A 122,250-nucleotide genomic window follows, 5' to 3' on the forward strand; every position below is an offset into this window, starting at 1 on the left:
GAGTGCAGTCTTTGATGTTCCAGAAACTGTGGCCTACACCTGAAACTGTTGCCACATTTAAAACATTTAAATCGTTTCTCTATTATTTGAGATATTTCATGGGAAATTAGTTTTTTCCTATAACTGTCAATGTTTCTACTCTCGTCATCCTTACAAGATTTTTCCCCTGTGTGAATTCTCCTGTGATGATTAAGGCTTGCTTTACAGCTGAAACGTCTCCCACAATCAAAACAAAGACATTCACTTCCTTCCTTTGCTCTTTGAGCACTTTGGGGGACTGAAATTCCAGAAATATCAAGAGCCAGAAATCCAGGGGAGGTGACCCTCCTCTTCTCTTGAGTATCTATTCTGATTCCTTTCTCTTCCTTCTCTTTATTTCTGGCTCTTTTGATCATGGGCCTGATTAGGTCTTCAATCCCATTTATATCACTTCCTGGCAAGGAGAAAAAACATAGTCAAAGTCCAAGTCAGAAATAAAGACTGAATTAACATGACCGCTTAACAGACATTAACGTGAGCAGACTACTGAAATGACATACAAGACTCAACAGCATCTCCCAGCTGCTCTCCTGAGAAGCCTGTGGTAGAGGCTGCTCAAAGCAGAGAGTTATTTGAAAATGCTCAGTTTCTTAAACCCATGAAAGCATGAACCGAGGAACCATCCTCTCTCTCAACCAAACTCAGCTGTGCTTATTGCCAAGAGACTAACAGATAAGATAGATCATCCTCTTTATTAAAAATGAGGAAGGGGAACTGTACTGCAGTCCACAGGTGCTATACCAAATCCTCAATAAAAAACTGATATATACAGTCAACACTCTGTTTTTTGCAAAAATGGAGTTTCACATATATTCAAGCCCCATTGGCTTGAATATAGGTGCACCCCATTATTTTCCCCTCCATTCATCCTTTGCGCATAAGTGAGGGACACGAATTCCAAAGCTGCGGGAATGGAGGGAGGACTGTATTATTACAGCCCTCCATATCCACGGATTTTTAATCCATGGATTCAAGCAGCCATGACTTGAAAATATTCTAAAATATATAAATTTCAAAAAGCAAATTTTGATTTTACTATTTTATAAAGGACACCATTTTACTATGTCACTGTATTTAATGGGACTTTAGCATCCATAGCTTTTGGTATCCACAGGAGGTTCTGGAACCAAACTGCAGCAGATATTAAGTTCCCACTGCATTACACTACTACTACTACTACTACTACTACTACTGCTACCACCATAATTATTACTTTAGTAATTTCTGTCCTGCCTTTCTCTGAATAATGAGACTCTAGGCAGCTTGCAACATATTTAAAAATACAGATTAAAACTATTCAAATGTGGCAACAAAAGTATACACATTTTACAAAAATTAAACAATTGATCATTTTAAAAACATAAAGCATTGAATACATTAAAATTCATTAGAAGTGTAGATGTGCTACACGCTGCAAATGGGCTGTCTGTTTCCTGAAATCATCCACTGTAGCCTTGACCAAGGTGAGCCAGTTTAGGATTTCCTGTGAAGAGATTCCTGAAACCAACCCAGCCGGAAGCGGATGATTTAAGACTATTGAAATGCAACAAGATAGCAGAAACAGATAATAAAGAGTTTCACTACTACTTGCAAACTGACTAGATCTAAGCATGAGAAGAAGGGAGCCTTACCAAGAGAAGTCACCATCCCCAAAGTTTCCTCCATGACTTCCCTATGCAGGGTCCTTTGTTTTGTATCCAGCAAGGCCCATTCCTCCTTACTGAAATATACAGCCACTTCCTCAAATGTCACCTAGAAAAAGAAATGATACCCATCAGCCAAACATGCAGAAGTGAATTGGAAAAGAAAAGGAAATAGTAAAGTCGAAGGCTTTCATGGCTGGCATCCATAGTTTTTTGTGGGTTTTTCGGGCTATGTGGCCATGTTCTTTGCTAGAACATGGCCACATAGCCAGAAAAACCCACAAAAAAAACTACAAAAGGAAATAGTTTAGGGCTGTTAGAAGCAATCTACTTTTTTGTATAAAGGCACTCATAGCCAATTTGGTGAATAACTTCGATTAAAAGAAAGGAAAAGGGAGCGGTTCTGCCTGGCCCAGAGAGACAAGCAGGGAACCAGACCCCAGCCTGACCCCTTCTTGGCTCAGGCCCCTACCTGAACCTGGTGTGCAGAAGCTGTTCTCAGTGCATCAAAAGGAAGAGAGGAACTGCAAGATTTTGGCCATGGCTGTGTTTCATTGTCTGGAGGGAAACAAAAGGCAAAACTGTTCTCTCTGCTCCTGACTGCCATGTTTTCCTACTCATGCAAACAAAACCAAAGATATTTGAGGGGACAGTTTTTGTAGAGGGCACAAGGAAATATACCAAAGAAAACTGACTCCCAAAGCAGCTTCCCAGTGAAGTCTTCAGAAGGGCACAATATCATTAAAAAATCTCACTGGCATGTGCATGAATATCAAACTTGGTGGTGGATAGATTTCTCTAATTCTGGTGGTTAGTACTGTAATATTGTGTTTCTCTAACTCTGGCAGTTAGCAATACCCATGTTCTTCCCACACTGAAAGGGAGTAAAAGCAGAGAACTACCAGATTATCAACCTTCAGAACCATCCCTTCAGCTGCACTTATACTAGTTTTGCATGTTTGCGAAGAGATACACCAGCTGTGTGCTTCCCTTTATGTTTAATGCAATTCCTGTTTACCATAAAGGCTCTTGAAGTTGCTGGTTTGAACAGAAAATCCTTAAACAGTTGAAACAAAACATTTACTGGTGACTGATCCCTTCCCCACATGGGCTCCTCAAGGGAGCAGACAATCAGTCCACCTATTTCAAGCAGACCCAAGATGGGGAGACTAAGCTGGGAAATGTCCACTGATTCTTTACCCATCATAGTTGTGCTTCTCTCATCTCGCTGTACCATCCACTTGCAGTGCACTGTTTTTCCAGAGTCTGAGAAAGCCTTCTCTGGCACAGGAAAGTCGCCACGCTCTTCTAGAATGAGCTCCTTTGGGGGGAGGGGGGGATAATAAGCATCATATAGAGAAAGATCAGAAAAGATCACAAGCAATTTTGGATCTCCCCTTCTTGACGATTTCCAAGCAACAGATTGGGTCAGATACTTACAATATTTTTGAAATTACTAGGACAAAAATTTTTCCCACGTGCTACCTTTCCTGCTTATTCTCTGCTGCCTGGCTCATTAGAAAACCTTCGCTCAAGGCCATTGCCTGGCAACAGGTCTCTGCCCCACAGTCCCTGATCCAGGTTTCTGGGGGAAGAACAGCCAGGAACTGGTCCAGGATCACTAGGTTTGGGATCTGAGCTTGAGCATGTCTCTCTGGCTTCAGCCACTGATGGCAAAGAGCGTGGAGTCAGCTGCAAACCTCTCAGGGGCCCTTGGTCCTCCTTGTAGCAGAACTGCTTAAAATGCTCCCGCTGCACCTCTGAATGGAACGTATCTTCTGTCAGGCTATTCTGTGGTGTTGCTCTGGAGAATTTCCCACTGCTCCCAGCTGAAAGATATGGAAGGCCTTTTCTTAACTCAGGGCCAGCTGAGCCTTTCTTTTCCATATTTTATTTGGCTTCCAAAATAGCCAAAGAAGCCTGTTGCTAGATCCTGCCTCAAAGCAAAAAACATGGGGGCACCAAATCCTAGAAAGTAAAGAAAAATGTTTTGTGAGAGAAGCATGAGGAATGCTTGCTTGAGCTAAATGTTCAGTTTCACTCTAGAAATTTGTTCCTGCCCTCTGTATTGAAGACCAACACCATGACTGAAGGTGTCTTTTCCTTCTAAGTCAGAGTAAAACTGCCACACTACTCAGCTTTTCTCTAAAAGCTATACATACATCATTTATATGCTTGCTTTCTCCTGGAGTGGGACTCAAGGCAGCTCACAAGGAAATCAGTTAAATCAGTATAAAATGTAAAAAGCTCACAATTTAAAGAAAAAACATTCCAAACTGTGAAGTTGAAGGCTTTCATGGGCAGCATCCATAGTTTTTGTGTGTGTGTTTTTCAGGTTATGTGGCCATGTTCTAGAAGAGTTTATTCCTGACGTTTCGCCGGCATCTGTGGCTGGCATCTTCAGAGAATTTTCTGATCTTTCTCCTTTTGATGCTTATTACTGATTTTTCTCTGAAGATGCCAGAGAAATGCTGGCGAAACGTCAGGAATAAACTCTTCTAGAACATGGCCACATAGCCCAAAAACACACACACAAAAAAAAACAATATTCCAAATTCACTGCAGTAAAAAAATAACCACAGGCAGCCAACATATCCTTGATTCTTGTTTGCACACTGTGTTTTGGTGGTCCCTATGTAGACTTGTCCGCAGCTGCATGGTATGCGGTAAACTCCTGCGGCTGTGAGAGGGTCTCTGGTCCTTGGCTGAGCGAAGCATTTGCTGGATTTTCTTTGTCGGTTTGTAAACCATTTGAAGGTTGTGCTTCCTCACCACTTTGCCTATTGTGTGTGTGACTCCTTTGATGTATGGCCTTCCCTTTGGGTGGCTGCTTGTCTTCACTCCTCAGGGTTTTCCTGGGCCTCAGACATCTGAAGGGCTGCCATACATCAAAGGAGGAGCTTAACTAGGGGGCTGCGGGGTGCAGACTGCACAAGGGATGACTCCACTTCTCTTCAAATGCCTACCTTTTGGCAGAAATGGGCTGTGGCATTCATCTGCTTCCATTTGAGATGGTGGGAGTGGGCTGGACTTCAGTGGGAGGAGAAAGGAGAGGACCTATAATTTTTTAAAATTAAAATTTCAAATTTCAGTGTTAACACCTGCCGGGTTAACTTACGCTAAATATTGGAAAATGGACAAAAATATAGAAATGAGTGAATGGCAATTAAAATTATATGAAATGTTAGAATTGGATTTATTGTCAACAAAACACTAATCAGAAAATAAGATGAAATGGAAAGAAGATTGGAAAAAAAGTAACTTTTTTGAAAATAAAATGGGAGAAAGTAGCAAATATGGGAACAATTTTCGATTTGTGATCTAAATGGCTTAAAAGATTTGAAATCATAGATAACTGATGGCTAATGATAAGGTATTTTATTAGGTAATTAAATCCGAGAAGCAGGGGGGGGGGGGGAAGAAAGTGGAAAAGATGTATACTATTATCAAAAAGACATATCAATATAAAGGGAGAAACCTTTATTTTTGAAGTGTATGAATTTACTTATTATATATATATATATATATATATATATATGTTCTCATTTTCATGTTGTTGTTCTAATTTCTTTTATTTATATAAGCATGGGGTTTGAGAAAAGCGCTTCTTGGAAAATTAGCGTTACAAAGCAAAATGTAATAACAGTGAAAATATTAATTAGAGTATTTGATGGTTAATGGGAAGTAAAGAGAATATATTGAAAGTCATAGTATTTAAGCAGTAATAAGGGGGATTTAAATGAAACACTGCTGATTTGATGTATTTGGTTGTAACTTTGAATCAATATTAAAATTTAATAAAGAATTTAAAATGCAAAAAAATTAAAATTTCAAATTTCAAAATTTTATTTTTTTAAAAAAAAATGAAAATTTTAATTTTAAAAAATACTTTTAAACTTTTCTTCAAAAAATCACATTTTAACCAAATCTTCACTATGCATATGTAAATACATTTAGGTTGGGGATATCATTTTTAATTTTGCCAGCTGTTTAGGTCACAGTTATTTGCATTACATTCAGCGGTATATGGAATGACAGTTTACCAGTGACATTAGTGCCAGAAAGCATGCCTAAGGATTCTGTACAGTGTGAAATGGGGTAAGGCCAATGGGGAGGGGGGGTGACACCAACCCTAGGGATGCCACTGTGTGGAGGGTGCCCTGTATATCCAGAAATTCCCTAACCTTAGCATGGACCATGATCTGGGCTTCCTGGCAGACAACCCATGAACTCAAGGCTCCTCTCTCTCAACAAATCTTGCTAAGAAAATCCCATGATCTTAGGGTAGCCATAAGTCAGAAGTGACCTGAAGGCACACAACACATGCCAACCCAACCCTGAGCATGGAGAAAGAAAGACACAGTGGCACAGTGGATATAACAACCCAAGAGCCCTGGCTCCTGTACATATGTAACAAAAGGAATCTCCTCAGAGAGAGGTTTGAATCCAGGGAAACTCACTTTTGCCATTCAGATTTGTTGCTTTCTCACATGAACAGCAACTGACCACTGCAAAGGTCCAAAAGAGCTATATATCCTTCTCACCCAGCCCTTGGAAAATGTAGGGCAAGGAAGGGACCCCCTTGGCCTCTTTCTGTGTCCTATTGAATTCTCTCACTCCCATTTCCAGGGGGGTATGAATAGGCTTTATAGCCTGAGGATTTCATATTAAACTGTTCTATATCCAAAGAAGTGGGTTCATCCCCCCCCCTTTAAAAAAACCCAGGCTAAAATAGAATTAAGACACAATTGAGCCTGAAAGGGGCTCCTTATTCCCCTTACCCTTTTGTCTAACCCCTTAACCTCCCTCTCCCTCAAGGATCCCAGAAAGAAAGAAAGAAAGAAAGGGAGGGAGTCCTTCCTCTCCACCTTTTTCCTATTTATCTTTAAAGAAGAAGAAGAAGCAGATCTACCACTTGAAGAGGCTCAGGAGATGCCTAAAGAGCAGCCAGGCTCCTTCTCTCTCCAGGAGGCTCCCCTTCCCTTCCCTTCCCGGCTCCCAAGGGCTGCCTTTCCCTGGGAAGATTTGCACTCAGGACAGCACTTGGCTATGGAGGAAGAACAATCTTTTCCCTCCTCCTCCTCCTCCTCTACCTTTCTTGCATCCTCTCTAGGAATCCCTTCCCTTCATTTTAACCCTTGGAAAACCAAACAGCTCCCTCTTCCTCAGGAAATCCAGGATCTCTCATCCTTTTGCTACCCTGTGTGTGTGGATTTTTAAAACACTTGTTACATTTCCAGGTAGACCTCAGTTTAGCAAAGCCACTCACACAAGCGAGCCTTGGTGGAAAGGGTTCCTCCTTGTCCTCGGTCCAGCTGGAGGACTTTTTAGCAGCATCTGCATTGGGGTGGCCAGAGAGGGATGAGGAAACACAGGCTTTCCTTGTTTTAGCTGCTGCAGCCTATCTGGAGAAAACAAGATTAAAAATCTGGAGAAGAATGAGAGTTTATAGACTGTGAATCTTCCATAGCTGCATGTGGAAAGTAAATGCAGCTGCCTCCACCATCCCTGACTAGTGGAACACATAGGAAAGGCAAAAGAGAGAAGAAAGGGGAGAACAGATAGCCTCACCAATGACTCCCAGCATGTCTTTAAAAGCATAGATCTTCACGTCTGGCCATCAAAGTGGAAATCATGGGAAAAGTGGAGGGTGGCAAAAGGAAAAGTCATCCTCACATAAGTGGTTGGTTTATTTATGCAAGGCAGAGCAATTGTTTTATTCACATGTGCTTATTGTTAGTTTTGAATACGAGGTTTGTGGAAACATGCTGATCTGTTCTTTCTTTTTGTGGTGTAGGAATTGAATGCCATTTTTTCCATGTTGTTTCTGCCTCTGGTACTACATTTTCTGTTAACAACGCAAATGTGTTCCTAGACATGACCGAGTACAATAACATCCAAAATCCACAAAACAGTGATAAGTTTACAGGGACAACCAAATACACAAAATACATGATATAGCTTTCGAAGCTCCACCAGCTTCTTCATCAGGCAAAGGTATTAAAATTCATACAGGATAAAACAAATTAATTATGACAATGTTAGTCACAGGCCAGCATTTTGTCAAGATGTTGTTGGCGTTGTTCTGAGTTGAGATGGTGTGGTCTCCCTGACTGAGTCTATTCATCTGGCATGCGGTCTTCCTCTCTTTCCACCTTCTCCAACATCACTGTCTTTTCTATTGACTCCTGCCTTCTCATGATGCAGCCTCAGTTTAGTAATTAACTTCCAGGGAGCATTCTGGCTTGATCTCTTCAAGGACCCATTTGTTTGTCTTTTTGGCCGTCCAAGGTATCCACAGTACTCTTCTCCAGCACTACATCTCAAATGAATGAAGTTTGTTTCTTCCTATATGCTTTCTTCACTGCCCAGCTCTCACATCCATCCGTGTTGGAGAATACAAAGGCTTGGATGATTCTAACTTTAGTGTTCAGCTGTATATCTTTACACTTCAGGATTTTGTCTAGTTCCTTCATAGCTGCCTTTCCCATTCCTAATCTTCTGATTTCTTGACTGCAGTCTCCGATCTGATCAATGTTTCATCTAATGTATGGGAAATCTTTAACTATTTTGATTTCATTGTTACCTAGGTTGAATTTATGTAAATCGCCTGCAGTCTTTAGCAATAAAAAGAGACTTCCTCCAAAATGTCTCCTTTCCTTGTCCCCTTCTTCAACTGATGTAAACCTATATATCCCATCCTTTCACCAGCCAGCTTGAGGCAGCATATAGGCGTATCTCAGTCAACAAAGGATTGTTAACAATTTACAGAGAACCCACAATGAAACTCCTTTTTTTACACACGTAACCTCTCCTACATTTTCCCCCCATCCTCTTTCTAGTTAAACTCCCAACTTTGAAAAGTGCATGCTGAGTATGCTTGGGACTCAGAATGCAGCCAGGATGTACTAGGCCGGCAAAATTAAATGTGAATTACGTATGATAGGAACTGGCTGCATCCCAAATTAGAATGCAACTTGGGAGAGGTAAATCAGGTTTTTTAGCAGTGCAATAATCTCCCTAACGTCTCCCACATCTTTTTTTCATCCTCTGTCTAGCTAAAACCTTTTAGACAGCTTCACAATTAGGAGGATGGAGAGGGAGGGCTGAAGAGATAAGAGTCTTTCCTTGTTACTTTACAAAAGAGCATCTGTAGTAAATAATGCTTCTTGTCCTCTGTCTACCTGTACTTGGCTCTCTTCCTTCATTCTTTCCCTCTACAAACAGTCTTGTGAGGAAGGCCAACTTGAGAAATTAAATTTGCCCGGGGACGGGTGGGTTCTCATGACTGATGGGGGACTCCAAACTGACTGACAGGAGACGCCAGAAATCCCAGTCCAACACTGCACTGACTCAAAGAAACATTTAAGTACATGTACAGTGGGCCCTTACCTTACGCAGGAGATCTATTCTGCTCCCCCCAACATAAGGCAAAAAAAACCCACATATGCTTGAACCCCATTGAATACAATGGGGCTTGTGCTTGTGGTGCAGGACAGCACTATGCCATTTATTTTATTACAGTGCAGTTTCAGCATAAGCTGAAAGCTGCGTATGGTGCAGGCGCACTGTATAAGTAGGGGAGGAAGAACTGAGATATCAGTCCCCACCATGATCACCCTGAGTGTACATGGACTGTGGGTTTCGACCCTGAATCTGTGTGGGAAAACTGTTATCTTTGACCAAAGATGTTCCCTCCCCTCCCAAACAGAGCAGCCCAGCAGTTTGTACAGGAGCAAAGAAGAACAATTTTATTGATAGGATTCCAAAATGTATAAGCTTTCCGGGTGCAGTTACTAAAGCTGCTCCTTCTTAGGTCCTTAATTATAAACCGCTTCTGATTTCAATATAATTCACGTATTAATAAAGAGATTTTTAAAAAACAAGCCCAGATCTGACCTGACAAAAACTCCTCTGAGTATTCCTTCCCTAAAAAGACCCTAGGAAATTTCCACATTCCTAGCATTTAAATAATTTGTCCAATGTGTGATCTAACTGATGATTTCTCTTTTTACTAAAATTATTTCTGCACTGAAATGGTTTCTCCCCTGTGTGAGTTGAATGAGAACAAACAAGGGTAGTCTTCCTACTCAACCTCTTTCCACAATCCAAGGGTGTTTTTTTATTTGTGGTTTTTCCACATTCAGGGGGGTCCTTCACCCCTAACCCCAGTGAATGCGAAGGGACCACCGTAGTTTGTTGTGGCACCAGAGCTCTCTGACAGTGAAGGCTAAATGTCTCACAACACTACAGTCATAGAATTCCCTAGCATTGAGCCATGGCAGTTAAAACAAGTCTTAAACTGAGTTATTTCTACAGGGTTTAAAAAAAAAAAACTGGGGAAAAAACAAGAAAAAATTGAAAAAAGGAAGAAAATCAATTATGGCATATTTTATTTTAGCACGATTCCAATTTTTTTCACAGATCTTCACATCTCTAGTTTTGGACCTGACCTTTTTACCTCAGGGATTACACTTTTCTCTCTGAACTTTTAGATCATCTCTTTCTCAGGTGCTGCACTCCTATTCCCAACAACACACCACTTTTGGCAAAACTCCACCAAATGTCCACTCTCTGTGGCCATCTCTTAACCAATTAGGGACTTTATCACACGAGGATAATCAGGGGTTTATACATCGATTATCCTGTGAAAATCGTGTAATCATAGACAGACACTCTACACCTTGACAAAATACAGACTCTCTGGATCTTGCTGAGAACTAATTTTTTTTTTATTCTGCTGCAGAATAATTACTCATCAGATACATACCCTTGGCCCTTGTAATTAATTGTTGTTGCTGTTGTCATTGTTCTGCGGGCGTTACGTGTTTTATTGCAAAAACTCAATAAAAATTTAATTAGAAAAAAACCCATGCAATCATGATTGGCATTTTCGCATGATGTCGCGATTAAATTGCCATTATCCCAGCAATAAACAGGCAATAAACAGCAACAAATCATTGGGAAATCCCGTGAATGATTTGCTGCGGTTTATTGCTGGGATAATGGCAATTTAACTGCGATGTGTGTGAAAATGTTAATCATAATTGTGCGATTTTCATGGGTTAATATTTAAATCCCCTTATTTTCTTCGTGTGCTAAAGTCCTAGGACTACTCACAAGATCCTATCACTTGCCACCAAATATGTGTCACATCCCATATCCAGGTTGGTCCCTCAGTTCCAACCCTTGTGATCCAATTATTCAGCTTGTCTGTTACCCTCATAAACCTCCCTGGATCTAGTATTTAGGTATCAAAATGACTGGTAGTCTGGACTACTGGCTGTGTTGATCAGAGGGTTCAGTATGGTAAAGCATGACCTGTTTTCTTCCATAACTTAAAGTGAAAACAGGGAGACACAGGTGTAGAAAATAAAACTAGTGTTAAAAAAATAAAATAAAATCAGTGTTTATTATATAATAATCAGGTTAAGTGTGAACTTCTTGAATTCTTTCCACATTCCCAGCACCACAAACCCTCTTCAGGTCTTATCCATTTGCAATTCCTAAGCAGCCTTCAATCTGTCTGCGACTATTCTAATTCTCAGCTCAGCTTCTCAAGCTTTTTACTCTGGAGGAATCCTTGAAATAATTTACAGGTCTCAGGGAACACTTCTGTGACGACACACCCAACTAAAAGTGGTGGCAGGTTTGGGTGTGCAACGTTGGTACCCTGGTGAAATCAAACTCTTTTACCCAAAAAGGCTCTGATGCTGAATGTAAAGTTCAAAAAGGGGGAAGTTTAATCTAAAGAACAAAAGTAAAGAGTTTTCTCCTCCCCAGCTCTAGATAACTTGAAATAAAAGATACTTTACAGTTTGAGTTTTAGTAATCTCCAGGGTGTCATCTCTCTGGTTTTGATCTTGATTTGATCTCCCCATTCAATGGAGCTGGTGCAGGGTCTTTCAGCTCCTGATTTCTTTGGCTTATTTGTTGTTGGTAACTAATTTGGCTAACTCGTTCCTGGTAACTAAGGCCCCTTCCACATGGGCGTAAAGTACTTCCCCAGGACATACATTTTGGGCGCTCTGTAACACGCCCGCATTGGCTAACATGTAAGAAATGCCCTTTCCGGCTGTCTGGTCCTGTTTGCCACCAAAAGACAGCTCTCTGAAAGCTCACAGCAAAGACTGCCTCAAACTAAAAGCCTCTAGCTAAAAACAGAGCTTGCTGGAAAGGGGCAAACCAAACCTGGAAAAATGCAGAGGATCCTACAGCTTCTCCCACAACTAATACAATGAACATTTCCTATACTGCAACATACTATGGCCTGAACTAATACAAAGGAAAATGTAGGGGGAGATTCAAACAGTCCTGGCTGGACATCACAACCTCCCATCCCATAAAAAATACCGTATCTACTGTGAAGTCGAAGGCTTTCTTGGCTGGCATCAACAGTTTTTTGTGGGTTTTTTTGGGCTATATGTCCATGTTCCAGAAGAGTTTATTCCTGACATTTCGCCTGCATCTGTGGCTGGCATTCTCTGAAAATGCCAGCCACAGATGCTGGCCAAACGTCAGGAATAAACTCTTCTAGAACATGACCACATAGCTCAAAAAACCCACAAAAAATTATTGCATTTACTGCTTTGAATGGAAAATGTATATAAGTATTACTGATTTAATGGTTCTACTTCAGTTGGGAATAGCAATTAAATTTAAGACCCACACTGCAGAAGTAATCCAGTTTGAAACCGGTCACGTGCAGCCATAAAAAACAATGGGCCTTGGATATTTGTGATATTTCCTATTCACTGTGTGTGTGTGTGTGTGTGTGTGTGTTCCGTAATGGATCCTCCACATATTGGAAGGGACAACAGTTTTCTGATTTTGGTATTTTAAATTTTTTAAATGATATTCTATGTTCATTTTTTTCTTATTTTATGTATTTGCACTTTGCTATCTTTACACTTTATTTTTATTTTATTTTTTAAAATATCTATTTTTATTTTATTTATTAATTCTGAACTCATTTGGATTTTTTTCAGTGAAGACTTAATCTAGTTCCTTCCTAGCTGCCTCTCCATCTCCTAGTCTTCTTCTGGTTTCTTGACTACAGTTTCCATTTTCATTAATATAAAAAACTAGTAAACAATTTAATGCCTCAGACCAATAATTGAGGTTTGTAAATGGAATTAAACACGGACCAGCTTTCTGGATGCTTTCCAAGACCTCAATGAAAAGCTGACATAATTTTTGTTTGTTTGTTTGTTTATTACTGTAAGTGAATGAGATTTGTTGTGGTGTGCATCTATACACTTGGAAAGGGATGCATGGTCAAAGTTCAGGATTGCTTCCATTTAAATTTCATCTTTTTACACATGAGATTTGTAGAAACAATTTGTTTATACAAGTGGTGCTGAATAAAAGGACCCATCTCTTCTTTGACCAGGAATGACCTCCATGGATCAACTAGATCTTAATTACAAAATGCAGAAAGAAGATAAGTATCTGCCTTCCTTATTTTTCATAGTTTGCTCCACAATGAAGGGACAGTGCTTAACAGTAAGGATTTACCCCCCAAAATGGGAGATTTAATAGTAATATTTTTTTATTCAGGAGAGTTCCTCTGTGCTATATCTGTTTTTAATTTGAACATTTCTTTAATGATTTTGACAACTGTATTGAGCTCATTAACACTGAATTACATTTTAAAATCATTCATTTAGGAAACAAAAAGATGCAAAGATAGGTCTTGGTATGCTAATATAAAAAACAATACCTTCAATAAACCATACATGTTTCCATTTCTTAAAGAATGTAGGAAGGCTATCCTACATGCAAATCAGGAGAGACAAGTTCTGATGTCTGGCTTGTATAAATTGACTGACTGACATAATCCTGCAGACATATTAAAGAGCGCCCTACTTTCCACTTTTGCCAACTCACTGCTGTTGAGTGCTATATAGAATATAAAACCATCTGTGTTAAAAATCAACATTTCAAGTTAAACACTTGTCATTAATTTTGCAGTTTTATCACCAACATGCCTGATCCTATAACACTGGATTGGAACTGACTGAGCAAGGAAACAAAGAGAGATACAGCATTTAAACATGGTGGAAAATACTGTTCTTTGAAAGCTAATCTGACAGCTTGTTAAAAGAGGTCAGTACGGAAGGTCACACCAAAATGACCCCAAAGACAATGTGAGGAGTGGTTAAGCACAGCAGAGTCTAAACCTTTTCTAAGTCTGAGTCTATTTGTCTGAAGGTAAAGTCCTCTCAGCACAAATCAAGATCCTAGTGGATCTTAAGGAGTTAGAAATTGCTGTCTTCCAGAGTATCGGGAGAATTTAACTAAAACATTTCTGACTAAATTTTCACACTGGGGTGCTGCTTCAAGAGTAGATATGCACCTTCCTTGTCTATCTCAGAAAGCAGAAGGACCAGGAACACTTCAGCTATTCAGTTAGGCAGACATTCAAACAACACCAGTGATTCCTCAAGTATTTCACCTAAAGTTTTACTGTATTGTATTGTATCTGGGTCCTCCTTGTCCTATCAGTTTTAAAATTACTGTTAGCTTTCTCTACCATAAAAAAATCCTTGGGAAATTGTTGGATGTGAAAACGTATCTTGTCCTTCTATGTCTCTTTCCAAGCTCTAAACTCAAATAGATTAAAAGGGTTTTCCCCTCCATGAACTCTTTGGAGAGTTCCAACTAAAACATTTCCTTCACTAAAACTACAGCTTTTCCCATACTCCAAGCACTTATGTGGGCTCTCGCCTTTGAGAAATCCTATGTTTCATAAGTGTTGTTTCTTGCTTTATACCCTTTTCATATTTCTGACATTCAAAGAGATTTTCCTCTCTGTGCAGAGACTGATGAAAAGTGAGGTTTGTCTTCTGACTGAAATTTCCCCCAGCAAGGTAATTTTTATGACTGAAACTTATATCACATTCCTGACATTTAAATGCTGTCTTCCCTGCATGAGTTAATTGATAAATAGCCATTTCTCCCTTCTGAATGAAGCTCTTTCCACACTCCTGGCATTTAAATGGTTTCTCTCCTGCATGCTCTAATTGATGCCCAGCCAGGTAACTCTTCCGACTGAAAGTCTTTCCACATTCCTGGCACTTAAATGGTTTCTCTCCTGTATGCGTTAACTGATGACGAGTGAAGTTTGACTTCCAACTGAAACTTTTTCCACATTCCAAACATTGAAATGGCTTCTCTTCTGTGTGAGTTACTTGATGATCCGCAAGGCTCTTCTTCCAACTGAAACTTTTCCCACATTCTGTGCATTTAAATGGTTTGTCTGCTGCATGAGAGCCTTGATGTTCGACAAGGCTCTTCTTGCAAATGAAACTTTTTCCACATTCCATACATTTAAATGGTTGCTCTGCTGCGTGAGAAGCTTGATGTTTGGCAAGGCTCTTTTTCCACACAAAATTTTTTCCACACTCCAGGCATTTAAATGGTTGTTCTGCTGCATGAGTTGTTTGATGATCAGCAAGGCTTTGCTTCAAACGAAAACTTTTTCCACACTCTAGGCATGAAAATGGTTTCTCTGCTGTGTGAATTAATTGGTGACGGGTAAAGTTCGACTTCCAACCAAAACCTTTTCCACATTGCAAACATTTAAATGGTTTCTCCAAGGTGTGAGTGGTTTGATGAGAAATGAGGTGTGCATTCCGACTGAAGATTTTTCCACACTCCAAGCACTTAAATGGTTTTTCTCCTGTGTGGGTTATTTGATGACAGCTGAGGTGTTCTTTTCGACTGAATTTCTTTCCACATTCCATGCATTTAAATGGTTTCTCTCCTGTGTGAGTGGCCTGATGAAGCATGAGGCTCCTCTTCCACATGAAGCTCCTGCCACACTCTAAACATTTAAATTGTTTCCCTAGTGTTAGAGGTTTTTGATGAGAAGTGAAGTGTGCACTCTGACTGAAACTTTTTCCAGACTCCAAGAAACTGTATGATTTCTCCCCTGTGTGGGTTCTTTGATGTGACAGAAAGTGTGACTTCTTTCCACATTCCTTGAAATCAAAGTTTTTCTCTCTTGTGTGAATTCTGTCTGTATCAGGGCCGCTATGAAAGCTTTCATCTAAACTGAGGTTCTCTCCATATTCAAGAGAAATATCTTTATTCCTTCCATTTCCTCCTATTTTTTCTTGGGTGAAGATGTCCCAGATGTCCCTAGCCTGAGAAGCAGAGGCTTTGTTGCCCATTTTTGCTTGAGTGTCATTTTTTGTTTGCTTCTCTTTCTTTTGTTGACCCTGCAGCAAAGGCATACTTGGTTCTGCTCCATTCTCATTTTCCAATCCATCACCTTGAAAAGATAGAAACAATTAGTTAAAGCCCAGGAGAGAAAGAGAGACTGGAATCAAAGCGACTGACATAGTCCTTCTCTATGCGCAATCACTCACCTTTATTTATTTTATTTATCCTGCCTCTTTCTGAATTTTTAGAGAATTGGATGGGAGGACCTAGACTTGGCTTCAGAGTGGAAGCAGTTCTTAGAGGAGGGAAAAAAGACCTCCCCATTTCTGTTCTCGCTTCTCTTTAAACAATTCTATCATTCATTTTCACTGGTGACTGCACATAGCCACAGTGAAAGTCACCAGAAGAAAAACAGGTCTTTAAGAGTGAGATACAATGGGGAGCAGGAGTTCCCCACCCAGTGGTCCCTAATTATTGCACATGTGAATCTGTCACCATCCACTGTAGCCTTGAGAAAGCTTACAGAGACAAGCTGCCTTTGAAAAGACAGCTTAAAGCAACCCAGCCTGCTAAAATGCAATGCACATCTGAATATTTCTCAGGCTTCCTCCCCACTGAGAATTGGGCCCATAGTCCTTCACCACATGATTTGTCTGCAAGAACATATCTGAAACCAGCCCAGCTAGAAGATGATGGCTGTCCTTGCAAAAATACAGCAAGATGGCATGAAGAGGCCACAGTGACTCAGGAGCTCCTGCAAATTGACTGGAACAACTAGGAGAAAGAGAGAGAGACTCACCCAGAGATGCCACAATGTCTAGATTCTCCTCCATGACTTCCTTGTGGAGGGCCCTTTGATCTGGATCCAGCAGAGCCCACTCCTCCTTGCTGAAATACACAGCCACTTCCTCAAAGGTCACCTGGGAGAAGAAATGGGATCTGTAAGTCAAAATGCCGATGTCAATCAGAAAAGAAAACTGAATGGGATGGATCTACTCAACATGGATTAGTTCTTCATGGAGGATATTTACATATGGAAAAAAAAGAGAGAAAGAAATTCTTTCAGACTGAAAGACAAGAGCAGAGTACCAGGCGCTCCACCAGATCCCTTCTTGGACCTCCAGGGATCCTGCTCCCTACCTGATCCAAACTCTCAGAAGCTGTTCTCAAAGCATCTGAATGAATTGCTGAGCTAGTACGTCTTGACCCTGGCAGTCTTCTTTCTCCTGGGAGGGACACAAAAGACAAGAAGAAGTTTTTGCAATTCCTTGTATTTCATATTCATGTCTTTCTAAACTCATACCACAGAAGCCACATATTGAGAAGGGTTTTGTAGAATCAGTGAGGATGAAATTGGCAAAGACATACAAGTTGCTTATCTATAATTGTGGTTGTTCAAGCGGTCACCTGTAAATTCACACAAGTTATTTTTGCACCTGTTGCAGTAGTCCCATTTGGAACATTTGAGAGCTCCCCACACCTTTTCCCCTACATGCATGGCCCAATATGTTCATGCATTTGCCTCGGTTTCTCAAGCCACTGTGTAGGTTTGACAAGACACATCACACAAGCAGCTGGTTTACCAGAGGAGGGAGATGTCATTCCAATAATGAAAACAAACACCAGTATACCAAATGCTGTGTCTGTTTTGCCAAAAAATCCAGTCTGCAATGGGTAACAAAGCTGAAAAGGCTGGGCCCATGTTGCAGTTCTCAAAAGATCAGGTAAGTGCATACCTTGGAGAAGCCAGATAAACTTCCTCCAAGGGTATTAAAAGAACTGGCAGAAGTAATCACAGAACTACTGTCAATAATCTTTGGAAATTCCTGGAGAACAGGAGAGATCCTAGCAGACTGGAGGAGGGCAAATGTTGTCCCCATCTTAAAAAAGGAAAAAAGAGGATCCAAGTAATTGCTGCTCAGTTAGCCTGACTTCAATTTTTTCCTTCTTATGCTTTTGAAGGACTGGATCAGGCACACCATGATGCCACTTCTCAGAATGTTTTTGCACTCTCTTAGTCTGCAGATGGACTGATTTGCCTGGAGTAGTAGGAATTGCAGGACCAGGTGTTGCAAAGTCTTGAGATAACAGACAAACCAAACAGGATTAAACTTTGTGTTCCTCCCCAAGGGAAAAAAGCACTCAGAATGACTGACTAATATTTTTAAATAATGTTTAGAGGCCATAGACAAACTGATGCAAGAACTTGAATGGACAATGATGAAAAAAATGGAATAAATGACAAAGATTACAGAATTGAAGAGAAAAAGGAGAATGTTTTCATTCATCAGGTGTCAAGAGCAGCGGCAGCCAAAGTTCTCCTTCACTGCTGTGACAGTGGCCTCCTCATGAGGACATCATCGCTGCCACAGCAAAGCTACACTGGATGCACTGGGCCTTATCTTTCTCTGTGGTGGCCTCCTCAAAAAAAACCCATCACCACTGCAGCAAAGCAGTGTCAGGTGCACTTAGCTTTCTTTTTTGCCATGGGAGTAGCAGCCTCCTTGTGAGGAGAACACTACCACCGTGGAGAAGCAGGGCTGGAGGCACTCAGCCTTCTTCACAGCAGCAGTCTCTTCCTGAGGAGGCTGTGGGCATGCAGCAAAGCCTGGAGGTACCCGCTCATCCCACTGCTGAAGAAGGTGCCAATCGTCATCTAGTGCAGGCCACAGCATCACACTTCCCCTAGTGACACCACTGCCACAGAGTCCACTCAGGCCTCCAGTGGCAAAGAGATCAAGGAGCACTCTGAAGCTCTTTTAGGGAGAGTACAATTCTTGTACTCAGGAACCAACCAACTACTATCAACCAAGCTTCCATCTTATCAGGATTGAGTTCTGTTTTACTGGCTCTTTTTACCAGTCTGTTACACTACCTAGGCACTAGTCCAACACACAGCAAATATGCTCCAACTTCATAAAGATAAGAAACAGCTTGCCAATAAAAAAGCGCCTTGAGGCACCCCAGAGCTCAATAGCTATGAGATTGAACATGAGTCCTCCAATGGCATTCTCTGGAACCAGCCATGTAGATAAAAATGGAACCTCTGTAACAAAGCTGCCTACTCTCATCCCATGGATATGGAAAGGAAAGTTGGCAGCCAAAGTAGCTTCCAAATGAAACCCATACCAAGTCAAAGTATCATTAGGGACACATTGGGATTGTACGTATGAATGGAAAGGCTGAGGTGAAGAGGTTTTTCTGACTCTGACATGGGATGATGCAAAGAATACCCAAGGTATGCCATTTAACTGATTCATTGTCTCAAAAAGCACTAGGCCAGAGAACCTCTGTCTTACCAAGATTCAGCTTCTTGTTATTGTCCCTCATCTAGCCTATTACACATCATCTATGTCCTGATCCAACACCTGTACAGTCCTGATGTGTCACTTTCTGGAACCATTCCACAGGCAGGAGTGGAAGCACTATAGCACTTCCCGACTCTCTTCCCACAGATACATCAGAGAATGTTGGCTGCCAAATCATCCTTCACATGAAACCCACATTAAGTCAAAATATCAGAAGGGATTAACTGGCATTATGTGTGAACAGAAAGACTACAGTGAAAAGGTTTTTCTGGCTCCAACACGTGGTGATACAGTCCAAGGTCTACAACTCTTCCCCACAAAGAAAATTAGCAAGAGTGGCAAATAACCCCAATATCAACCCTCAAAAACAGGTCTTTCACTGATCTTTTATACCTTATGCAATTTTGTACAGTTGGTCCTTCCTATCCTCAGGCTTGCCATCCATGGCCTGGAGCATCCAATCCACCCATTCTCCTTACTGGTGGTGCATGCACATGGCTGCACCAAAGCAGTCATGCACACATCGAGAGAACATGACTTGAAGTCCTATGGAATTTGCCATCATGGGGGTTTGGAATGGAACCCCCGCTGATACAAAGGTTCAACTATCTTTGACAGAATATGCATCTGTACTGTACAATTCAACCACTTTCTGGCATAATGGTTCTTTCAGTGTGATGGTTTAAAAGTATATACTGTTGAGAGAGGACACTACCAGCAAATCACAGTCTTCCTACTCATATGCTCAGGGCAGCTCTTGTGGACCCCATATATTTTAGGAGTACTGAAGACCAGTGGGAGACCAAACTGAATATGCCCCTTTTGCCCTTACCCAATGAGTTGCCATCTTTGTCCTTTTCCTGCGTGATCCACATGGACTGCACTCCCTGGCCAGAGTCTACGGGATCCATGGCCTCAAGATCATCAGTGGCCTCGGCCAGAAACGCCTCCTGCACCAAAAAGATCAGCAATAGTTGCCATTAAAATAATTCTAAAAGGAATGGAAAAGGAGAGCAAGGGAAGGAGGGTTGGGAATCTTCCTTCCTTTGGTGATTTCCAGAACATGCTGGCCAATGAAAAAACCAAAGAAAAGATAAACCAAGAAAAAAAAGCATAAATGTAATCAGCTTTCTGGATTAAAAACTGTTGTTTTAAAAATATAAACTGATGTACATCTATAAGCCCTCAACATAAGAAAAGCAATTGGGCCTGCAACTTAATCCATCACGTTCAATACAATATTTTGCAAGTACTAAGATGTCACAATAAATAAGAAGCAAGGTTGGAATGCTAGTCATAACCCAACTTAAACCATCATGTTCAATACAATATAGTCTCAGCACTATAAAGTGATATAGAAATATAAGTGCTGTTGCTATTGCTATTGAAGATCTATCAATCTGCAGGCAATTTAGAACTGGCCTAGTTAAACATTTGCCAAAGGTCTACAGATCTACCAATTAATGCCTGCCAGCTTCTTATCGCTTAAGGAGAGATTGGAAGATCAGATAACTGTTAACCAAGGTGGAACACCTAGAGAACCAAGGAGACTGTTTCAACCTGCAATTTCAAAGTCTTTGAACAAGAGGAATAGAGTGACACACTAACATTCCTAATTACTTGGAATACTGAGCTATGTTCTGACCTCTTACAGAATCCTGGAGTTGGAAAAGACCACAAGGGTCATGCAATCCAACCCATCGCCATCCAGGAAGACACAATCAAAGTACTCCTGACAGATGGCTATCTAGCCTCTCTTTAAAAACTATTATCTAGAGATTCAATATAGCTTTAATGCTGAAGAATTTATTCAAAGAAAAGATAAACCAAAAAAGTCATAAACTTTCTGGATACCCCAACCAACCAACACAAAAGCAACAGACTTGTTGAGACAACTTTTGTTCAACCAGTATTTGTCTGTAAAACTAAAACTACTGGTATTTATGTTTGATGACTGAACATACATCTGCACTGTAGAAATTAATGCAGTTAAGATATTATTTTAAAAATATAAAATGACATACATCTATGAGCCCTCAGCATTAGAAAAGCAATTGGGCCTGCAACTAAATCCATCACTTTCAAGTATCTTGGAAGATTTATTCCCTAAGATTCAACAATTCAACACCTCATAGGTAGAACCCAGTTGTAAAGCTGGATACATTTAAACTTATTTCATTAAAAGGTTTCCCTCTCACATGCGATGTAGAGATTTCAAGGTGACATACAATAAAAACAGGCAGATTTAAGACAATATAGACAAGAACATTATTTTAGAAAGTCAAAAACATACTAAACAATTTAATATATTAAAAGTACAAATAAAACTGGTTACAATGGTTTTCACATGACTATTTAGTTTACCTTTTTACACCTCTGGTAGCTATGCTTGATATGCTCTTCCTGTTTCTTCTTCTCTGCTTGACTCAGGAGGAATCCTTCTGCCAGTGCCACTGCCTGGGAACTTGTTTCCACTCCACATTCCCTGACCCAGCTCTCCATCTCTGGAGGAAGGACAGCCAGGAACTGCTCCAGGATCACCAGGTCCAGGACCTCACCCTTGGTGTGTTGTTCTGGTTTCAACCACTGGCAACAGAAAGCATGTAGTTGGTTGCAGAGCTCTCGGGGTCCCTCAGCCTCCTCATAGCGGAACTGCCTGAAGTGCCGGCGTTGTACCTCCGAACTGAGCAGATCTTTTTCCAGGCTCTTCTTCATGGTTCCTCCTTCCCAGAATCCTCTTCTGCTTCTGCCCTGTACAGTAGGCGATCCTTTTCTTAATTCTTGTTTTTCCATCAATGAGTGGTGTTCAGAAACAAATACAAGGTTAGATGATGCTGTTCTTTTTGCTTCTGTCACATTCTCTCTCAGGCATAAGACTGGCCAAATTACTGGCAAATGCCAAACCCTACAAAGAAAACAAGATAACCTGTTAAGAACCTATTATGAACATTCTCTCTAGATAAAGAACCAAAATCAAGCTGGAAACTAGCTTTTTTCTGTGTAAGAGACAACCACCATTACTCAAAGAGAAGTTAGGAGTTATGCCCGTGGTCGAAGAGGTTCCCTTTTCCTTTCAAACTGCAAACCAGAACTCTCACATAATGTAAAATTCCTTACACTTGCTTAGTCTCTTAAAAAACAAATAAATCCTTTTTTGCCTTCCATTCCTCATTCTTCCCACTTCCCCATTTTAGAAAGTCTGTTAAATTTTGTGTCTGTAACTGTAAACTGAGCAACCCCAAACAAGTCCCTGCCTGACAAGATGGATCCACCTTCAAACATCCACCTCCTACCCCATTCCATGAACAGAAGTCATATGGACTGACAGACAGAACTTACTGCAGTCCCGGAGACAGGATAGTGTTCTGCTGCATGGCTGAGGCAATCCTCCTGACTGAGCAGTTATGAAGCTTCTCCTCAGTTAAGGAAATATAGATTCATCAGATTCAAGCCAGACAGTTGATCCTTTCTCTGCATAGGAGACAAAGCAACAGCAATAGCATTTACATTTCTATACTGCTTCATACTGAACTAAGCAGTCTCTAAGTGGTTTACAATCTGTAATCCAATTGCCCCCAACAAACTGGGTACTCATTTTACCAACCTACAAAACGATGGAAGGCTGAGTCAATCCTGGAGCTCTCAGCATCGAACTCACAACGCTTTGGGTGCAGTACTGGCATTTAACCACTATACAACCAGGGGTCCTCATAGACAAAGTCTATGAGTCAAAGGCAGATAGAGATAGAGGAGGTTTCTTCTCTGCTTGTCCAGAGACCAAAACCTTCTGGTTGCTCCATCCCAAAAACTGACTCCCCACTCTCTCTGCTTTCCCATCACCCCTGTTTAAGTACTCAGTGTTAAAATACATCTCTGCAGAATGACTCTGTTGCTTTTCAACCGACAATGCCTGCAGGTTCTACTAAAGCCATTTGGCTGCGCCAGGCAATGATCTTTCATATCTCAACAATCTTCATGGAAGGCACTTCTCTCCATCTCACCATCTTAACAGGGCAGGTTTTGTGAGAATACGGGACAGGGACTTCTCTGTGGCTGCTGTCTCATCTGGAACTCCCTCCCTAGGCAGGCTAGGCTAGCTCCTTCTCTGCTGTCTTTTTGGGAGACCTTTGTTTTCCAGCAGCCTTCTGGGAAGGAATTATTTTACTTGTGTGCTTTTTCTTGTTTAAAATTATTGTTTTAATTAGTTTTAATCTTTGTTACTTTACTACTGTTCTAATCTAATCTTTTGTATGTTTTTAACAATACACACAGCTTGGCTAGCAGTCAGGAATTCAAAACATCTAGAGGGCCAAAGTATGGGAATTGCTGAAGAGCATCCTCAGCAGGTAGCTGCCCAGCCCCTTCTTGAAGACATCCAGAGAAGGAGACCCCACCACCTCTCTAGGCTATTGGTTCTGTTGCCTTTCACTTTCTGATACCTGAGGCAATTGCTTCATTCTGCCTAAGGTGCACCTCAGAAAGCCTTTGGCACTTTTAAAAGCAGCACCACTCAGCCTGCAGCTGATCTGATATTCGGATGCAGTGATGGAGGTGGCAGATTAAGGCTGGAGAGACCAAGATTCTGACTGACTCTGGGCCAGATGCTCCCTTTGGGGAAATGGAAGGATATAATTAAAGGAAGGGATGGAAACCCCTGAGACAGGCTCCATAAAAGAGATGAAATGAGCTCCCATCAATGTCTCCCAACATCCTTGCTTCCCTTGGTCTAATGATGGGCCATTCCTGAAGCTGCTCAGGCATCACTGTTTCCTATAGCATCACCCACCACTCATCGCATGGCAGGTCCTGTGGAGGCAATGTGATGTAGCGCAGTGGTTTGGAGGAAAGGCTAAGTCTACGGAAACCAAGGCTTGAACTTTGTTGTTTGTTGCTATGTGCCTTCAAGTTGTTTCTGACTTAAAGGTAAAGGTAGTCCCTTGACATGAATGTCTAGTCGCAGCCGGCTGTAGGAGGCAGTGCTCATCTCTGTTTCTAAGTCAAAGAGCCAGCATTGTCTGAGGACTGCTCTGGTGGTCCTGTGGCCAGTAGGACTGCACCAAACACTGTTACCTTCCAACCAGAGTGGTATCTATTTATCTACTTGCATTTGCATGCTTTTGAACTACTAGGTTGGCAGAAGCTGGGACTAGAGATGGGAGCTCACCCCATCAAGCAGGACTTGGACTGCCAACCATCCAATTGTCAGAACTGGCACATCCATAGAATCATAGAATCGGAAAGTTGGAAGAGACCACAAGGCCATCCAGTCCAACCCCATTCTGCCATGCAGGAAATCCAAATCAAAGCATCCCCAACAGATGGCCCTCCAGCCTCTGTTTAAAGACCTCCAAAGAAGGAGACTCCAGTACACTCCGAAGGAGCGTGTTTCGCTTTCTAACAGCCCTTACTGTCAGGAGGTTCCTCCTAATGTTGAGGTGGAATCTCTTTTCCTGCAGCTTGCATCCATTGTTCCGGGTCCTGTTCTCTGCAGCAGCAGAAAACAAGCTTCTTCCATCCTCGATGTGACATCCCTTCAAATATTTAAACAGGGCTATCATATCACCTCTCAACCTTCTCTTCTCCAGGCTGAACATCCCCAGCTCCCTCAGTCGTTCCTCATAGGGCATGGTTTCCAGACCTTTCACCATTTTAGTTGCCCTCCTTTGGACACATGGCTCCAGTTTCTCAATGTCCTTTTTAAATTGTGGCGCCCAGAACTGGACAGAATATTCCAGGTGGGGCCTGACCAGAGCAGAATATAGTGGCACTATGACTTCTCTTGATCTAGACACTGTACTTCTATTGGTGCAGCCTAAAATCGCATTGGCCTTGTTAGCTGCCACATCGCACTGTTGACTCATGTTCAACTTGTGCTCCACTTGGACTCCCAGATCCCTTTCACACGTAGAAGCCTCCTTCAGCCAGGGGTCCCCATCCTATACCTTTAACCGCTGAGCCACCGCATCCCTTCGCTTATGGCTTACGGAGACCCGATCATGTTGCTTTCTTGGCAAGAATTGTTCAGAGGGGGTTTCCCATTGCCATCCTCCGAAGCAGGAGCGCCGCTCTAGGAAGATTGGCCCAAACACATGGCCGGAAGGGGAGGGCCCTCTGCTGAGAAGAGGGTGATTGACAGCCCCATCCTGCTTCCATTTCCTTCCTCTCTAGGAGGCTTCACGCCTTGGCAGCTTCCCTCTATTTCTTTCCTCTCTATGGCAGGAAGGGGAGGGAAGGACATGAAGGACCCATTCGGCCTTTCTCTCTCTCTAGGACTCCATCTCTATCGATTTAACCCCTGCAAGGCCAAAGAGAGGAGTCCTCCCCTCTCAGTCCTGAAGCCCTCAAGGAGGGGACTCTCAAGGGGGAAAGGATGCTGCTGCTGGGCAGGCTGGTTGGTTAGGCCCAAGAGAGGGCTTTCTCCCCATCGCATGATGGGACCAGAGAGTTGGAAGAGACCCCAAGGGCCGTCCAGGCCAGCCCCCTTCTGCCATGCAGGAACCCTCAATCAAAGCATCCCCTTTGACAGATGGCCATCCAACCTCTGCTTAAAGGCCTCCAAGGAAGAAGAATCCACTACACTCCTAGGAAGTGTGTTCCACTGTCCAACAGCCCTTACTGTCAGGCGGTTCTTCCTAATGTTGAGGTGGAATCTCTTTTCTTATAGCTTACATCCATTGCTCTGGGTCTTGTTCTCTGGAGCAGCAGAAAACAAGCTTGCTCCCTCCTCAATATGACATCCCTTCAAGTATTTAAACAGGGCTATCATATCACCTCTTAACCTTCTCTTCTCCAGGCTAAACATCCCCAGATCCCTGAGTCTCTCCTCAGAGGGATTTATGGTTTCCAGACCCTTCACCATTTTAGTCGCCCTCCTTTGGACACATGGCTCCAGTTTCTCCACATCCTTTTTAAATTGTGGTGCCCAGAACTGGACACAATATTCCAGGTGGGGCCTGACCAGAGCAGAATACAGTGGCACTATTACTTCCCTTGATCCAGACACTATACAGTGGAACCACAATATTCACAGGGGATCCATTCCAGACCCGAATGTCGATACCAAAGTCTGCAGACTAGCTCTGTAAACTGGATGTCAGAATGAGTCGCTCTAGTATGTGTGTTCTTTCCAAATAAAAGTTCTCTTAGTTCAACCACACCTGGAGTCTCTATCAGCAAATACTGGTATAAACTGGTCCTGATATCACGCCCCTCTCACAGGCCTAGCCAGCTTTCCCCAACTTATTACAGATAGACTGCTCCTAATAGTGGAGATTCTCTGAGCCTCGCACTTTTGTGGGCGGGTGATCCGCAGTCTCCCAGCTTGGAAACTTTGACAGCGCAGATGCAAAATGTAATGGCTGCTGGGGGGATGGCTGCGTATTAAGTGTGGAGGGGCTTCTGGACAGTGTAAGAGTGTGCAGGTCTTTTTCTGGACCTTGTGAAGGTGAAGTGCCATTGGAGCATGCTGAGATGGCCCTTTTGTGTTAAGCTGCCTGTTGCCATGACTGTGGAGCTCAAGGAGGATCATGGTCCAGTGGCTGTGGAGCCATACAGGTGGCAACCAGCTGGCAGTCAACACAGAGGCTCCAGAAGAGGAGTGTTATTGTGGGTGGTGCCATGAAGGAGCTGCTCCCACTGCTATTGTATTCCTACAATGTATGACCCCTGTATCAGCATGGGATACAGTCCCATACATTGTGGAAATGCAAAACCATGGATAGTAGTGAACTGTTGAAATAAATGACTTCTGGTGTAAGTTGACTATAGAGTCGTGTTGGAGTACCTGATATTCCTAGAGAGAACACCTCTCTAGGCATTTCTAGGACTTCCAGTGCAAATCTATGGTCAACATCCTCCAAAGGTATACCATAGAATCATGCTGGAGGACCTTGAAAATGCCTAGAGAGAATATATTTTTTGGACATGTTTAAGTGAAACCATGGGTAGGTCCCATGGATATGAGGGTTGTACTGTACTCCTGAGAGCTGTACTCTTCCAGGACACTTCCATGTATAAAGTAAGCTACAGATGTATCAATGAATACACAACTGCATAAAATACACATGGCTAGACTGCAGACATGCAGGTATGAAGCCAGGTTGTTCTCCCCGTTACTTACACTTACATTCGTTCACACAGCCCTAACTCAAGAGTTTTGGGTTCAGCAAAGCTTCAACCAGGGTAATGGCTCACTTGCTGAGTTAGGCTTGCACTGCCAGTTTCCAGTTAAGTGAATGAGCATTACTTTGCTTGCATGGGAGAATAATGCAATGGCCTGCTGGTTACTACAATCCCCACAGTGCCCTTGAAGGACAGACCGTTGCCAGTCTGTGGGCTATTGTTCTGTGGACCACATTTATTGGAAACACAAATTTCTTGTGCTAGAATTCTGTGCCCCCACCCCAAATTGTTCTATATTAAAAAAATAATTGTATCCGTTTGTCAAAACTCTTATTTAGAAGCAATTTTGACAGTCCATGAAGCCCACAAAGACTTCTCGAGGCAGAAAAATGTCATCAGACCACTGGTTGCCCACCTCCCCAGTTTCTCACCTCATACCAGCAGGATGCCTTGTTACACAACATGTGGAGAGTTAAAAGCGTTCCTCTTCAGACCATCACCTTCCACATGTAGAGGTTGATGGATGGAAATGATTTTGAGAATCAGCCTCTGACCCCATACATCTCGGCACATACGTAGTCCTAATTGCTATAATATTCCACTAAGGTCTTAACAAATTGAAAGAGGACACCCCAGTCTCTGACTATGAGTAAATTCTGACTTATCTCATTCACCACTGTCTTCTCTGAAGTCTTTGTAAGCTACCTTTGGTTTCCCACAAGAGGCTGAGAATTCTAAACATATTGTCCAGACTAAACTAGGTTAATTCTGATCAACATCATAATTTTTGAACATAAATTTGAACTTTTCTAAATATTTACATATCAAATATTCCATATTCATGTCTTACAGACACCATCATATTTATTGCAATTAAGATTATGCCATTAATTAGGATGTGTTAACTGATAAGAAAAAATGCAATGTTCTGTTGTCTATAACATTCAGTTACTCTTTCATCAGAAGACATTGTAGTTTGCAGAAAGAAAGCTCAGCAATGCTGACAAATTCAAATAAAGCTTGTTAGCTTTCTCTACCATAAAAAGTTCATTACAAATGGTTTGATGTGAAACAAGATACCTTGTTCTCTTGTTACCAGGCGAATGCTGCCTTGAGAAATTTAAGCCCAGAAAACATGAAAAGGAATATAAGGCCGAGAAAATAAAGCAGAAAGTTTTGTGCTTTGATGAAAAGTAGCCAGAAGCCAACAGTACCTGGTGTTGCATCACCACTGGGAAAGAAACTACTTATTTACATAAACAGAGTACTGTAAGTATCCGTTAAGTCATTGGACAAGATATGTCAGCTAATTAAGCAAGGAAAGATATAAAACAAGCTGAAACAAGATAGACGTCAGACTCCTTAGTCTCCAATGTACAAAGAATGCTGTTGATACCAGCTGTGTTGTTCCTAGCTGATGGCCCAGACAGACTGATGGAGATATAGACCATGCTGACAAGAGAAAGAGAGTCTGCTCACTCTCCGATATAAATACCCTGAGATTCCAATAAATAAGAATGCATAATTGGAGTGTTGATCTTAACTCTGTCTGGATTTTACCAGTGTGCATGAGTTTTAGGACACAGGGGATGATAGGGATCCCAAGACAGATCCAGAGTAGCTAACAAATGGCAAAGGACCCTCAATCACTCAGCCTAAAAAGAAAGGGGCAGGGCACCACACTTATTTCATTCCTATGCCTCTTTCCAAACTCTAAGCACTTACATTGATTAAACTGATTCTCCTCTCCTTGAACTCTTTGGAGATGAGTGAGTTTCCTCTGACTAAAATCTATTCCACACTTTCAAGCATTTATGTGCTTTCTCCTCTGTAAGAATTTCTCTGTTTTGTAAGTGCTGGTTTCTGACTGAAACTTTTTCTACATGCCTAGCATTCAAATAGATTTTTTTCCCCTTTGTGAGGAGATTGGCGTGAGGTTTTTGTTCTGACTGAAATTTTCCCCACATTGCAAGTATTAAAAATGTCTCTCCCTGGTGTGTTAATCATTGAGAAGGCTTGTCTTTGGAGTGATCCCCCCATCTGCATAGTCCAAGCATTTAAATGATTTCCCTTCTGTAGTGAGTTGCTTGATAACAAACGAAGTTTGTCATCAGTTTGAAGCCTTTCTATACCCTCAGCCTAAGTACCATAAAGGCACTAGATCCCATCTGATCTTGGAAGCAAGGTCAGCCTTAGTTAGTACTTGGATGGGAGACTGCCAACGAATACCAGGTGTCGTAGGCTATATTTCAGAGGAACGACCTGGCAAACCACCTCTAAATATTCCTTCCCTAAGAAAACCTTATGAAACTCATGGTCATCCTAAGTTGACAGGCGACTTGAGGACACACACACAAGCCTTCAAATGGTTTCTCCCCTGTATGAATTAACTGATGACTAGCAAGGTAACTCTTTTGACAGAAATTCTTTCCACATTATTGGTATTTAAATGGTGTCTCCCCTATGTGAATTACCTGATTAATAGTAAGACTTTTCTTGTTCACAAACCCCTGTCTACATTCCAGGCATTTAAATGGTTTCTTTGCTTGATGGACAGCAAGGCTACTATTTTGACATAAAGTTTTTCCATACTCCTGGCATTTAAAATGGTTTCCCTGCTGCATAATGATTAGCAAGGCTGTACTTACTGAAGCGTTTCTCACTCTTGGCACTTAAATGGTTTCTCCGCTATATCAGTTGCTTGAGGATCTACAAGTCTCTGATTCCAATGGTTTCTCTGCTCTGTGAGTTGACTGATGACGAGTGAAATTTGATTTCCAATTGAAACTTTTCCCACAATCCAGGCATTTAAATGGTTTTTCTGCTGCATGAGTTATTTGATGATCTGCAAGTCTCTGCTTCCAACCAAAACTTTTCCCACACTCCAGGCATTTATATGGTTTCTCCACCAAGTGAGTTAACTGATGAGAAGATAAGTTTGACCTTGAGCGAAAGCTTTTTCCACACTCTAGGCATTTGAACTGTTTCCCCTCCATGTGAGTTAATTGATGACAAGTGAAGTTTGACTTCCAACGAAAGTTTTTTCCACACTGCAAGCACTTAAATGGTTTCTCCCCTGTGTGTATTATTTGATGAAGTGTGAGGCTCATCTTTTTCATGAAACTCTTTCCACACTCTAAACACTTAAATTGTTTTTCCGTGGACAGAGTGTTTTCCTTAGAAGACAGCTGAGTCTGACCAAAACTTTTTCCAGAGTCCAAGCAATTGGAGGGGTTTCCCCCTGTGTTGGTTTTTTGATGTGACACAAAATGTGACCTCTTTTCACACTCCATGAAATTAAAGGTCTTCTCTTGTGTGTGAATTCGGTCTGTATGAGTTCCACTACGGATTGAGGTTCCCACCATATTTAAATTGATGTTCCCCCCATATTCAAGAGAAATACTTTTATTCCTTCTATTTCCTCCTTCTGCTTTTTCTTGGGTGGAGATGTCAGAGATATCTAAAGCTTGAGAAGCAAAAGGTTTGTTTCCCATCTTCCCATGAGTGATATTTTTTGTTTGCTTCTCTTTCTTCTGTTGATCCTGGGCTCTTTGCAGCCAAGACATCCTTAGTTCTCGTACATTCTCACTCTTCTGACCATCACCTTGAAAAGACAGAAACAACTAGTTAAAGCGCAAACAGAAAGAGTGGCTGGAATCAAAGAGATAAGTGACAGCAACTGGAGTTTGAATCTGAAAGAGATAGGCCTCCATAGGCCTTTCCTACATGCAGTCACTCAAATGTGGGCACCCTTTGACAGGAAGGAGTGAGCACATCCTAGTAGCAATTACCTAGATTTGTTCACCTTTTATTTACCTGACAGCTTCTTTTTGAATCTTTAGCACTCTCTCCTCTGCATGATACCTAGACTTGGCTACCAAGTAGGAGCAAGAAAGTGAATGAACAGTTCTTAGAGAAGGAAAATGAAATCTGCCCCCTTTTGATCTCACTTCCCTCTAAAAGTTTCCATCATTCATTTTTACTAGTAATTGCACATTGCCACAGTGAAAGTTGCCAGATGTAAACCAGGTGTTTAAGAATGAGATACCATGTGGGTGTGTGGGTGTGTGTGTCCCTATCCACTGGTCCATAATTAGCACATATCTCAGTCTCTATCTAATGGAGCCTTGAGAAAGCTTACAGAGGGCTGGAACAGACTGGCAGCTTCAGCCAGCTTCAAGCTGGCTTGGGGGCATGATGTTTACACAAGTCACCCAGAAGTCGCAGCTTCCAGGCGAGTTGGGGGCGTGACATTTAGACGTCACATGCCTCTAAGCTGGATAGAAGCTGGATGAAGCTGCAGTGGGGCGGCTTCAATCCACCCCAAATAGGAGCGGCTCTTTGCAGCTACCATTTGAGCCGGATTGGGGCCACTGCATGTGCTTGCTGTGGCCTCAATTGGGCTTTGTCAAGGACAGATCAAGCCGCCCCTTCCAGGCTGTCTGTTCAACTCCAGAGACAGACTTGCCTTTGAAGAGATCACTGAAATCAGCCCAGCCTGCTGAAATGTAATGAAAATTTGATGGGTTGGGAATATCTCTCAGGTTTCTTCACCAGTGAGAATTGGAGGCCCTCTCCTTCATCCTGTGTTTTGCCCTTAGGCATTTGATAAGTGACTACGTATACTATATAAAGCCTGTCCTACCAAAACAATGTGCTGGATCCTGCTAACTGTTGTGCTGGGGTATAAATGTGTGTGGGTTTGTGTTGTTAATTATATATATATGAATCTAGATTTAATTTTTTAATGATTTAATTTTATTTTAATTTTTATATCTTGTGAATTTTTAAAATATGTTTTTATATTGTTGTAAGCCACTTTGAGTCCCAAACTGGGAAAAGGGCAAGATAGAAATGTATATATAATAACAACATGAACACCATAATAAGAATAACATCTGAAACCATCAGAAGTACAGCAAAATGGCAGCAAGAGGCTACAGTGATTCAGGAGCACCTGAAAAGTAACTGGATCAACCAGGAGAAAGCGGGAGACTCACCCAAGGATGATACAATCTGCATATTCTCCTCCATGACTTTCCCGTGTAGGGCCCTTTGGTCTGGATCTAGCAGGGCCCACTCCTCCTCACTGAAAGACACAGACACTTCCTCAAAGGTCACCTACAGAAGGAACTAGTATGCGTAAGTCAAAAATATTGACCCCAGTCAGAACAGAAACTTGGCAGTTTGGGGCTGCTCAACATGGATCAATTCTTCACTTAGGACATTTACAAACGAAAGGAAAGGGGCACACAACCTGTCCCCTTCTTGGCCCTCCAGTGCTCCTGCCTCCTACCTGATCCAGGCTCTTGAACGCTGTTCTCAAGTCATCACAATGAAAAAATGAGCTGCTACGGATGGGTGTTGTCCTTCTTACATCTACTGTGAGAGACACAAAAGGCAAAAGGGAAAGTTTTTTAACATTCCTTCTATTACTCATTCATGTTTTTCCAAAATATGCCATCAAGGCTAAAGCCTTTAGGAAGTCTTTGTAGACTCAGTAAGTATGAGATTGGCAGAGACAGACAGGTTGTTTACCTGTAACTGTGGGTCTTCAAGTGGTCACTAGAAGGAGCCCTGGTGGCACAGTGGTTAAATGCCTGTACTGCAGCCACTCACTCAAAACCATGAGGTTGCGAGTTCGATACCAGCAAAAAGGGCTCAAGCTTGACTCAGGCTTGCTTTCTTCCGAGGTCTCTAAAATGAATACCCAGATTGTTGGGGGCAATTACCTTACAGTTGTAAACCGCTTAGACACTGTTAGTTCAGTATGAAGCAGTATATAAATGAAGCTGTTTGTTTGTTTTTTGTTTGTCACACACGTGGGTTTTGTGTGGTACATCCTAGACCCAAGCAGCTTTTTGGCAGGCTCTCTACCCCACTTCCTCTGTAGTCATGCCCCAACATGCTTAGATATTTGCCTCAGTTTCCACACTTGTTGCAGAGGTTTGGCAAGACAGAAAGATGGGAGGAGGGTGGAGTTTTTGAACTCACCAATAACCATTTGAAGAAGTAAAGGTACAGACAAGTAAGCAACCTGTCCTCTATGAACCACAAAATTGGGCTACCAGTCAGCTAGCTTACCCAAGGAGGGAGATGTCATGTCTATAGCAACAAAACATTGCTCTAACAAATGTTGCATCTGAGACAGTTAAGAAAGGTGGAAGGCTGTGAACATGCTGTAGGCTTACACAGATTAGGAAAACACACACCTCAGAGAAGTGAAGACAAGGTTGAAACAGCTCTAGTGGGATGTGCCTAAAGGAACTGTGAAGGCAGCAACTTAGCCAACTAATATATCAGGGAGATGGCTTCCACTAACTGGGGAAAAAGTGAGCTGAAATCAGAAAGCCCTTCCTAGATCCAATATAACAAACAAAAAGCACAGGATACTGTCAAAAGCTACAGTTATATCTGTGTAATAAAGCAAAACATGGTGAACATTTTGAGAATGCAATTCAACCTCCAGCAGGGAAGGAGGGTTCTTTATGAACTCAGGAAGAACAATGTCCTCAGAAAAATGAAAGTCTAAGATGATCTTTAGTAGGAAGGAGATGCCAGGTCACAGTGAGACCTTGTTTCTGTGAAAAACTTAGTAATGAACATCAGAACATAACACACAAAGCTCACGTGTTCTAGCTGATGAGACTGTGGGAAGAAAAAGTGCCTTTAAAGTAACCATAAATGAGATTTGGCTAGTGGCTCAGAAGGTTTACCCATTAATTGAGTCAACACCAATGACATGGAACATGGCAGGATCAGCAATGACTGATACTGATGAGTGAGATGCTTAAGGAAATGCTTGACATTAGAATGCAAAAATATAGATTTTGTATTTTAATTGTTCTGCTGGAAAGCTGAAACTGCTGCTAAGGAAACTTATATTTAGGAGGAAGCTAGCCCCTTCACCCTTTAAGGTTCAGAAGAAAGTATAGAACAAAAGGAACAGAACAAGACAGAGATGATTCACATATATCGAATGCAAAGGCTTCAAACTTCCTCCACTTTAAATCATAAGTTGTGCATGTGACATTTTGAAGAACCTTCAAAGTTCTATATCATAGGAAAAGGGAGATGTAGCCTCGGTGCTGTTAAAGACATTCAAGGAAGAGGTGCAGGATCTTGCTCCTGAAATAAGTTGAGTATGTGCTTGTGGAGAGACAGCCTCATGTAAGTCTATCTGGACAGCAACAACAGAGTGGTGACCCATGCTTGCCTGGTTACGAGAACAGAGTTTGCAGGTCCTCTTTTATCTTTACCAGGACCATGGTTATGAAGGGAAATGGACAGAAGGCATACAGGAACAAACTGTTCCAATCAAGTATGATAGCATAATCTGAAGACCCTTTCTCTTGACCAGCACTGGTGTAAAAAAAATTGCACAATATCAACCCTCAAAAGTGTTTATGCCTTACACAGATTTTGTAAGTTTGACAGAATATGCATATGTCATGTGTAATTGAAACCCCTTCTAGCATAATGGCTCTGTGAAAGTGTAGGTTTAAATCTATAAATGCCTAAATGTTGAGACAAGACACTGCAAAATATCATAATCTCCCCTATCTGTAGGCTCTGGGGATCACATGTACACCCCATATATTTTCAGAGTATGTGGAGGGGCAGACTAAACTGAAGTATGTCCCCTTTTAAAAGCCCTTACCTAATGAGGCATCTCTGTCCTTTTCTTTTGAGATCCAAATAGACTGCACTTCCTGCTCAGAATCTGAGGGACCCTTTGCTGCCTCAAGACCCTCAATGGCTTCTTCCAGAAACACTTCCTGCACCAGAAAGACCAACAATAGTTACCATGAAAATAATTAGAAAAGGAATGAAGAATCATAGAGTTGGAAGAGACCACAAGTGCCATCCAGTCTAAACCCCTGCCATGCAGGAACTCTCAGTCAAAGCATTCCCGACAGATGGCCATCCAGCCTCGGTTTAAAGACCTCCAAGGAAGTGTGTTCCACTGTTGAACAGCCCTTACTGTCAGGAAGTTCCTCCTAATGTTGAGGTGGAATCTCTTTTCCTGCAGTTTGCAAGGGATGAGGGGGTGTGGTTGGAATCTTACTCCCTTATGATATCTTGGGTAATAACTGGAAGAGGTTTTTACAATGTTTCTGAAGTATCAAGATGAGAGTGGCTTCATGTTTAAATAACCAAAAGAACGTATCTTTGGGACTAAACACAGGCCAAAATAAAACTGCATTGGGCCACTTTGGAAATGTGCTGTTTAAATGACACATGCATCCTAAGAGGACAAAAGTCACATCAAAGCCATGTTTCAGTCCTAAGGACTGACGTGCAGCTTTGGCACAGTTTCTGGCCTCTTAAGATGCATGTGTCATTTAAACAGCATACCTCCAAAGTGACCTGAAGCAGCTTTATTTTGGCCTATCTGTTCAGACCCTTTGTCAGAAAAAAAGAAAATGAGGGGAAATGGTGGCTAAGATATGAAACATTGTGAGATTAAACAAAGGTCAGAAAGCAAGTGACAAACCTCCTAAAGTTCTATCAGTCTGGGAACAATTTAGGACTTGTCTAAATAAGGATCTGCAAAAGGTTTACAGTCTTAGTACCAGTTAATGCCAGTCTCTCATTGCTTAAAGAGAGATTGGAAGAAACAAGCAACACATCTAATGATGTAGCAGAAACAGAAACAGCTCATATCTGCTCCAGAATCTAGAATCTGTGAACAGATTCCTGTATTCTAAGATGGAAGACCTAGAGAATGAAAGGTGATGCCTAAACCTGTGATTTCATGGGGTTCCTGAGCAGAAGGAACAGGGTGACATAATAACATTTTTAATTATCTGGATTAATGAACTATGTCCTGAACATTTAACTTTGAAAGAGTTTGTGGGCTCTTCCTCAAATGTATTTCATATACCATCCTTTAATCAATTGATATTTGTTAATTAATCTGCTAAACTATTTTTCCCTGATGTTAAATGTACAGCCACAAAATAAATTAGCTTTTAAATGAAAACACAAGTTCATGAACTAACAATAAAATGTTCTGCTTATACTTCTAAACGATTAAATAAAAAATGACGAATAGTGGGCTACAGTTTGAATTTACAGAACAAGGCCTCAATTTTCATAGTTGGTGCTATGCAGCAGCACCAACATATTGCTTAGGACCAAATTGCTGCCCTAATCCTCATCATCATTGCTGCTGATTCCTCAGACTGATGGAAATATCATTCAACCATGCTCCTATCACCAGCTGAATGGACCTCCTTCTCTCCATGCACTTTATGACCAGTAAAGTTGTTTTTGGGGGGAGGGAGATTATGATCGTGGCAATAATGTCAGGATTGTGATTGAATAGTGATCATGAACATGAAACAGTTACCTAGTGTTACTTGTCTGTTTTGAGAGCCGGCATGGTGTAGTGGTTTTAGCATTAGACTTAGGATTTTCAGACAAGTGTTCAAATCCCTGCTTGGCCATAAAACTCACTGTGTGATCCTGAGCAAATCAGACTCTCTCAACCTCAGAGGATAGCAATGGCAAACCCCCTTTAAAGAAACATGCCAAAAAACCCTGTGATAGGTTTACCTTAGGGTCACCATAAGTCAGAAATGACTAGAAAGCACACAACAACTGCTTTGTATTCATAATCAGCATTCAGAGTGGGATACAACAGAACCAATCTGACAAATTTAACACAATATAAGCAATAAAAATTATTTTAGAAGCTAAAAACATATTAAACTATTTAAAAAGTTAAATAGATTAGGTCATGTTAAAATAGTTCCAAAACTACAGACTGATGTGTTACATTTACTTTGTTGCATTTTCTATTGTTATATTTCATATATATATAAAGTACCAAAATGAAAGAATCTCACCTGCTGTTCTTCCTGTTTCTTCTCCTCTGCCCGACTCAGGAGGAAACCTTCCGCCAGGGCCACCGCCTGGGAACTGGTCTCTGCCCCACATTCCCTGACCCAGATGGCCATCTCTGGGGGAAGGACAGCCAGGAACTGCTCCAGGATCACCAGGTCCAGGATCTGAGCCTTAGTGTGTTGCTCTGGCTTCAGCCACAGACGACAGAAACCATGCAGTCGGTTGCAAAGCTTCCGGGGCCCCTCAGTTTTGTCATAGTGGAAATTTCTGAAGTGCTGGCGCTGCACCTCTGAATTGGGCAGATCCATTCCCTGGCTTTTCTGCATGGTTCCTCTTTCCCAAAATCCTCCTCTACTCCCAACTTGAACAGCAGGACAGCTTTTTCTTAATTCTTGCTTCTCCATTAATGAATGGTGCTCCAAAAGAAATAACAGGTTAGGTGAAGAAGTTCTTTTCTCTTCAGACACATTCTCCCTCTGGCAGAAGACTGGCCAAATTACTGGGAAATGCCAAGCCCTGCAAAGAAAAAGAGATGTTCTGTGCAGAATCTATTATAAACATTCTTTTCATGTAAAGAACTGTTTCACTATCAAATTCAACTTGTAAACTGGCTCCTTTTATTATACAGAAGTAAAACTGCCATGGCTCACAAAGACACTAGGAGGGATGCCAGAAGTCAGGGAACTTTCCCTTTCCTTCTGACAGACCTGAATCTACACACAATGCAGAATTCCTTTCACTTGTTTAATCTCTAAAATGAATCCCCTTCTTTGCCTTCTCTTCCTCATTCATCTCACTTCCCCCTTGATAAGTGTTGTGTCTGTAACTAGAAACTTAGCAGCCCAGGACTATTTGCTTCCTGACAAGATGGCTCCCCCAACACACCGAGATACTATTTCACAAATAGATGTCAACTGGACTGACAATCAACTTACTGCAGTCCTGGAGACGAGAGAGTATTCTTCTGCATGACTGAGGCAATAGGTTGGTCCAGGGCCTCCCTGGCTGAGCAGTTATGAAGCTTCTCTTAAGGTAGGGAGATGTTTAATGTTTAACCATCAAATTCAAGCCAGAAACTGGCTTCTTTCCCTGTGCAGGAGAGACAAGTACCATGAGTCAAAGACCAAGAGAGATAGTACGTTCCTTCCCTTCTCCAGACACCAAAACCTTCTTATTATACAGGATCCTCCAACCCCAAGAACTCCTTGCTCTTTATGCCTCCCATCATGCCTTACGAATTATAGTATTCTGTTAAAATACTTCTCTGCAGGCAGACACTGTTGGTTTTCAATGTTCTACATGCATGAAATTTCAGCTGAAGCCATTTTGCTGCCTGAGGCAATTAACTTTCATATATTTCAATATGAACCTATCCAAGCTCAAACATCTTCAGGAAGAAACTTCTTTCCATCTCACCACTTTAAGAGACAGGTTCCATGGAAATGCAGAAAGACCCTCGAAGTGGTTGCTGCCACTCTTTAACTTCCTCCCTTAGAGAGGCTTCGCTGGCTCTTTGTTTGCTGTCCTTTTTTTTGCAGAACCTTTGTATTCCTGCAGGCTTTTGGGAAATTTAGTTAAAGCTATTTTTCTGCCTCAGGCAATATCTTCTGATCTTAACCTGCCTAAATGTGGTTTTAACATAGTTTCTAATAATATTGCTATTTAATGTTTGGAAAATAAGATATTAAATTTAATCTTGTTTTAAAATTTTTGTAAGCCCTCGGACCCCATCTCTGGGGAATGACAAATGGATGGATAAATAAATAAATGAAATCTCAACATCTTTACAGGAAAAGAGATTCCACCTCAATATTAGGAAGCCTTTCCTGACAGTAAGAGCTGTTTGACAGTGGAACAATCTCCCTCGGAGGATGATCAAGTCTCCTCATCTTCAGGTCTTTAAACAGAGGCTGGGTTCAGGGGTGCCTTGATTCTTTATTCCTGCATGGCAGTGGGTTGGACTGGATGGCCCCTGGGGTCTCTTCCAGCTCTAGGCTTTTACAAGCACTTTTTATGATCCCACCTCCTTCACAGGTAGGTTTTGTGGGATTGCAGGAGAGGGTCTTCTCCATGATTGGTCTTCCAGTTAGAAATCTCTCCCTAGAAAGCCTAAGCTGGCTCCTTATGCAGAAACTCCCAATCAAGGCACCTGACAGACGGCCATCCAGCCTCCCTTTAAAGACCTCCAAGGAAGGGGACTCTACCGCTCTCTGAGGGAGTGCATTTCACTGTTGAAGAACTCTTACTCTCAAGAAGTTCTTCCTAATGAGAAGTTGAAGGCTTTCATGGCTGGCATCCATACTTTCTTGTGGGTTTTTTGGGTAAGGGGCCATGTTCTAGCAGATCCCTTTCTCACGTAGTTTCATTCAGCCAGGTGTCCCTCATCCTATATCTGTGCATTTTATTTTTCCACCCTAAGTGCAGTACCTTACATTTCTCTGTGTTGAATTTCATTTTGTTAGCTTTGGCCCAGCTTTCTAGTCTATTCAGGTCATTTTGAATCTTGGTCCTGTCCTTTGGGGTATTAGCTATTCCCCCTAATTTGGTGTCATCTGCAAATTTGATAAGTATGCTCCCAATTCTGTCATCCAGGTCATTGATAAAGATGTTGAATAGCACTGGGCCCAGGACAGAGCCCTGTGGGACCCCACTGGTCACTTCTCTCCAGGATGAAAAGGAGCCATTGCTGAGCATGTTTCCCCCCTTCATCCCCTCCTCCTCTAGCCCCAAATATCCCTGGCAGGGGCCCTCCTCCTTGGCCCAGATTGGAGGGCAGAAAAGGGGCCCCACTCACCCTGCTCTCCTGCCATTGACACACAAACACAGACTCCAGCACCGCTCTAGGAAGAGCGACCCTGACCGATGGCCGAAAGGGGCGGGCGTCAACATTGATTGACAGGTCTTCCACTTCCTCCCTCTCTAGGACGTTTCCCCACAATGGCCGGAAAAGGCGGGCCTTGGGGGTTGACTGACAGGCAGGCCTGACTCCCTCCTTTCTTCCCTCTCTTCCCGCAGGTAATTGCATGCTATGGAGACGGAGTCGAAACACAGGCTGCGGAAGAATCCTGGGAACTGTGCTTTTGTGAGACAGTGAGCCTTCTCTGCCAGAGAGAGCTCTGGCGCCACAATAAAACTACAACTCCCAGGATTCCCTGGCACTGAGCCAGGGCAGGTAATGTGGTCTCAGACTGGATTGTTTCTGCAGACTGTTTTGGACCATGGTTGCTGTACGAAGAAGCCCTTCTTGAAGCGCTGCTGCTCCTCTTGAGCTGCATTCTGGGCCTTTGCAGAATCCAAAGGCATAGCCCTGTTAGTCTCTGGGATCAGTCTGCAGGGAGATCTTGTGGCTCCTTTGACAATGACTGAGATAAAGGAATTGGCAGAAGGAGCTTTCTTAGATTCAACATCTTTTTCAATGACCTGGATGACAGAATTGAGAGCATACTTATCAAATTTGCAGATGACACCAAATTAGGGGGAATAGCTAATACCCCAGAGGACAGGATCAAGATTCAAGATGACCTGAATAGACTAGAAAGCTGGGCCAAAGCTAACAAAATGAAATTCAACACAGAGAAATGTAAGGTATTGCACTTGGGGCGGAAAAATAAAATGCACATATATAGGATGGGTGAAACCTGGCTGAATGAAACTACGTGTGAAAGGGACCTAGGAGTCCAAGTAGACCACAAGTTGAACATGAGTGAACAGTGTGATGTGGCAGCTAAAAAGGCCAATGCAAAGAAATAGTACCACTCTATTCTGCTCTGGTCAGGCACCAACTGGAATATTGTGACAAACTGGAGTGTGTCCAGAGAAGGACAACCAAAATGGTGAAGGGTCTGGAAACCAGGCCCTATGACGATAGACCTAGGGAGCTGGGTATGTTTAGGCTGGAAAAGAGACAGTTAAGTGGTGCTATGATGGCCTTGATTAAGTAAATTGAAGGGATGTCATATTGAGGAGGGAGCAAGCTTATTTTCTGCTGCTCCAGAAACTAGGACCTGGAGCAATGGATGCAAGCTCCAGGAAAAGAGATTCCAGCTCAACATTAGGAGGAACTTCCTGACAGTAAAGGCTGTTCGACAGTAGAAGACACTCCCTTGGAGGATGATGGAGTCTCCTCTTTTAGAGGTCTTCAAAAGAGGCTGGATGGCTATCTGTCAGAGATGCTTTGATTGGGAATGACGGCGATTCTGTCAAAGCCTTGGTTGATACCTGGAATAACGATCTTAAGAGAGCTATTGACATTATCGCCCCCGAGCATCCTTTCCGGCCCACTTCAAATAGGAAACCATGATACACACAAGATCTTCGTAAGATGAAGCGGGCTGCACAACGACTAGAGCGCCACTGGCAGAAACATCACTTTTATCTGATAAGACACACCATAGAGACTCTTTGAAGTCCTATGGAGTGGCAATGGATGCAGCAAAGGACTCTTTTTATGCTGCACGCATTGCATCTGCAAGATCTCGTCCAGCAGAGCTGTTCAGGGTGGTTAATGAGCTAACTATGCTGCCTCCTGCCCAGAACCTAATTTTGCAGTCATTTAAGCCCACTGTGATGCATTTAATGACTTTTTCGTAGATAAAATCTCTCAGATAAGAATTTATCTGAATGCAGGCATTAGAACAGAAACAGTAAGAGAGATGTCCAATGACTCTGTGGACTATGTTAAACTGCATCATTTGGATTTTGTAAATACCATTGAAGTGGACAAGCTTCTTGGAAGTGTAAGGAGGACAACATGCCCCTTGATCCTTGTCTGTCATGGCTGACTGCCTAGGAAGGTGATGCGCTAAAAACTTTGTTAAGATCTATAATTAATGCATCTTTTAGAGAGGGAAAATTTCCAGATCAACTAAAACAAGCGGTGGTTAAACCCCTCTTGAAAAACCCCTTGCTAGACCCCCTGATGTGAAATAACTATAGACCGGTCTCCCGTCTACCATTCTTGGACAAGGTGATCGAGAGGGCAGTTGTCTTCCAACTCCATGCTGTCTTGGAGGAAGCCGATTATCTGGACCCACTTCAGGGCGGGATACAGAGCTGAGACTGTCATGGTCTCCTTAGTCGATTATCTCCATCTGGGTATCAACAGGGGAATTGTGACCCTGTTGGTGCTCTTGGACATCTCAGCGGCCTGATATGGTATCCTTCTGGAACGCCTGAGGAAATTAGGTATTGGAGGCACTGCACTCCAGTGGCTCCATTCATACCTCTCAGGCAGATTCCAGATGGTGATGCTGGGGACAGCTGCTCTTCAAAAAGAGAGCTGATATCTGGCTTTCCTCAGGGCCCCATTCTGTCCCCCATGCTGTTCAACATTTACATGAAGCCGCTGGGCGAGATCCTCCGTAGACATGGGGCAGGGTGTTATCAGTACGCTGATGACACCCAAATCTACTTCTCTATGTCCCCGACTGCAGCAGTGACTAAGAATGGCATCTCTCCTCGGGATGCCTGTCTTGGGTCAGTAATGGGCTGGATGAGGCCAAATTTAAGCTGAATCCAGAGAAAACGGAGGTACTTGCAATAGGTACCCCATGTCCGGGGAAGGAGGTTTGTCTATCAGTCCTGGACAAGGTCACACTTCCCCTAAAGAACAAAGTCCGCAGTTTGGGAGTACTCCTAGATTCGTCTCTACAGTTATCATCTCAAGTGGAAGCGACAGCCAGGAGTGCTTGGTGCCTGGACCAAAAGGACCTTGAAACTGTGGTGCTTGCTCTGCTAATCTCTCGTCTTTATTTCTGTAACGCGCACTTCATGGGGCTACCCTTGTACCAAGCTCGGAAGCTTCAGTTGGTTCAAAATGCGGCAGCCAGATTGGTCACCGGTTCATCCAGGTTTGACCACATAACATCTGTTTTAAAATCTCTTCACTGGCTGCCAATTAGCTTTTGGGCACAATACAAGGTGTTGGTCATTACCTTTAAAGCCCTACATGGCTTGGGTCCGAGTTACTTGCAGGAATGCCTCTCCCTACATAATCCGTCCTGCACTCTCAGAACAACTGGGAAGAATCTATTAGAACATCAGCCAACCAGATTTGTAATGACTTTCCAAAGAGCTTTCACTACGGCTGCTCCGAAATTATGGAATAGTCTTCCGGAAGAGATCCGTCTTATTGCCTCCTTGGAAGCCTTCAAGAGGGCACTTAAGACGGATCTTTTTCGGTGAGCTTACCCCCCTGACCCCATGTAAGAAATACTGTTCTATTTTCTTATCACTGTATAATTGTATTCTATTGCTGTATGACGATGAGCTCGTTTTAATGTAATTATTTTTATTGTATTTTATTGATGGGTTTTTGTATGTATTTTATGGGTTGTAATCCCGCCTTGATCCATTCAGGAGAGGCGGGAAAATATAAATATGTTGTTGTTGTTGTGATTTCCTGCATGGCAGGGGGTTGGACTGGATGGCCCTTGTGGTCTCTTTCAACTATGATGCTTTTCATTATTGGTATTGGCTATCAGGTGAAATAGTTTTTTGAACTGCCTTTCCTTAAGGGAAGAGAATTCTTTGCTCTTAGAGGGCTTCACAAATATTTTCTTTCCCATGTGTGTGTTTGTTGCCTGTCAACTTATGGCAACCCCGTCAATTAGCTTACACTTTGTAAACCGCTTAGGGAATGTTTAAGTGCACTGATAAGCAATATAGAAATGTACTTGTTGTTGCTATTGCTAATTTAATAGGGTTTTCTTAGGTGAGTAGTACTCAAGAGGTGGTTTTGCCAGTTATTTTCTTTGCCTACAGCACTTCATAGTCATAGGAGGGGCTGGCCTTGCTTAGCTTCCAAGATCAGACAGGATCAGCCTTTGGGGTACTGTCGGCCTGTAACACTGCTGCTGTTTTTGGGGAAGGTGATCGAGAGAGCGGTCACTTTCCAGCTTCAATCGATCTTGGATGAAATGGATTTTCTAGACCCATTTCAAACCGGCTTTCGGGCGGGCTATGGAGTTGAAACTGCCATGGTCGCCTTAGTCGATGATCTCCGTCTCGGCATGGACAGGGGAAGCGTGTCACTGTTAGTGCTTTTGGACATCTCAGCGACTTTCGATACCATTGACTATGGTATCCTTCTGGAACGCCTGAGGGAATTAGGTATCGGGGGCACTGCGCTCCAGTGGTTCCGTTCCTACCTCTCGGGTAGATTCCAGATGGTACAGCTGGGGGACGTCTGCTCCAATAAGAGGGAACTGACATCTGGTGTCCCTCAAGGAGCTATTCTGTCCCCCATGCTATTTAACATTTACATGAAACCGCTGGGAGAGATCATCCGAAGATACGGGGCGCGGGGTTATCAGTACGCTGATGACACCCAAATTTGTTTCTCTGTGTCTCCGACTGATGCAGTGACTAGGGATGGCATCTCTCCTCTAAATGCCTGCTTGGAGTCGGTAATGGGCTGGATGAGGGAAAACAAACTCAGTCTGAATCCAGAGAAAACGGAGGTACTGGTGGTGAGACTTGCCATCCTGTCCTGAACGGGGTCACGCTGCCCTTGAAGGACTCGGTTTGCAGTTTGGGAGTGCTCCTGGACTCATCGCTCCAGGTCTCATCTCAGGTGGATGCGGCGGTCAGGAGTGCTTGTTATCAGTTTCAGCTGATACGCCAGCTGCGCCCCTACCTGGACCAGAGGGACCTTGAAACTGTAGTACATGCTCTGGTAACTTCTCGATTGGATTTCTGCAGTGCGCTCTACATGGGGCAACCCTTGTACCAAACCTGGAAGCTACAATTGGTACAAACCATGGCAGCCAGACTGGTCGCTGGTGGTTCCAGGTCAGACCACATAACACCTATTTTGAAAGATCTTCATTGGCTGCCTATTTGCTTCCGGGCTCAATACAAGGCGTTGGTTATGACCTATAAAGCCCTAAATGGCTTGGGCCCAGGGTACTTGAAGGATCGCCTCTCCCCATATAATCCGCCCCACACACTCAGGTCGGCAGGGAAGAATCTGCTGGAGTTCCCAACTGCACGTTATGCGAGGACCTCACAACGGGCCTTTTCTATCTCGGCCCCAAGAATATGGAATAATCTCCTGAACGAGCTCCGCTCCACCACATCTTTAGATACTTTTAAGAAGAACCTTAAGACCTTCTTCTTCCCTAAAGCCTTCCCCCCATGAGATGTCATTTTATGTTTCACCCCCTATGTTGACGACTTTGGAATGTTTATGGATTCCCCCACTCAGCTGGCCCTGTGTTGTTATTGTGACTGTTTTTAAATGTTGTTGTAAATGTTTTTATCTTGGTGTATTTTTTATCTAAATTCTATATGCCGCTTTGATCAAAGTTGGAAAAGCGGAATAAAAATAAACTATTATTATTATTATTATTATTATTATTATTACTGTTAGCAAGATAATAATTCTTAGCACAACAATGTACATTGATGTTCCTCTATGAACACCTGATAATATCAATAATAATGTAACAGTATTTTGTGTTTACATGATGTTGCAGGAGAGCAGCTTAGGGTCTTCTTTCAGCTGAGACAGAAGCACCAGAAATAACTCAGTTCATTTTTGTGGCTTCGTTGACATAACCCTCCCTGCAAAAAATAAAATAAAATCATCGAAGAATGGATGAACCAGATTTAGCTGGACCTGAAGGAGACAGAGGCCCTGACAGCCTCATTGCTGAGAGCAGTGGAGAATTCTGGGAGAAGGCATTCCAGAGGAGGTTCCTGGGTGAGGACCTTGCCAGCTCAGACATACAACGCCAGTGCTTCAGGCAGTTTTCCTTTGAGGAGGGCAAGGGGCCCCGAGATGTTTGCAGCCGTCTCCACCATCTCTGCCGCCAGTGGCTGAATCCAGAGGGACACACAAAAAATGAGATCCTGGACCTGGTGATCTTGGAGCAGTTCCTGACCATCCTGCCCCCGGACTTGGAGACGTGGGTTCGGGAATGTGGGGCAGAGACCTGTTCTCAAGCGGTTTCCCTAGCAGAGGGTTTCCTCCTGAGTCAGGCAGAGGCAGAGAAGAAGCCAAAAGAACCACAGGTGAGAATATCTACTCCCGGTGCAAATGTGAGCAGGTGATGGCTATCAGGTTCCTGTTTTGAGACCTTTGATGACTAAAGGGTGCAAAGGCTCCCTGAAGAGCTTATGTTGAAATGTGGTACTCCCAGATTTGTCTTGGATAAGGAGAGGTGTGGGGAGGATCCATCTTATAATGAAGTGGAATCACACTCTCCAAAGGCTCTTAGAAGTGCGATTCTGCTTTAAAACCATATGGGTGCTCCCTGTTTCTCAGGCATTCAAAGGAAGTGCCAGGTTTTTGATGCTGGCACTGCCACACAACTAGATTTTCCCAGTGTTAGATATAGTGGCAGAGTATGGCCCTGAGGTGTCCAGGAGCAGAATGGGGTTCAGCCACTCCAGCAAGCAGTCCACTATCGCCCTAAGATTAAAAAAAAAAACCCTGCAGAAATTATCCAAAAATTGAAACCATTTTACTGCCCTGGCTCAATACTAGGGAATTCTGGGAACTGGAGTTTTGTGAAACATTTAGCCTTTTCTGCCAGAAAGCTCTGGTGCCACAATAAAATACAGTTCCCAGGATTCCCTGGTAGTTAAAGCAGTCTCAAACTGGATTATTTCTGCAGTGTGTTTTGAACCTAAGAGAGGGAAACAGATTTATTCTTACTTACCTTCCCCCCTCTCCTATTCAGAAGCCAAAGTAAGATATAGTCAGCCCTCTATATCCATGAATTTTTTATATACGGATTCAAGTATCCACATTTTGAAAATACTTTAAAAATGTATAAATTCCAAAAAACAAACCTTGATTTTGTCATTTGATATAAGGAACACCATCTGACTATGCCATTGTATTTAATGGACCTTGTGCATCCACAGATTTTGGTATCCGCTGAGGGTCCTGGAACCAAACCCCAGCGGATACCAAGGGTCCACTGTACTAACAACAGTCTTGTGGCTACTGACTGTACTGGGAAGTTTAAATACACAGTGTCAGTAGGTTTTCTTTTTTGTTTCTCCATATTTCTCCAGATGTAGATATATGTGTGTGTGTATTAAAGTAGGTCCATGAGAATACTTCCATTGTAAGTGATAGCAGTGTTTTCCAGCACTTCAGATGTTCTTGCTATGGGCTCCATGGAACTGTTTGCATTCCAGCATATCCAATAAATTTGTATTAAGTATTAACAAAATTGCCATACCTTATGTTGTGCTGTGTTTCATCTTGTCGACATCTGATTTTGTATATCCTTTTTTTAAGTAGGGCTTATGAGCTGCTGATTTTTTCCTGACTTGCATGTGGGTGGACACCACACAAGTCCAAAACCCTTCCCCAAAGACATTCCCATGTTCTCATCATTCTTGAAATTCCATGTCTTGCATCCTCACTGGTGTTTCAGGCCAACAGTTTCCTGAGGGACGTTCACTCTGAATTCTCTGTGGCAGAGAAGGCTCCATTGGATACAAGGCATTGTCCTCCATGGAGGGAGATCAAGCAGGAGTATGATGAAGGGGCCCCCTTGCAAGGTACGGATGAACACTCTGTCCAGAGTCTTTTGGGTGTTGTTGTTTTTGTTATTGTGTGCCTTCTAGTGGTTTCTGACTCATGGTGGCCTTAAGGCAGTGATGGTGAACCTTTTTGAGGCCGAGTGCCCAAACTGCAACCCAAAACCCACTTATTTATTGCAAAGTGCCATGTCCCTCTGACTTTCTAGTAACAAACTCTGGCAAACTCTGTGCAGGGACGATGGCACATGTGCCCACAGAGAGGACTCTGAGTGCCACCTCTGACACGCATGCCATAGGTTCGCCATCACTGCCTTAAGGTGACCCTGCCTCAGAGATTTCTTGGCAGAATTTGTTGAGAAGCCTTTGCTGTCCTCTGAGGCTGAAAGAATATGACTTGCCCAAGGTCACTTAGTGGGTTTCCATGACCGAGCGGGGATTTGAACCATGGTTTCCAGAGGTGTCGTCCAAAGTTCCATTCACCACGCTGCCTCCCAGAGTCACTTTAGGGTTACTATAAGTCAGAAATGATTTGAAAGTGCACAACAATAACAGATAGTCATGCAGTGGTTAGAATATTGGACAAGGGCTTGGGAAAATCCAGTTTCAGCTCCCAGTCAACAACAAAACCTCAACCAGGTCCTCTTTCTCATCTGGATGTTGTGAAAATAAAGTGGCTTTAGGTTGAGGGAGTGGAGTCCAGATATACTGTATTTTCTGGCATATAAGACTACTTTTTAACCCAAGAAAATCTTCTCAGAAGTCAGGGGTTGTCTTATAGGGCGGGTGCTGAAACCTCCGAGCTGCACTGGAGAATCTGTGGTCGCCGCATATAGTGGGGGGAGCTCAAAAACGGCTGTGGGTTATGGAAAAAAGAGCCGTGTTTGTGCTACTGCTCTGATAGTCTTGGAGACAGGGAGGGCTGGACAGGCAGGGAGAGCTAACCAATCCAAGCAGGCTTTGTATACAACAAGTTTTCCTGCTAAGTACCTGCATGTCATAAGTATTTGAATTAAAATTACCATATTGAAATCAAATCTGATGTTTTTAAAAATTTTATTTGGTGTGCATTAAAAGAGGGGTAGTCTTATACAGTGAGTATATTCCAAACTCTATATTTTAACTGGAAAGGTTGGAGGTCGTCTTATACGCCCAGTCGTCTTATACACCGGAAAATACAGTAAATAAAAACACAAGGCCCTGGGACATCATCTTAATTGAAGAATTAACTGATAGAGAAAGGGCTACTAGGGACAAACAAGACCTTTACAAATTATCTGCAACGCAGTGCAACTTTATTAGTTCCGCAAATGAAAATGCCAATCTTCTCTCTCTCTCTCCCTCACATGTAGCTGTTTAGAAAGATATTCTATTATAGCTGTTGTGGGTTCAAGTACAGATTTTTTAGCTAGATATCCAAGCAGTGCAAACTCAAAGTATTTGTTCTGTTCTTCAGTTGCGTTCTTTGCTACTGTGTATATGTGTGTATACGCGTGCACACACACACACACACGTATATGAACATAAAGCAGCCGAGATAACTACATCAAAGCTGGAGAGCATAATCTCTGCGTGTGAGATATACATTCAATGCACTACACAACCCCTGTGTGGATGGCAGTTTCAGGGTTGGTTCGTTTAAACCTTTGTTTTTATCAAATGACTTAAAACAAAAACAAAACTCCTGGCTTTTTAAAATGTGTGTGTGTGTAAAATCTGGCTGTTATGGCTGTTTTCCAACCCTCTTACTGGAATAGCAATAACTTTGAATTTAAACATTTTAACTGTTACATTGTATTGGCAGTTGCTCATTGTTAAACCAGTACCAGTTGCTTCTTTTAAATTTCTGAAAAGGAGCTGTGTTGTCAGAGGCTTTGTTGACTGAGCTATGCTTGTACTCCCAGCCTAGTGAGTATTCGTTTAAGGCTGTAGCTGTAACCTCTGACAGAAGTGTGTGTGATCTTGATCTCTCCCACAGACGCTGGAATGAGGCTACCATCAAAAACTCAGTCGTCTCTTCCTCCTCTTTGCAGTGAAATAGAACCAGATCAGGTAAGAAGCAAGATTCCTGGAACAAGAGAAGTTGAGCAGTGTGGGATCCTCTTTACCCAGATCACATTCCCTCTCAGCAGTAGAGGGAGAATTTTGTTTCAGTTTGCTTGGGGATTTTTAAAAATTGTAAAAATGGAGAGGTTGAAAAACCTGAATGTGAGAGAAAACCAGACTGACCAATTTTATCCATCCTGGCCCTGAGGTTGGAGGGCTTCCCTTTGCAACCTCTAGGTTTAAATCACTGTGTCTTCAGCTTTGTTCTTCCTATATTAGGGTTGCTGTCTTTTTCTCTAACTTTTTCTTGAACCCAGAAGGGGAGCTAAGAGATAGTCCTCTCCTTCTTCCTTGGTCCAGAATAAATCACTCTTCTCCTATATTCAGCCACTAGCAGTCACAGAGAAGCTATGGTAGCTTCTAGAGTTGCCAAGTAACCATCAGAACAGGCAGCATTGGCCTCTACAAGGAAGAATGCCAATGCCACTTAGGAATGTTTAAGGCCGATTTTGACATGTGCTCGGCCTGTGGTCTCTAGAACAGCAAAAAGAAACCTTGGACAGTTCACAAAACCTTAAAGCCATTTGTAAAATTATTATTATTATTAAAATTAACTTTACTATTATAAAATTGCTTTTAATGCCAATTTTCAGGCAATCCTTTGTCCAAAATTGGAAAACATAAGAACTTCATTGGCCATGTGTGAAAACTGTATGTGGCATCTCTTTGTATGAAGATCTTTTAGGACCTTGGGCTATTTGTGATTTATGTCTCATGGACCTTCTCCATTATTGGTATTTATAGCTTGAAACTGTGTAGTTTTAATTTGAACTATTTATTTTATAAATCTTTAAATATTTTAACCTTTGTCATATTCATACATACACTCCATTCACACACACATATGATTTATATCCTAACTTTGTTTTCAAATTGGATTAAATGCAGCAGTTTACTCCTCCCTACCAGTCCAATACCTCATAACTTACCATCCCACATTTCTGTTAGAGCTGCATACTCCACTTGTGGGCTATCTCTGCTTGGCTGCAGTGCTGCCAGCACCTACAGCTCCACAAAGTGCTAAAGAAATACTCAGGAGCACCATGTTCTATTTACAGAACTTTACTACTAAATATATATACTGCACTATATACACGACAGCCATCCACAACCAACAATAACTCACTACTCAATAACCCACACTGTCATGCACACTGTCTATGGCATGATCTCCCCTCACAGGTGCCTTTAATCCCACTGTTGGAGAAAGACAGGATATAAATCATTTAAATAAATTAAATAAATAAAAACTGGTGCCTGCAGTTGTCTGTTGCATCAGCCTGTTGAGTCATCCTGGGCATATTCTCCAAGTGGTGGGAAGATGACACTCCACCATGGTGTAACCTTTCCAAACATTGCATCATCCAGCTGCCATATTTTGTCCAGTGAAATTCCTAATGCATACATACACTGACACCCCTCCAATTTCACTAGATTGAATAGCTACATACATTACACATCATGTTTTACCATCCCCAGCTTCTCAGCTATCCCTTGATGCTTTGCTACACATAATGTTCTCATCATGATGTCTGCCACATTATTCACAGATTTGCAATAAGTTGACCAGACCAAGCCTTCATTCATTGCTTGTCTCACATTACAATATTTAATGTTTGCATGTTTACACCTGGCATGCAGCCTTTCTGCCTTTGCCATCTGTCTACATGCTTGTGAAGCTTCCAATGTAATCACCATTCCAGCTGTGGACTTTCTCTCCCATGTGTCACATGTCCAGTCACTGTCCACAAATCCCTGGATCTCTTGTGACCCCTGACAATCTAATTCCAGACGCATGTCCCTGGTACTTTGCCTGCGTATACTCGTTCCACCAACCTTGTCTTGTATTTAGTCTCGCCTGAGATCAAACTCTTTTTCATGAACACCCATCTGCTGCCTACAGTGAGCTTCCCTTCAGGAAATTTGGCAATGGTAAACACTTTGTGTTGTTCCATGGAACTGATTTCACTGTCCATGGCTAGAAACCATTTTTCAGCTTCTTTCCTGGGCAATTTTGAACCTTCCTCAAAACATTTTGGTTCAGTGCTAATTAATTGCCAGCTGTTAATCTATGTTTAGAAAATCTTTCATTGAGTCTAGGAATTACAAGCTAAAAATTACAAGAAGGGAGGAGGAGAAAGAAATAGCTGCTGAAAATGTGGAAGAAAGGAGGATAAATTGGCATTGCCCCTGCATAGATGGAACAGTTGGAGGGTATGTCATAAAAACCCACCACCCTCCCCCAAAACTGAAAAAATAAACAAACCAAAAACACTAGCTCAAAATTGACCAAAAAGGCATTTGGAAGTGACACAGCATCCCTTCTGGCTTGCTGAAATGGCCTGTCCACTCTATCTGCAGTTGCCTACCCCAGGTTCAGATCTTGCAGGATAAGACCTTTGCCATTTTGTTCCTCAGTTCTGGTGTTATATTTCTTTATGACCAATCTTCCTTTATTGCAACTGTAGAGTATGTCACAGGCTGAGGCTCCTGTAATTGAAAGACTTTGTCCACAATGCTCATGCTGGTGTTTGTGGAAGAATCAATCTCATCTCAGCTGCTTTGGAGCCTTATCAGCCTCTGAGGTCCGAAACAGACAGGCAGGAAAGAGTAGCTTCCTGACACTTTGGGGTGGGGCATGCAGATGACGCATGCCTCCAGAGCGACTGGAAGCTGCGCAGAGAGCAGATGGAGCCTGGAAAAGCCAACCCAAAAAGGAGTGGCGAAAAGCTGCCATGATCTTGCCAGTTGGGGGCCAACCAGGGCTAGAGTGGTCCAGAGGCCATTCCAAGCTGCCTGTCTGCTTTGCCCTGAGTCCACTTTATCCTAATTGCTTCAGCCTGTAGTCACCTTAATATCCGAGGTGAGCAAGAACCTTTTTCTTATGTCTCTAGGGTTTGGTGACTTTTGAGGAGGTGGCTGTGTTTTTCTCCTCAGAGGAGTGGACCCTGCTGGATCTTGACCAGAGAGCCCTTCACAGGCATATCACAGCAGAGATCTATGAGATCGTGGCCTCTCTTGGTAAGGCTGTCTCTTTCTCTAGATGGTTATGTCTTCTGTTTTAAAATGTGTTTATAATAATGGCATTAACAGCTACAATATTTTGCACGGGGTCCTGACTCATTCCCAAATGGGAAATGGACAATCCTTATATATGTATATCATGGGGAGAATTATGGGCTGTCTTGGTAAGACTCTGTCATTCCCTTGTTCATGATAATTCATGTTCTAAAAAGTGGTAGTGGGTTTCCATGCCTCTGTGGGACAAGAGGTTTAGCTGTTGGTTAGCAGTGCTGCTGGTAGTGTTTCCCAGGTCGGATAGGCTTTTGGTGAAGAACCAGAACCAATGTGCCAAACAGCTAGTGGGCAGCAATAGCAGTGAGTGGTGGCATTGGTGGAGGATCTGTCAGATACAGAAGAACAAGACAAGTAGTACTGTAGCTTGTGATGCAACTGAACTCAAGCTGCTCAAGTTTAAGGGACATTCAGTCACTGGTCTGCCTGGAGGTGAATGAAAAGTTGAAAGCTGCACAACATCAGTAGGAAAAGGGAGAGATCATGCTAATAGTGCATTGGGATTATTTCAGTCAAGGAAGCCGTGGCCCCGGGTTTGCAAAACTTCAGTGGGACAGTTGATGACCAGGGCTCTTGGAGGTCTCAGATTCATAGAGCGGCCAGAAGCTGAAGTTGAAGTGATGGCAGAGAACAAAAGGAAAGCAAAATAAAATTAGCAGCAGCAATGTTGCTTCTCAATGGGAGTGGTGTCTCAATTGATGTTAATCACAGGGGGCTCCTTAACACAAAGCTGGAGAACAGCTTTCTCTCCGTATGCCTTGTCTTCCACCAAACAACATTTTCCCCCAGTCACACACCTGCCTATTGAAGCAGTGATGGGGGGGAGTGTTGTGTAAGGAAGTCTCCTGTACCTCATGGAATAATGAACTTAAACTGACATACTCATAACCCTAGGGTATGTACAGTTACATCATCACCCAGGTTCTAGCCGGTGTCTGAGGCAAGCAGTGTGTTCTAAAACAGAAGATGGCTTTAGACAGTGAGGCAGCAGTAATCCAGCATTGTCTTAGCATGGTATAAATAGCTGCACAGGGAGAAAAGCTACACTAGCAGTGCCTGACTTTATGCCCAATAGCACATTGGACAACACGTGTCAGGGACTGGGTGCCAGGATGCAATGGCAATGCACCATGTTGTTATATAATAATAATAATAAAATAGAATATTTATTTATATCCCGCTTCCTCCATTTGGGGATTGAGGCGGGTAACAACAGAGTTGATATGATACACAATATAAGAGAAATAAAACCCACAAAACCTTACCCAACCCTCCCTCCCAAACTATAAAATTAACATAAAACATGTTGGAGGGAGGGAGGGAGATAGAAATTATGAAGCAAAAAGGTTTCCAGCATAGATTTTTTTAAAATCAAAGTAAGTTCTTTGTCACAAAAATCACAAACATTTACACACACACACACACACACACACACACACACACACACACACAGGTTGCCAGGTGCCCCTGATTGAAAAAGGTGTCCCCTTTTTGATATTTGGAAAGCATATCCCTTTATAGGTGCTATCAGTTATTGTAAGGGCTGCCCCATTTAAAGATTGCAAAGCTTTTCCTTTTGTTCAGACTGAGCAAGATGTCAATAAATCCTGTATTTTGTGGCATAGGCCCTTCATATAGAGAGAACTGTGTGCATCATAGAATTTATATATATGGACAATATGTTACATTTTATAGAGAAATGCCAGGCTAACGTAACTGTAATAAGATTTTCTATTTGATGTTTGGTAGAACACAACCTTGTTAATAGCCACTTCCTGATTATCAACCCAGCATATCCTGAAATTCCACTGTCTCTTATTATTGTTTTGAAAACCTGAAGGCAAAACTAGGCAGGGTAAGGCAGTGTGTGGCTCACAGATCATGTGTTTTCTATCCCTGTCCTGGACACTCTGTGCAATCCAACAGGATCCATCTTTACTGAGCACCAAGCTCCACTGGACTCTAGGGTTCAATCCCAGCTCAGACAGGACGCTCCCTTCCTGCAAACCTTTCTCCCAAATAACAACAACAACCCACCTCTCCCCATGGAGCAAGGGGACAACAACAATTAACAAACTACATCAATTAAAACATATCAATTTAAAAGGACAAATAAGATATACACATATTAAAACTATCCACATCTAAAATTCATCATTTAAAATTCACAATTTAAAAACCACTAGAATAAGTCCACTGGAAGAGACCAGTCTTTAATGCTATTTTAAATTCAATCAGTGTATTCAGCTGTCAAATCTCTTCTGGCAGGGCATTCCAAAGTTTAGGAGCTGCTGAACAAATGGTCCTCTGGCTGACAGTCGCTAATCTAGTCCTGGATGACTGGACTAAATGTCCACCAGAGAGGACCTGAGCAAAAGAAGGAGATTATATGGGAGGAGGCAGTCCTGTAGGTAACCTGCACCCAAATCATATAGGGCTTTAAAGGTAATAATCAACACTTTGTATCTTGCCTAGAAACTGGCAGACAATGGAGTGATTTTAATACTGGTGTAATATGATCACCCCTAGATGTTGCAGTATTCAGTCTGTCATGTTTTGAACTAAATGAAGTTTCCAAACTTGGTACAGAGTTATCCCAACATACAGTGCATTGCAGAAGTCCATTGCAGAAGGTTTCCAGTGCATGCACTACAATCTTTAGGTCTTCCAGCTCTAGATGTCCAAGGGAGGGCCCAAACAAGAGAGGAGAGCAGCAGTCCAGGCAACCAGGTGCTTGCCCCAAGATCTCATCTTTACACAGACAGAGCAATTTCCTTGGTCTGATCATAACAGATATTGTTGTATTTTTGTTGTAGTTCGAATAAAACTGAAAAAGCAGGTGAAACAAGACAAAATTTATTTTCTGTTTTGTTCCCAATTATGATTCAGAGTAGCTTACAATATAAATTAAAACACAACAGCTAAAATAGTGTAGTACCAGTTTTAAAAAGGATTAAAACATACATCTAATTAAAACATTTGTAATGCATACTGCATATTAAACACATACACACATACATCTGATTGCCTATCCCTCTATCCTGGTCAGTTAAGGCTGAAGGCAAGTTTAAAGAGGAAGGTCTTTGCTTTCTGAGGAATAGACAAAAGAGAGGGGGCAGTTTGAACTTCCCTAAGTTGGGAGAGAGTCCCAAAGCTTTGGAGTTGCCACCAAGAAGGAGCTCTCCCATGTTTTCACAGCTGAACCTGAGAAGGTGGTGGGATAGGGAAAGCCCTCCCCGAAGATCATAAGACTGAGACAGGCATTTATAGGGAGGGAATATTCAGATAGTCTCGACCTAAACTGTACGATAGGGGCATCACATCTCTTATTTTGTTTTTAGGATTCATTTGTCTTCAGCTTGTTTGGATTTAATCCCTTTCCCATACCCTGAAATACTTTTTCACACAAATACAAAAAAATTTTTTTCCTGTTTTTCTTCTTCACAGCTGAAAACTGGAGGAAAACACGTGTGTGCGCTATGCATACTGGAGGGAAAAACTTCAGATGTCAGATTCCTGTAAAGGGTTTTGATTATAAATTGAACAATGTGAACCACCAAGAAGTCCACACAGTAAAGAAACCACACAAATGCCAGAAATGTGGGGAATGCTTTGTTTACCATTCACTACTTACGGCACATCTGAAAGTGCACACAGACCTTGTGAGCCACTGGAAAGTCTGTGCAGAAGAGAAAATCTACAAATGCCAGGAGTGTGGCAAATGTTTTGCTCGAAAGGCAGGCGTTATGATTCATCAGAGGGTGCATACAGGAGAGAAACCCTACAGATGCCAGGAATGTGGGAAATGTTTTGCTCAGAAAGGACATCTGGTGACTCATCTAAAAGTCCACACAAGAGAAAAACGTTTTGCTTGCAGCTCAGAACTTGTGAAACACCAGAGAATCCCCCCAAGCAAGAAACCCTGCAAATGTCAGGAGTGTGGGAAATGTTTTGCTTGGAACAGAGACCTTGTGATTCATCAGAGGGTGCATACAGGAGAGAAGCCATACAAATGCCAGGAGTGTGGGAAAAAATTTGTTTCCAAGTCAAACCTTGTAAAACATGAGAGAATACATACAGGTGAGAAACCCTACAAATGTCAAGAGTGTGGGAAATGTTTTGTTTCCAAGTCAGAACTTGTAAAACACCAAAGAGTCCACACAGGCGAGAAACCCTACAAATGTCAGGAATGTGGAAAATGTTTTGCATGGCATCATGACTTTGTGATTCATCAGAGGGTGCATACAGGTGAGAAGCCATACGAATGCCAGGAATGTAAGAAATGTTTTGCTTACAAGTCAGAACTTGTAAAGCACCAAAGAGTCCACACAGGCGAGAAATCCTACAAATGTCAGGAGTGTGGAAAATATTTTGCTTGGAATAGAGACCTTGTGATTCATCAGAGGGTGCATACTGGAGAGAAGCCATACAAATGCCAGCAGTGTGGGAAATGTTTTGCTCAAAAAGGACACCTTCTGATTCATCAGAGAGTGCATACAGGAGAGAAACCATACAAATGCCAGGAGTGTGGGAAATGTTTTGCTCGAAAACCATCCATTATGATTCATCAGAGGGTGCATACAGGAGAGAAACCCTACAAATGCCAGGAATGTGGGAAATGTTTTGCTCAGAAAGGACATCTAATGAAGCATCTAAGAGTCCACACAGGAGAAAAACCTGTGATAAGTTTTGCTCGCAGCTCAGAACTTGTGAAACACCAGAGAATCCTTTCAGGCAAGAAACCCTACAAATGTCAGGAGTGTAAAAAATGTTTTGCTTGGAAAAGAGACCTTGCTATTCATCAGTGGGTGCATACAGGAGAGAAGCCATACAAATGCCAGGAGTGTGGGAAAAAATTTGTTTCCAAATCAGACTTTGTAAAACATGAGAGAATACATACAAGTGAGAAATCGTACAAATGTCAAGAGTGTGGGAAATGTTTAGCTTCCGAGTCAGGACTTGTAAAACACCAAAGAGTCCACACAGGTGAGAAACCCTACGAATGTCAGGAGTGTGGGAAATGTTTTGCAGGGCAACGTGACTTTGTGATTCATCAGAGGGTGCATACAGGAGAGAAGCCATACACATGTGAAAAATGTGGGAAATGTTTTGCTCAGAAAGGATGCCTGGTGAAACACCAGAGAGTCCACACAGGTGAGAAACCTTACAAATGTCAGGAGTGTAAGAAATGTTTTGCTCAAAATTCAAACTTTGTGATACACAGGAGACTCCACACAGGTGAGAAACCCTACAAATGTCAGGAGTGTGGGAAATGTTTTGCTTACAAAAGAGCCCTTGTGATTCATCAGGTGGTGCATACAGGAGAAAAGCCACACAAATGCCAGGAGTGTGGGAAATGTTTTACTCAGAAAGGATGTCTGGTGAAGCATCTGAGAGTTCACACAGGAGAGAAACCATACAAATGTCAGGAGTGTGGGAAAAGTTTTACTCAGAATGGATGTCTGATGACACACCAGAGACTCCACACAGGCAATAAGCCCTACAAATGTCAGGAGTGTGGGAAATGTTTTGCCCAAAATGCAGGCCTTGTGATACATGCAAGACTCCACACAGGCGAGAAACCCTACAAATGTCAGGAGTGCGGAAAATGTTTTGCTTACAACCGTGTTCTTTTGATTCATCAGAAGGTGCATACAAGAGAGAAACCATACAGATGCCAGGAGTGTGGGAAATATTTTACTCAGAAAGTATGTCTGGCGAAGCATCTGAGTGTCCACACAGGAGAGAAACCATACAAATGCCAAGAGTGTGGGAAAAGTTTTACTCAAAATGGAAGTCTGATGAAACACCTGAGACTCCACACAGGCGAGAGACCATACACATGCAATGAGTGTGGGAAATGTTTTGCTCAAAATGCATACCTTCTGAAACACTTGAGACTCCACACAGGCAAGAAACCCTATAAATGTCAGGAGTGTGAGAAATGTTTTGCTCGCAAAGATTACCTTGTAAACCACCAGCAAATCCATATAGGAAAGTGTAATGATTACAGTCCGGGCCCGGCAGACAGAGGCAGCCCAGAAACCCACTTGGCTGATGGACACTGCACTCAGCCATGAGATAGCACATCCGTAGCTCAATCATTAGCTATCAGGCATAACTCTCACACCTTATCCAGCTGTCAAACATATGTGGGTTTGGATGTGAAGCTGAGGAAACAGTCTGTTCTGGTCTTGGAAGGTTTGTTTATTTAGAATAAAGGGAGAGAAAGGAAATAAAACATAGAATCACAATTCTACCCTCCAGTTCCCAACAAGTAAGTATAATGACAAAGGAAAGGGAAAACAAAGGAAGACAAGCACACACTAGCTTAGCAATCACAAGAATGTGCAAAATGTTTTGTTCCCAATTCAGAACTTGTGAAACACCAGGGAATCCACCCGTGCCAGAAATTATACAAATGCCAGAAGTGTGGAAAAGCTTTTGCTATGAATTCAACTCTTCTGATGGATGGGAGAATCCATTTAAGAGGGAAACCATATGCCAGGAATTTGACATTTTTCTGGTAGTTATTTCATTGTCACAACCTGCCACTCCCTTCAGTTCAATAAACTAGTCTTCTGTATAGTAACAGCAAAACCTTTATTTCACCACCCAAGATAAATTAACAGCTTGACTTCTGTAGACAGAACTACCATAATCCCCAGTTGCAAGCATATAGTAAGCAATGTTTCTCTCCTATATGTTTGCAGGCTTTTCCTTAATTTGCTCATATACCAAAACTTTCACGCATTCCCCTGCTGTCCTCCCGCCCCTCTCAACACAGGCCTCTTTCCAACTTCCTGTGAGATTGACCTTGGTTAACACAAATTCCTGCAACCTTCCTGACATATCTGCTTATTACTCAGCCAGGCAATAATATTTCTTTGTGCAAACACCACATCATCCCATCATAGAGTTGAAAGAGACCACAAGAGCCATCCAATGCAACCCCCCCCCCCCCCGCCACCATGCAGGAAGACACAGTCAAAGCACTCCCAAAATATCACCTTCCAGCCTTTGTTTAGAAACCTCTAAAGAAATAGATGTCTCCACACTCTGAAGCAGCATATTCCACTGTCAAACAGCTCTTACTGTCAAGAGGTTTTTCTTAAAGTTGAGTTGGAATCTCTTTTCTTGTAGTTTTAATCCATTGCTCCATGTCCTAGTCTCTGGAGTAGCAGAAAACAAGTTTGCTCCCTCTTACTGATGCAGCCTAGAATCGTGTTGGTTTTCTTAGCTGCTGCATTACATTGCTGACTCATATTCAGCCTCCTAAGGTCTGAAACACACTGCAGAAAACCATTAAATTGGTTTCCAATGGGATTATTTTTACAGTGTGTTTCAGACCTTAGTTTGTTGATGTTCCTTCCACCTATCTCCTCTTTCTTCTGAGCAGATGCTGCAATAGGGGAAATGCAACACAGAATAGGTAAAGTGGTGGTACTGACTACTCTAAATCAATTTATGGCCCGTTACAGACCGCCCAAAAGGGGCGGTCTTGGGCCACTGCCGGTTGCAGTGCGGAGGAGCCGCAGCAGCCAAACCACGCAACTCCTCCGCGCTGCAAAAAAGGAGTGCAGAAATCGCACTCCTTCCGGCAACCCGGAAGAGCCGCCGCAAGTGCCAAAGTGCGCACTCGCGACGGCTCTTCCGGGTTTAGACGTCCGGACGCTGCGCATCCGTTACATCAAGATGGCGCCGCCAGTCTGTATAGGGCGCCGCCATCTTGCTGTACGGAATACGCGCGAGGGGCATGGCGCGTCCGGAAGCACCGCCCCTCGCGCGTATTCCTGGCGCCACTTAGGCCTGTCTGTAAGGTGCCCAAGTCTCCAGGGCCAGATAAACTAGGGCAGGAAAAGTAGTCTCAAAGTGGCTTATATCTGCAGTGTATTTTGACCCTAAGATATCTGGATAACACTATACTACTAGTGAAAAACACAGACTTGGAAATATTACTAAGGTCAAGGAAGAAAGTGCAAAGACAGGATTAATGCTGAATTTAATGACTGCAACAATAGTGACCATGGAGGAACTACATAAATTCAATTTCCCATAACTTGGATCCTACATTAATTAGAATGGAGATTGCAGTCAGGAAATCAGAAGACTAGGAATGGTAAGGGTAGCTATGAAGGATCACAGCAACATCCTAAAGTGTAAAGATATAAAAGTGAACATTAAAAGTTAGAATCATCCTAGGCACTGTATTCCCCATCATCATGTATGGATGTAAGAGCTGGACAGTGAAGAAAGCAAACCAAAGCCAATTTGAAAGAGAAGCTTGTCCATATAGATACTGTAAAACACATTTCCTCAAAGTGATCTATTATGGGTCATTAACAGTGTGGAAAATGTGCATGCTTTCAGCAGAGTCTCAAGATTAAGGTTTTCATACACCCACACACTCATGAAAAGTTTGTATTAAAACAATTTACCTATTGCTATTGAAAAAATGTAATCTGTTATTGTATGACCATGTAATCTTTTATATGTTGGTCAAACATTTAGAAAATTAAAATTATGTGTAACTTAGCATAAAAGTTGTATTAGGAATCATTATAGTGATAGCTCCTTAGGAAACAATTTTTACAGGAAAAACAATAGCCCCAATTCCTTAAGATTTTTCATCATTGAATCCATTCAACAATTTTAGTTTCACAACTTAGATCTTCACACTAAATTGTTGCAGAGACAAGTCTTCTGGAAATTCAGACTAAATAAAGCTTTCCTGGTGGTTTAAATAATCAAGTCAAGTATAGTACTGTAGCTATTTATAAAGTAGTTCTAGATTCTAGACAAACACGGAGAGAACAAATATTGTTAACCCCAGTCGGGCTTTTAAAAAAATACACCTTGAAATCTCTTTAATATACACCCACCACTTATGGTCTCTGATGAGGGAAGTAGGTCACTTCAATTGGTTTGAAGAAATTGTAAATCTTTTTGTAAGTTGTCTCATTAACAATTACATTTTTAAAAACGGGCAAGCCATCTCCTTGAAATACCAAGCCTTTGGAGCTCTAATCATTCAAACTCATTTTGGAAGGAGCTGAAAACACATTCCTGCCACGAAGGGAGAAAATACACACAAGAACGTCCAGACTGGATTTGTAAATTATTTCTTGTATTTCTTTCCTTCTTGGTTATTTACTGGAATTTTTTGACATGTATAATGTATTTCATAGATGTATTAAAGCCCTACAAGATTAAACAGAAGAGGAATGTAAAAGACGTAGAAAAATAGCAGACTGATGAAGACTTCATGAAATGGTTTTTAAAGATTCTGGAAATAACCTTTTTATCACACCTGGTAGTTAAAGCAGGATTTTGAAACATGATTCACAATCATGTGACAAATATCTTAAATATTAAATGACATGCTGACCCAAAAATGTATCTATTGAGTATGGTCATAGATGATGATATAGAATGAAACTATGGGAAACTTACTTTATATAATAATAATAAGAAGAAGAAGAAGAAGAAGTTTTATTTATAGACTGCTATTCCGCAGTGATCATAGTGGTGTACAATAAAAATTGCAATACAAAATTAGCCCCTACCCACCCCCTCACTCCCTCCAGGCTGGACGATGACAGTTGGCCGTGGAGGGAGGGCTCTGTCCCTTCAGGGCCGTCCCGATGGACTGCAGCCAGAGTATTACATGCAGCAAAATGGAAAAAGGATGGACCAGAGATACAAGAATGATTTTGGAAATTATATGACTATATGGAGACTGATAAATTGATGCAGTTTTAAGTAAATTTGAACAGGATTGGGAATCACTGATAAAGTATTTGAAGAAGGAATGGGATCCAACATTTGTAATAGGTTTGAAATGAGCAAAAACGGTTAATTATCATATGGTAAATGTATAATGGTAAATGTATAAATATGGAGCCTAATTTTAAGTTTTACATTAATGAAATCTGATGTATAATTTGAGTTGAAGCCAATGACAGAAGGTACAAAAGGAATAGAAAGGTTTAAATCAGGGGTAGGCAACCTGCGGCCCGTGGACCGGATGCGGCCCGGCAAGGCCTTGGGACCAGCCCCAGCCCAGTCCTGCCGCTGATTGCCGCCGGGGCCTTTGGGGGACAATTGTCTATAGAAGCCTCAGAAACATGCATTTATATTAAGATTTTTTAAAAAATCAGCAATTTTTTCGCGTGTCCTCCATTTTTTAAAAAAAGTGTCTTCCATTTGAAAATTTTGTCCTACATTTGTCCTGGTTTATTTATATATTTAATTTTTTTAAAAAAAAATATTTAATTATTTATTTTTTGGCTTCGGCCCCCCCAGTTGTCTGAGGGACAGCAACCTGGCCCCCGGCTCAAAAAGATTGCCTACCCCTGGTTTAAATGTTTAGGTGGTGGGGTGTTTTTTGGCCACGTGACCCTTGGTGTAATTTTGTGTGATTGTCAAATGTTAAAGGTGATTTCAATGTTAATTTTTTAAAAAATTAAAAAGAACAAAACTTCAGTACAAAAGAATCCAGAACTATATCTACTTGGAAGGCTAGAAGATGAAGAAATAGCTTGGCAGAATGGTGGAGTGCGTGATTACAGCTACGAGTATTGTTTATGCTCAAAAATCCTTTTTTATTATTATAATAACTCCACTCTGAGGAAGTCTGTTCTACTGTTGAACAGCCCTTACTGTCAGGAAGTTCTTCCTAATGTTTAGGTAGAATCTCTTTTCCTATAGCCTCCATCCCTTGCTCTGTGTCCTCTAGAGTAGCAGAAAACAAGCTTGCTCCAGCCTCAAGATGACACACCTTCAGATAGTTAAACAAAGCTATGTTATCACCCTTTAACCACAAAAGCAAAAGGTGATTTACATCCAAAGGAAGAAAGTTGTTGTTGTTGTTGTTGTTGTTATAATATTTATAGCCTGCCCTTTTCCCAAAACTGGGACTCAGGGTGGCTCACAGCATTAAAAAAGACAGTACAATTAAAAGCATACAAAATTAGTATATTGTAATAGGATCAAATTATTACAATATTGAAACAAATGACATGTTAAAATAATAAAATACAGTTAAAAATATAAAGATGTTTAAAACACATTAAAACAATATGACACCCCGGCACATTCTTTAAAAGCTTTCTGTTTTGAATGCCTGCCTGAAGAGGAGTCTTTGCCTGTTGGCTGAAGGCCATCAAGGAAGGGGCCGTTCTGGCCTCCCTGGGAAAGAGGGCCATGGTCCAGGGGCAGCCACTGAGAAGACCCTCTCCTGCATCCCCACCTTGTGATGTGCTTGTGATGGCGGTGGGACGGAGAGAAGGGCCGGTTCATACAAGGAGATACGGTCTGCCAAATAGCATGGGCCTGAGCCATATAGGGCTTTGTAGGTCATCACTAGCACTTTGAATTGTGCCCAGAAACCAAGTGGCAGCCAGGGGAGCTGTTTCAACAGGAGCATTGTGTGGTCTCTATCTCCTGCCCTGTGTTAGCAGCCTGGCTGCCGCTCTTTGAGCCAGCTGAAGTCTCCAAACACTCTTCAAAGGCAGCCCCAAGTAGAGCACATTACAGTAGTCCAAACAGGAATGTAACCAAGGCATGTACCACTGTAACTCAGTTTTCTTTAATGCCATCATGGGGACCTTCATGGAAACCCAATTTGGGGGGGGGGGGGACCTTGGGTGAGTCACATACTTTCAGCCCCAGAAATCCCTGTGATATTTTCTTCCTTGTACTTTCTTGTTACTCCTTCCAAAGATTTACTATTTTCTCATATCTTCTTAGTGTGCATTCTGCTTTATCTTATGCATCTGGAAAAGGAGAAATAAAAAAATAAGGTTTGTTTGTTTGTTTGTTTTTAAAAAGACTCCATGCCCCAATACTGGGGGAACTTTTTTTGGGCCACCAGCCTATAGAAAAAGGAAAGCTCCTAGCCCTCCAAAAGGGGAGGGAGGCTCCATCCTAAGCAGGGGCCCTTCCAGTTCTTCCAAACCAGGGGTCTCTAAACTGTGCCTTGGTGGCGCAGTGGTTCAATGCTTATACTGCAGCCACTCACTCAAAACCATACGGTTGTGAGCTCAATACCAGGGAAAGGGCTCAAGCTCGACTCAGGCTTGCATCCTTCCCAGGAGGTTGCTAAAATGAGGACCCAGATTGTTGGGGGCAATGAGCTTACACTTTGTAAACTGCTTAGAGAATGCTTAAGTGCACTGGTAAGTGTTTAAATGCACTGATAAGTGGTATAGAAATGCAGTTGCTCTTGCTATTTAAGGGATTTTGGGCTTCAGCTCCCAGAATCCCAAACTGGGAGCTGAAGTCCAAAATCTCTTAAAGGGACCACTGTTCCTCCAACCCAAAAAAAGATCTGCAGCCGGTCTGGAGAAGGAAGGGTTAAGGGGGAGAGAAGCAGATTCCTAGAGGGGACAGGATGGGCTCCAGTCTCCCAGAGCAGCAGAGATGGCTAGAGAGGCCAGAACTTAGGCCCCAAGTGTTCCAGAGCAGGAAGCTCGTCTCGTCCCGGAAGGTTCCTGCAGGGCAGGGGCTGGGCGGAAAGCCCTTCTGGGCTCTAGGGTTCCAAGGGGGCGCCAAGGGCTCAGAGCAATAGAGGCGGCCTACAGAGTTGCATAGCAGTAGGAGCCTCCCAGAGAGTCCTCCCTCTCTTTCTCCCCCTGAGCTCCAGGAAGAGAGAGGGGCAGCCCTTGAGGAGGAGGAGGAGGACCCAGAGGGTGAACGGGGGACCCTTATCACCCAGCAGCTGAGGGGGGGTAAGGCCCCTCCTTGGGCCTCCCTTCCAGAGTGAAGGCCAGGGAAGAGGAGGAAGGCTGGGGGGGGGGGGGGGGCACCGCTGTCTGAAATGAACCCAGCCTTGAAGTCCAGTCTCTCCCCTCAGGCTTCTCCAGATGGTTTTTAAAGCTGTAAATGTTAAATGATGAATTCTAAAGGTAGGTTGCTTTGAAACACGTGTCTCCTGTTTGTTCTTTTAAATTGGTGTGTGTTTCAACTGATGTTGTGTTCTTCACTGACACCTGTTTGTTGAGGACCCTGGGGAAAGAGGGAAGGAAGGAAGGAACCAGAGGGAATAATAATCATAATGATATACAATTATTGTATTTCTTTTATTTCTCCATGGGAATCAAAGCAAGGAACAATAACAAATGCTTTTTTAAAACATTAAAACAAATCCAAACAGGCCTAAGGGAACATCCTCTGGGTAAAAGTCAGTCTACTTTTTGCTGACTGAAGTAGTAATTTCCCAGGAGCCCTGAGTATATGGGGCAGAATATATGGGAGAAAGCTATCCTGCAGGTCACCCCAAACATGTAGGTCTTTTAAAGGTAACAACTAAGGTTTTATACGTTGCCCAGAAACAAACTGGCAACCAATGGAAGGAATTGCCCACTCCTAGATGCAGCAGCCTGCCAGCCATGCTTTGAACTAACTGAAGTTTCTGAAATCGGACTGCCATCTGCCCTGATAAAATGAGTGGGAACTGCCCTGAGACTTTTAAGAGCTGCTGAATGTGGAATGTAGGATAATATGATAAATGTGACGTAATTATAGTTTATACACTGTACAGTATAAAATATAATAGTGCATGTAAAGAGTGTAAATGGATATGATTTTAACTTGCTTTTCTCTCTATTGATGCTTTTCAATCAGTTTATACTGGTTCTCAGCTGAAAGAACTTCTCAGACTGTCTTTCCTTCATAAAGTTTTCATAGGCAAGGAATATTCAGAGGTGGTTTTGCCAGTTCTTTCCTCTGAAATACAGCCGACAGCACCTAGGATTCATTGACAGCCTCCCATCCAAGTACTAACTAGAGCTGACCCTGTTTAGCTTCCAAGATCAGGCAGGACCTGGTACTACTAGGGTACTAGTACCAGGGTAATAATTCCTAACACAATAATGTACATTTATGGTGCTTTAGGAATACCTGATAATATCAATAATAATGCAACAATATTTTGATTTTACAGGGTGTTGCAGCAGAGCATCTTAGGGACGTATTTGTCTCAAGACTCGGAGAAAGAATAACTTGGATTCTCTTTATGGCTTCATTGGTGTAAAAGAACAAAGATGGATGGAACAGATTTAGGTGGTCCTGAAGGAAGAAGAGGTCTTGATGGTCTCAGTGCTGAGAGCATTGGGGAATTCTGGGAGAAGACAGTTCTGGAAAGGTTCTTGGGTGAGAACCTTGCCAGCACAGATATCCATTGCCAGTGCTTCAGGCAGTTCTCCTACGAAGAGGCTGAGGGACCACGACAGGTTTGCAGCCGACTCCATCATCTCTGCTGTCAGTGGCTGAAGCCAGAACGACACACAAAAAATGAGATCCTGGACCTGGTCATCTTGGAGCAGTTCCTGGCCATTCTGCCCCCGGAGATGGAGAAATGGGTTAGGGAATGTGGGGCCAAGACCTGTTCCCAGGCGGTGGCCCTGGCAGAGGGTTTCCTCCTGAGTCAGGCAGAGGCAGAGAAGGAGCAGAAAGAGCTGCAGGTGAGTGTTTCCTCCTCATGCAAATGTGATGGCTCTGGGGCTTCCTTTTTGGAGTCCTCTGAAGACTGAAGGGGCAGAGGCCTCCTTAAGAGGTCCTTTAGAAATTGAGGGGCCCCAGGTTTGGTTTCGATGAGGGGGTAGTGTGGGGAGGATGAAGTGGAATCACAGTCTCTGATGGATTTTAAAAGTGTGTGCCAAGTTTCCAAGAAAGTGCCAGGTTTTCCTGCTGGCACTGCCACACAACTAGACCTTTCCCTGTGGTTACTGCATTGCCAGAATATGGCCTTGATGTATTCAGGAGCAGAATGGGCTTCCAGCCACTCTGGCAGGTGGCTCACTCTCCCTCTTTTACCCTTGCTGAGTTTTTCCTTGCTGAGTTACTTATTTTTGTTTTATTTTTATTCCAAAGCCATCATAATAATTTAACAACAATAGCGTTGTGGCAACAGACTGTACAGATAGATATATGTATGCAGGTTCAATAGGTTTTTTGTTTTGTAATTCCTTATGTTAAAATTCTTCCTTGCATGTGTGATTTGCTGCTGCTGTTAGCTCCTTGGAATTGTTTGTATTCCAGCATATACAATAAAGTTAGTGCAAATACAGTTGCCCCTTCTTTTTTGCGGGGGATCCATTCCACACTCCCTCACAAAATTGGAGTTTTGCTTATATTCAAGCCCCATTGGCTTGAATATAGGCAAAGGGATGCACCGTGGGCATGAGCCCCATTCCTTTTCTCGCCATTCGTCCCTCATGCGTTAGTGAGGGACGTAAGTCCGAAAACCGCGAGAACAGAGGGAGGACTAATTTTTAAAAGTGACCTTTTGTATTCTATCTGTTGAGCTCTTATTTTATATGACCCTTTTTCAAGTAGGTCGAATGAGCTGCTGATTTTTCCTGATTTGGTTGAGGGCAGATATCTCATACCACATAAGTCCAAGTCCCTTTCCCAAATAATGTTGCTGTTTTCTCATCCTTCTTCAAATTCTATGTCTTGAACCCTCACTGCTGTTTCAGATGAAATATCTCCTAGGAAAAGTTCACTCTGAATTCCTTGTGGCAGAGGACATGCCATTGGATACAAGGCAGAGTCCCCAATGGAGAGAGATCAAGCAGGAGTGTGATGGAGGGGTCCCCTTGCAAGGTAAGGATAAACACTGTCCAGAATCCTGTGGATCTCTTTGTTGTTATTGATATGTGCCTTCTGGTCGTTTTCAACTTAGGTGACCCTAAGATGCACATATTGCAGGGTTTTCTTGGTAGAATTTGTTCACTGGGGCTTGCCCTTGCCTTCCTCTGAGGCTGAGAGAGTATGACTTGCCAAAGGTCACCCAGAGGGCTTCCTTGGCCGAGCGGAGATTTGAATCCTGGTCTCCAAAGTCATTGTCCACTACTCCACGCTGGCTCTAATTTCCACAATAAAAGCCATTGAACTTGTAGAACATCTGAAGTAGAACATTCATATTTAGCATAAAATTGTGGAAGTGGAGTTGTGCATGTAGAGTCACAGGGCTTACAGATGCATCTGTTGGTGTACATTTGGTTACAAAAAAAGTTGTCCTTCCACACAAGGTCCATTCATCTGTAGTACATTCAATGCATATCTCCACTTGCAGAGATTTATTTTACAGAAGCAACAAAAACAGCAAAGAACTCATCCAAGAGCGTACAAGGAGATGTGTTGAGTTTGTGTTGCTTGACTATCTAGCCAACAAATCTCAAGCTGACCTGACGAAAATATAATACAGAATCTTTCCAAATAGCAACATTTGCTTTGATTGAGAGTTCCTGTATGACAGGGGGTTGGAATAGATAGTCCTTGTGGTCTCTTCCAACTCTATGATTCTTTGTGAGGAAGGGAGAGAGAGAACGCTGAGCTTTTTATTTGTGGAACTAAAAAACTTTCAGCATGTTGCACAGAATTTGGAAAGGTCTTGGTTGTCTCTAGTAACCTTTCCTGTTTCAGTGAATTTTTCTCTTAATATGATATTCCACAGCTTTATGTTCTTATTGATATTCAAACTTTGCTTCCTGAAACTCAAGGGCACTTTATCCTCACAACAACCATCCTGAGATGTAGGTCAGAATATGTGTGTGAGAGAGAAGCTGGTTGCATTCCCCTAGTTCATTAACCTCTGAATCAGTATTTGCTGTTGCTGTGTGTCTTCAAATAATTTCTTACTAATAAATATCCTAAAGTGACTCTGTGAGCCAGCAATGTGTAGTGGTTTGAGCATTGGTTTGAACTCTGGAGACCAAGGTTTGAGACTCTTTGGCTACACATTTTACTGGCTTGTGTTACTCTCTGTCCTCCAGGTTCCACTATAGAATCAGTGGGACATTGTTGCCTGATGTGCTTGCAGTCCCACCATGCTTGCTGTTGTCCACGCAGTTGCACATTTGGTGCCAAACATTGCCATTTGAACCAAGGGTTGCACAGCACAACAATACTAATTTCCTCATGTGAAAGGTGACTTTATGCATCTCTGGCACAACAACAACCCCATGAGATACATCAGGCTGAGAAAGGGCAGGTGGCTCAGGGTTGCCCAGTGACTTTCAGGGTTCAGGGGAAATTAGATCTGGATTTCCCCAAGCCCCAGTTCAACACCTGAATCACTAGACCCAAGTGTCCTCAGCGTTTCATGGCTGGAAGGGTTCTCGTGTTCCAGACTTCCAGCACAATAAAGATGTACCTCAATGAACAAGCTTGATGTTTTCCTGGACATTCGTTCCTTAACAGAAAATTTGACACCAGAGGCACAAATAATATTGGAAGACTAAGGATGAGTTTCTGAACCACAGAAAAAGAAGAGCAAATGAACATATTTTAGCACACTTTTTATCCAAAACTAACAGGATGTGCATGTGAAGTAAAACTACAAGGTCAGGGAAGCTTTGCATGCGTCAATAAAAAGGTTTTGAATCTTCTACAACCCCTTGGAAGGGCTTTTCAAATGCCTTTTTCTTTCACTAGCAGGTTCTTCTATTTTGGTGGCCAAATTCCTAGGTCAGTGCTTTTTAAAAATGCTTGTCTGATCTTCCATTTTCTTTCTCAGCTCAGTAAGGAATTCTGGAGGTAGGCACACACAGTAGGTTCACCTAGAGTAAAATTCCATGGTTTTTCAGCGTTAGGATGTTGTTGCATAGAATAATAGAGTTGGAAGAGACCACAAGGGCCATCCAGTCCAACCCCCTGCCATGCAGGAATTCACAATCAAAACATCCCCGAGAGATGGCCATCCATCCTCTGTTTAAAGACCTCCGAAGAAGGAGACTACCACTCTCTGATGGGAGTGTATTCCACTACCAAACAGATCATACTCTCAGGAAGTTCCTCCTAATGTTTAGGTGGAATCTTTTCCTGTAGCTTGCATCCATCACTCCGGGTCCTAGTCTAGCAGCGAAAAACAAGCTTGCTCAATCCTCAGTGTGACACCTCTTCAAATACTTAAACATGGCTATCATAGCACCTTTAGCCATCTCTTCTCCAGGCTAAACATACCCAGCTCCTTAGGTCTTTCTTCATAAGGCCTTCCAGAGCCTTCACCATTTAGGTTGCCCTCCTCTGGATATGCTCCAACATGTCAACATCCTTTTTGAATTGTGGTGCCCAGAACTGGACACAGTATTCCAGGTGAGGCTTGACCAAAGTAGAATAGAGTGGCACTATTACTTCCCTTGATCTAGACATTATACTTCTATTAATACTGCCTAAAATCACATTGGCTTTTTTAGCTTTAGTTTATTCCAGTTGCAACCAGACATTGAAAACCCTGTATTTTCAAGCCCTCTTTCACTGTCCTTCCAGTGCACGTTGCTAAAATAGTTTTAGCTGTACAGAGGATGAAGAGGAAATGGGAGGCAGGGTGGACATACAATGTCCTTGTAAAAAGGAGCTTCTTTGTTAGAGACTTTGTTGGCTGAACTGGGCCTGTATTTCTTAGTGAGTCTTTGTTTAAGGCTGTAGCTGTAAATTTTGTGTATGTGACCAGATTCCCCCCATCTTGGTCTTTCCCACAGAGGCTAGAATGATGCTACCAACAAGGATTCAGTCATCTCTTCATCTTCTTTGTGGTGATACAGAACCAGATCAGGTATGGAGAAAGATTCCTGGAACAAGAGGCCTTGAGCAGTCTGGGTTCCACTTTCTCAGATCACATCCCTCTCAGCGCCAAGGGAGAATTTTGTTTCTGTTTGCTTTGGGATTTTTCAAAATTGTAATAATTGGCCATCATCTTCATCTTCCGAATGGAGAGAAGTTGAGATTTGAAAAAAAATGAATGTGAGATAACTATACTGGCCCCAGAGATTGGAGGACTTCCCTTTGAAATCTCTAGGTTTGAATGCCTCTGTATTCAGCCTTGTGACTCCTGAATTAGAGTTTCTCTTCTTTTTCCAAGATGTTATCTATCCCATACATGCTGCTTCATAGTACAACTTAAAATCTGGAAGACCAAACTCTCCTTTCTCCTTCTGATCAGTCATGACTTTATATTATATTTTGGTTGTGTGTGTGTGTGTGTGGTTTTTTAAAATTATTATTGTTATTTTTGCCTCTCCAAATAAATTTTGAAATATCTTTCCAACACTGGTTAAACCATATATTGGTTGTAATACTTGATATCATTTGAAAGAAAAATAGAATTTTTAGTAGAATACTCATCTTAATCAAGATTCTGTCCATTAAGGACAGATTCAGTGATTTCCAACTTCCAGTTTATTTTTTATTGTTCTCCATACTTTTAAGTAATTAATTTGGTATAAATGTTTATTACTGGATGTTAAATCAAATTCCAGGTAATTTACCTTACCTTTCTAACAATATCAACCCCAATTTTTTCTTTCAATTCATTTTTCTCTTTGTTATGAATACTTTTTGTAATAAACTTATTTTTAACTTTATTAATTTTAAAACCTGCAGTTTGTCCAGATTTTCTAAACATGTCATTCAGAATTTCAGTCTTTGAAACTGGATCTCCTCCCTTCCTGCCAAAAAATGGCATCAGCAAATGTTTTGACTTTGAATTCACCTTTGCTGAGTTTTACTCTCTATAAGTGATCTGTTTTCCTTATCACTCATAATAACACTTGCAGGGCCAAAATAAATACTAATTCCCCCCACTGCTGCTGCAGTGAAGGCAATAATTGTGGTAACTGCTTCTCAGTGTCTCTCCTTAGCTCTTCTTAACTTATAGGGGTCCATCTGTGTCACCAGCCCAGTTTCACTGTTTCTCCAAAACTAAGTGACAAACAAGCCCCAACAAAGTTCTAAATGTTGAACTGCACCAAAGGCAATCTTTGACGAAGCGTCATAAGACCCCGTTTCTCTCCTCTTGATCCAGAACGGATGTTTACAGCAACAGTTACCTTGATGTCAAGTAAGAGCAAGAACCTTTTTCTTCTTCTCTAGGCCCTAGTAATTTTTGAGGAAGTGGCCGTGTCTTTCTCGACAGAGGAGTGGGCCTTACTGGATCCTGAACAGAGAGCCCTGCATAAGCAGATCACAGTGGATATCCATGGGATTGTGACTTCTCTTGGTAAGGCTCTCTCTTTCCCTGATTATGTCTTCTGTCTTAAAATGCATTTATAATATTGGCACTAACAGCTATATTACTTGGAATATGGTCCTGATTCAGCTCAAATGGGAAAAGGATGAGCCTTATATATGCAGATAACAGATGAGACCTGTGGGATTATGGGATCTCAGGATAAAGATTTTGTGTTTCCTTGTTGATGATAATTTCTGTTCTGAACTGTGGTGGGAATGCGTTCTTCTATAAGGCAAGAAGCTATCCTGATGGTAGCAGTGCTGCTAACATGGTCTCCCAAGAGCAGAGGTATGGTGAAAAGGGGCTGTGGGATGTGGCTGAAATCTACCTTACTTGCCTCCTCTTCCCAGTGAAACAGCACATAAGTGCTGCCACCAAGCCCTTCTGTGGATATTTAATATCTCTCAGGCCCTAGATAGTGTAAGAGCTCAACACCCCCTCCCTTGATCCTTTAATGGCCATTGAAACAGAATAATACTTAGTTGGTTGCTGACAGTACTGGTCATGGAAATGAAGGGCCATCCCTCCATTCCAACTGCCACCACCCTGGTTTGAGAGAGAGAGAGGAGGCAGACACAGCTCCAACATGCCTAGCTGAGAGAGGTGAAGGGCCCTCCCTTTGTTCCAGCTGCCACCGCCTTGGCCTTGGAGGGACAGAAGAACTGGCAGAATCTGCTTAACGATCCCCTTCCCCACTGCCATTCCCTTCTCCTTTTGAATTAAGTCTTTTTTAGATTGTAAGCCTGAGGTCAGGGAATTGTTTAATGAACAATTTGTAAGCTGCTATGAGATCCTTTGTGGCAGAAGAGCTGGGTATAAATACTCTAAATGAATGAATGAACTTGTGGCCACAGCTTCCCCTTCACAATCCCTCAAGAAATCAAATAGGCATTTAAAATGCAAACTCCTTTTTTAAAAAAATAGGAAAATTATATAGTAAAAGGTAACTGTAATTATAAGAAGAAGCTTCAAATTACCTTTCCCTGGTTGTGAAAAGTAAAATAAATAAACACACACACAGAGGTTTAACAGGTTGATTAAAAACAACAACCCACTGCTCTCCAACTCTTCTTGTTGCCAACCATGTTGTCCAACCCTTTTCCCAAAGACCTATGAACCTAATCCACCTACTTAAACACTCTCTGGCTTCCTATGATCTTTTTCAGGCTTTCTTCCCTTTCTCAGAGCACAGCAGTTAGTCCCTGCTTTCACTGCAAATTTCTCTCTTTCCTTCTAACCTCCAGAAACCTCCCCTAGTTAACAGACCCCAAGTGAGAGTCAGAGTCAATCAGGACTCCCCATCTTCTCACCTTCCATTGACTGGCTAACAACACTCTGTGAATGTTAGAGCCAATCAGGTCTGTCCACCTCCATACCTCCCACTGGCCATCTTGAGCCATCTCCCCGAGTTAGCCCTTTTATAACCTAGACCCAGAGGCCTTGCAGGGTTAGTACACACACCAGCCATAAAAACCTCTAAGTCTTTCTGGAATCCTGAAGGATCTATTAGCCTTCAAGAGTGAACCATCTTCACCCCTCCATGGACAGAGTGTTGTGGTCAAATCATTTTCCAAATTGTGGCAATACTATCATGGGGATTTCTTGGCAGGTTTCTTCAGAGGCCATTTTTCATTGACATCCTCTGAGGCTGAGTGTGACTTGCCCAAGGCCACCCAGTGGGTTTAGATAGCCAAGCTGGGTTTCAAACCTTGGTCTCCAAAGTCACAGTCCAACACTCAAACACCTATACTACACTTCTTCTCTAGCATTGCCTTATTTCCCCATGCAGATGTTTATGCCAAGCATTGCTTTAACATGGGAACATAAACTTCACTTAGCTCCATGCATATCACCACCACCACCACCACCATCATCTAGCAACATTGAAGAACACACATCAGTGACTGGCTGCCACTGTGCAACTGCAGTGCATAATGTATATGGAACTCCACTTCTGTCTCTGCCAACAGAATATGTCTGGTGTTCTGTGGTGAATTGTTCTCCCCTACAAGTATCTGGTGACTTACTCAGGAGCCTTTTGGGTGCCATGAAAGGACAGCAAATTTTTAATTCTATTTATTCTTTTTCTGTTTGTGAAATGGACTGCCTGAGAGGTTGTTGGACTCACTTTCTTTGGAGGTCTTTAAACAGAAGTTGGAAGGGCATCTTTCAAGACTGCTTTAGCTTTGTATTCTTGTATGGCAGGGGATTGGAATGCAGTCGGCATGTATTTGACCAACCACAGCTTGACAATATTGAAAAAATATATAAATTCCAAAAAGCAAACCTTGATTCTGTCATTTTATATAAGGGACAAAATTTTACTATGACATTGTATTTAAGGAGACTTGAGTATCCACACATTTTGAATCCACAGAGGTCCTTTAAACAAACCTCAGCGGGAGTCGAAGGCTTTAATGGCCAGCATCCATAGTTTTTTGTGAGTTTTTCAGGCTGTGTGGCCATATTCTAGAAGAGTTTATTCCTGAAGTTTCGCCAGCACCTGTGTCTGGCATCTTCAGAGAATGCTTGCCTGGAAAGGAGTTGGGTATACAGTGCGTCCTCGCCTTACGCGGGAGATCTGTTCCAGATCCCGCCGCGTAAGGCGAATTCCACCTATGCTTGAGCCCCATTGGAAACAATGGGGCTCGTGCACGGCGGCGCGGGAGCGCGCGGGGCGCAACGGGCATGTGCGCCCATTCAATTGAATGGGACGCTCCGCCCCTTCCGCCCAGCATGCACCCCGCGGTTTGAGCGCGTATGCTCAAGGCTGCGTATGGCGCGCCCGTGTATGGTGCAGGCGCGCTGTACTGTATATATACTGTGTGACTCCTTTCCAGGAAAGCATTCTCTGAAGGTGCCAGCCACAGATGGTGGCGAAACGTCAGGAATAAACTCTTCTAGAACATGGCCACATAGCCTGAAAAACTCACAAAAAACTAAACCTCAGCAGATTCAAAGGGTCCATTGTAGATGGCCTTTGTGGTCCCTACCAACTCTAAAAAAAAAGAGAAAAGGTTTCTTGCAAATATTTTTTTAAAAAAATATCAGAGGTTCCTTGTCATATAAAAAAAGGGAAACACAATTGCACACACACAGAGAAACACACAGACTCACCCATATAGCTTGCCATGTACTCCTTTTTATAAGGGCTGTCACTTATTTGAGGGTGGGAAAGTTTGTCCCTTTAAAGATCTGGTAGATGTTCCTTATTGAAAGGACTGTCCTGTTTGAAGATTGCAAAGCATTTCCTTTTCTGTAGAAAAATACTATGCCAAAAATTCCTGTATTTTGAGGCATGGGCCCTTCATATAGACAGAACTGTGTGTATCATATAATTTATGAATTTGAACAATATGTTAAATTTTATAGAGGAACATCAGGCTAATTTAGCTGTAATAAGTCCTTTCACTTGGTGTTTTGGTAGAACATAAACTTGCTATTAACTGCTTCCTGATTGGCTTCAATTTCCATTGACCCTTATTACTATTTTTAAAACCTAGTAACAAAACCAGGCAGGGCAGGGCAGGGCTGTGTATGGCACAGAGAACTCATGTTTTCCACTCCTGTCTTAGATTCTCCATGCAGTCCCAGAGGACCCTTGTTTACTGAGTTCTAACAGGAAGCTCCATTTCCTCAGACTGTTCTCCCACGCCTCTGTTCTCTCAAAGCAGCAATCCAGGCAGCCAGGTTCTTGTTCCCAAGGTTTCATCTTCAGACATACTGAGTTCCCTTGGCCTGTCATACTTATAACACAATACAATATATATAAAACAACACAAAAGTTAAAAAGTATTAAACCACCCAATCAAAACCCTATGTTTAAGACATTAAGATAAAAGGAATAAAACTCTTTGTAATACATACTGTATAATAAAAAAGAGCATACCTAATTGCCTATTCCTCTACCTTGGTCAGTTAAGGCTGAAGGCCTGTTTAAACAGGAAGGCCTTTGCCCACTGGTGAAAAGACACCAGAGAAGGGGCAAAGTGAAACTCTTGGGAGCCACCACTGAGAAGGCTCTCTCCATTGTCTTCACTAGCAAAGCCTGGGAAAGTAGTGAGATGGAGAAAGCCCTCTCTGAAAACTGAGACAAGTTCTTATGGTCTAGACCTAAGCTAGCTGTAAGAAGGGGAATAGTATCTCTTTTGTTATGAGGATGCCTTTGTCTTTAATATTTTAGTCTTTAATACCTCTCCCATACCCTTAAATTGTTTTCAACACAAATTTACAAATACTTTATTTTCTGTTTGTCTTCTTTGCAGGAGAAAACTGGAGGAAAACACACATATGTGCTAAGTATGGGAATTGTTCTAGGCAACACTTGGAACTTACCAGCCACCAGCAAGCCCAACATTCAGAACAGGAATGTTATCTTGGAGAGAACCCCTGTAAATGTAATATATCTGGGAAATGTGTTCCACAAAATATGGCACTTGTGCCTTACCAGAGGCTCCATGCTGAAAAAAAGCCCATTAGATGTGATGGTTCTGTGAAAGGGTTTGATTATAAACTGTACAGTGTGAGCCACCAAGAAGCCAACACTGTAAAGAAGCCATACAAATGTCAAAAATGTGGGAAATGCTTTGCTTACCATTCATTGCTAATGGCACATCTGAAAGTACACAGGGACCTTGTGAGCCACTGGAAAATCCACACAGGAGAGAAACGGTACAAATGCCTGGAGTGTGGCAAAAGTTTTGCTCAAAAGGCATGCCTTGTGAATCATCAGAGGGTGCATACAGGAGAGAAACCATACAAATGTCAGGAGTGTGGCAGATGTTTTGCTCAAAAGGCAAACCTTGTGATTCATTATAGGGTGCATACAGGAGAGAAGCCGTACAAATGTCAGGAGTGTGGAAAATGCTTTCCTCATAGTTCAAATCTTCTAAATCATCAGAGAACCCACACAGGAGAAAAACCCTACAAATGTCAGGATTGTGGGAAAGGTTTTTCTTATAAGGGTGACCTTGTGAAGCACCAGCGAGTCCACAGTGGACAGAAACCATACAAATGCCAGGAGTGTGAGAAATGTTTTGCTCAAAAAACAGCCCTTGTGAAGCACCATCGAGTCCACAGTGGTGGAGAAAAACCATACAAATGCCAGGAGTGTGGCAAATGTTATGTTGAGAAAGGAGGCCTTGTCAAGCACCAAAGACTCCATACAGGAGAGAAGCCATACAAATGCCAGGAGTGTGGGGAATGTTTCCGTCAGAGTTCATCCCTTCTAGGCCATCAGAGAGTCCACACAGGAGAGAATCCCTATAAATGCCAAGAGTGTGAAAAATGTTTTGCTTGGAAAAGAGATCTTGTGATTCATCAGCGGGTGCATACAGGAGAGAAGCCATACAAATGCCTGGAATGTGGGAAATGTTTTGTTTCCAAACCACAACTTGTGAAACACCACAGAGTCCACATAGGTGAGAAACCTTATAAATGCCAGGAGTGTGGAAAATGTTTTGTTCACAGTTCACAACTTGTGCGGCATCAGAGCAACCACACAGGAAATAAACCAAACAAATGCCAGGAGTGTGGGAAATGTTTTGTTCAAAAAGGTAGCCTTTTGAGGCATCAGAGTGTCCACATTGGTGAGAAACCATACAAATGCTCAGCGTGTGGGAAATGTTTTTCCCGAAGTTCATACCTTTTGAAACACAAGAGAGTCCACACAGGAGAAACGCCATATAAATGCCAAGATTGTGGGAAATGTTTTGCTCAAAATTCAGGTCTTCTCAGCCACCAGAGAACCCACACAGGAGAGAAACCATACAAATGTCAAGAGTGTGGGAAATGTTTTGCTCAGAAAACAGGTCTTCTCAACCATCAGAGAATTCACACAGGAGAGAAACCGTACAAATGCCAGGAGTGTGGAAAATGTTTTGCTCAGAATTCAGGCCTTCTCACCCATCAGATTACCCACACAGGAGAGAAACCATACAAATGCCAGGAGTGTGGGAAATGTTTTGCTCTGAAAGCAGGCCTTGTGAAGCACCAGAGAATCCATACTGGAGAGAAACCATACAAATGCCAGGAGTGTGATAAATGTTTTGTTTCGAGATCAGAACTTGTGAAACACCAAAGAGTCCACACAGGAGAGAAACCCTACAAATGCCAGCAGTGTGGTAAATGTCTTGCTCGCAAGGATTACCTTGTGACCCACGAGCGAATCCATACAGGAGAGAAACCATACAAATGCCAGGAGTGTGAAAGATCTTTTGTTTCTAAGTCAGAACTTGTGAAACACCAGAGAATCCACATGTGAGAGAAACTATTCAAATGCCAGGAATGTGGCATTTCACTGTCAACTATTTCAGCGGGTTAATAATAATAAACATTAAAGAATAATAATTCCACCAAAGTGAACTCAGAGAAAGCCCAACTGTGTTTCCAGAAAATGGAAATACAGATTCCCATCCAAGGATGCTTTGTGCCCAAACATTTGGGGGTGGGTGCGGTGGAAATGCCCTAAGAAAAATTGAAGAGGTATTTAGGGGAGACGGGATTAAATTTAAACAAAAAATGCTATTAAGGGAAGCCAAGGAAGGAAAGAACTGCAACCACTGTCTTCATATAAACTTGGCAAAGAGTTCTAATAAACTCTTAGATGTGAAGTCAAAGGCTTTCATGGCTGGCATCTATAGTTTTTTGTGGGTTTTTCGGGCTATGTGGCCATGTTCCAGAAGAGTTTCTTCCTGACGGTTTGCCAGCATCTGCAAGGTGGAGTAACTGGTGGGAGACTGGAGGAGGGGGAGGGAGCCCCCATCACTCACCCAGGCCACCCCCAGGGGGGAGGGAGGGGGAGGAAGGACCCCCAGGGAGGGGGAACCCCCATTGCCAGCCAGACCATCCACATGCAGGGAGCGGGAGGAACTGAGGGGGTCACTGGAGGAGGGAGGAAGGAGAGTGGACGTCCCCCAGGCAGCAGGGAGTGGGAGGAGAGGGCCTTCTCCCATCATACAGCCAGGCTACCCCCAGGCAGCAGGGGGAGGGAGGAGGAGGAGGCGAAGGGACACCCAGGGAAGGGGAGGGGGAACCCCCATCGCCCAGCAGCTTGGGTGGGGCTCCCTGTCACTGTTCTCAGTCTCCCCCTTGAATGCAGCCTGGACATGGGAGGAAGAGGGGGCAGCATGGAGGACTTCCTTGTAATGGGATACACACACATATATATTTGATAAGAGGCCACGTGCCCTTGTGATGACCCCTGTCATTCTCCCTGCTTCCCAATTCCTCCCAGGGAAGCTGACCAGATGATACTTGTATTTATTATTATTATTATTATTATTATTATTATTAATGTTTGTTTATATTGCACCTTTTATTTAAATGTCACTTTACAGACATCATCAATTCAATACTAAAACCTGTCGATGGCATACAACCTAAGACTCTTGAAAGTATAAAACTATACAATAGTTAAGCAAATTACACAATTAGAATACAAAACAAAATAGAGGGTTTTTTTTATAATTTATAATTTATTTATATTCTGTCCTTTTGTGTAACACAACCGGGGTGGCTTACATGTTAAAATAGTCAATCCTGAATCCCAATACCCCCCCCCCAAATACAATTAAACGATTACAGATTGAAACAAACCTTAAAATAATAAATCAGATCAACCATGACTGTGGGAGGGATGATGGAGCAACAGGTTCAACTTACTTGGTGGCTGGTTATCTATTCGACGGAAGAGATCTGTCTTAACAGCTTTTTTGAAGCTGTTTAATGTGGTAACGTGATTGATCTCGTCTGGCAGGCCATTCCATAATCTGGGAACGGTTGCTGAAAAGGTCCTCTGGGCTGTTGCATACAATCTAGTTTTTATAGGTTGCAACAGATTCCTCCCAGATGACCTGAGTGCTTGGGGTGGATTATACGGAAGGAGACAATCCCAAAGATAAGTTGGACCCATGCCATTTAGGGCTTTAAAGGCAATAATGCCGAAAAATGAACACAAAACTCCAGGAAAGCACTGACAAAAAGCAGAATGGTATAATTACTTCTCTTCATCTACATACTAGGCTTCTACACATTGTAGCTTATTCTTCTTTTTCCTTTGTGCCACTGCTCTCATATCTTGTTGACTCATGTTAACCTTGTCATCTACTTCCTGCAACAGGCAAGTTGAATAGCAGCTGCCTCCTGCATCCTTTCTTGAGCATGTGTGAACAGCAAAACAGAGACAAAAGGGGAAAGTAGATAAACCTGCTTCATCAGCTACCCAAGCATGTTTAACCATCCTACCCTCCCCTGTAAACCAAGATACATAAATTTAGCTACCAAAATGTAAAACCCAAGAACAGTAGAGGCTGGTGAAAGAGAGAAAAAAACATTGCTGGAGGCATTTTGAAGTAATTCTCAAGTGATTTCTAGAAGATTCAAAGTGTTTTCGTTTATGCAAGTTTTTGTTAACTTTTTAACAATTAAGGAGTTGCTAACTTATCAATTTAGGAGTAGCTAACTTACTAACAATTAAGGAGTAGTTAATATCCCAGAGGACAGGACCAAAATTCAAAATGCCATTAAGAGATTAGAAAGCTGGGCCAAAACTAACAAAATTTCAACACAAGAGAAATGTGGGAATAGACTTAGGGAGAAAAAATGAAATGCACAGCAATAGGATGGGGGACACCTGGCTTGACAACAGTACTGTACATGTGAAAAAGATCTTGGAGTCCTAATAGACCACAAGTTGACCATTAGCCAACAGTATGATGCTAAAAAAGCTAATGCAATTCTAGTCTGCATCAATAGAAGTATAGTGTCTAGATCGAGGGAAGTAATAGAACCACTCAATTCTGCTTTGGTCAGGCCTCACCTGGAATACTGTGTCCAGTTATTCAAATAGCATGTTGAGAAACTGGAGCATGTCCAAAGTAGGATGACCAAAATGGTGAAGAGTCTGGAAACTATACCCTATGACCATGGTGGTGAATCTGTGGCATGTGTGCCAGAGATGGCATGTGAAGCCATTTTTTTTAGCACGCAGAGGGTGGGAAAGAGGAAAAACAGGCAAGTGCCTGTTCCTCCTCCTTCCTAACCATTCTGGGCCTTCGGCTGCTTCCAGAAGGGCAGATGAAGGCCGGGGAGGGTGGGGGAAGAAGTCCTGCCCCGGAAATCCTGCCTCTAGAGGACGGAAGTCTCGCCTCTGGAGGATAGCAGTCCTGCCCTGGAAGTCCCATTTTCCCCTGGAAGTTCTGCCCCAGCAACAGGTAACACCTGGTGCCTGAAAGCATTTTAGTTGGGGCACTCGGTCCCTAAAAGATTCACCATCACTGCCTTATGAGGAGAAACTTAGGGAGCTGGATAAGTTTAGACTAGGGAAGAGATATGATAACCCTGTTTAAATATTTGAAGGAATGTCATATTGAGGATGGAGCAAGTTTATTTCCTGCTGCTCCAGAGACAAGGACACAGAGCAAAGGATGGAAACTACATGAAGAGAGATTCCACCTCAACATTAGGAACATTAAGAAGAACATCCTGACAGTCAGAGCTGTTTGACAGTGGGACATGCTGCCTCGGAGTGTGGTAGACCCTCCTCTGGTGGTTTTAAAACAGAGGCTATATGGCCATCTGTCAGTGGTGCTTTGATTTTGTATTCTTGCATGGCAGAGTTTTGGACTAGATGGCCCTTGAGGTCTCATCCAGCTCTATGATTCTATGATTTTATGCAAGACCTGATTGTTTTCTTTCACATGAGCCTATTGTTAATTTTGAATAAATGGTTTGCTGAAACACGATGAACTGATCTTTCCTATTTGGTACAGGAAAGTATCCTTATTCTTTCCATGTTATTTCTGTCTCTTGTACCCTGTGTTCTGTTGAAACATACTTGGTTAACTGAGGTATACCTATATATCTCTGTCTGCTGGGTGCAGGGATGTGGGGCAGTGGAAAAGGTATGAACACTAATGATTATAATATTAACAATGATCATTAGAAAAATACACTCATCCCTCCAAATTCGCTGGCACAGGACCCTTGTGAATGTGGGAAACCCACAAATAAAAACACTATATTTTCACCTGAGAGAACACCTCTCTAGGAATGTCTAGGTCCTCCAGTGCAAGTCTGTGGTCAACACCTGCCAGACATTGACCTAGAATTGTACTGGAGGAGCTACAAAGGCCTAGTGGAGAGTTCTCTCTAGGAATCTTTAGGTCTTTCAGTGCTACTTTTCGTCATAGTTGACAATAGAGTTGCTCTGGAGGACCTAGAGATTCCTAGAGTGTACATATTAATAAAAACCTTAAATAATCAAAGCCGCAAATGTGGAGGGACAAGTGTAGTTGTTGAGAAGTGGACAGGACCTCTGAGCGTAGAAAAGGAAGATGTGCTGCTCACGCTTATGCAGTGATCAAGCAGATGAGATAATCCAAATATATGAAGGTGAAAGAAAGACAGAACTCCACCTGTTCAGCTTCTGAGTGGATTTTTTATTTTTATTTATTTATTAAAAGTATAAATTCCAAATAGAAAACCTTGATTTTGCCATTTTATATAAGGGACACTATTTTACTATGCCATTATATTGAAAGAGACTTGAGCATCCATGGGGTTTGTTAGCCATGGGAGGTGGGGGGCTGGAACCGTACCCCAGCGGATAACAAGGACCCACTGTACTTCAGTTAAAAGTAGAGGTTTAAAACAATATAAAAACAAAGATTATAATGAAATTAAAAATAAAAACCCACCACAAACCAAAGGCTTAGCTGAATGAGAAGCTCTTCACTTAAGAGAAGGGGCCAACTGAACTTCCTGCAGGAAGGAATTCTACAATCTGGGAGCAGCCACTAAAGAAGGTTCTCTCCCTGGTCCTCAGCATCTGTTCTTGTGACATGGAGAGAAAGCCCTCCCCTGACTTTGGGCAGGCTTATACAGGGAGTTAAGGGCAGACAGTGTAGAACCAAGCCATATAGGGCTTTAAAAGTCATAGACAGATCATGCCCAGAAATGGACTGGTAGCCAGTGAAGCTGCTGCAGTGGGATGGTGGTAAAGGTATATGTTCTTTTCCACACTTGTTCAGCTAACCTTTGGCCCAGGCGGACCCTTTGCGCCCCGTCCTTGTTTCCGGGGGACGGATTGGAGTGCTGGGCTTAGACCTTGCCAGGAGCCTGGCTTGGCGTCAGTCACGTGATAAGAAGTGGGCGACAAAATGGCCGCCAAGAACAAAGCGCCTGCACGGCGGGAGAGAGGGGGGAGTGGTGTCACACTGAAAGGAGCCCCCCTGGAAACATCAATCCCTGGTTCTTTGGCTCAAAAGAAGCCAAAGGAGGGAAAGAAGGGAGCCAGGTGAGAGTTGGGGAAGGGGGAAGCCTGGAAAGAGGGGAGGAGAAGGAGGCTCCATTGCCCAAGCAGGTCATCCCCAGTTTGCTCCTGATGCTGCTCTCCTCAAAATGAAAGTACAAGGGGAAGAAGGGCAGCATGGAGGACTTTCTTGCAGTGGGGACAAAGGCCAGGTGCTCTTAGGAAGGAGGATGTTGCTCTTGGTGTGTGGTTGTGTTGTTTACCTGCAAGTCTGAGACTGAGGGAGCTGGATATGGAGAAGAGAAGGTTAAGAGGTGATGACAGCCCTCTTTAAAGGTTTTCCAAAAGTAGGATTCTGGCATGTGTGGAACATTGGCCCCAAGGACTCTCTCTCCCAGCTGTGGTAGTCAGAAATCAAACCTCCATGTGCTGAGGCAGTGTACTTGATAAAAGGAGTGGGAGCTGTAGTGGGATTTTAAAGAACTGCTGAATATAGAATGTGGGATAATATGATCAATAGGAAAATAAATACAACATAAATATATGTTGTATGCAGCATAAAATGTAACATTAAATGTAAAAAAAGGTTCTAGCATAATGTCTTGTTTTAAATGGATATAAGTTCAAATTGCTTTTCACTCTATTGATACTTTTCACTCTATCAGGTTTTTTTCAATCTATTGATATTGGCTCTTGGATGAAAAAACATGTTCAAACTACCTCACCTTTCTTTCTTTCCTCTGTATCAGTGTGTATGTGTGGCTTCAAGTTGCCTGTCAGTTTATGGTGACTCCACAAATTTCATAGGGTTATCTTAGTTGAGGTGTACTCAGAGGTGGTTTTGCCAAGTATTTATTGGCGGTCTCACATCCAAGTATTAACCAGACCTGACCCTGCTTAGCTTCCAAGATAAGATGGGATCTGGCACCTGTACAGTGTCTGTACCAGGTTAACAATTCTTGACACAAAAATGTAAATTAATGGTCTTCTGTAAATACCTGATAATATTAATAACAGAACAATGTATTGGTTTTACAGGGTGCTTCAGCAAAGCAAGCTTAGGAACATCTTTGCCCAGAGACGGAAGGAGAATAACTGATCCTATTTATGATTTGACTGGCATAAAGAAACAAAGATGGATGAGCCAGACATAGGTCATCCTGAAGGAGGAAGAGGCCCTGATGGCATTAGAGCTGGGAGCACTGGGGAGTTCTGGGAGAGGACAGTCCAGAAGAGGTTCCTGGGTGGGGACCTTGCCAACTCAAACATTCAGCAGCAGCGCTTCAGGCAGTTCTCCTATGAAGAGGGTGAAGGCCCCCGAGAGGTTTGCAGCCAACTCCACCATTTCTGCCGTCAGTGGCTGAAGCCAGAGTGCCACACAAAAAATGAGATCCTGGACCTGGTGATCCTGGAGCAGTTCCTGACTATCCTGCCCCCAGAGATGGAGAAGTGGGTCAGGGAATGTGGGGCAGAAACCTGTTCTCAGGCGGTGGTCCTGGCAGAAGGTTTCCTCCTGAGCCAGGCAGAAGCAGAGAAGAAGCCAAAAGAGCCACAGGTGAGAAGATCTATTCCTGGTGCAAAGATGGGCAGTTGATGGCTCTGGGGCTGCCTTTTTGGAACCCTCTGATGACTGAAGGTGGCAATTGGCCCCCTAAGAGATTTTGCTGAAATGTGGGGATCCCAGATTTGGCTTTGATAAGGAGGGGTATGGGGAGGATTCACCTTGGGAGGAAGTGGAATTACAGTCCCTGAAGCCTCTTAGAAGTGTGATTCTGCTTTAATCCAGGTGTGTTCTCTTTGTGTGCCAGGATTTCAAAGGAAGTGCCAGGTTTTCTTGCTGGCACTGCCATACAACTGGACTTTCTCCCATGGTGACTCCAGTGGCAGAGTAGGGCCCTCATGCACTCAGGAGCAGAATGGGCTTCCAGCCACTCCAGCAAGTAGCCTGCTCTCATTCTGAGGGGTGAATCACATTTACTCTTGCTGAGTTTTTTCCCCTTTTTATGGCAAAACCAACACAATAAATTATGAACAGCAGTGTTGTTGCCATATACATTGTGCCCTTTGTATATGTGGGGGATCCATTCCGGACCCCCCGCGTATGGGAAAAACTGCAGGACCTCTGTATGTCACTTTCAAGTAGGACTAATGAGCTGCTGACTTATTCCTGACTTCGCTGTGGGTTGATGTTTCATGCCACATAAGTCCAAACCTCTTCACCAAAAGCATTTGCTATTTTCTCATCTTACTCCAAATTCTGTGTCTTGTATCCTCACTGCTGTTTCAGCTCAAAAATATCTTGAGAGAAGTTGACTCTGAATTCTCTGTGGCAGAGAAAGCTCCATTGGACATGAGGCAGAGTCCCCAGTGGAGAGAGATCAAGCAGGAGTGTGATGGAGGGCCTCCCTTGCAAGGTAAGAATGAAGCTTCTCTAGCCAGAATCTTCTTGGTGCTATTCCCTTCAAGTGGTTTCTGAATTATGGGAACCCTACGATGAACCTATTATGGGGTTCTCTTGGTTGTTCAGAGGGGCTTCTGAGGCTGATAGAGTGGGTTCCCATGGGTGAACAGGGGTTTGAACCCTGGTCTCCAGAGTTGTAATCCAATGCTTAAACCATTACACCTCAAGTGCCTCCCAGGGTCACTTTAAGATGAAATTATGTGAAGGTGCCCCCGAACAACAAATAGTGATGCAGCAGTTAGAATATTGGACAGGAGCTTGGGAAAATCCAGTTCTAGCTGTCAGTGAGCCACCATCAAATTCATGGGGTGGGGATGGGGGATCAACCAGTTATTCTGTTTCTCTCACACACTCACACTGACCTACATGCAGGGTGGTTTTTGTGAGGATAAAATGGCTTTGAGTTGCAGGGAGTGAAGGACAAATATAAATAAAAACACAAAGCTCCAGAACATCATGCCAATAGAAAAATTAACTGAAAGAGGAAGGGGCACCAAGACCACTTCTAACATTATGCAACAGTAAAAGTCCCTAAACACTCTCTAGCACAAATTCTGAAGATGCCTTTGTTTTTGTCGTTGTGTGCCTTCAAGTAGTTTCAGACTTATAGTGATGCTAAGGGGAACCTTTCAAAGGGTTTTCTTGGTGGAATTTGTTCAGAGGGGGTTTCCCTTTCTCTGAGGCTGAGAGAGTATGATTTGCCCAAGGTCATTCTGTAGGTCCCCATGGCCAAGCAGGGATTCAGATCTTGGTCTTCCAGAATCCTAATACTCAAACAACTACCCTATGCTGGGTATACATTTTATTGGCTTGTCTTACTGTCAGGTTTCTGTTTGGAAGTAGTGGGGTATTATTGCCAGATGTGCTTGCAGTCCCATTGTGCATGCCACTGCCCATTCAGTTGCACTTCTGGTGCCAAACGTTGCTGTTCAACCTAAAGGTTGCTCCGCACAAGGAATACTCATCTCCACGTGCAGAGATTGACTCTATGCATCCCTGACATACATGGTGCATCTTGTCCCTGTGTGTTTCTATTCATACCTGACTTATTCCCTGGGTTTCCAGTCCCTGATTACTTTCCACCACCTCTCTCCTTTGTCTGCACAAAAAAAATCCTGTGAGGTAGGCCAGTCTCGTAGAGAGAAGATGGTGGCTTAAAGTTGCCCGGTGAAATTCAGGACTCAGTGTAGGCTACAACTGGATTTCTTCAGGCCCCAGCCCAAAATCTGAACCACTGTACCCAAGTGTCCTTGGTATGTTCCTGGATGTGTAATTGTGTTCTAATATTTCTGAAAGAATACACATATACCTCAGTAGACAAACTTGATATGTCCTTGGGCATTTGTTAACAGAAAGTTTTACATCATAGGCACAAATAAAATGGGAAGAATAGGGATGGTTCCTGAACCAAAAAGAAGAGTAGGTTAACATGTTTCAGCACACTTTTTATCCAAAACTAACAATATGCAAATGTGAAGTAAAACCATGAGGTTAAGGAAGCCTTGCGTGAGTCAACAAAAACATTTTCAACCTTCTTAAGGATTCTTTAGATTACCTTTTTTTTCACTTTCTTTCACCTTTTCTTACAATTTCTATTTTGGTGGGCAAACCCATAGATCAATGCTTTTTAAAAATGCTAGAATAGCTGTTTAGGCAGGCTTCTCTGCTCTTCCATTTTCTGCTGTTTCCCTTGTGTGTTGACAGGCACGCGGCTACAATAGGTTCAACTAGAGTAAAATTCCATTCTTTCTCAGCTCAAGCTTTATTGCATTGTTTACTCCAGAGTCCAGACATATTGCTGCAACCAGACACTGAAAACTATGTTTCTCCAGCCCTCTTTCACCATTCTTCTCATGCTGATGCTGCTAAAATAGTTTCAGTTCTACACAGAATGAAGAAATGGGGGGCAGGGTTGGCATACAGTGAGGTTGTAAAAAGGAGCTTCTTTGTCAGAGATTTTGTTGGCTGAGCTATGCCTGTACTTCCTAGTGAATATTTGTTCAAAACTGTAACCTCTGACACAAGTGTACGTGAACAGCTTCCCCCCCCCTTGATTTTTCCCACAGAGGATGGAATGATGCCACCAACAAAGATACAGTTCTCTCTTTCTCTTCTTTGCGGTGGAACAGAAACAGATCAGGTAAGGAGAAGAAATCCTGAAACAAAAGGCCTTGAGAAATATATTTGTACTTCGTTGAATGGTTGAACCCAAAGGGTACTCACAAATGGCTCCTTTTCATCCTGGATGAAAATAACCAGTGGGGTGCCACAGGGTTCTGTCTTGGGCCTTGTGCTGTTTAACATCCTTTTCAATGACTTGGATGACAGAATAGAGGGCATGCTTATAAAATTTTCAGATGACACCAAATTAGGAGTGGTAGGTAATACCCCAGTCAATAGGGTCAAAATTCAAAATGACCTGAACAAATAAGAAAGCTGGACCAAAACAAACAAAATGAATTTCAACACAGAGAAATGTAACCCTAGTTCAAACCCTAGTCTCCAGAATCATAGTCCAAATTCAAAACACTACACTGTACTGGCTGAGTTAATGGAATGCCAATTTTTGCACCTTATACACAGTTTGCAGCAACTCAAGTAAGCTGAGAATAAAGGAGGGGGAGGGAGAAGAGAGGGGAAGAGAAAGAAATGGTGACATTTTAAAAGCCAATGAAAAAGTGGGTGAAAAGAGGATTACATTAATTGGCATTGTCCCTGCCAAATTGGGGCAGTTGGAGGATATGCCATAAAAATCTACAGCCCACCCCCAGAACTGAATTATAGAGTTGGAAGAGACCCCAAGGACCATCCATTCCAACCCCCTGCCAGGCAGGGAGACACAATCAAAACACATTTGACAGATTGCCATCCAGCTTCTGTTTAAAAACCTCCAGAGAAGGAGACTCCACTATATTTCAAGGGAATGTGTTCCCCTGTTGAATAGCTCTTACTATCAGGGACTTCTCCCTAATAATGGAAAAAATAAACAAAAAACACCAGCTGAAAACTGGCTAACATGGCAATTGGAAGTGACACAACATCTCTTGTGGCTTACTGAAATGCCCCACTTTGGCCTGCCCAGCCCATCTGCATTTGACTACCCCCAGTTTAAATACTGCAGGGTATGATCTTTGCCATTTTGTTCTTCAGTTATATTTCTTCCAAGCCAGTCTTCTTTTACTGCAGCTGTAGCTTGTGTCATGGGTTTAGGTTCCTGTGTTTGTCAGACCTCATCTACAATGCTCATGCTGGTGTTTGTGGAAGAATCAATCTCACCTTGGCTTCCTTTGGTGCCTTATCAGCCTGTGAGTCCACTTTATTCCAGTTGCCAGAGGCTGTAGTCATCTTGATGTCCAGAGTTAGCAGGAACCTTTTTCTTTTTTCTCCAGGATCTGTTGATGTTTGAGGAAGTGGCTGTGTCTTTCTCCCCAGAGGAGTGGGCCCTGCTGGATCCTGACCAGAGAGCCCTGCATAGGCAGATCACAGTAGAGATCCATGGGAACATGGCCTTCCTTGGTAAGGTTCTCTCTTTCCCTGGACGATCATGTTTTCTGTTTTAAAATGCATTTATAATAATAGCACTAACAGCTACAGTTCTTGGAAGAGGGTCCTGTCTCAGCCAAAATGGGAAAGGGATGAGCCATATATACACAAGTCATAGAGGAGATCTGTGGGATAGTGGGCTGTCTTGGTAAGGTTCCCTTGTTTCCTTGTTGATGATAATTCCTGTTAATATGGTAGTGGGAGTGCATGCCTCTATGAGTCAAGAGGTTTAGCTGCTGGTATGATCTCCCAAGCTTTTGCTGAGGAGCCAGACTAAATGTGCAAAACAGCTAGTGTGCAGCAACAGTATTGGAGTGGTGGTGACACTGGCAGAGGATCTCTCAGAAACAGAAGAGCAGAAGACTGTGTTTTACAATGCAACTGGACCCAAGATGAAAAGATGTCCAGCTTCTGACCTGCACAGAGGTGAAAGAAAAGTCTGAAGCTCCATAACATCAGAAGAAAAAAGTGGAGATCACACAATACGTGGATTGATTCAGTCGAGGAAAGCCAGGGCCCTGAGTTTACAAGACCTCAGCAGGGCATTTAGTGACAGGGGCTCTTGGAAGTTTCAGGTTCATCGGGTGGCCAGAAGCTAAATTTGACTTGTTAACATAATCCCAAGTTACATATATGTACACTATTATCCAAGTTCCAACCAGTGTCTGTTTGAGACAAGCAGTTTGAGCAAAGGTGTGTTCTAAAACAGAGGAGGACTTCAGGCAGAGTGTGGTGACAGCTTCAGCCATCACATTTTGGCTGCAATCCAGTATTGCCTGTGTGGCTGAATATCTGCATAGCACTACTTAGCCTCATATGCAATGACAGCATTAGACAACCCATGTCAGTGATTGGTGCTGGGGTGGAACTGCAATGCACAATATTGTTGTATGCACAGCTCCACTTCTGTCCCTGTCAATAGAATATATTTGGTGGGCTCTGGTGAATCTCTCCCTGCAGCTTACTTTTTTGTATTGTCATAAACAGGATGCCAGCCTTTGGGAGTCAGGAAAGGGCAGCAAACTTTTAATTTTATTTATTTTGTTTCTGTTTGTGGAATGGATTGCCTTGGAGGATGGTAGACTCTCCTTCTTTGGAAGTTTTTAAATAGAAGTTGGATAGAGATATTTCTAGACTGTTTTACTTGTGTATTCCTGCACGGCAGGGGTTGGAATAGGTAGGCCTTGCAGCCCCTTACAACTCTATAATTGTATGCTTTTGTGTTTTGAAACTCCTGTTACCCTCAGTCTTTGTCAGACCTGCCTGTACTGCCTTCATTGTAGCCATTGGTGAGGTATAATGGGGGCAATAGTGGGTCAGCACATGGAAGTTCATAGATTTCCCACTCCTGCTTGCCTCTCATCAGGAACAAGATTTGGCTGCTGGAACCATTCCAGTGTCGGTGTTCTCAATTTGGCTACAAGAGGACAGATGGGAAGGATGGACATAAACAGAAATATACCTTCCCTTGACTTGTATGTAGGGTTGCCATTTCACGGGTTCTGGTGGGACAATCATGCTTTTTTGACCTTGGGGAAGGTCCCGTCTCGCCTCTGCATTATGTCCGGGGGACAGCTGGACTCCTGGTTCTTGCCTCTCTGTCTCAACCTTCCCTTTGCAAAGCAGCTTCCCTTTGTGTTGGAGAGGCTGCAGGCAGGCTTCCAGCTCCTTCATCCCCATTGGCCAGGCAGAGGAGAAGGAGCTTTTCCTGCAGCCAAGCAGAGACTACAGAGGGAGCTGTGGAGGAGGCAGGCAGAGAGGCAGTGGTTTCTACAAGGCCCAGTAGGCTTCTCTCTGGAGGGGGAGCATGGGGGAAGAAAAGGTTTCCCCAGGGTTTTGCAAAGATTTCTTCAGAGGGATTGCCATTGCAACCTCTGAGGTTGAGAGAGGCCCCATACACAGGCCAAAATAAAGCTGCTTCGGGTCACTTTGAGGTATGCTGTTTAAATGATGCATGCATCCTAAGAGTCTGGAAGGACTCCTAAGGAGTGGAGCGTGGCTTTAGCGCGGGTTCCAGACTCTTAGGACATATGCATCATTTAAACAGAATATCTCAAAGTGACCCGAAGCAGCTTTATTTTGGCCTGTCTGTATGGGCCCAGAGAGTGATTTTCCCCAGGGGTTTTGCAAAGATTTCTTCAGAGAGGGGTTGCCATCGCATCCTCTGAGGTTGAGAGAATGATTTTCCCCAGGGGTTTTGCAAAGATTTCTTCGGAGAGGGGTTGCCATTGCATCCTCTGAGGTTGAGAGAGAGAGCTATTTTCCCCAGGGGTTTTGAAAAGATTTCTTCAGAGAACTTTTCTATGGTAAGAGATGTGCTGGTGGTTCATGCTTCCAAAGTTTGCTTGGCCGCTAATATAGCCTTTAAGCTCCCAACTTTGCTCATCCCTGGTGTGTAGATTATGAATGGACCCTTATAGGTTGGAGTAGAAGAATAATGCCCAGGGGTGGGGAGATAGAAATTATAGGAACAAAGGTTTCCAGTATATTTTTTTAAATCGTAGTAAGCTCCTTGTCATAAAAGGGTGGCCCCTAATTGGGGATCAGAAAGCTTGTTGCTTGTAGGCCTGGCAGATGTCCCTTATTGGAAGGGGTTGACACCTGTTTGAGAGCTGCAAAGATTTTTCTTTTGTATAGACTGAACAAGATTTCAAATCCAGATATTTTGGAGCCCTGGGAACGTAGTGGTTAAAAGCCTGTACTGCAGTCACTCACTCACAAACCACAAGGTTGTAAGTTCAGTACCAGCCAGGGGATCAGGTTCGACTCAGCCTGGCAATCCTTCCAAGGACATTAAAATGAGTACCCAGCCTGGCACAAAAATAGGGCAGGGCAGTGTGTGGCCCACAGATTGTGTGTTTTCCACTCCTGTCTTAGATGCTCTGTGCATTCCAACAAGATCCAATTTTACTAAGCACCGAGCCCTACTGGACTCTAGGGTTCAATCCTGGCTCAGATAAGATTCTCCGTTCCCTCAGACCTTTCTTCCAAAGCCTCTGTTCTCAGTGGGCCTGCTCTGTGTCTCTGGAAGCAAATGCCCCTTGGAAAGCCCAAATGAGAGGAAAGTAGCAGTCCAGACAACCAGGTGCTTGCCCCCAAGGTCTTGCCTATAGACATATTGAGCAGTTCCCTCGGCCTGTCATATATGGTTATGCTTTTTCTTTTATGGGAAATAAAACTGACATAGCAGGTAAAACAGAACTCAAATCAGTAGCATAATATAGGAGAGTCAGCATGTAAAAACTCCAAACATCTCAAAATATCATGAAAAATGAAATGATCTTTCCCTGGAGCCTAAAAGAGCAGTGAGGAGAAAGTTTATTAATTTGATTCATAAACTGCTTTTTGTTAAAACAGAGCAGTTAAAAAAAAATTCAAAGTTTTTTTAAAAAAAAGAATTAAACCATACATCTAGTTAAAACTACTTTTAAAGACATTCATTTAATAACAAAACACCACATACCTAACTGCCTGTCCCTCTGTCTTGGTCAGTTAAGGCTGAAGTCATGTTTAAACATGAAGGTCTTTGCTTGCTGGTGTAAATACAACAGAGAGGGAATAGACTGAACCTCCTTGGGAGGGAGTTCCAAAGTCTAGGAGCCACCACCGAGAAGGCTTGCTCCCATGTCCTCAACAACCAAGCCTGGGAGGGTGGTGGAAGGATAAAGAGATCATAATACTCTGGCAGCTTCTTATAGGGAGATAGCTTTCAGATAGTCTGGGCCTAAGCCATAAGAGGAGGTCATGGTATCTCTACTTTTGTTCTGTGGATTCATTTGTAAATAGGGTTCTTTGGATTTTATCCCTTTCTGTTTTTCTTCTTTGCAGCAGAAAACTGGAGGAAAACACATATATGTGCTAAGTCTGGGAAATGTTCTAGGCAGCAACTGGAACTTACCAGCCACCAGCAAGCCCAACATTCAGAAACGGAACGTTGTATCAGAGAGAAGCCCTCCAAATGCAATGTTTCTGGGAATACAGCACTTGTGCCTTACAAGAGGCTCCATGCTGGAAAAGAATCCTTTGAGTGTGAAGTTCCTGTGAAAGCTTTTGATGATAAGTTGTACAGTGTTAACAAAGAAGCCCACGCAGTCAAGAAACTTCACAAATGCCAGAAATGTGGAGAATGCTTTGCTTACCAGTCACTACTTATTACACATCTGAAAGCGCACACAGACCTTGTGAGCCAGTGCAAAGCCAACACAGGAGAGAAACCATTCCAATGCCAGGAGTGTCAGAAATGTTTTTCTCAAAAGGGATACCTTGTGATTCATCAGAGGGTGCATACAGGGGAGAAACCCTACACATGTCAAGAGTGTGGCAAATGTTTTGCTCAAAAGGCAAACCTTGTGATTCATCATAGAGTGCATACAGGAGAGAAGCCATACAAATGCCAGGTGTGTGGCAAATGCTTTCCTCATAGTTCAAACCTCCTGGTCCATAAAAGAGTCCACACAGGAGAGAGACCCTACAAATGCAAAGAGTGTGGGAAATGTTTTTCTCAAAAGACATGCCTCGTGATTCATCTGAGGGTGCATACAGGAGAGAAGCCGTACAAATGTCAGAAGTGTGAGAAATGTTTTGTTTCCTGGCCAGAAGTTGTAAAACACCAAAGAGTCCACACAGGTGAAAAACCCTACAATTGTCAGGAGTGTGGTAAACGTTTTGCTCAAAGAGCAACCCTTGTGAAACACCAGCAACACCACAGTGGAGAGAAACCACATGTTACGTAGTTGCTAGGCAGACCTGGCTTCCTGGCGACCGATCACTGTTTGGGAAGGCTGTGAGGAGAGCTATGGGGGATTAGAGTCAGGGATTAGATGGGGGGGGGGGGTCAGTGAAGATCTGATAAAGATTCTGACAGGAAAGGGAATTCAGTACAGTTACTCCAGTAGGGACTGTGATTCAATTAGTCTAGTTAGGTCTGGTGGGTATTCCTTCTGAAAGTGAGAGAGTAGGATGCAATGTATTTGAAAGCATAGCAATTGTTTGTTGTTACTGTAACCACACTAAGCTTGAAGTAACCGAGATAAGTTATTTTATTTCATGATGTTATTTAATAAAATTATTGTTTATTTTTTTATAGTGGCTGTCTGTCTGAGTAATTTTTATAAGCTGTAAACAAAGGCAAGTATGTTGCCTAATTGATTGGCTTATGGGGACACTTGGGACCCTGGCCCTTATACATTTCAAAACAGTGTTAATGACTTAAAGTGGAGCAAGTGTCTAGGAGCCTTCTGTGGATAAGAGGTAAAATGAACCTAAGTTTTGAGACAAGGCCCTGTCACAAATTGGTGCCAAGCAATGGGATCAAAGGATCTGTGGGTGGGATCTTGTTAGATCCAGAATGAGGTTCTTGGAAAACTAGTGGAGATTGGGAGATCCAGTGTGGAATCCACTGATCCAGTAAAGGATGGATGTGTGTATGGATCAGCTAGAGTGATCTCTAAGATATTGCTTTAAGGTTAAGTAGGGCATTACTTGGAAGCTGTAAGGACTGCAGTTTGAAGTTGCATTGGTTTTTGTAACAGTCCCTGAGATAAAAGATGTGGTATAGTAATAGTAGTAGTAATTTGTTTCTTTCCAGCCTCTGCAATGCAGGGTACAGAACGTTAAAACACAATTAAAAATACAAAAACCCACAGTTGAAATACAATACTATTAAATCATTGAAATACACTCATAAGAATTCATACACAGAATAAAAAGTCATGATTTAAAATTGACTGGATATGCCTGCTGGAAGAAATGTGTCTTTACTGCTGTTTTAAGTGCAGTCAGCATTTTCAGTTGTTTCTCTCTTCTGGAAAGCCATTGCCACAGTCTGGGGACAAGAGATGAAAAAGTCATCTGGAAAATGGTTGCCAGGCTAGTCCCGGCTGATTGGAGCAAACATTCAGTAAGGGACTAAAATAAAATATATTGTGAATGAAATAAGATATTTACTGATTGAAATAAGATACATGGTGACACTCTCTCCAGTTCTGGGCAGGGGGATCGCCAAAACAATCCATACTGTTTGAAGTTAGGGACAGCGATACACTGACATGTGCCTCACCATTTTCTGCAACAAAACGTATATGATAAGGAGAAGGTCAGCAGGTTGTGTTCTCTCCCATTTTTTCTCTCAGGGTCACAGTTAAGGTGGAGACCATGCTTACATCAGCAATGCAAGAGGATGTTTTTTCACCAAAGCAGAAGTCCTGCTGTGTTTCCAGATGTGAAATATGGATCCTTGGTGCCCAAATCTGTTTGGGTATGTGGAGATGTTGTAAGAATTTTTGAAAAGGTATTTTTGGGGAGATTGGGGATGAATTTAAAAAAAAAACAGCTAAAGAAGGCAAGAGAGGAAAGAATCACACAAGATGCCCCCCCCCATAATAAAACACCCATATGGCAAGGTGGAAAGTGGGGTCCCATTGAGAGAAGGGGACTTTGGAAAGACTGACTCTTGGCTCTGGACTAAAAAGAAGCAGAAAATGCCCTCCCCCCCCCAAAAAAAAAAAAAACAGCAAAGGAGGGATGTGAAGGCAGTCAGGGGAGAATTGGTGGTCTGGGATCCAGTTGGGGAATGGAGATATGGGAGGAATTGGTGACATTGGATGAACGTGGCTGGTTTCCCAGGATCAACAAGATTAGTAAACTGGACCAAAACTAACAAATGGAGAAATGTAAGGTACTGCATTAAGGCAGAAGAAAAATGAAATACACAGATGTAGGATGGGGGGCACTTGGCTTGACAACAGTACATGTGAAAGGGATCTTGGGGAGTCCCATTAGACCACAAGTTGAACATGAGTCAAGAGTGTGATTGGGCAGCTAAAAAGGCCAATGTGATTCTAGGCTGCATCAATAGAACTGTCATATCTAGATCAAGGGAAGTAATAGTGCCCCTCTATTCTGCTTTAGTCAGGCCTCACATGGAATCCTGTGTCCACTTCTGGGCATCACAGTTTGAACAGGATGTTAAGAAGCTGGAGCGTGTCCAAAGGAGGGCCACCAAAATGGTGAAAGGTCTGCAAACCATGCCTTATGAGGACAGACTTAGGGAGCTGGTACGTTTAGCCTGGAGAAGACATGGTTAAGGGGTGATATGAAAGGGTGATGTGACAGCCCTGTTTAAGTATTTGAAGGGATGTCATACTGGTGATGGAGCAAACTTATTTATTCTGCTTCAGAGAATAGGACACAGAGCAATGGATGGAAGCTGCAGGAAAAGAGATTCCACCTAAACATTAGGACGGGGGTAGGTGTTAGAATCCTGTTAGTATTCTACCAGATAGTGATTAGTGTTGAGGTATAGTAGTTGGGGATGATGGGGCTTTAGCTGCAGTTAGGAATGTAGATAGTGATGTCTAGTGCATAGCAGGGCCAGGTGTCTTATCGGGTGGCCTTGAGGGCCTGGCTCTCTGAGCGGGGAATGTGGTTTCAGTTCTGTGGGAACCAGGAGGGGCTTTGTTTGGCGGGTTTCTGCATGGGAGGGGATTTTGGCTTTTGGGAATTCTGTTACTTTGTCTGTGGGGAGGTGTGGTCAGTCTCAGCTAAGAAGCTGAGTGAGGCACATGTCTGATTCTGGATCTATCAATAAAGTGCTGTTGATTATATAATCAAACTGACTGATTGATTGTCTGGGATTCCGGGTGCTAACTCTGACAGTAGGCAACCTGCGGCCCGCGGGCCGGATGCGGCCCGTCGAGGCCTTGGGACCGGCCAGCCCAGTCCTGCCACCGATTGCCGCCGGGGCCTTTGGCGTCTCACACGAGGGGCATGGTGGGGCAATTATCTATAGAAGCCTCAGAAACATGCATTTATCTTAACATTTTTTAAAAAATCAGCAAATTTTTTCCTGTGTCCTCCATTTTTTATTTAAAAAAGTGCCCTCCATTTGAAAATTTTGTCCTACATTTGTCCCGGTTTATTTATTTATTTAATTTTTTTTTAAAAAAAATAATTATTTATTTTTTTGCTTTGGCCACCCAGTTGTCTGAGGGACAGCAACCCGGCCCCCGGCTCAAAAGGGTTGCCTACCCCTGCATTAGGAGGAACTTCCCGACAGTAAAAGCTGTTTGACAATGGAGCATACTCTTTTGGAGTGTGATGGAGTCTCCTTCCTTGGAGGCCTTTAAACAGAGGCTGGATGGCCATCTGTCAAAGGGGATGCTTTGATTGAGAGTTCCTGCATGGCAGAAGGGGGTTGGACTGGATGGCCCTTGGGGTCTCTTCTAACTTTATGATATGGGAGGGCCGGAATTCCTTGCCCACCGGGTTGACAATCAGGAAGTTTGAGAAGTTTTTTATTTGCCTCAGTATCAAATGCCAGCAGAGAATTAATTTAACCTGGCTAGGCATTTCTCTGAAAAATCAACAGTCATACATCACACACACACACACACACACACACTTAATAATAATAATAATAATAATAATAATAATAATAAAATTTATTTATGTTTCCCCGCCTCTCCTGGTGGATCGAAGCGGGGTTACAGACTAAATAAAAACACAAAGTGTTTACATCAAAATTCAATTAAAAGCAGCTAAAACAATAAAATATCCAACATCAGATAATAACAATAGCATCAACAAGCAAGTCAGGGATCATACACAGACAGGGCATGCCATTCATATCAGGGGGGTCTTCATATCAGGTGGGGTATGCTCGGCTAAAAAGCTCGGTTTTTAACTGCTTTTCTAAATGTTTCTAGCATGGCCGCTGAGCGGATCTCCTCAGGAAGACTATTCCAAAGTCTCCGAGCCGTTGATGAGAATGCTCTTTGCGAAGTAGCAACATATTTAAAGGTTGCTATTTCCAATAGGTTCTTAGTGTGGGGTGGATTATATAGGGAGATGCGGTCCTGTAAGTAACTCGGGCCCAAGCCATGTTTATGATGGACCCAGGGCCATAACTGGGGATTTGTTTGACATTCAGCCCATAGAAAAGGAGAAGCTGTCCATTCCTCCAATGTCTCTGTGTGTGTGGGGGGAGGGTCCTCACCTCCCTCCTAAGCAGGGGTTGCCTTCCAGCCCCCCAACCCAGTGAAGGGGAGAAATGGAGCAGCAGGTGAATGGGGAAGGAAGGGTTAAGAGGAGGGAGGGGAAGATTCCTAGAGGCCAGAAGGGAACCCCAAGGACCCTTCTTCTGCCATGCAGGAATACATAGCATCTTATCAAAATCTTTGTCCCGAGACAGAGGAACAAGGAATAACTTTGATCCTATTTGTGGCTTCTTTGTCCCCCCCCCAAACACACACAAACCCAAAAAAGGGGATGGATGGCATGGCTGGTCCTAAAGAAGACAGGACCCTGACAGCATCAGTGCTGAAAACAGTGGATAATTTTGGAAGAAGACAATCCAGAACACATTCCTGTGTGAGACATACAGTGCCACCACTTCAGGCAGTTTTCATTTGAGGAGGGTGAGGGACCCCAAGAAGTTTGCAATTGACTTCATCATCTCTGCAGTTAGTGGCTGAAGCCAGAGCAACACACAAAAAATGAGATCCTGGACCTGGTCTTGGAGCAATTCCTGACCATCCTGCCCCAGAGATGAAGAAGCGGGTCAGGGAATGTGGGGCAGAGACCTGTTCCCAGGCAGTGTCACTGGCAGAGGGTTTCCTCCGAGTCAGTCAGAGGCAGAGAAGGAGCCAAAAGAATTGCAGATGAGAGTATTTCCTCCTGTGGAAAGGTGGGCAGGCGATCACTCTGGGGCTGTGTTTTTGGAGCACTCTGAGGACTGAAGGGGGCAAAGGCCCTCTGATAGGATTCTGCTGAAATGTGGTGCCCCCAGATTTGGCTTTGATGAATGTGGGGAGGATTCACCTTGTGATGAAGTGGATTCACAGTCCCCAAAGCCTTTCAGAAGTACGATTCTGTTTTAAATCCAGGTATATGGTCCCTGTGTGCCAAGTTTTCAAAAGAAGTGCCAGGTTTTCCTGGTGACACTGCCACACAACCAGGCTTTCTTTGTGCTGATTCCAGTGGCAGAGTATGGCACTGATACGTCCAGGAACTCAATGGGTTTCTGGCCACTTAGGCAAGTAGCCACCTTTCATGCTAAGGGGTAAAACACATTTACCATTACTGACTTTTTACAATTTTTATTTTTATTCCAAAACCAATATAACAGATTAACAACAATAGTGTTGTAGGCACGTAATGTACAGGTATTTATAAATATACAATATTGGTATGCGTTTCTGTTTCTCTGTGGAGTCAAGCAGATGACCCAAAATGTTTGTGCCAGTACTGTGCTGCTGTTGTTCATTCTGGGACTGTGGCAATCGCATGCACCTGGTCCCGATATGGGCCTCACCGTAGTCCTGAACCAGGGCTCCAAAAAGGAGTGGATTTGTTCTGCTGCTTTTGGCCTGGCTCAACCAGGTTAGGGTGGGCTCAATATGGCTACTGGGTACATTGGGAGCAGAGTAAAAGCTGTATCTTTTTTTAAAAAACGGGTTCAGCGAGTATGAACTTGTCTCTGATCATGATCGGGCAAGTTCAGGGGAGGGATTTAGGTCAGAGGGAGGGCAGTGGGCAGAACATTCCCTCCCCTTCATTGGGGTGAAGGAGGAGGAGGAGGACGAAGGAGCCAGGGGGAAAAGAAGGGATACCAGGCAATCGGGATGACTGACGGAGCCAAGGAGCCGGAGGAAGGATGCAAAGAGCAATCGGGGTGCCTGAGAAAGGGTCAAGTTCAGGGTAGGTCAGAGGGAGGGCACAGAATGGAACAAGCCTCCCTCTCGCACCAGGCAGTCTATGCGCATAGTTCTACAGGTAGGTACATATATGCATAGAATGTGTCCGCTTGTGCTGCTTTCCCTTTCATTTGCTTGCTCCCATCAGCACACACTTTACAAAAGGCTATGTTTCTCTCTCAAGTTGCCAAATTGATACAGAATGCTTTTGCTGCTGTCTGTAAGGAACTGGGCTGGCTGAGGGAGAGCAAAGGATGCAGAAATGGTATTCTGAGGTGAAGAATTATTATTATTATATGTCTATGAGGCATTGGGGTGGTAAGGAGATGCATTAGTTTGCATTTTGGGGTTGAAAACAAAGGCAAGGGAGATCCATAATCTGTAGTGACCCAAATACACACAACACACACACACACACACACCTTGAGGTTTTTAAATTTGACAGTATCTGCGCATACTGCCGCCTGTTTTTCTTTTAAAGGAGTGGGGGAAGCACACATCTGGTGGCCCAATCGCTGTAGGAAATGTCACCTTGACGAAAGCGGAAATAAATTTGATTGACAGCAAAGGAGCCTTTTTTAAAACCGGTTTGGCAAATAAGAACTCTCCCCAGAGCTGCATGGCATTCAGGGTTAAATTACCCTGAAGTAAATAGTGGGCACTTGCTTCCGGAGGGATTCGGGGGGAGGGGATCTGGATCTACCCAATTCCATCCAGCGCAAATAGGTGAATCTGAATGGGGCCTCTGTCTCTAATTTTTGAGAATGCTGGCAAACAGGTAAGACTGGACGATTGAACGCCAGTGTTTCCCAATTTTCAAGACCTGGGCAACTACAGACTTGCCAGATTGACAGGAAAGGTACTAGAATGGATTATTCAAACAGTCAGTCTGTGAACACTTGGAGAACTTAGCTAACAAAGGTTTATCAAGAAACAGTAATGTCAGACAAATCTTTCACCCCCACCTGCCCTCCCCCACTTTGACAGAAATAGATTTTAAAATTATAAATTGGGAATTTTTATTTATATCAGATTTCATTTTTTTATTCAAACGACGAGAAAAAACTACCTTCAAAGATACGGTGACTACTAATTAGAAAACTTCTAATTGCATGCTGTGAATTTGTTACTGTTTTATGGAGATGGAAGATCACCTGATTCCTCCCGCTCTGCAGGTGGTGTACATGAAGGTGGTGTACATTTCTCTCTCCAAATCTCTCAGTGCCTTGCCTCTCTTTGGCCTGAGAAAAATTAAGCGAGAAAAGGATCTAAGATGTCTGTAGACACACGTTCAACAGGTATCAGCTGTGTCATACCAGCAGCAAAAGTGTCAGTATGATTCTAGGCAGAAGGAGATCGCTCAAATCAAGGGAAAAAACAGTACCACTCTGTTCTACTTTGGCGAGGCCTCACCTGGAGCACTGTGTCCAGTTTTGGACATCACAATTTAAGGAGGACAATGTTGAGCTGGGATGTATCCAGAGGAGGGCAACCAAAACAGTAAAAGGTTTGGAAACTAAGTTCCTCGAGGAACAGTTGACGGAATTACATATGTAACCTGTGTTATGTCTGGAGAAGACGGAGCAGTGACATGACTATTTGACTTGAATATCCAAAGGATTGTCATGAGGAAGATGGAGTGAGCTTCTCCTCTGCTGCTCCAGAGAATAGGTCCAGAACCAAAGAATTCAAAGACAAGAAAGAAGATTGCAGCAAAACATCAGGAAGAACTTGATGGTAGGAGCTATTCAGCAGCAGTTTATGGAGACTGGAGATAATCCGATTAGTGCTATTCTGCCAGCGGTGTAAATGCAGCGCACTCTTCCTCTTTCAAGGTCTCGCCTTTCTCTGGTTTGAGAGTAGCACATGCGAAAATGATCTAGGTGTCTTAGTAGATAACAAAGTTAATGTGAGTGAAGATGATATTACAGCTGTGGCAATTCTATGCTACATCAAGAGAAGCCTATTACTTACATGAAAGGAAGTAATGGTACCACTCTAATCTGCTTTTATCAGTGCTTATCTATAGTACTGCGTTCATTGCTGAGCATTATAGTATAAGAAAGACATTGACAAGCTACAATGTGCCTATTAGGCAATGAAGATACCAAAAGGTCTGGAAAGCAAGCCCTAAGAACAACAATTGAAAGAACTGGATTTATTTAGACTGGAGAAGATAAGACTGAGAGGTGGTAAGATAAGCATCTTTAAATGTCTGAAGGAATGTCATGAAGGTGAGGGAATGAACTTCGGTTTGCTACTCCAAGGGGCCATTCAGACTATGAAAAAAACCGGTTTTCAAAGCGATTCTTGCACGTGAAGTTCATACTCACCCCGAATCTCACACAAGCGAATCCGAGGCTTGCACACCCGTTCCGTGGTAAATGGCCTCAGCGCGGTGTTTTTGAAATTGGCGCAAATACTGTTTCTTTTGGAAAACCCCGGGTTCTGGGAATGAGAACTTGGCACCGATCACGATTGAGGCAAATTGAGGGAGGGATTTAGGTTAGAGGGTGGGCAAAGGGCAAGGCATTTCCTCCCCTCATTGGAGGGGAGGGGGAGGAGGAAAGAGCCCTGGGAAGAAGGGAGCAAGGGAAGGCATTCTTTAGGAGCCTCTTTCCCCTGCATTCCCTGCCCACAGCCCTCTGTTGCTGGGCATTCCTTCCCTTGCAGGAGGAAAATGTTCAGGTCACGAATGGAGCTCACATCAGGCAAACCCCCCTCCCCTTTTCAAATTTAAACAATTTTTTTTGAGCAAATATGGGCATTGCTTGTATTCCAGAGGCAGATAGAGCCTGGCTTGCAGTTTATATCCTTGGATCTCCTCGCTTACAGCAGAGGGGGAAGCTACAAATGTTGCAAAAGACCTCACTTACAATCAGTTACATTTTTTAACAATTTTTTTTGAGCAAATATGCGCATGATTTGTCTTCTTGAGCAGATACAGCAAGTGAAGCAAAGGGAAAGCTAATGTTGCTTTTAAAAGCATAAAAAAAATGCATGACAATTCCATCCTTTTCCTGGGACAGGGGCAGATCTGACCCAAATGCCCACAGGTTTATAAAAAATTGTCCCTGTGCCTGGCTCTTTAAAAAAAGGGAGGAGGGGGAGGACACTTTCCGATGCCCTTCAAAACGTCACCATGACGATCGCTTGATTGACAGCGGCCACCTCGCCAGCAGACACAGAATGCATTCGATTTAACCTTTGTAGTGGGCACTTGCTAACGGAGCGATTCGGGGGAGGGGCATCCGAATCAGCCCAGTTCCTTCCAGGTCTTTTATGCCAGTATGAATGAGGCCTAAAGAATAGACTCTGAACCAATAGATTCAAATAAGAAGGAAGGTTAATCCAACAAAACATTAGGAAGATCTGGACAGTAAGAGCTATTTGACAGTGAAATAGCTACCACAGAATTGGTAGATAATTCTTTTTCTCTGAAGTGGATTCTCTGGTGTTTCACAAGTGGTGATTTGGAAACATTTCCCACAGTCTTGGCATTTGTATGGTTTTTCTTCTGTATGGATTCACTGGTGCTTCACAAGGCTGGCTTTCTGAGCAAAACATTTTGCACACTCCTGGTATTTGTACGGTTTGTCTCCTGTATGTACCCTTGAATGAATCACAAGGTCTGTTTTCTGAACAAAACATTTCCCACATTCCTGACATTTGTATAGTTTCTCACCTGTGTGTATTCTCCGATGTGTCACTACACATCCTTTCTGAGCAAAACATTTCCCACAATCTCGGCATTCATACGGTTTCTCATCTGTGTGTATTCTAAGCAGCTTCGCAAGGTCTGCCTTTGGAACAAAACATTTCTCACACATCTCACATTTCTATGTTTGTTTTACTCTGTGGCTGGTCTGATGTCGCATAAGTTGTGAATTATGATAAAAGCATTTCAAACATTCCTGTCATTTGTACAGTTTAAAGCCCTCCTGGTCAGGTTTTTGAAACTCCTAGCAAAAATCTTCCTGTCCACTGCTATGATGTACAACCTATCACTTACCAGATATCCATCTTTGTGAAACTGCCTGCTAGGGATTAAAATGATTGTTGTCCAACAACATCCATTTCTTGCAAGCTTTACAGGGTGTCAGCCTTGGTTAGCACTTGGATGGGAAACCGCCAGGGGACAGGCCATCGGTTGGCAAAACCAACTTTGAGCATTCCTTGCCTAAGAAAACCCTATGAAAATCACAGGCATGCCATAATCTGATGGGCAGCTTGAAGCCCCTGTGCACACACACACTCTCTGCAGCCCTGGAGCAAGGTGATTCTATCTGACCAAAGAAGAGGCAAAGGCGTTCTAGAGAGCACTGCTTGCTTTCTATGCTTTGCTATTAATATACTCTACCACCATGTTCCCCATGTCAATATTTTGGTAGCACAGGGGGTGGACTGCATGTAGCCCACTGCCAAACTACCTGAGGCACGGGTGTCCCACTAAATCCGTTTTTGTGGCCCCTGATCTCTCCGGCCTGCACTTTTGTGGCCACAAGAAAGGGTGATCTGCCTCTTTTGGAAGGCTCCAGGAGCAGCAGTTTGCCTTTTAAATAGCTCACATCTCCCCATGTACTATTTAATATTCCTCCCAAAAATCCAATGGATTTGGGGGAAATCCATGTGGCCCCCAGAAATGCCCAGGTGCCAAAAACTGATCCCCTCCAAACCCACCACAGCTGCACACTGCAGCTCACACAGGTATTAGCTATTCTCCCACACATCCTGCATTGATGTCCATTTTCCAGCATATTGGTTAAAAAAATATGCTGCCAGGTCCTAAATATCTGATCCTTTGTCCCCTCTCAGCAAGTCTCCATGTCCTCTTCAGCATCACCCCTTTTTAAAGACTCCAGGGAAGCTGGGTCCTGGTCCCTGAAATCCATCCAAACGCTCCTATCCTCACAGAGGCCTTAAAAGAGATAGGAAGAGAAAACAACATAGGAATAGGAAACCCTCAAAGACAGGATTTTCCCACCAGACACTTCTAGGTCATCTATTTCCTGACTTCCGCTCTCCCCACCTTAAAGATGATTTTGCCAGTTTCTTCCTCCGAAAGATAGCCTACAGCACCTGGTATTCCCCGATGGTCTCCCATCCAAGCACTTACCAGGGCTGATTGATCCTGCAGAGCTTTCAAGATCTGGATTTTGTTGGAATGCAGCTCCCAGCAATTCTCAGTACTGGCTACACCAACCAGGGGGTGCTGGAACTTGAAGTCCAGCAATAGCTAGAGGACCATTTGTAGGGTGACCAGATGTCATAACCGCACAGGAAGAAAAGACACCACAACATGTAGGACATCACCAAATAAAACCTAAGAAAACTAAGATAAATATACATTCATTTTGTATGGTTTATTTATAGCTATATTAGATATACTACATACTGAGTCTACTACAAACCCCCAAGTTAGACCCAGGATTTGGATGATGCCTTTCTAAAACAGATGACCACACACTCAGAAAGGAGAGATGTAGTAGTGAGGGGTGATTTCAACTATCCTGATATTTGCTGGAATTCAAACTCAGCCAAAATATTAAGGTATAGCAATTTCCTCATTTTCCTGGAAGACAATTTCTTTGTCCAAAAGGTAGAAGAGGCAACAAGGGGGTCAGCTATTTTAGATCTGATTCTAACTAACAGCAGTGACCTGGTTAATGGGGTGCAAGCAGTGGGATCCTTAGGTGGGAGTGATCATGTTCTCCTGGAGTTTGTTAAATAATGGAGAGGAGAAGCTAGGACACACATTCTAGACTTTAGAAAAACTGATTTCAAAAACAGAGAAATACTAGGTGTGATCCCATGGTCAAGTATAGTAAAAAAAGAAGGCAGTTCAGGATGGATGAGAGTTTCTAAAAAGAGAGATATCGAAGTACAATTTCAAGCAGATGGAAAAATGGGAGGTGTCTCACGAAACCAGGATGGATAACTAAAGAACTTTCAATTGAGCTACGTTTTAAAAGAGACATGTATGAGAAAGAAAAGGGTGGGAGGGGAGAATGATCAAAGAAGAATTTAAACAAATAGTTAGAAGTCAGAAAATGTAAAGTTAAGAACAAAAAAAGGTGGTTTTTGTGTGTGTCTGTCCATAGCAAAAGGAAGGAATTGGTAGGGCTACTGCGTGGAAAAGATGGCAAAATGCTAACGGGACAGAGAAAAGGCAGAATTACTCAACACCTTCTTTGCCTCAGTCTTCTCAGAAAAGGCAAAGGGTGCTCAACCTGAGAAAAAAAGGAGCAGAGGACAGAATAGGAGAATTTCAACACAGAACAGGTAAAGAGATAGTACAGGAATACCTGGTTAATCTAAATGAATTTTAGTCTCCAAGAACTATTCTCAATAATTTTAAGAATTCCTGGAGAAAGAGAGAACCCCCAAAAGACTGGAGCAGGGCCAATGTTGTCCCCATCTTCAAAGAGGGGAAAAAGAGGACCCAAACCATTACTGCCCAATTATCCTAATATCAATACAAGGTAAAATACTAGAACAGATAATTAAACAGGGAGTCTGTAAGCATTTAGAAAGGAATGCCATAATCACAAAAAGTCAATATGGGTTTCTCAAAATCAAGTCATGGCAGATTAATCTTATCTCTTTTTTAAAATAAAATTACCAACTTGGTAGATGAAGGGAATGCTGTAGATGTAACGTATCTTGATTTCAGTAAGGCCTTCGACAAAGTCTCCCACAATATTCTGGCAAACAAGCTAGTAAAATGTATGCTAGACAATGCAACTATTAGGTGGATTTGTTCAATGATGGTTCCTCTTCATCCTGGAGAGAAGTGACCACTGGGATGCCACAGGGTTCTGTCCTGGGCCGTGCTATTCAACATCTTTATCAATGACTTGGATTACAGAATTGGGGGCATACTCATCAGATTTGTAAATGACGCCAAATTAGGAGGAATAGCTAATACCCCAGAGGACAGGATTAAAATGACCTTAATAGATTAGAAAGCTGGGCCAAAACTAACAAATAGAATTTTAACATGAAGAAATATAAGGTACTAATTTAGTTTTTAAAATTGTTTTTTAATTTTTGTTTTTAAAATTGATTAATTTAATTTAGCTAATTTAAATCTGTCTTATAATTGTCAAAATTAATGAAATCATTTTAATTTATTAATATCTGTCTGTAATATCTTCAGTGACAAAATGATAGCATTTCCTAACCTGGAAAGAAGTTACAGGCAGGCTTGAAATATTTATTTTGTGACATGCCATAAGCTGTAATGTAGTAAAATATGTCTGTATCTTTGTATTTTAAAAACTTTTTATCATTTTAATCTCACAAAGACAATAAAAAGCACATTCATTTTAAAAAATACATCAGTGTCAGAGGATACAGATAAGCATAATGAAGAGATATCATTACCTAGGTGATATAATCTTTAGATTTCCTATGTCAGGTTTACCCATTATTACATACAATCAGCCCTCCACGTTCATGGATTTTTTTATCCATTGATTCAAGAATCCATGGTTTGAATATATCTAACAAATGTATAAATTCCAAAAAGCAAACCTTGACTTTGCCATTTTATATAAGGGACACCATTTTACTATGCCACTTTATTTAATGGGGCTTGAGCATCCACAGCTTTTGTTATCCACAGAGGGATCTGGAACCAAACCCAGCAGATACCAAGGGCCCACTGTATAGACATGGACCCATGGGAATTTTCATCCTTATTAAAACTAAAATGGATTTTTCCAAAATTTCAAATGCTTTCATCACCTCCATGGGGATTTTTCTGCATCAGCATAAACAATAAAGTTTTACAATGTGCTAATAAATATGTCATAGATGTTTAGATTCAGTTATGATCTTATTTAACATGTTCATCCTTTTTTGCTTGCCACACCTTATTCCTGGAACTAGCTTCCCAAATACAAGAAGATTATCACTAATTAACTAATTCCTAGTCTGGACTTTTCTGTTCTCTGATGCCTTTCGGACCGTAGTTTGATATTCTCTAATAATCCAGATTAATGGTGTAATATTTGCCTATAGTTTTATGGTTGTATTTTATTGGGTAAATTGTTTATCTACTGTATATCATTTTATATCTTATGATTTTAGATTGTACATCATGGGCAGGTTTTATGTTGTTTTGATGATGCTGTAAAGTGCTGTGCAAAACTTGTGGTGATATAAATAAATATTAATAATAATTAACATGTCAAGCAATGTCAGTCTCCATACTATATCATATCATGATCTTAATGACAGATTCTTTTCACATTCCAAGCACTGAAACGGTGTCTCCTCTATATGAATTAATAGATAACTAGCAAGGCAACTGTTCTGACTGAAATTCTTTCCACATTCTAGTATTTAAATGGTGTCTTGTCTGTGTGAATTATCTGATGAGGAATAAGATTTCCCATCTCCACAAACCCCTTTCCACACTGCAAGTACTTAAATGGTTCATCCACTGCGCAAGCTGTTTGATGATCAGAAAGACTTTTCTTCCGACAGAAACATCTTCCACATTTCAGGCATTTAAATGGTTTCTCCCCGGTATGAATTAAATGATATTCTGCAAGCTCTGCTTCCAACCAAAATGTTCCTCACAATCTTGGCATTTAAATAGGTTCTCAGTTGTGAGTTGATTCTGTTAAACTGCTTGATAATAAGTGAAGACCGACTTCCTACAGAAACCTGTCCCACACTCCAGGCATTTAAATGGTTTCTCTGCAGTGAGTTAATTGATGACGAGAGAGGTTTGACTTCCAGTGAAATCTTTTTCCACACTCCAAGCATTTAAATGGTTTCTCCCCTGTATGAATTAACTGATGTTCTGCAAGGCTCTGTTTCCAGCCAAATGTTTTTCCACACTCCAGGCATTTAAATGGTTTCTCTGGTTTGTGAGTGGATTTTACAGTATGAGTTGACTGATGACGAGTCAAGACTGACTTCCAATGAAAACTTTTCCCGCAGTCCAGGCATTTAAATGGTTTCTCTCCTGTATGGATTAATTGATGACGTGCAAGGCTTTGCTTCCAACCAAAACCTTTTCCACACTCCAGGCATTTATATGGTTTCTCTGCTTTGTGAGTTAATTCATGACGAGAGAGATTTGACTTCCAGTGAAAACTTTTCCCACACTGCAAGCTTTTAAACGATTTCTCCAAGGTGTGAGTTTTTTGATGCGACATAAGGTGTGCATTCCGACGGAAGATTTTTCCACACTCGAGGCATTTAAATGGCTTCTCTCCTGTGTGAATTGCCTGATGACTATTAAGTACTATCTTCTGCCTGAATCTCTTTCCACATTCGAGGCATTTAAATGGTTTCTCCCCTGTGTGAGTTGTTTGATGATCTGTAAGGGTTTGTTTCAAACCAAAACTTTTCCCACACTCCAGGCATTTAAATGCTTTTTCTGCTGTGTGAGTTAACTGATGTCGAGAGAGGTTTGCTTTCCAATGGAAACTTTTTCCACATTGCAAGCATTTAAATGATTTCTCCAAAGTATGAGTTTTTTGATGTGAAATGAGGTTTTTATTCCGACTAAAGATTTTTCCACACTCCAAGCAGTTAAATGGTTTGTTCATTATGTGACTTGTCTGCGGACTAGTTAGTACTATCTTCTGCCTGAATCTCTTTCCATTTTCCAGGTGTTTAAATGGTTTCTCCCCTGTGTGAACTGTCTGATGAAGTGTGAGGCTCATCTTCTTCATGAAGCTCTTTCCACACTCTAAACACTTGAATTGTTTCCCGAGGGTCAGAATTTTTTGATGAGAAGTCAGATGAGTCCTCTGACTGACACTTCTCCCAGATTCCAAGCAACTGTATGGCTTCTCTCCTGTGTGGGTTCTTTGATGTGATACCAAGTGTGACCTCCACCTGAACCTCTTCTTTTTCTCTTGTGTGTGAACTCTACTATGAAAGATGTCATTTGAATTGGGTTTTTGCCCAAATTCAAGAGAAATACCTTTATTCTTTCCATTACCTCCTATTTTTTCTTGAACAGAGATTTCCCAGATGCCCCCAGCCTGAGAAGCGGATGCTTTTTTCCTCATCTTCTCTTGAGTTGCAGTTTTTGTTTGCTCCTTTTTCTTCTGTTGACCCTGGGCTCTTTGCAGCAAAGACATACTTGGTTCTTTTTCTTTCCCACCACTCTCCTGCTCATCACCTTGAAAAGAGAGAAACAACTAGTTAAAGCCCAACAAAGAGAGAGAGATTAGAATGAAAAAGATAACTGACAGCAACATTTTGCAGCAACTGCAGCATGAATCTGAAAGTGGTGGGCCTCCATAGTTCTTCCACAGTGTAGGCCTCGTTTTGCAGAAAGATGAGAGCACACCTTGGTATTCACTTCCTAATTTCAAAGTAGCCTTTGAAAAGATCACTAAAACCAGTCCAGTCTACTAAAGTACAATGAACATTTGATAGGAGTGGGAATATTTCCCTGTCCAGCTGGGAAAGGATGGCTCACCCTGCAGAAATACAGCAAGATGGCATGAAGAGGCTACATTGATTCAGGAGCCCCTGCAAAGTGATTGGATCAACCAGGAGAAAGAGGGAGACTGACCTAGAGAGACCACATTCTCCATGTTCTCCTTCATGACGTTCCTGTACAGGGCCCTTTGGTCTGGATACAGTAGGGCCCACTCCTCCTCACTGAAATTCACAGCCACCTCCTCAAAGGTCACCTGGGGGAAGAAACAGTATGTGTATATCAAAACAGAAAACATGGAAGGTTAGGGCTGCTCAACATGATTTAGTTCTTCACTGAGGACATTTATAGATGGAAGGAAAAGAAAAAGAGAGATTCTTTCAGGCTGAAGGAGAAAAACAAGGGCCCAGGGCACTTCAACTGCCCCCTTCTTAGCCTTCAAGGGATCCCGCTCCCTACCTGATCCAAGCTCTCAGAAGCTGTTCTCAAAGCATCAGAATGAAGAGCTGAGCCAGTACGTCTTGGCCCTGACAGTCTTCCATCTCCTGAGAGAGACACAAAAGACAAAATAAAAAGTTTCTTATAATTCCTTCTATCTCATTCGTGTCTTTCTAAATTCACACTAACAATGCCAAGACCACTTATTCAGGAAGTCTTTGTGGACTGAGTAACCGTGAGATTGGCAGAATTGAACAGGTTGCTTACCTGGAACTGTGGTTCTTTGATTGGTCGTCTGTGAATTTAAATAAGTTGATTTAGCATCTGTGCAGTAGCCCTGTTTGGAACATTCTAGAGCTGAGAAGCATTTTGGCAGGCTCCCGCCACCTTTCTCCCAATATGCATCAACAAGCATATTCCAAACAAAGCCTGTTAGATTCAGACAACAAAGGACTACTACCCAAATTATATCAATTTTTATTGAAGATAGAACTTTAGAAGTTCTATCAAAGCCTTTGACACCCATTCTGTGGATAAGTCAAGGCAGGATGCTGGCCAAAGTGGTTTTGTATGGAACCCACACTGAGTCAACATATGCAGGAATTCTCAATCAAAGCATCCCCGACAGCTGGCCATCCAGCCTCTGTTTAAAAACCTCCAAGGAGGGAGACTCCACCACTCTCCAAGGAAGTGTGTTCCACTGTCAAACAGCCCTTACTGTCAGGATGTTCATCCTAATGTTGAGCTGGAATCCCCTTTCCTGCAGTTTGCATCCACTGTTCCATGTATTAGTCTCTGAAGTAGCAGAAAACAAGCTTGCTCCCTCCTCAATATGACATCCCTTCAAGTATTTAAACAGGGCTATCATATCACCTCTTAACCTTCTCTTCTCCAGACTAAACATCCCCAGTGGCACTATTACTTCCCTCTGCGCCCATACCTGGCCCAGAGGGACCTAGAAACTGTTGTACATGCTCTGGTAACTTCGAGACTGGATTTCTGCAATGCACTCTACATGGGGCAACCCTTATACCAAACTCGGAAGCTGCAAATGGTGCAGAACATGGCGGCCCGGCTGGTCACTGGCGCTTCCAGGACCAGCCATATAACACCGGTATTAAGAGGTCTCCATTGGCTGCCCATTCGTTTCCGAGCTCAATATAAGGTGTTGGTAATTACCTATAAAGCCCTAAATGGCTTGGGCCCAGGATACCTAAAGGACCGCCTCTCCCCGTACATTCCGCCTCGCACCCTCAGAACGTCTGGGCAGCAGCTACTGAAGGTGCCTGGGGCGAGGTTAGCCTCCACTTCGTGGAGGACGTTCTCCACAGCTGCCCCAGCCCTTTGGAATGCGCTGCCCACAGAGCTCCGCTCGTCTACTACCCTGGCCCAATTTAGGAAGGACCTTAAAACCATCCTATTCCAACAGGCATTCCCCGAATAGATATCCTGTGGGCCTCCCTCCTCTTTCGTGGCCAAGAGGTTGGGCTATGGGGCTTTTACTGTTGGGTTTGTGTTTTGTGTATTTTTTGTGTATTTTTTATTGAAGTGTATTTTATTGAAGTGTTATGTTTTTATTGTTGTAAGCCGCCCTGATCGAAGGAAGGGTGGCATATAAATAAAAATTTTATTATTATTATTATTATTATTATTGATTTAGACACTATGCTTCTATTGATGCAGCCTAAAATTGCATTGGCCTTTTTAGCTGCTGCATCGCACTGTTGACTCATGTTCAACTTGTGGTCTACTTGGACTCCTAGATCCCTTTCACACATAGTCTCATTCAGTCAGGTGTCCCCCATCCTTAAATTTCTCTTAAATTTCTCCATATTGAATTTCATTTTGTTAGCTTTGGCCCAGCTTTCTGTTCTATTCATTTATAACATGAGAGTTCATTTATAATATGTATAAATTTGGACTTTATTACCACAATATCAACTCTCAAAACCAATTTCTCCATTGATCTTTCATACCTTATACAGATTTTGTATCTTTGACATCATCTATCATGTATAATCCACCCATCTTCTAGCTTAATGGCACTGTGAAAGTGCTGGTTTAACACTATGAACACTCAGCAACAAAACACTACCAGCAGATCACAATTTTCCCTACTCATAGGCACAGGGGAATACACCTGTACCCAACGTACTGAAGAGGGAAGAAGAAACTAAAGAATGCCCCTTTCATCCTTACCCAATGAGGTGGTATCTGTATCCCTTCCCTGCATCATCCACATGGACTGCACTCCTTGTTCCATAACATCAGGGACCTCTTCCAGAAACATCTCCTACACAAAGAAGACCAACAAACGTTGGAGAAAAAAATCATTTAAAAAGGAGTGATGTCAGAAAAGGACTGCAAGGTAACTGAAATCTTTACTCCTTTGATGATTTCCAAAAACTGTAATTGGAAGATTTTTATAATATTTTGAAGTACCAAAACGAGGGTGGGGTGTGGCTTGTTGTCTAACATGGTGCAATATCAAGATCTGGCTAATCAACTTCCAAAATATAAAGCAAGAATTTAACCACAATTCATCTTTAAAGAACCAAAAGAACCTGCTCTCTGAACAAAGAAGTAGTGAGGGAAATGGTGACCATGACATGAAACACAGTGGGGTTAAATAAAGCTCGGCAGAATATTTTAATATATCAACTGTATGGATATAGTTGACATCAGTTTGACATCACTTTAACTGCCATGGCTCAATGCTATGGAATTCTGGGATTTCTAGTTTCATGAGATATTTAGCCTTCTCTGTCAGAGAGCTCTGGTGTCACAATAAACTCCAAATCCCAGGATTCTACAGCACTGAGCCATGGCGGTTAAAATGCTGTCAAACTGCAGTATTTCTGCAGAACAGAAACAGATGAAGACATCTCAACACGCAATTTCTTGAAACAAGGTGACATGGTAACATTCTGAATAAATTATTCCTAATAAATAAATAATAAATAATTTCTAATAAATAAATAACTTGCCTAATAGCCAACACTAAATATTTAGTTCAGTGGGTTCTGCCAGTCACTGGGCTCCCAAAGGTGAGCACAATCTTTATCATTTTCATTTATCTTATCTGTCATACACATGGGCTCTTCCTCAAATATAGTTGATATATTAAAATCCCTGCCTTAAAATTCCTGATATATAAAAATCTCTGACCAAGTAGACATTTATTAATACATTTGCTAAACTATTTTTCCCTAGTGTTAAACATACAGTCTCAGAATACACATTTTTTTTAAATGGGAATCACAGCAAGTTTCTTACAGCTAGCAATAAAGATGTTCTGCTTCGGCTTCCAAACTAGAGGCAAAATTGATGAAATAAGGGTAAATATATAAAAAATAATCCCAGTGTGTTAGTTTGAGTTTAGAGGAGAAGGAGGTGGCCTCCATCCTCACAGTCCCTGCTGTACGCAGCAGCAACATGTTGCTTAGGGCCAAATTGCTGCCCTTCTTCCTCTTCTCTCCTGATGCTTCATCCTGAAAGCAAGGGTGCTATGAGCTGAATCACTGTCCTCTTTCCCTTTGCTTCTGCTTCCTCCAGCTGGTAGAGCTGCGCCATGTGAAATAGAGAGGATGGATTAAAATATCCTGTGGCCTCCCTGTGAATACGCAATGTTATACCAGGGCACAATGGTGCACAATTTTATAGTTCAATATTAATGACTGTATCTGAGTTTACAGTTCCACCTATTTTGTTTGGTAAACTTTTTACACACAAATGGAAAAGAGTTAAACTTATGTATTTCTTAACACACACACACACACACATATATATATACACAACTGAATCATCATCATCATTATCCATTATTTTGAGATCTTGGTGGGAGGAGGTTACAAAAAGGATTCTGAGAAATTTAAAACAATACAGAGAATAAAATTATTTTAAAAGAAAAAAATTAAACAATTTAAAAAGTTAAGAAGGCAGATTAAAATTGGTTACAATATTTTTCACATGCTGATGTGTTTCTGTTTACCTTGTTACAACTTATACTGTTATATTTCATATATTTAAAAAGTTCCAATATGAAAGAATCTCACCTGCTGTTCGTCCTGTTTCTTCTCTTCTGTCTGACTCAGGAGGAAACCTTCTGCCAAGGACACTGCCTGGTAACTGGTTTCTGGACCACATTCCTTGACCCAGTTCGCCATCTCTGGGGGAAGGACAACCAGGAACTGCTCCAGGATCACTAGGTCCAGGATCTGAGCCTTGGTGTGTTGCTCTGGCTTCAGCCACTGGCGACAGAGAGCATGAAGTCGGTTGCAAAGCTTCCGGGGCCCCTCAGTTTCCTCATAGTGGAACTGTCTGAAGTGCTGGCTCTGCACCTCTGAAATGAGCAGATCCTTTCCCTGGCTCTTCTGCATGGTTTCTCCTTCCCAGAATCCCCCTCTACTCCCAGTCTGAACAGTAGGACAGCTTGTTATTAATTCTTGCTTTTCCATCAATGAGTGGTGCTCAAAAAGAAACAACAGGTTAGGTAAAGAAGTCCTTTTCTCTTCTGTCACATTTTCGCTCTGGCAAAAGATTGGCCAAATTACTGGGAATGACAGGCCCTGCAAAGAAACAGAGATGCTCTGTAAATAACCTATTACAGCTATTTTCTTTAGGCAAGGAACTGTTTCACTATCAAATTCAAACTGGAAACTGGTTCCTTTTTCTGTACAGAAGAGAACTGCTGTGACTCCTAGAGAAACTAGGTGTGCCTGGCATTGAAGAGGTTTCCTTTTCCTTCTGGGCCACAGACCTGGATGCTCATGCAATGCAGAATTCCTTCAACTTGCTTCCTTTCATTCTCCCTCATTCCTTCCACTTCTTCCTTTCAGCAAGTCTGCTAAATTTTGAGTCAATAATTAGAACCTGAGCAACCCAAGACAATTTGCTGTTTGACAAAATGGCTCTCCCAACACACCATTACATAAACAGAAGCCAACTGGATTGACAGTCACAACTTACTGCAGTCCTGGGCCTGTTACAGACAGGCCAAAATAAAGCTGCTTCGAGTCACTTTGGAGGTATGGTATTTCAATGATGCATGAGTCCTAAGAGTCCAAAAGCCGCACCAAAGCCACGCTCTGGTCCTAAGAACTGGAGTGCAGCTTTGGTGTGGCTTTTGGACTCTTAGGACTTAAGCATCATTGAAATACCATACCTCCAAAGTGACTCGAAGCAGCTTTATTTTGGCCTGTCTGTAACAGGCCTTAGAGATGAGAGTGTTTTCCTGCATAGCTGAGGCAGCAGATTAGTTCAGTGCCTCCCTGACTGAACAGTTATGAAGCTTCTCTTGAGGGAGGGAGATGTTTAACCATCACATTCAAGCCAGAGTGCCTCCTTTCTCTGTATAGGAGACAAAGTCCATGAGTCAAAGACAGAAAGAGGTACTAGGTTCCTTCCTTTTTTGCCCAGAGAGCCAAACCTTTATATCATACAGGATCCCTTTGGTTCCTTCAATAACTCCCTCCCTGATCTCTTTGCCTCCTGTTACCCCTCTTTAAATGCAGTATTCTGTTAAAATGCAGACACTGTGTTGCTTTTTGACTTTCTATGTCTGGCTATTCAGGCAAAGCCATTTTGATGCCTAAGGCAAAAAAGGTATCTACTACAGGTATATCTCCCTATGGCCTGCTTGAGTACTAAGATCTTTGGGGGAGGCACCTCTTTCAATCCCACAACCCTCTTAGGTATATTTGGTGGGAATGTAGGTGAGGACTTTCTCGGTGTCGTTTCCAGACTCTGGAAATTCCTTCCTAGAGGGGCTAGGTCTTCTCCCTTGCTTTGTTTTCAGTAGCAAACAAAGATGTTTATTTTATTCCTGCAAGTTCCTGAGCTCTGATTGCTCCTAAATAAAAGGGCTTTTAATAGTATTGTGCTGCTTTCATCCTATGTTACAAAGTTCTAAAGTTTTAATAAATGTTTTGATTGAATTTTCTTCTTAGTCTATTCAGTTCCATTTTTCTTAACCATCTAAATATGATTTCTCATCCCCACACCTATTACTCTAACACCTTATACCTTAACCCTATACCTATTCTCCACCATATTTGTGTGCATGTTTTTCATTCTCTCCACTTTGTAATCCGCTTTGGGGAAAAGGCAGGGCATACACAAAAGAAGAGTTGGAGGCCCCTAAGATGAGCTCCATGAAGAACTGGTGGGCTCCCATCAAGTTCAGCTAAAGCCATTTTGCTTCCTAGGGTGAAGAGGAAGATATCTACTCTATATTGCTTTCACTTTTTGTTCTAAAGTAACTCTTCTTTAGTCTTTGTTTTTTAAAAAGTGTTTTGAATGATTTAATTTTGTTGTTATTTTAACCACAACTTTTTGCCTTTTTGTCTTAACCATTTATTTATTTTTTGCTGTCATTCTTTCTACTTTGCAAACCACTTTGGGAAAAAGCAGGGCATCAATAAAGGAAGGAAAGGAAGCCCCTGAAATGAGCTCCATGTAGAGCTGCTGGGCTCCCATCACTGCCTGCCACCTAGTTTGGGGGAATGTCTAAGTGGGAAACCAAGGCTCGAATGTTCATAGAATCCTAGAGTTCTAAGCGACCTCAAAGGCCATCCAGTGCAACCCCATTCTGCCATGCAGGAACTCTCAATCAAAGCGCGCGCGCGCACACACACAACAGATGGCCACCCAGCCTCTGTCTAAAAGCCTTCAAAGAAGGAGACTCCATCCTCCTCCAAGGGAGTGTGTTCCACTGTCGAACAGCTCTTACTGTAGCTTCCATCCATTGTTCCGAGTCCTGTTCTCTGGAGCAGCAGAAAGCAAGCTTGCTCCCTCCTCAATATGACATCCCTTCAAGTATTTAAACAGGGCTATCATATCACCTCTTTACCTTCTCTTCTCCAGGCTAAACATCCCCAGCTCCCTAAGTCATTCCTCATTGGACATAGTTTCCAGACATTTCACCATTTTAGTCGCCCTCCTTTGGACACATGGCTCCAGTTTCTCAATGTCCTTTTTGCATTGTATATAGGAGGTGGTCTCCAGTGGTGTTTTGTGGGCCCCTGGGGGTCAGGTTTCATCCCCCCAAATGCCCTATGCGGGGGGGGGGGGTGCCTCCCTTGGGCCATTTTAGGACCAGAAGAGGTCTTTCTTTAAAACTGGTCCCTTCCTGTGGCTAAACAAGGTCTCTTTCCTCCTCAATAGGACTCCCCTTCTAATATTTGTTTTAACATTTAAGGCTGAGAGAGCGTGGCACACCCAAACTCAAAACCCCTTCCCCAAAATCTGAAGTCCTGCCTAGGCAAGGCCCTCTCTCTGCTGGGAGCCCACTCTGCAGGGTTGCTGCGAGGACAGAAAAGGAGAAGCAGAGGACTGTAATCCCATGAAGAGGGAGGGAGGGAGAAGGGGATGGCCTCTGCCTGCCAGCTCCTCCTTCCTCTTCAGGGAGCCCCTTCCTGCCCCTTGGGCTCCTCCTCGACCCAGGCCGGGAGACAAGGACCAGGGCCACCCTCCAGCTCCCTTCGCAGCCACAAAAAGGGGCTCCACTCACTCTCTTTCCTTCCAAACACGACCCACTTCCGCCTTCAGCGCCGCTCTAGGACTATTGACGCTGGTCGATGGCCGGAAGAGGCGGGGCCTCGGCTGAGTGAGCAAAGGCTGCTTGAGAACTTCCTGCCTCTCTAGGAAGTTTCAGGCCCATGACCGGAAAAGGCGGGGCCAGGACTGAACATGAGTGATTGACAAGGCCCCCATTTCCTACCTATCTAGGATGCTTCTTATCCATGGCAGCTAGGGAAGGGCCTAGCAGAGAGCATGCTGACTGGGACTTCTGGGAACTGAGGCCCAAAGGCTGAGAACCCCTGCCAGGGGCTTTCTGGGGCTGAGAGTGTGTGACACCCCAGAGGGCAGGGTCAGCATTCAGAATGACCTGAACAGATTACAAAGCTGGGCCAAAGCTAACCAAATGCGCCAGTAACCTCTTGTTTCGATCTCCGCAACACACGCTGCATGGCGCTACCCATGTGCCAAGCGCAGACGCTTCAACTGGTGCAAAATATGGCAGCCAAGCACATAACCCCCATTTTAAAATCCCTTCACTGGCTGCCAATCAGCTTCTGGGCGCAGGACAAGGTGTTGGTCTTGACCCTCAAAGCCCCACAAGGCCTGGGTCCAGACTACTTCCATACAACCCACCCCTCACTCTCAGGGCCTCTGGGAAGGATTTAGCGCAGCCTTGGAAGACCAGGTTGACTACTGTTCCCCAGAGGACCTTTTCATCAGCCGCACAGAAACTGTGGAATGACTTCCTGGAGCAGCAGATCCATCAGAGTAACACCCTTGAGGCCTTCAAGGAGGCAGTCAAGACGGATCTCTTCCGGCAAGCCTTCCCTGACTGGCTGACCTCCCCAAATAACAAGACCACTCCGTCTGCCCATACCTATTTTTATTGTCCGCCTATCTTTTAACTGTTTTAAGTAATTTTAACCTGAACTTGTAACTTTATTGTTTTTGTATTGTAACTAAATGTTAGATTTTATGTTGGTGGTGGGTTGGGGGATTGTGACATTTTATGATTTATTGTATGATGTATTCTACTATTTTTACTGTAACCCACCTTGATCCACAGGGAGAAACAGGCTATTATTATTGTTATTAAAATGAATTTGAACATTATACTTAGGGCGGGGGGGGGGGGGAGAAATGAAAAGCAGAGATATAGGATGGGTGATACCTGGCTGAATGAAACTACGTGTGAAAGGGATCTGGGAGTCCAAGTAGACCATAAGTTAAACATGAGTCAACAGTGCGATGCGGCAGCTAAAAAGGCCAATGCTATTTTAGGCTGCATCAATAGAAGTATAGTGTCTAGATCAAGAGAAGTAATAGTGCCACTATATTCTGCTCTGGTCAGGCCCCACCTGGAATATTGTGTCCGGTTCTGGGCACCACAATTCAAAAAGGACATTGAGAAACTGGAACGTGTCCAAAGGAGGGCAACTAAAATGGTGAAAGGTCTGGAAACCTTGCCCTATGAGGAACGACTCAGGGAGCTAGGTATGTTTAGCCTGGAGAAGGTTAAGAGATGATATGATAGCCCTGTTTAAATACTTAAAGAGGTGTCATATTGAGGAGGGAGCAAGCTTGTTTTCTGCTGCTCCAGAGACTAGAACCCAGAACAATGGATGCAAGCTCCAGGAAAAGAGATTCCACCTCAACATTAGGAAGAACTTCCTAACAGTAAGAGCTTTTTCACAGTGGAAGACTTTCCCTTGAAGAGTGGTGGAGACTCCTCCCTTGGAGCTCTTCAAAGAGAGGCTGGATGGCCGTCTCTCGGGGATGCTTTGATTGAGATTTCCTGCATGGCAGGGGGGTTGGACTGGATGGCCCTTGTTGTCTCTTCCAACTCTATGATTCTATACATGTTGCAAGCTTTTCAAGCTCCACTGGCTTCTTCATCAGGCAAAGGTGTTAAAAATCATAAAAGTGTAAAAAAAGCAGACAATTTTAGTCATAGGCTTGCATTTTGTCAAGATGTTATGGTTGTTATTCTCAGTTCAGATGATATGTAGGAGTATTAATATAGGCAGACTCCTCCTCCTCCTTCTGGCCATGTGGTACTGGGAGATCTTAAAAGCCCAAGAACTGCTAATGAGATTTAAATTATATTTCTTTTTGCATGGTTTGGAAACCATGCCCTATAAGGAACTTAGGGAGCTGGGTATGTTTAGCCTGGAGAAGAGGTGATATGGCAGCTGTGTTTAAATATTTGAAGGGATGTCATATTGAGGATGGAGCAAGCTTGTTTTCTGCTGCTCCAGAGACCAAAAAACTTTCTGACAGTAAGAACTGTTTGACAGTGGAAGACACTCCCTCAGAGAGTGAGGATCTTTAAACAGAGGCTGATTGACCATCTGTCAGGGGTGCTTCAATTGTGTCTTCCCACACAGAGGAAGAGGTTTGGACTGGATGGCCCTTGAAGTCTCTTCCAACTCAATGATTCTAGGTCTTTAAGAATCTCAGAGGAGACAGACGGCCAGGAAGAGGAAGGGCCTGCCATCTATATTAATATCAAGATTTTTTTTAAATTGGAGGAACATTCACCAGTCAATACCACCCCAGAGCACTGTGTGGGTAGAATACTGGCCATCAGACTCACCCCTTGCATTTCACCTCTTACAAAAATGATAGGAGACGTACTCCACGTGCTCTGAGATGGTTAATTGTTAGTTTAAAAAGCCCAATGTGTTTTGTCCTGAAAAAGAAAGGCCTTCTTCGTGTGTTTTCAGTAGAATTCACTGCAGCTGAGCTTGTCTCCTTAACATTTTCTGTGTTTAATGTACTTTCCAGTACTCTCTTCATTACTTTTACCTCAGTAAGCCTTGGCTCCCTATTTGGAAATACAGTTGGCCCTTCTTGTACACGGATTTTTTATACACAGATTCAAGCATACACAGTTTGAAAATGTTCAAAAAAAGTATGAATTTCAAATATCAAACCTTGATTTTCCATTTTTTTATATGGGACACCATTTTGCTATGTCGTTATATTGAATAGGACTTGAGCATACATGGACTTTGTTATACACAGGGGATCTTGGAACCAAACCCCAGCGGATAACAAGGACTCACTGTATATCGCCAGTGTCTATAAAGGAGGCT

The 122,250-nt window shown here is 42.7% G+C and overlaps 5 protein-coding genes and 1 pseudogene across 7 annotated transcripts in view; 2 read left to right on the forward strand and 4 right to left on the reverse strand.

Annotated features, from left to right (window-relative positions):
• The window catches only part of LOC149320550 (uncharacterized), a 5,207-nt gene extending 1,956 nt beyond the window's left edge, over window positions 1-3,251 (reverse strand). Inside the window, exons 1-4 of the mRNA XM_089504433.1 lie at window positions 2,883-3,251; window positions 2,155-2,240; window positions 1,671-1,791; window positions 1-433 (exon numbers count right to left, since the gene is read on the reverse strand). The exon at window positions 1-433 is cut by the window's left edge and continues 1,956 nt beyond it. Of these exons, the coding sequence (XP_089360559.1) occupies window positions 1-433; window positions 1,671-1,791; window positions 2,155-2,240; window positions 2,883-2,919 (677 nt within the window). The 5' untranslated portion in view covers window positions 2,920-3,251. The remainder of the gene's footprint in view (window positions 434-1,670; window positions 1,792-2,154; window positions 2,241-2,882) is intronic.
• Window positions 3,252-11,072: 7,821 nt separating this feature from the next.
• On the reverse strand, window positions 11,073-25,190 carry LOC149320551 (uncharacterized). The gene is made up of 7 exons (XM_089503373.1): window positions 25,102-25,190; window positions 22,499-22,630; window positions 21,524-22,064; window positions 19,992-20,109; window positions 16,992-17,077; window positions 16,651-16,771; window positions 11,073-15,960 (listed from the first exon to the last, which is right to left on the reverse strand). Exons 2-7 carry the CDS (start codon window positions 22,531-22,533, stop codon window positions 14,396-14,398), a joined length of 2,466 nt encoding a protein of 821 aa, XP_089359499.1. The 5' UTR covers window positions 22,534-22,630; window positions 25,102-25,190; the 3' UTR covers window positions 11,073-14,395.
• A 4,721-nt stretch (window positions 25,191-29,911) lies between these two features.
• On the reverse strand, window positions 29,912-47,364 carry LOC149320552 (zinc finger protein 197-like). Of its 2 annotated transcripts, none has more exons than XM_089504882.1 (7): window positions 47,329-47,364; window positions 38,068-38,221; window positions 37,135-37,648; window positions 34,941-35,058; window positions 32,577-32,662; window positions 32,281-32,401; window positions 29,912-30,884 (listed from the first exon to the last, which is right to left on the reverse strand). In XM_089504882.1, exons 2-7 carry the CDS (start codon window positions 38,100-38,102, stop codon window positions 29,974-29,976), a joined length of 1,785 nt encoding a protein of 594 aa, XP_089361008.1. In that variant the 5' UTR covers window positions 38,103-38,221; window positions 47,329-47,364; the 3' UTR covers window positions 29,912-29,973. The 2 variants fall into 2 exon arrangements, with proteins under 2 accessions (XP_089361008.1, XP_089361001.1); XM_089504875.1 differs by lacking the exon at window positions 47,329-47,364 and adding an exon at window positions 39,927-39,965.
• LOC149320553 (uncharacterized) lies at window positions 40,082-61,416 on the forward strand. The gene is made up of 6 exons (XM_089502983.1): window positions 40,082-40,147; window positions 45,610-46,147; window positions 47,527-47,653; window positions 49,611-49,684; window positions 52,633-52,759; window positions 56,261-61,416. Exons 2-6 carry the CDS (start codon window positions 45,728-45,730, stop codon window positions 58,891-58,893), a joined length of 3,381 nt encoding a protein of 1,126 aa, XP_089359109.1. The 5' UTR covers window positions 40,082-40,147; window positions 45,610-45,727; the 3' UTR covers window positions 58,894-61,416.
• A 4,202-nt stretch (window positions 61,417-65,618) lies between these two features.
• On the forward strand, window positions 65,619-95,108 carry LOC149320554 (uncharacterized; annotated as a pseudogene). The gene is made up of 11 exons (XR_016278091.1): window positions 65,619-65,721; window positions 66,759-67,278; window positions 68,296-68,422; window positions 71,302-71,375; window positions 72,692-72,818; window positions 77,096-79,147; window positions 85,191-85,636; window positions 86,369-86,495; window positions 88,609-88,682; window positions 89,932-90,058; window positions 93,914-95,108. The product of XR_016278091.1 is annotated as an uncharacterized LOC149320554 (transcript).
• Window positions 95,109-107,981: 12,873 nt separating this feature from the next.
• LOC149320555 (uncharacterized) lies at window positions 107,982-119,222 on the reverse strand. The gene is made up of 6 exons (XM_089503919.1): window positions 119,142-119,222; window positions 115,687-116,199; window positions 113,831-113,924; window positions 111,653-111,738; window positions 111,329-111,449; window positions 107,982-110,929 (listed from the first exon to the last, which is right to left on the reverse strand). Exons 2-6 carry the CDS (start codon window positions 116,086-116,088, stop codon window positions 109,476-109,478), a joined length of 2,157 nt encoding a protein of 718 aa, XP_089360045.1. The 5' UTR covers window positions 116,089-116,199; window positions 119,142-119,222; the 3' UTR covers window positions 107,982-109,475.
• Window positions 119,223-122,250: the final 3,028 nt, after the last annotated feature.

This window comes from Sceloporus occidentalis, unplaced genomic scaffold (assembly GCF_023333645.1).
Source record: "Sceloporus occidentalis isolate IW3139 unplaced genomic scaffold, rSceOcc1.0.p SCAF_1, whole genome shotgun sequence".
Lineage (NCBI taxonomy): Eukaryota > Metazoa > Chordata > Lepidosauria > Squamata > Phrynosomatidae > Sceloporus > Sceloporus occidentalis.

What these genes read in the sequence shown, in the direction of transcription:
- LOC149320551 (XM_089503373.1), bottom strand. Translation starts at nt 22,533, where the DNA reads ATGCAGCAGAACACTATCCTGTCTCCGGGACTGCA. An exon ending in CTTCTGAGAGTTTGGATCAG is followed by an intron (nt 16,772 to 16,991) that starts GTAGGGAGCAGG and finishes TTCTTCTCCCAG; the next exon opens with GTGACCTTTGAGGAAGTGGC. An exon ending in AGACATTGTGGCATCTCTGG is followed by an intron (nt 15,961 to 16,650) that starts GTGAGTCTCTCT and finishes TATCTTTTCAAG; the next exon opens with GTGATGGATTGGAAAATGAG.
- LOC149320552 (XM_089504882.1), bottom strand. Translation starts at nt 38,102, where the DNA reads ATGCAGAAGAATACTCTCTCGTCTCCAGGACTGCA. An exon ending in AGAAACAGGAAGAACAGCAG is followed by an intron (nt 35,059 to 37,134) that starts GTGAGATTCTTT and finishes TTTCTGGTGCAG; the next exon opens with GAAGTGTTTCTGGAAGAAGC. An exon ending in GCAGATTGTATCATCCTTGG is followed by an intron (nt 30,885 to 32,280) that starts GTGAGTCTCCCG and finishes TGTCTTTTCAAG; the next exon opens with GTGATGGTCAGAAGAGTGAG.
- LOC149320553 (XM_089502983.1), top strand. Translation starts at nt 45,728, where the DNA reads ATGGATGAACCAGATTTAGCTGGACCTGAAGGAGACAGAGGCCCTGAC. An exon ending in GTGAAATAGAACCAGATCAG is followed by an intron (nt 49,685 to 52,632) that starts GTAAGAAGCAAG and finishes TTATGTCTCTAG; the next exon opens with GGTTTGGTGACTTTTGAGGA. An exon ending in TGAGATCGTGGCCTCTCTTG is followed by an intron (nt 52,760 to 56,260) that starts GTAAGGCTGTCT and finishes TCTTCTTCACAG; the next exon opens with CTGAAAACTGGAGGAAAACA.
- LOC149320555 (XM_089503919.1), bottom strand. Translation starts at nt 116,088, where the DNA reads ATGGAAAAGCAAGAATTAATAACAAGCTGTCCTACTGTTCAGACTGGG. An exon ending in AGAAACAGGACGAACAGCAG is followed by an intron (nt 113,925 to 115,686) that starts GTGAGATTCTTT and finishes TTCTTTGTGTAG; the next exon opens with GAGATGTTTCTGGAAGAGGT. An exon ending in CTTCTGAGAGCTTGGATCAG is followed by an intron (nt 111,450 to 111,652) that starts GTAGGGAGCGGG and finishes TTCTTCCCCCAG; the next exon opens with GTGACCTTTGAGGAGGTGGC.